Below are 112,328 nucleotides of genomic sequence, written 5' to 3' on the forward strand. Positions count from 1 at the left end.
CATGCCTTTTGTCTTTTATATGCTGTTATGCTTTGATTGTTTTCTTGTCTTTTGTACGCCGGATGGGGTTTTGTCCGAGTGAAATAGGATCTTTGCTTGACATTTGAGACATGCTTTTAACCCTAAGTAGGTATCCCCGTGCGAAACATGCATGAACTTAAGGACGCGCATGACCTCAATTCTTCACTTTATTAATTAAAGTCAATGGTTGGAAAAAAAAACAAAACCATGTGCGGACGAAGAATGTGTTTAAAACGGTAATTTTAAAAAATTAAATTTTTTTTTGTTTAAAATAAATTTTTTTATATATTTCATATAATTTTAATGTTATGATATAAAAAATAATATTTAAAAAATAAAAAAATATATCATTTTAATACATTTCCGAGCGAAAAACATTTTGAATCGCAACTGCTATCACACTCCCAAATACTTTCAAAGTGACGGATCGAGAATGCAGAATTTTTTATTTTTAAATATGTTTTAAGAGTATTTTTAATTGAAAAATCAATAAATTGGTTTTTTTTATTTTTTATTGTTTTAATATCAAATATTAAAAAAAATATTTTAATATATTTTTAAATAACACTACAGATACTATATGAGAAATAAATAAAACTACTCTTCATTCTTTTTATCATCTAGTTTTCAAGCTAGCTATGTTAATATTGCATAAAATTATTTAAGTGGTAAATCGTAATATAATTAATTTCAGTGTGAATCAATTATGAAATAAGGCCAAGAGTAGTTATCTAGGTTTTTATTTTCCATTACATTTATTTCCGTCATTTTTATTTCAATTTAAAGTATAACTATGGCTTAATTAATTTAGATTAATTTATGTCATGTAAATCCACCTTGAGGAAGAATACCGCTATTGTATAGTTTCGATATTTATTTGAAAATATTACTTCAAATTTCAATGTTATACAGTGTAACAAAATTTAGTTGAAACATAAATTCAATTTATTTGAAAAAGTCTTGGATTAGTTTAACTATAAAAAGAAGAAAAGGAAAGGAAGGTAACGAGTACTATGAGAAATCCTTTTCGTTCTTTCATTTCTGCCGAAAAAGTTAAGAAAACAAAAACCCAATTCAAGAAACAGTCAACGATCAAAGTGAATATTATTGGTTTTTTTTTTAGACCCGGATATCTTATATTTTTAAAAGGATAAAACTAGTCTCGTTTGGGGTTCGTGGTTGCCCCTCCCTACAAGTTTACAAGTGTGTTTTTTGGAGATCGAACTTATGTTCTCACCCTTGCAGGGATATAGTAGTGTTTTAATCGCTAGACAAACACTTCAGTACTAGTGAATATTATTGCTGTTTAAAACCAAAAAAAACAAAAACAAAGTATTATTGCATTCCTTTTTTTTTTTTTTCACTATACATGCTATAGTAGAGATTCAAATATGTTTTTCTTTTCATGAAGAGAAATTATATATAGACAATTTTTGTTCCATGGCCTAATTATTTATGCTCTATATACGTTTTCATTGATATTATCACTGAATAATTTTTGTTTTTAATGGTTCTAATTAAAAAAAAAACACCAAAATTCCTTGTAACCAAAACAAAAGAAAACAGATTAAAAGTAGAAAATGCATTATATCTACGTACAATCCCTTCAAATTAAGGCCTTGTGATAACTCTCCTTTCAACATTTTTCTTTCCCAAATTAAGATAGGTAAATCCTCTTCTCAACATGCTTCATTGAAAAGCACGACTCATCGAGGACAATTTGTTGCTTGCTGCCTGGATTCCACTGTAGATATCAAATATATAAGAGAGAAAGAAGGGAAGAAGGAAAAGGGAGACATGCCTTCTTGTCTTTTATATGCCGTTATGCTTGATTGTTTTATTGTCTTTCGTACGCCGGATGGGGTTTTGTCCGAGTGAAATAGGATCTTGCTTGACATTTGAGACATGCTTTAACCCTAAGTAGGTATCCCCGTGCGAAACATGCATGAACTTAAGGACGCGCATGACCTCAATTATTATTATTCTTTTTTGAGATTAACACGAAGTCCGGATCAGCTTGCGTATACCTCGACTAATTTTATAGGCCCTGAAGTTAACAACCATGTAAGCTTCCAGTGGCATTGAGATTTGTAAGATTTAAACTGGTGATCTCTAGGGAACAAACCTAAAGCATGATCAATTGAGCTATACCTCTAAGGATTACATGAGGTCAATTCTTCACTTTATTAGTTAAAGACAATGGTTGGAAAAAAAACAAAACCATGTGCTGATGAGGGATATGTTTGAAATCGTGTTTTTTTAAAATTTAATGTTTTTTTATTTCAAATTAACATTTTTATGTTTTCAGATTGTTTTAATGTGTTGATATTAAAAATAATTTTTAAAAATAAAAAATATTATTTTAATGTATTTTCGAGCGAAAAACACTTTGAATTACAACCGTTATTACACTCCCAAACACCCTTGAAGTGACAAATCAAGTATGCGGTATCTTTTATTTTGAAATATGTTTTAAGAGTATTTTTTAATTGAAAAATCAATAAATTGGTTTTTTTATTGTTTTCTAATATCAAATATTAAAAAAATATTTTTAAATAGAAAATACTTTTAACTTCGTACAAGCAGTAGAGACCAAACTAGTATTGTCTTCTAAATGGGCAGGCATTCTCGTTTCTCATTTTGTAACTTTCTGTTTTTTTTTTTTTTTTTTTTTTGCATAGATAAAACTAGTTCAAGGGCTACCATGGTGAGACTCGGGTTTTAAGAATTAATTCAGTTTAATTTATTTAAAAAAAATATTAAAAAAATATTATTTTAATAAAAAATAAAATAAATAATTAATAAATTTTGCCTCCATTAACTTAATTTTTTATTAAATTAAGCGGAATCAATTTCTTATCTCATTTATTTCCAACCTAGCCCCAACCCGTCAGACCAGGACAGTATAGATTTTATAAGTATGATTTTTTCGTGGCTATATTATTTGCAACCATTAGAAACAATCTTCTTACCATTTATTTTAATTACGTTCACAATTAGCTACACTCTAACTTTTTGTGTGAGTATAATTAATCTTAATATACAAAAGTTCCTGTACGAGTATTTGTGTCAGTATAATTAAATCAAATAATATTTTTTATTTATACAAATATTCAGATTAATTTACACGTATCACAATTAATCTCACATCCATAAAATTAAAGAGCAAATTTACGTACTTCGTAGTAAACAAGAGCTGAGGTCACCGTGTGTAAGGGTAACATGCACCTAAATCTTAGGGTAGAGTAAACACTTCTTTAATATCTGTCACATGCGCGTGAGTGACTATCCCCTGAAAAAAGGAAAGTCTTTTCTCAATTCTCTCTCGTAGAGCGTGCAATAAACTCTTGATTTAATGAGAAAAACAAGTTTTTTTTTTTTTTGTCTTTTTTATTTAATTCTCAGAGTAAATTATGTATCTCAATTGATTAATTCAAAGAAGGAGTAAACATTTATTATCACTTGAATTATTATTATAATTTATTTTTTTTATATTTTCAGATCATTTTGATATGCTAGTATAAAAAATAATTTTTTTAAAATAAAAATAAAATATTATTTTGATGCATTTCCGAGTGAAAAAAACTTTAAAAAACAATTGTTATTATACTTTCCAACACTCTCTTCGTATCATTTTTCTTATATATCAAATGACAACAACTTTTATTATAATTTTCAATAAATTCCATTCAGTTTTTTTTTTTAAAATGGAACCAATATTCATTTATTTCAAGGTTGTTTGGGAAAGTGTTTGAAACAGAGTTTTGTAAAATAATTAATTTTTTAAATTTTTTTTTTAAAATATTTTTAGATCGTTTTGATGTTGATATAAAAAATAATTTTTAAAAATAAAAAAATATTATTTTGATGCATTTCCGAGTAAAAAATATTTTAAAAACAACCGTTATTATACTCTCAAATATCTCTTTTTATTCTATAATGTATGAATTGAACCAAAAATAAATCAAAATATCTTGAATTCTTGATTGTTCGCCATCCATTATGTTACGCGGATTAAAATAATATTTTTTTGAAAAATTTATTTATAAAAATAGTTAAATTTATTCAGAATAATTAACCGTAACTATTATAGATATTGTACTTTAGGATAAAATATATTTTCGTGGATAGGAGAGTGTTGTGCACGCGCCTTCATTAGCTTGGAGACGTAACTTCTAATATACTGTTGTTCTGGACCAATATGGGTCCCAGGAAATAACAATAAATTAAGCGAACGTTCGAGAAATGTGCTGGTGAGCAAAGCTGCAAAGTATAATGCATCGGGCGGGTGGTTTAATCAATTATTATAATTTTATATTATTTTTCTTTTTTTTTTCTTTGTCAAATTTCTTTGTATGAATCCACTAAGTGATGGCTCTCTTTAACTAAAATTTTGTTTTTAATCAATTTAATAAGTACTGATTTATTTAAGTAGCTATTAATATTTTGACTTGACAATTTTATCCTTTGCATGAATATTGTGAGTGTGCTAGTGTTTTGAGAGAATAATTTAAGTAATTCCATTGGCTTGGCAATGCTTTAGTTTTTTTTTTTAGTTTTTAGTTTTTTTTTTATATATATTGATGCAAAAAATATGAATAAAAAATAATATGGTGAATTTAAAAAGTATAAAAAAATGGAAAAATCTATCTTTAATTCCACCTCTCAACATCCAAAGAGAGGTAAAGATAGGATGTAAAAGGAGCAAAATCATTGACCCTACAAACTCATAATTAGCATTATAAATATTAATTAATACTTCATAGCTCCCAAATGTGAAACCAATAAACAATATGGATCATACCTTATTAAATGATGCCACAACTTTATGTTCCCATAAAATGGACAGCTTTTATTAACCACCCCAAACAACATTTTTTCTCCAAAATAAAACAGAAAATTCTTCATTAGTTCATTAATCCAATGGTATATATATCAATAAATTCATATTTTCTATAATTAACTATTTTTTTTATCAATATTCTCACAATTATGATATAATTAATATAGCTATTCTAGTTTTATTAAGGATAAAATAAGGCTATTGAAATTGATTTAAGAAATAATTTTATTTGATTTAAATAATGGACGCAACTATATATCAAAGGTGGTTGCACTACATTATTAATATACATTATGTTAATGAAATCATATCATTAAATCTACACACACAATAATTCAATGAATTGATTTATAAATAAAACAATATATTGACATACTTTTCACTAATGATTTAAGATTTGTTTGTCTTTTTTAGTAAAAAATCTGAAAAGGAATTATTTCTTATTTTAGCTAAGGGCAATTCCGTCAACAAATAATAACACGATATTTCCAAGTTGTCGTTTAGTTAACCTCTTAATACTTTAATTTCAGGTGATGATATGATAGAGAGGCTTGAGGTTATTTCCTCACACACACCCCGCCATAAACCTCTTTACAATTCCCACCGTCCATTGACCAGAGAAGACTTCCGGCGACAGAGAAAAGTCATCCTTGAAGAGATACAAAGTGGGTTATTTTTACTAAATTGATATCTTTGATGGTTAGCAGAGGAAGAGAGAAATAAAGGGCGTGTTTGTTTTCAAGGAAAACGAGAGAAAATGAATGGAAATTGTAATGGAAGAGGAGGGATAGGATGTGTTGAGAGTGAATATATAAGAAGGCACCATACACATGATGATCTTGCTGACCATCAGTGTAGTTCTGCTCTTGTTAAGCACATCAAAGCTCCAGTTCAACTTGTAAAGTTTCTAACTTTTTCCCCCTTTAATTATTCTCTGTTTGTGTATATGTGCTGTATGTATTGATATGTATGTGTGTGTTTCCTTCTTGGATTTTGGTTTCTGGGCTTTCTTTATGTTGTTCAATGGTTTGATTTCAAGTGTGTTTTGTATGTGAAGATTCTGCAAGTTTGGATTTTTTGATTGGTCCTGATCTATGTTTTATGTTTCTTTTTCTATTTTAGATGGTTGTGTATGGACCATGGAGTTGTTTTCCTCATTTTGGTGTGTTTGATTAACCAACCTCTTCGTTTAACCTCTGTTTGGATGCTGAGAAAAGTCAGGAAAAGAGGAGAGACATACGTATTCAATTTTTTGGATGTGTGAATGTAGTTTTTACAGTTCAATGTAACATCTTTTCGTCTGGAATGTGCAAGCATTGGTCTTCTGTTTTTGGTTTCCTTTCAAGGCAAGCTGCAAAGAGTGAAAATGAGTTGTTCATCAACTGAAACACTCGTTTCTTGATGAAATTCAGTTGTTTTTTCTGCTTAAGTTTCCTTTTTTCGTTAGGATTTCTTAAGGTCTTTTTCAGGTACAGCTATGACTTTTGCCATTCTTTTCTAAACTGTACTGTTTAGACTCTTGAAAAATCTTGAAACTGCTGAACCAAAAGTTTGAGTTTTGTTCAATAGAAAAGTGTTCAAGTTTGAATTAAACGAAACAAGGTGGTCCAGTATAATTGAACTAATTGCAGCTATTCTTTTATTTTATTTTTAATTTTTTTAATTGGGACGAATAGCTTGGGAAGTGCCACGGATGTCTTTTTCATGCACTGTTCTTACCAGCCAACTGGATGGTTTGTATTAGAGAATCCTTTTTGAAAAGAATATGCAGCTTTAAAGGGGAATCAATAGTGAGTAAATCTGTGGAAACGATTTGTCCTTCAATAATGTCTCGGTTTCTATTCTCTTTGGAATTTGATTGTTAACGAATTTCCTTCACTTGTTTTTTCATGGTTTACATAGTCATTTCTGAAATATTTCTTTGATTCCAATAGGTTTGGTCATTGGTGAGAAGATTTGATCAACCACAGAAGTACAAGCCTTTCATCAGCAGGTGTGTTGTGCTGGGAAATCTTGAGATTGGGAGTCTTAGAGAAGTAGATGTTAGGTCAGGGCTTCCTGCTACCACAAGTACTGAAAGATTGGAACTTCTCGATGATGATGAGCATATCCTCAGCATCAGGATAGTTGGCGGGGATCACAGACTTAAGGTAAGGAATCCGTTCTTTCTTTTCTTTTTTCTTGATATGCGTGTATGATCTCTATTTCCCGTGAATTTGTTTTAGCTTCCTGAAAACTGCAAATTTTGTGCACCTTCTGCCTTGTGATCTGCAATTCTTGAGTACATATATTGAGTTTGTAGGGAAGTTGATTTGTTTACCTTTCAACATTTTCAAAACGATCATGTAATTGAAATTTAGTCTCTGTGGTTGACATGTTTTGAAGTTATACTCATGAATGTTTCCACTTGAATGGAATCCAATAACGTATCTAGTTTTGGATTTCCCTGCCATTGTTTGCTTCCAAGTCATAAAGACTTCAGTTTAATTGTTTAGAAAAATTATCATTTTTCGTTGGTGGGTAGTTGCAATTGAGTGAATATTCAAAGCCTTAAGGTCCGTGTTCTCTGTTCTCTTTCTTGACTCTTGATTTCTAAGTTCTCTCATTTCTTTTCTTATCAACCCAAACGAACCCAACCTGGTTTTACTTTCTACTTTGCCCCAGAACTATTCTTCAATCATTTCCCTCCATCCAGAGATCATTGATGGACGACCAGGGACTCTGGTGATTGAATCTTTTGTGGTGGATGTGCCTGATGGGAACACGAAGGATGAAACATGCTACTTTGTCGAAGCTTTAATCAAGTGCAATCTCAAATCACTAGCCGATGTCTCAGAGCACCTTGCAGTGCAGGACCGAACCGAGCCCATTGATTGTATGTAAAAGAAAATTCCAGACCAGAGATGTGGTGGAGGCTACAGTTGTGAAAGGATGAAGCTACCGGGGCTTTTGTATATAGGAGGCTCAAGAGACCGACTGGCAGCAGTAGTACTTTCTTCCATCTTTCAGACGCTCTTGCGCTCGTTTTCCTTGTAATTGTTATGCTGTCTATTCCCTTTTAATTAAATTATGTGCTGGACATCTTCAGTAGCTAAAGAACCACACTCTTATAAGTTTCTCATGCTTGTGAATGAAAAGGGAAAAAGAAGGATTATGTTTCCATTCTATGATATCGAAGGGTTTTGATGGCGGTGGCATAATTTATGGTTGTATAAATTTATGCTGTAAAGAGTTGTCTTTTTGTGTTTTGCTTTTTACCTTGTGTTTGGGTGCAAAATACAATAGAAGTGTGGTAAAGTGAACATCAAGAACAGCTGAAACTTAAGATGGAGAGGGTGTCATGTCCTTCAGTCTTTGTCCTGGTATTTTCTATTACAGTTTATAGGCATTGTTACAGCAAATCATATTCATTTTTGTATCCATGTATTGTCTGGTGACACCAGTGTTGATGAAGCCTTCGAGGGAAAATCTGGGGAATGGTCGGAAAGTAGAGATTATTAGTCGCTTGCCTGCATTTCGCCGGAGGTCTGGACTCAAATCTTTTTATCAACACTAAAAGAAAATATAGGCATTAACAAAAACCTAAAACACATCGGTAAAACACTATAAACAATGTTTCTACTATTGTACTTCGCATTTCAAAAATAAAAATCAATGGCTTGAGTATCATTTGTGGATTGAAACAATGTGTTTTTTTTTTTTTTGCTTCTTATTTCAAGAATCGATGGCCTCAGCAATGAGAGTATTATTGGTATTTCCATGGGAGCCACTAGTCATTGTCAAGCTGGTTGGGATAAATCGGTTGTTTTAACTTTTATGTATGGTGAAATTACTCATTTAATCTTGGCAGCCCAAAAAAAAAACTAATATAAAGGGCTTTTAGCACAATTAATTCACTTCATTGCACTTTGAATTAAAAATAATAATAAGCTTTGGCTTAGCTATGTTTTTATCTTTTTATAATGGTGTTCTTGTAATTCTCATGTTATATCAGAGGTGAGATGATCATTTTATGAGCATAGAAATTAATTTTTTTTTTTTTAAAGTTAGCATGTAAACAATATTCGTCAGCTTCAGATTTGGTTTTAATTTTTTTGATTGTTTTTTTTTTAATTTGAGATGGTTTTTAAAATTTATTTATTTATCACAATTTTATTTTTATTTTTTTCTTTGAAAAATTAAAATTGATATTTGTTTTTCAAATTCATCTCTTAACATTAAATTGACTGGGTGTTGAGCTTTTTGATTGAACCCGAGTTTAGAATTTAACAGATTACATGTTTAATATATTAATCCAGGATTAAAAGATTCACCGGGTTGGCTTGGTTTTTTTAAAAATCTTTTTTTTTTTACAATTTCATCATGTTTTTAAGCTCATTTTTATATAAAGATCACATAACTATGAGAATTTTCAGTGATTTTTGAAAGGATAAGAGTTGTTATTGGTTTTTTCTGTTTTTTATTAAATTTATTTTATCATGTAAGGTGAGTGCTAGGTATAATGGTGTAAATCCCAATAAAAAAAATAACAAATAAATATGAGGAAATTTCTATAATTATTGGTATAAAGATCCTGTTTTATTTTGTAAACCCTGAAAATCCAAACAAGAATAATAATTGGAGGAAAAGGGTACAATAGTAATTGACGGAATAAATAAATCTATGGGCTGAATGTTTTAGGTGTTTGTAGATGAGTCTAAATTTAACTAAATAAACACAAATCAGAGAGAAAATTTGGAGATCTGGTTTGATAGAGTGAGAGTTCATCGAAAAGGATGAGGCTAAGCAGCAAGCCCCTGTTAAAACGAGCAGGAGAAGGAATCAGCAAAACACTATCTGAAATTCTTGTCTGCCCAATCTCCAAACAGCCCTTAAGGTATTGCAAAGAAACAAATTCTCTCTTCAGTGATTCTATTGCTGTCTCTTTTCCTATAAAAGATGGAATTCCTTGTTTGGTTCCAAGAGACGGCAAGGTAATCGAAACTGTTGATGACCCAAAATCTTGATCCTGTTGTTTTTTCATCTGCTGCTAAGAATGACATTTTATTACTAGGTTAAGTTAGAGAAAATCAGTGTCTTTTTCTCATATTTTGCGAGCTTTCTTGTCATTTAGGATTGTTGTGTTTCGTCTTTCGCTTTTGGTAGTTCAGTCTCAGAATTATTCTGTATTGATGAACCAGTTTTAGCCATGAAACTGAGATTGAGATCTGTGCAATCTAAAGAAACTGTGAAAATAGAAGTGCCCGCTTCGTGTATTTTACAGCAACTAAAGGAAACCCCCTCTCGAGCAATATTTTTCCGCAGGCTCATATTTGTCTCTTAATAGAAAGGATGAGCTCAATGCATCTTCGCCAGAGGATTCTTTGCAATCTCTTGGTATTACGTCTGGTGACCTCGCTTATTTCTCTGTCAACACCATTGCTGTGTTTAGGTTCTTGTTCCTCTGTAAGAGAACAGGCTCGAGGTCATCGAGGTAATGTACAAGAGCCTACGCCTGATCAATTGATGAGTTTTCCAGAGTCAGTTTTTGGTTTTAATAAGCTCGGAAACCAAGATTTGTTTGTACGTGGGCATGCTGGTGTTCAAGCCAACGATGCCAATTCTCAAGAAACTAAATCTGAAATTTCTCTGGATATGCTTGTGCAAGGACAGAAGGGTGAGCAGCATGAGATTGGAGGATCCGATACGAGTGATGCAGTTATTGAAAGACATGGATCTCTAGATTCAAAAGCTCGGAGTGGAGAAACCTTAGAGACACAAGAATTGACCAGTGTAGATTTTGTGTGGGCAGATGGTAAGAATGATGGGATGAATGAAAATGATAGGTCATCCATGTTGTATCTTGAAAATGAAAATTTTGAGTTGTGGAAAATCGTGAAGGATGGCCTTGTTTTGCCTTTATTGATAGATATTTGTAAGAAGGTTGGTCTGTTTCTTCCACCATGCTTGATGCGCCTCCCAACAGAGCTGAAGCTCAAGATTTTAGAGTCACTAGCTGCCATTGATATTGCAAAAATGGAAAGTGTTTCTTCAGAGATGCAATGCTTGTCTTCAAACAATGATCCATGGCAGCAGAAATTTGTGGAGGAGTTTGGAGATGGACAGGAGCGCTGGGAACTGTCAATTGGAAAGAGCAGTTTGCTTCATATTGGGAGAATAAGAAGAAGCGGAAGAGGGATGTCAATGCCATGGCAAGATTATCATCAAGTTCCGCCCTTTTTCTTCCCAACCAGGAGAAATTTTGCTTGGTATTCCTCCACCCAATGGTCGTCCTGGTCAAGGATTTCCTCGATTTCGTTGAAATTTTGCTCGAAGTTGTAATGCGGCTAAAGCGGGACTTGCAGCAGGAGAAGCACAATCCCCGGGAGCTTCAGGAGAGACATCGGAAGTGGATACCTCATCTTTTAAAGAAATATTTTGTCTATTTGTTTCTACATAAATTTAATGTGAAGTATGGAATATAAACTCGATGCGAATTTCAGAATATAAACTAATTTTGCTTCATGAGCAGGGGGATACTTTGAAAAATCTAGTTGGCTATAATGGCAGTGAATATTAATTAAAATTAAGCTAGTAATAACGGCGAGGGTTATTAATTGAAATTAAGCCGGCCACCATGACGGTGGCTATTATGTAAAAATTAAACTGGCCGCAATGGAGGGGGCTGTTACTTGACAATAATGCCTTGTTGCATGAGATTACGAGTAATGAAACAAATCAACGAATATGACTGATGTAAAACACAAACTATAATTATTGAAATTGTTCAAGTGTATGGTTGACATGAGCACAGGCCTCGAGAAATGCAATAGATCAATAAATAATTAAATTCATGATTATGGAACTGGTTGATGAAGTGGGGTAAATGAATATGGTTATCTTTAAGGCATAAGCCATGAATATGGAAATTGATTAATGAATTTAGAAGTTGAATTAAAACATGAATTAAGGGTATTGAATGGTACTAGTGAATTCATAATTTTATTAAAGCTATGGATACGGCGTGGAATTAATAAATTAATAAATTTCTAATTAGGAGTATTGAAATAGATTAATAAATGCATAAATGATATTAACCCCGAGTTAGGAGTATTGAAATGAATTGATCAACTTAAAGCATGAGTTATAATTATTTAAAATGAATTATTGAACGCATAATTCATGAGGTTTTAAGGTATTCACAACGGTGATTACTTAATGTATATAATAAAGGAAATTGAAGTTTATCAGTTGATGAAGAGAATACAACAAATTAAAAATTTAGCATAGTATTAATACTTGAAAAAGACTAATGATGTTGTGTTTATTTCTAGAGTTATATTAAAGATATTAGTAGTAATGAATGCAGACATGTTTACCCTATTTTTCTACGTTTTCATATATTACAAGTATATTTCATCCATCATAACAACCATGATATCGTAATTCAGATATTTATGGTCATTTCATTATTGAAAATATATTTGTAAATTATCAAGTCATGTTAATAACCTTTATTATATATACTTGAGTAAAAATACTCTAAGATATGTACGGAAAAAGAATAGATGACTTTCACTTAATTTGGAGGTGTTTGTGCGTGTGCTCGAGAAAATATTTGTGATCTTGCTATTTTGTAAGCATGTTGTATATAACTATGCATTGTTGATGGAGGATAGTGAGCTTTAGACCATCCTTGTGTCGATAATTACGATAAAAAATATTTTGGGGTAGTGTCTCCGAAGAGAAAAACTCAGTTTGGATAATTCAAATGGTCACATTAGCATAGTTCATGAAGGGGGCAGTCCGGCGACAATTTCCTCGTCAAAGCACGTAAAATGGATAGTGAACAGCAAGGAGTACAGCGATCTTGGCAAAATCATGCGCACGAAATGGTAAAAGGGGTGGAGCACTAAAGATTAAGTTCAAAAAATACCATAAAGCTTGCCGCGCCATGCCTATAATATCGAATATTGTATGTTCAAAATTCTACCCACAGTTGGGGTAAACGTTCAAATAATACATGTACGAAAATAGTACATGATCTATCGCTGTCTGTCAGGTTGAGGGTGTACGGAAAGAATTTATATCGCACATCGTAGTACTGCTACTGAAGGCGGAGAATTGGAGAGGGATTGTATAAATAATCACCTGTACTGCTTTAAATATACTGTACAGAATCTCCCCCATGGTCGATTAGATTACATGATTATTAAGCCAACACAAGCTCCCCTTCTTCTTGCGCTGCTTCTTGTTGCTCGGGTTGCCGTCCTTCCCGGTAGGGAAGAAGAATGCGCTTTATTTCTTCTGCACTAAGTGTTTCATACTCTAAAAGAGAGTTTGCTAGTGCATGTAATGCCATCTCGTGCTGCAAATAATCAAACAAAAATGTCAGTGACTGCTAGAATTTGCTATACAGAACTTCAAAAGGTTACTTTAGTCTATTCAAGCACTGAAGGCACACAAAAGCTATTTCTTCAAAATCATCAAAACTAGTTAAGCTTGCAAGAGTCTTCAAGATACGACAGGACAACTTGAATAGAAGGTTCAGCATAAGAATGGCCTGTCACTCAAGGGATCTAATTCTAGTAAAACTAGAAAGTTAACTATCAGCAACGAATCTCATGTAGTGAGGGCACATAGGAACAACAACTGCTGACAGATTCATAACTCTCCACCATATGATAATGTTCAAACGGAACTCTTTCCAAAACAATTCTAGGTGAAGGAGCTGGACAGAGAATATTAGGGGCGTTTCAAGTCTCTTGTCTAAGCTCCACTAACATAGTGCACATTTTACCAAGGGAAAAAACAACAAAAAGTAATGCCTGATAGTGGTGGATGTGTCCTCATAAACAATACTGAATCATATGAACAAACCTTCTTTAGCAAGGCTTTCACACGATCATATGCTTCTTTTAGGAGTTTCATGACCTACAGAAACGACCAAACAAATCACAATCATTCCGAAACCATGACCAGGGAGGGATTCACAAAAAAAATTCCATAAACAAGACCAGGCATTCAAAAACATACTTCAGCATCAACACGTGACTGCAATTCTGAACTTGGTCTTTCTTTAATATGTATTGGTCCAATTGCATCGCTCATCCCACAATTTGATACCTTAGAAAGATGAAGATAGCATTAGAATGCATTTTGTGTCAATGGATTGAATCCAACTTAGATGTAACCATTTTACTCATTGTGGTTTGGGAGCTCTATAAACCAAAGGAAATGCGACTTTAGCATACAAACACATACCATATACTGCGCAAGCTCTGTAGCTGTGTGAAGATCACTACTTGCTCCAGTAGTGACATGGTCCTGACCAAATATGAGCTCTTCCGCAACTCTTCCTCCCATACAAACATCAAGCCGAGCTAATAACTGCTTTTTGCTAATTGATGTCTCATCGCTTGAAGGAAGCTGGGTGACCATTCCTAAAGCAGATCCTCGTGGCATTATAGTTGCCTTGTGTATCGGGTGTGCACCCTCGGTATTGAAAGCTACAATAGCATGGCCACTCTCATGATATGCTGTTAACTGGAAACAAGTGTAATAGCATAGCAATTAACAATGATGAAACTCACTGGATGTTTCCAAATAAGCTGAACTGCTGAAGACTTTATGCATGGCATGCAAAGGTCTCGTTTGCTTGCCATATATGATAATAAATTAATAATAAACCCCCTCCCCAAGTCTGTACAAACTTAAAATGGAAGTAGAACGAGACAAGATAGTTCAAGCTTAGGCCAATAGATTAAGCACTAAAAAGATGGGTTCCAAGAATATGTAGCAAAATGTCAACCATGCAAGGAAATCATCCAAACCTACTACTCTAGAGATTGCCTATTGACTGATTTATACATACCTTCTTTGACTCTTCAGAAATGAACATTGTTTTCCGCTCAGTACCCATAAGTATCCTGTCTTTTGCAAACTCCAATTGTGCAGCAGTTAACTTCTCAGCGCCTTCTACAGCAGCTTTAATTGCAGCAATGTTCACTAAGTTTGCGAGATCTGATTGCAAAACAAGAAGCAATGGAAAAATTTGTTGGTAAAATTGAATAAACTTCTGCCAGAAAACAAAATATGCAGCTTCAATCAAATGAACCACCAGCTCCATTGAAGCCTGGTGTGCCACGAGCAATTGTTTTAACATCTACATCATCAGCCATAGGCTTATCTTCTAGGTAGAGCTCCAAAATCTCTTGTCGGCCTTTAACGTCAGGATTTGGAACAACAATCTAAAAAGAGTTCTTGTCAGTCATATCACCAAGGATATTAATTCAAATAAAAAATAGATGACATATAAGCACATAGACAGACACTCTGGGTTTGTCCAATCATTCATGTATTTATTTGAGTGAAACCATTTATGGAAACTCATCCTTAAACTCTATAACCTAGAAAGTAGAATTTACAAGTAGAACCACGAGTATGACTATTCAGTAAAACATATTCACCTTAAAACACAATGTCATTTTAACTTTCAAAGCTCAAAGAAATAATAGAGAATAATATAACATACATGCCGGTCAAATCTACCAGGCCTAGTCAAAGCTGGATCAAGAATATCAGGCAAGTTTGTTGCAGCCATCAATATTATTCCCTGCAGAGGAAAAATTAAACAAGGTTAGAAAGGTGGCAGTGAACTGACACATTATATTACAAGCTTATCTATAGATACCTCATTTTGTTCGAAACCATCCATTTCAACAAGTAGTTGATGCAATGTCTTCTTTGTATGGCCTTCCCATTGTTTCCTTGTTGACCCAACAGCATCAATTTCATCAATAAAAATGATACAAGGAGCCTACAAGATGAAAAATGGTGTTAATCATAAAATGAAAAGGAAAAGCACAGTATTAAGGCATCACTATACAGCTCAGATTTCACAAAGTTTCAATCATGGATGTAATTAAAGTCAAGGTATACATGATTCTCTTAGAAACTAACATATTCCTATTGAATTATAGACTCTTCTTTTTTTCTTCTCTTTTTTTTAGCATTATACAGCTAGCTATAAATTTCATTAAACCAAAGCAGACAATTTGTATATTTGTATATTCCTATTGATTATTCACAGTTAGCTGACAAGCAGACAGGGAAAAGGATAACACCAATTTTTATACACATTCTTTGTGCACAGATCTCCAATATCATAAAAAAAACTCCTTTATTTCAAGAAAATGCCCTCAAAGTTGTCTATGCCTGTTGAAGACCCATTTTGTACGTCTAGGAAATCATGAATACATAAAAGAAACATAATGCAATGTCATGTACAGAAGTGCATATTTGTTCAGCCAGAAGAGAAGAAGTCCTACAAATGGTTGCCAAGATGATTTTAAAATTTTCTCTCTGTTTTTGTTTGTTTCTCCCCTACTGAACTACCAAAAAACATCACAGAACAACAAACCTTTTTCTTAGCTGCTTGAAATAAGGATCTGACACGCCGAGCACCAACTCCAACAAACCTGCAGTACAAAAAGTAAGATGAGACCTTTTTTTTTAATATGAGAATGCTGAAGGATGGGATTACTCCTAAAAGCAAGCTTAATCTTACTAGAAGATGGAGTTTCAATAGCAAAAATAGGAGAATTAGACATCCTTCCAAAAGGTGAAAAGAAACAACAATCTAGTTCAAAGTAACATAGCACTCCAATCCCATTGTATATCTATCCACTTGAGAGGTGCCAAAAAGACTATCCAATCCCCCAACAACTGCTTCAATATGAAGATCATCAGAAAACCTTGCACCCATCTCCATCCAAATGCACCAAGATATTGCAGTAACAGCACATTTCCAAAAATCTTATAATCTATCTACCTTCTCAAACCCACAAAAGATACCAACAAAAATTGTTAAACCCTCCTCCAGATCATGCAAAACACCCTAACAAATGCAAACAATCTTTGCCACAATCCAGCAGCCTTCCTGTCCAAGAAACCATCCATACTTGATACAATTGTTCAATTTAAAATGTTGCCAGAATGCTGTGGCCACTTTATTGTTGGATTGGCCATTAGGTGCTCCAGGAGAGTCAAAGGACCATGATGGCATGGCAGTTTATCCCAATATCATCACTCAATTTTATGCATTAAAAAGCAGATTCTGCAGCTTCCCTGCAGCCTTTCCTCGTAAATACATGGCCAAATCATTGTCACCTCATCCTCTACCACCACCAACTTCTTCTGCAACTTAACATGTTGAAGCTGCGGCTTTTCTCATAAATACAAGCCAAATCACTTCTTTCTCATTCTTTCCACCAGCACTTTCTTCAACACTTCACTGATTGCTACCAAACACAACCAAGTGAAAGAACCAACTCATCTCTAGCTGTTTCTAGACATGCATCAACTACTCAAACATCATAGAGTGCTCCTCAACAGACAACAGTCGGTGAACATGGCAGGGCCATCTCACCAGCACCCTACTGCATCTTTTCTTAATTCTTGCTGCCAAGTAAGATAGCTATCATATTCTCCACTTCTACCAGATATTAATCAGCAGTAAAAATGTAAATTTTTTATTCCACTTAAAAAATTTACCATTAATAATTGGAGCATAAAAGAACTTAGCCGCATTGTTTTCCCAAAGAAAAAACAGCATTGGTATAAGATACTATGTAAATTCTCTTTTTATTATTACAAGTAAATGAGGTAATCTATATAAGGTAAAGATGACTCACATTTCCTCAAATTCAGATCCTGCTCTATAGAAAAAAGGCACACCAGCTTCTCCAGCAATGGCCTTGAGGTTCAAGATAATACAATTATCAGAAGAAGTACATGAATATAAGCATAGATGACTAGTACTCGTGACCATAAATTCAAAAAAGGATGAGCATCCAATAGGACATTTTGTAAAATACAATCTTGAACATAGGAAATGACAAGGTTGATTTGTTCCAGTGAGCATCCAAAAGAATCTATACTTTCTCTCAACACGTCATTTTGATATTTATGATCAAATGACACAAGGGTTGCTATTTATTCATCACAAGCTTCAAAGTGGTCAACAGCTAAAGACAAAGTATCAAAGGACAAGAAATGCACAAGTCAAAAACCCATCTTAAAAAATATACAAGTAAAAGTTACCTTGGCAAGCAACGTTTTTCCTGTACCAGGGGCTCCTGTCAAAAGAATTCCCTGCATTGGAATGTTGTTAAACTCATGTTTTCAGAAACAAGTTAGCAGAAATAAAAGCAGCAATTCAAATTCTGAAGTAAAACGTCTCTTGTAATGAGTTGTTTACAGATAGAGAAAAGTACAACAAGAAGACGAGATAATAGTAATTGATTTCTCCCATGTACAGAAATGAGTGTGACTGCTGAATAGAAACAGAAAGGAAATGATTGAAGTTATTCATGACAATTGGAACACAAAACCTATCATTCTAGGCCAATATATGAACTATGACTAGTATATTCCACGCTATAAGGTTCATACAAAGTACACGAAACCACATGTTACGTATGATAACAAAAAATATTTTGCACAAACCTTTGGCAACTTCCCACCAAGGCGAGTAAATTTTGTTGGGTTTTTTAGATACTCCACTACTTCCTCAAGCTCTTGTTTTGCATCGTCACAACCTTTAACATCCTTAAAGGTTTTAACATTCTGCAAATAAAAGTTAAGACCAACCATTATATGCTAAATACAAGAGTAATATACAATAAAAGGATATGGCTTTCCAAGATATAATTTCTCCAATCAAGTAAATGTTGGTCTGCGATAAAAGTTTCACCGCTAAACCAAAGTTCCCATTTTTCTTCCCTACTATTCCAACTTGATGTATCTAATCTTGCTTTATCTCCCTTACTAAGAGACACAGGAATAGGAACACATCCAACAAGTTAAACAAATTCTATTGACCTACTATCCACCCCTTGAAGAAATACAAAAAAAAGAAGCAATCGTGTAACTGAAGGTAGCAGGATTCTAAAAAACACCCCCAAATACTTCAGGCACAAAATGTTCAAAACTCACTTTCTCTGGCATAACTTCTTTATTCAGCTCTTTTGGAGTATAAGAAGAACTTGAGCCAACTCCTGAAGCTCCTATTCCACCCAGACTCCCTATATACTTTTGAAGTGCAGCAGCACCCATTATCCTGAAAAATGAATTCCGTATCTGATAAGGTAGAGAAATAGAGATGGGAATGGTGAAACAAAGTGCACAGAGGAAATGCAAGACCTCGTACCAAACTAATCCAACTGCAACAGTGAACAAGATAGTGGATATAAGCTCTTGAGCAAACCGTGACTTGTTGGATACTTTTTGATCAACCTACCAAAAACCAACAGGAAAAAAAAAGAACTTTTAGAAACAACAAGTTATTCACATTTATCTTCTAAAATCAAAAGCAGAAAGTATTAAACCACCTTGCTCCATATACAAGGTCGCCAGCACAATCATTTTTACAGTTAACTCTTACCATCACCACATGCAATGGCTGCTTTTCAGATATGCCAGGGTTCATAAATTGCTTATCTGTGTCCCCTGATGCACGCTGCTTCAATTCTTGCAACTACAGATTAAACATTAATCGATCAAATATTGTGCAGAAAACTGTGGCATCAAACATCACATATCCAACTATCTGAACGACAAACAAACATGTGCTTTAATCTACCAAAGCAGGAAGACTGGAAGGCTTTCCAGATTGTTCATCAGGAAGATAATCTGCAATAGAATTAGTAACCACAAGAGCTCTAAGATACTCAGCGACTCCTTTGCTATCCACTGCATGGTCTCTTTGTTCAAACCTCTTAATCACAGACTCAGGACTGCAAAAAAAAAATTAATTAAAAAAAATCAGCAAATGAAAGACAGACAATCAAATTCACTTTTCATACCTATTTTTCAACAATCACACAAACACTAAAGTAAAAACAGAAGGCTTAAAATTTAACAAGAAAGGGCCAAAACATGTTCCTCAATCAATTTCTAAGCATCCAAAAAGAAGACAGTATATTTAACCAAAAAAGTACTCTTAAAACTTTAAACAAACAGCCCATAAAATTCAATTCTTCTATAAATTTCTCATAAACCATACAGATAAAATTCGAAACCCCAGAGAAAAAAAAAACCAGTAATTTTAATTAATGAATTAACCAATTTCTCATTCACCGAGCAAATAACATAGCAAAGTCGAAAATATAACAAACACCACAAAGTTCAATTCCTTTACCAATTTCTCAGAAACCAAACATATTAAAGCTCATACCTTCAACAAAAACCCATCAAATTCATTTCCTTTATCAATCTCCCATAAAACAAACAGAAACCAAAGCTCAAAACAAACCCACACAAAATTATCATTATCAAAATCTAAAGCCAAACCTGTGCTTATTAAGCTCAACTAAAAGAGCAGTCTGTTTTTCAGCATCTTTAGGATGAGCTTCAGCTTCAGCAATCAATTTCTCTAATTTCTTCTCTTGTTTCCAAAATGGCCACCAACTAAAACTAAACCAATTAGAAGAATAAGAACCCATTAACATCAACAATTTCTGAAACCCATTTTTCATTTTAGTCCATAACCCCATTAAAAACACCGCCACTCTTATTCTCCCATTACTATCATAAACCCCACCACCACCTTCTTTCTCCTCCACTAAGTTGCCTCCCTGCCCTTCCTCCTCCTGCCTTCCACTCTCATTGCTCTCCACTACATCCACCACCTCTTGTGTTTTATTGGAATTTGAAATCGGAGGGACTGTTTCCGAAACAGGGTCAGCATTGTCAGGATGCAATGTACAAGGTAATAAGAAAGGGCGGAGTCGGAGGTTTAAAGAAGGAGAGAAGGGGGTTTTAGAGAGAGAAAGAGAGGAGTTGATGGGGTGGTGAAAGCTGCGTCGTTTTGAAGGAGAATAGAGAGAGAATGAAGGTCTGCAAAGAAGGGTAGCTTGTAAAGTGATAGCCATTGTTGTTGATAACGATGAAACTTTTAGGGTTTATGAATAAATCTATCAAAGAAAAAAAATTATGGGTTCCCTCTCTATGGTTTTGAAGAGAGAGGGGGAAGTTTTGAGAACCACAAAGGAAAGGAAAGGAAAGGAAAGGAAGGAAAGTTATCTTATCTTTGAGCTTGGAATTGGATTTTGATTGAAATTGGCGCCGTCTTTTTTTGTGATTGCAATCTTTTCTACTTTTACTTATGTTTAGTTTGGTCTCTTTTTTCACTTTGGGTTGACCTTGGAAGTTGGAACTCAAACTATCTCCAGGGATCAGGGATGAGTTTTTTTTTTTTCCCTCTAATTATATCACATCAATTTTGCATTGCCATTTTTTCCAATGATTTGCTTTTTTGGAGGTCAAATTTGTTTTTAACGATAATGTGAAAATCATGTAAGAACATTTATTTAATATTTTTTAAATAAAAAAATATTTTGAAAAATTGATCACAACACAAAAACAAACGCACTCAAATTTCTTCTGCGCATAATATTCAAGTCATTAGAGTAATTTGTTGTCATTGTTTGATATTATAGCTAGACTATGGCCCGCTCCAAGCCACTGGTAAAATTAATTTTTTTTTAATGTAAAAAAGTTATTTAAATAATTATAAATTAAATCTAGATTATTAGATTATAATAACTTTGTATTCTAAGTTCATATTGTCATGTTTTGCACGTACTTATATAGTTATAATATATGTTGTTTATATGACTTCTACCAACTAAAAGTATAGTTTTTGTCTATATTTATTTAATAAAGAAAAAAATTATCTTTGCATCCTCTAGTTTGGTCAATTTTATAGTTATGAAAGATTACAATTCATATCTTGTTTCAATATAAAATTTTAATTTAAATAAAAATATCAAAATACTCTCATATATAATATATTAGAAAATTAGAAACTCAAACAAATATCATATCGAAAATTCCCTCTCTTCAAGCATATTTTTTTCTTTTTGTATATCATTTTTTTTTTATGATCTAAACCCAGATTAAAATCAAAATTTAATGTTTTTTTTATTGAAAAGCAATTAGTCATGTTTTAAAAAAAAACCTTAAAAAATAAAAACCTTAAATTGAAACTTAGGAAACACCCTAATTTGTTTAATCATGTTCAATTATTTTAATCCACCCATTAATCTATCCTTTAAACCCTAATTTCTTATCGGTCTGGTGTTCTGTCCTCAAAACTCATTTCTGCAGATGGTTGGTTTTTCACTCTTTTCAGATTTTCATTATATTTATGTGCTTAAAATGTTTCTTGCATTTTATCAGGTACTCAGGTCCATCTTGGACCCAAAACTTTTACACGCAGTTCTCTTGCCCAAACATATGTTCTCGTTGCTTGAAAAATGTGGCGATGCCAGGATCAAGGAAGTTATTAATTTCCGATGGAGGGCCTGTCTCGACTCTCCATGTATCCAGACTATGATTTTAGGAAAGAAATGCTCTCCTACCTCATCGGTGATGATTATTTGACGATCATGTTTATTTCTAGACCATTTCCCTAGTGTTTTGTCAGTTTTGAATTGGTCTGTGAACTCACTACATTAATTGACAAGCTTCTCGTCATCTTCTGAGCAAAATGTGAGCAAGGAAAGAGATGGTGAGTTTTCTACAGCCTATGAGCAACTGTGTTTTGGCTTGTCCAAAGTGGCGTGGCATAATCAAATCCCAGAAGGGGTTGCGAGAAATTAAAACCTGAATCGTTGAGAGAGGGAATGGAGAGATAAAATTGGCTTGTTATGTAGTTATTGATGACTGAAATAAGTTCTGGTTCTAGAAATCAATGGCGAAGGATCTATAAGCTGCTGGCATGTCTCCTTAAAACTCATGTCTTTGGATTTGTCAGGACGAGAGTTGTTTTTGCAAGCTTTGAATGATATGTCTTCGGATTTGTTAGTTTTAAGGGTTACTCAATGTGACGAAGACATCTAGAAAAAGACAGAGAATTAATGGTTTGCCAGTTACAAGAGTGCTCTTTTTTTGAGCTTTCGGGATAGCAAGATTCCCATGGCTTGCAGGTGACGACGACGTCGAGCTAGCGGCGGAGAAAGACTCGGCATTCAGGCGAGCCGCCCGGTGGTACTGTGTAGCTTTCATGTTTTATGAAAATTAGAGCAAGATTCTCAAGTATGTGGGTTTTATGTGGAATCCACTGTCATGGATCATGGAAGCTGATGCATTGATGGCCGTAGTCTTGGCAAGTGATGATGGAAGACCTCTAGATTGGCTGGACTCTGTGACTTTACCTGGTCCTTGCATGTTTGTTTGAAGATCCATCAATCTACAATCTGAAAAGTTAATTCTTCGGCACAATGAAAATCACATGTTGATAAAAGTTCAAAATTAAATAGCAATATATATTGCAGTAATGGCAATTTTATAATTTTAACATAAAAAATAAGAAAAGAGTATGTGTAGCATTTTCGTTCTTTTAACACAAAATAATTATTTGATCATTAAATAAAAAATAATGGTAATCATGTATATAATTTTAAAAAGTTATTATTTTTTTATTAGCAAGGATGTTAAGTGTTAATGCTTGTAAAAAGTTTATATATAAACTATAATTGTTTAAAATATAGTTGGCAAGTGTAAAATTAATTAAACTACAATATGTTCAGGATAATTTTTTTTTTAATAGAAGTAATAGAAAAATCATTTACTATGAAAGTTTGTTAGGAATTGCTAATGAATCCATGAGAATGATAGTTGTGATTATTATTTAATATCAGAGAAGTTTGCGATTCTTCACTGTGACTGCAATCGCGATTAAATCTACTATTTAAAAATAAAATTGATTTGACATCATAGACTCTTTCTTGTTTTACTCTGGATTCACATAGTAAAATTATCATTTTTCTCATGATAAAACAAAATTTATAACTCAGAGAGGTAAAATGATCTTTTTTATAGGATTAAATTGTCAATTCCAAGTTCATAGAGGTATCTAGTACTTTTACATTCTAGTTGCACAAGAAAATTACTAAACTGCCCTTAAAAGATAATTAATTAAACTTAAGGGTGAGGTGTTTTTCAGGCATTTTAATTTTTTTTTTTGCATGGTAAGAAACCCAGATTACTCTTAAAATTAGATTTTCTTAAAGTTAAGTTTAAGGGTGTTTTCATCATTTTCATATAATTTTTTTTGTAATTGGAAAGTTGACTTGGAGGCATTTAAGTCTCTTAATTAAAATATAATATTATTTAAATAAGAAGTTGATGGCGCGTGCATTCAAATGAGAGTCGTGTGCGACGTTTCCCAGCAGCAGAACACCATAGTAGTGAGGTGTATGTCGCTTCATGATTTATTTATTTATTTCCTTTTATGGTTTAATCTAACCTTATGATCCATGTCATGAGTTTAAGATATTAAACCGGGTTGAATTTAGTCTTTTTTAAAATTTATTTTTTAAAATTTTATACTTCAACATTGTGTTGGTTGAAGATTTGCATTCGTTATTTTTTCACTTTCCTTTCTATAGATTATCTCAAACTCATATCTCGGTTCATGTATTCGGCCTATATACTAGGGTTTGCTCGGGTCTTTTTTTTATGTTGCTTTTTTTAAGTTTTAATTTTAGTCCTTATTCTTTTGATTGTATCAAATTTGATTATATTTTGTTTTTTATTTGATCCTTTATCATTTGATTTTTATATGAAATTTGGTCCTTAATTTTTATTTTTTTTCCTTTACTTTTCTTGATTGATTTTTTTCCAATTCTATCCCTAAACATTTGACTTTATTTTCTTGTTATGTCAATTTAGTCCACATTCTTTTCAATTCTATTTTTTTTTTATCATTTTTTGTTGATTGTTTTTCAATTTTGTCTTTTATTATTTGATTAATTGAAAATTTAGCTTCATAATTTTTTTGGGTTTGATTTTGATGGTTCAATGAAACCCCATGACCCATGTTATGGATTTAAGAGATTAGACTAGGTTGGATTCGATCTTTTTTTTAAAAAAAAAATTTAATTTCATCTTTCAACATTATGTTGGTTGGGGATTTGTATTCATTATTTTTTTTTATTATTTCTTGTATGGATTTATCCCAATCTTATGTCCCGAATCAAGGATTTAGAAGGTTTTTTTAGGGTTGCTTAATGTCTTATTTTACGTTGCTTTTTTAAAAAAATTATTTTTTTTTCTATTTCATGCCTTCAACGCTTGATTAATTTGAGAATTAATCTTCATGATTTTTTTATTTGCTTTCTATGAAGTTATTTCAATCTCACGACTAGATTGCAGATTTGGCTTGCTAGCTTGGGTAGACTAGATTCGTTTTTTTTTTAATTTTATCGTTCGACATTTTATTTACTAAGAATTGAGATTTATATTTTTTTCTCATTTTGCTTTTCATATAGTCATTCCGTTCTCATTTAATTTTTGTTTTGTTAACAAATAAGATTATAGAAACCTGTTAAGAATATTGAAAAGATAGATTTTCATGGCATTAGCAAACATTTTTTTTTCATTAAATTATTGTTAATTTTTTTTTTTTGCTTTATTTATTGTCGATGTCTTTTTTTATATATATATAATTATATTATTAGATTAACTAAGTTTATCAAATTCAATTGACTCAATTACATGAATCTCACATTTTTCTTGATTTTTTTAAAGCTCAAGCATCATCTTAATATTTTTTTTATGTTAAAAAAAGTTGATTTGGCCCGACGAATAGCGCAGGCCACCTAGTTTAAAACTATGATCTAAAATATTGAATTAATTGTACCTGACATAAAAAGTCTGTAAAACTTTACGAAAAACCAAACAACATATGAATGACATGGTTTTTATAATTTTTTTTAATTGAAGACTCTTTTCTTTGGTTTTGTAACAATTTTATTTTGGAAAGAAGTAAATAGAGAAGGAAGAAGAGTTAGATGTTAACCTTGTGCTGGAAGGCCTTTTTGTTTTTTCATAGGAGTGGAAGTCTCATTCCCAAATTGAGGTTAAATGGAGAATAATGGAGCTGGTTTATATATGACATCAACTTTCATTTAACCAGTTACTTGACACTTCATTCTCTCTTCCAGCTAAAATGGTAATAATTATATTCATTTCCTTCCCATTTCCTGTCCAGATTCCAAACAAAGAATCCTTCCCTTTCCACCCATAAAAATAGAATGTGATGCCTATGATGTGTAAAATTAAATTGGCTCGCATGTTCCAAAGTATTGTCCTTCCCTTTTTCAGAAAAATGAACCACCCAGGTTCGGAATGAGAATTATTAGTCAGGTAGCCAAGGCAAGATGCCCTGTTACACAAGCCAGAAATAAGGTTCATAACTTATTGGGCCACCAAACCAGATCGAAATGGATCAATAATGGGCAGGTTTTATACCAAATTGTATTTAGCAAACTGCTAATCAAGGAATGCGAAAGAGAAAAAAACGTGTAAATAAAAGCAAGATCACAATCCACAGCCACTCCTCTTCAAGATCCTATTGAATGGCTGGTAATGTCCTGGCAAAAATCTTCAGCTCCTAATGTCACCATAGAAGTTTTGCTTGAACAAATAATTCAAAATGAATAGCACTCATGCATGCTGGCTAGAAAGCTTCCGGTGAAGAAAATCAAACGATACAGCCTCATTCGCGGGCACAGATAGTAAAATATTTCTATCAACTTACGCCCATTAACTTTCCAGTAATAAACAAATTGTGGCAGTCATAATATTTCACAATGGAATCAAACAACAACCGCAGTTAACAACAATCCTAGAACCAAACAAAGGTGCCAGAGCTTGCTGTTTACATCGATCTCACCTGCAAAATAGCTGAAGGAGAAGAAATGTTATAGGCACTTCAGCTTTAAAACCTTGAGATCTCCGGTAAGTAACTGGTTTTCAACAGTGGTATTCTCCTCAGAATAGCTTGCTCCACCTCTGCAAACTCTGGTATGTGAAATAGATTAATAGAACTGAATAGAGTACTTGCTATTGCATATGATAAGGTCTGTAAGGGGGCATTGCATGAGTATGTGGTGGGCCACCATGGCTAGGCATCTGCATCATTCCATGGCCCATTTGAGGTGGCATAGTTCCAGGTGGCAAGTAAGGATTATTATTCATCTGGCCAGGCATGGAATTGGGTACTGGTGGAAAGCCAGTGGCCCATCCAGAAGAAGGCTGAGGAATCATTGAATGCTCTGTAGTTGGAGCAAACTGAGCTCCAGTGTATAGATGAGAAGGAGGACCATGTGTTGCAACTGGCTGCTGCCCTAGAATTGAAGGCTGGGGGTTCACCATTACATTGTTGGGAATCGTGTAGTCTCTGCTCCTATCATTATTGACCTGTAATCAATGTACCAAGTTTTGAATAATACAGCCTGTGCTGTTTAAACTAAAGACTTAAAGAAACATCTCCGTGTATGTCTAGAATCAGATTTTCTCCCAGTTTTTTCAAAAGGATTAAAACAATTAGACAGAAGGGCACTGTGAGTTTATAAGAATGTGCTCCCTTTATTGCGAGCACAAAAATTATATTATATTCCCAAGGCATGGCTGGTTACCTTAATACTAAGATCATTATGGCGTGAGTATGAAAGGTGAAGCTTGCAAAATCCTCCATCATAGATGCAGTGTCCTTCCAATGCTTCCTTGGCAACAACAGCTGTCTGGACATCTGCAACCCATGGCAACATGGGAACAGCAATTTCATATCTTCAGAATTACATGTAGAGTAACAATAAATCTGCAAGTCAACTTCGTTAAGGCAGCATTTAAGATTATTAACTTATTACTCATACTGGATTCCAAAATCTGGAAAAAAATCAAGAAGAAAAGGAAGAAAAATACTAAGACAGTTTCCCCCAACTCCAGCAAAAAAGCAAAGGGATAGTCCAATGCCAATTCTTCCCTATAATCTTCATCCATATTTAGTAAAAACATCTAATGGGAAAAAATTATGGCAAACACCTGAGTTTCGTCCATGGAAACTCATCAAGTCTTACCTCTACTATTTACTATGTCCTTGCAAAAAAAAAAATGTTTTGAAATTGGGTTTTCAAAAATAGTGGTACAAACTTATGCCATGTTACGGATAGGTGATCAAACCACCTTAAAAATTGCAGTTTGTGACTTCAAACCTACTTTATGACTACACAGCCACAACCTCAAATACTCTCAAAGTTAGCTGTTGGAAACATTCCCTGAACAAATTCTGAAATGCAACTGTTAAATCCCAGGCATGTATAAACAAGTGTTTCAAGAGCAATAAGATTTGGGACATCCTGATAATTACACTTTTGACGTCTTGATAATTACTCTATCTGTTAACAAAAGTATTTAGATATTTGAACAATACCAGGGTATTGAATTAAAGCCTGAAGTCCACTGTTTTTATCAAACATGGCAATCTTCTGGACAGGACCAAAAGAAGAAAAGACCTAGCACAGCATTGAAGGAAAAACATATCAGCACTGAGGAAGGCTTGGTGAACTAGGAATTTCCACAACTGTTATAAGGAGTGTTTATACCATGTGTAAAACATCCAATGTGACAGCATACTGCATGTTCTCGATTGATGCAAGAAGAACATTGCTCTCAGGTTCTAGTTTTTTCCCATCAAGGCCCATGCTGAACTGCAGTGAAAAAAAAAATCAAACTGAAGTTTTCAACTTTGATAACAATGCCTGCATGTGCTAACAGAAGTACATGGAATTGAAAAAACATATTTATATCTGAAAACCATGGCATGGTTAAATTGTCACTATATGCTTCTGTGCATAGAGAAAAACTTGCACACAAGCATCTTACGATGAAAATAGGGCCATATGATGTTTATAATTGTATATTTCATCCTTGGACTCATTGACATTTTCTTGAAGTGATCCGTACATTTTTTTTATCAGCTTCATCCTTGTACTCAAGGTAGCGTTTGGTTACTGTATCGAAACATAAGAGACGGAGACAGTGGGGGTAGATAAGACATGTCTCCTTATACTTCTTGTTTTGAAAATACAGGAATTCACTCTAAAATTATCACAAAGACAGATTTATTTTGTCTCTGCCTCTTCAACCAAAAAAGTTTTTGTCTCCATCTTTTCTGTCTCGAGACAATAACCAAACGCCACCCGAGGGATGTTAGAAATGTAGTCCCTCAGTCGACCCTGGTTATTAACAGTGTTACCTTTCCGTTAGTTTTAAGGCATCAAAAGATAAGCAATAACAAAAAAATATATACATATTTAGTAGAGGAAAATAAAGAAACAAGAAGTTATACATTTAGAAAAGAAAACATACCCAAATAAAAGAAATTAAATCAGATAAATTTAGAAAGTTGATAAGACAGAAACTAAAACATGTATTCAGTAAATAGAAATACATGAAGATCCTCAACTACCGGTGTACCACCTCAGCCCAACCTAAATAACCACCATCGCAGCCCAAAATAAACCGCCTGCTGTCGTACACACCACAGCCATCCCTACCAGTAGTTCCCACAGAATCTAGGTTAGCATTTTGGCTACTATAAAACACCACAAAAACACAGTTCAACTACCATATCTCCACCAAGAAACTATTCACCAAAAATTTCTACTATAAAAGATACACGTACCCATTCTGTCTCCTCTAATTCAAAGATCCAAAAAAGATCTCAGGTTAGCATTTTGGCACATTATTCATGGCAAAAAAGAAGCCATGTAGGAAGTCCTACGTAGTGTGGAGAATATTGTTGTTGCAAGCTCAAACCCAAATGTTGTCCTCATCAGTATTTACCAAAAAACAAAACAAGAGAAAAATCAAACTAGAAATAAAGAAAATTGAGAGAGGGTTATGTAATGGCGATTGGAGGCAGGTTTGTCAGAAGGAAAAGATACCCAGGTCAAAGAGACTTGGCCAAGAAAACTTTGAACACAAAAATCATTTTCACCACAAGTACCCAATCCAGGCACTGATATGACGCCATAGAATTTTGATTTTACAGGCTGCAAACAAAACAGGGCATCCAATACCTCCTACTGGCCTTTATGAGCCACAAATCTTGCTCTCCCCAGTTTGCCTTGATCCTCACTTCTCTCTTTTGACAAGCTAGTGAAGAAGAAAAGTTGCCCAATCAAAGAGAAGTCGACCTAACCATAGATGCCAATTACACAGCAAGACTGCATCAGCGATGTGAGCGAATTAAGGTGGTAACAACAATTCGAGGAAGAGTGACAACAACGATGAGGGAATTGGAGTCTCTTTTTTTTTCATGCAGTCATTTCTTTTATCAGATCTTTTTATAGCATTCTTAATTTGTTCTCCATCCTTATTAAATACATAAAAAAAATTAATCATGGTTGTATATTTTATTTTAGGTGCTTCCCTTTCTCAAACTAACAGAAAAGTAACACTATTACTGATAGGGGTAGATATAGACTAAATTCTTAGTTTTCTAGAGTACGAGGATGAATTTAATTAAAAAAATATGGTAGAGGGTTATGTTAAGAAATGTCAAGAGAGCAGCACAATATATGATTAACCCATAAATGAAAAAAACAACTGTATGCAAATGGGAGGCTGGGGCAAAATAAGGAAATGGAGCCACTATAACCCTTGTGAATACGCCAAATGCATAATCACAGGTACTTTTAAAGAGAAAAATTCATAAGGCTTGTCATTATATGGAATTAGCAACCTGCCACTTCTTGAAGTGTGAAGTGTGTTTACAGCATCTTACCATTCCATTTGCATCTATAGCTGATTGTGCAACAGGAAGGTTTGGATTAGTGTAGTCCCTGAATCAACAAAAGTTCAAATACAGAAAATCAAGAAAACAGGATGACAACAAGGAGTTCAAGCTACAAACAACATAAATAGATTTTTGTATCTAGCTTGGTCCTTCTACTTTTGATTGCTTTTTTTTTTTTTGTATTTATACTTTTTTTGATTATTATTTTTTTCAATCTCATCCCTTACCATTTTATTGTATTTATTTTTTAATCTAATTTTGATTCTCATTCTTTTTATTGCTATTTTCTTATCATTTTCTTGATTTATATATATTTTTATCCCTCAATATTTTATTTCATTTAGTTTTTTTAATCTAATTTTGATCATCATTCTTTTAATACTTTTTTATCCTTTTTTAATTTATTTTGTTTTTCAATTTAGCCCTTAATTATTTTCTTTCATTTTGTTTTTATATCATATTTGGTCCACATTATTTGGGTTTTAAATTGTTTTACGGTTGGAAATTCTACTTTGGCTTCACCACAAACAGCATGGTAACAACCAACAAGACATGATTTCCAAAGCAAAAATACATTGCACATAGAATACCTGCAATTGTCAAGATACCAAAAAGAAAGGGCTAGGGAGTACCTACTCCGATGGCTCTGAAATTTTACACTCAAATCTGTATGACCAGAATATGCGATCCTAAGAGTACAGGGCCCAAGATGTTCAGGAAGCAGATAACTGAAACATAGGACAAGAGAAGTCACTAGATCATCAAACACAGACAGTTAAAACTAATACAAATACTGTGCAATTATAAAGCACATCAAAAGGACAGGTGTATTTATGAAGCATTTCATGTTCGTTCACTTATGGCCCGAGTTGACATCTTTTTGAGTGGAAACATTGTTTTCAGGCAAATAATTCTGTGGTTTTTTAAAGCTGTGTTGAACAAGGTTAAATAGGTTGTCACAAAGGTGACAGTCTGTCAAAAGTATAGCGAATTAGTGTTTATTTTTAATTCATCTACACCCATAACAGTTAGACTAAATAACATGTCAAACAATTAAACAACTGTCACCTAGGGATGTTTCTTCCATCCAGGGCATTTTTCGCAGAAGAGGCAGTTTCCACATCGGAGAATTGCACCAAAGCCTACAAAGACCACACACAAAATGAACTTGTGTGGAAGCCAAAACAAAGCCAAGATAATTTGTGGATAAGTTTTAACATATAGACCTGGAATCTATCCATCTTCTCAAAGGTAGTAATCTTATGAACAAACCCAAAGGCAGAAAATACCTGCATCAATGAAAATTTTCTTTTAAGAACTAGACTGGCACAAAAACAATCTTTGAGCTAAGAAGGCTACTAAGATCCAAAATCTGTAAAGCAATAATAACAACAACAACAGCAATAATAATAATAAAAAAAATTACTACTGTACAAACAGGTAAAACCAGCAGTTTTGTCATCTACATATACTTTACATAACATTTAAATCATAATTAAAAATACAATTAAGTGGAAAACTGGGATTATTCAAAATATAGATGCCATAGACTAAAGATCTCTGAAGAATTTTTAAACTCCCAAGACGAAGCTAGGAAATCCTATAGGTGGTGCTACTGTGAGCTCAGAAATATCCCTCCCAAAAAAGCCCAACCATAACCAATAGTATATAACACGAACAGTAAAAGATCAAACATATGTAGAAAACCATAAATGCTACACATCAGAAAGGCTGGCTTGCATGGTTGTTGGCCACTTCACTTTATGCCAAGGTTTCACAGAATGAATTACTTTCTCGACTTCAGATTATAGAACTAATATGCAATTCAAGGGATCAAATTAATACCATTTCCATAAATACCAGCATGACATTACTCTGAACACCAACAAAAAACTGCTTGCATCTAATCTATGAATCTTTATCCAAGGACATTAAAAGTTGTTTCTATCCTCCACCATAAACAAAAACTTAACATCCTATGTATCTTTGTCCAAGAAAATGAAGTCATGGTTTTATCCAACCATTCAACATAAATAAAAAATTAGGATCTAAAATAACTAATCAACATCATGAAGCTGGTGTAAAATTGGACGCAAAATCCTAATTTTTCAAGGAAGATTTTTAAAAAACATGAATACATCATATAGACTTACCCTGTGTATACACAAAACAACAGAATAATATGCATCATGAACAAGAAAAAACCTCTAAACTAGCACAGATCATGCAGAAATTAAGGGTAGAGGGTAGCAGAGGAGAAAAGAAATGAAGCATCCTAAACTATTTCTATGGTAGCAATAGGAAGTTGAGGAGGAAGAGTAGGGAGGAAAGAGGCAGTGTTAAGGAAAGGAGAAAGGAGACAAACACACATGCGCTCTTTCTCCCAAAGCACTAAGCTGCCATCGAAGATATTCCCTTGACATGGGCCTGCTGATCCATTCAATTCATGTCAAACAAAAGCTATCCAAAGCATGACAAACTACAACCTAAGAACAGAATCGACAACATCCTCAGGAGAATACGTTTTTACCTCTTCTAACTACAATTTTCTTACCAGGTGCAAGACATCAATGCTGACCAGGCGTGCATCTGCCCCTTCAATGGTAATCAACAACACATTTCCACCAGCATCAGCTGTCGTTTTGTTGTTCACTATTTCTTGCCTATTAGAATACTGCAAGTAAACTGTCTTCCCTCGAACTTGAGCAGGCTCCGAGGATGATGCATAATACGATATCATCGCAATAGCTTGATTCAGATCCGCCTAAAAGAACACCACCAAACAATATTAAGAATAACAAAAAAATTCTCAAGAACCAACAAGAAACGAAAACCAATTACACTCACAAATTCAATGAAAGCTTGATTTCTATTCGGTCCAACATTACACTTGGTATTAACAACATTACCAAACGGCTTCCCAAGCTCAACCAATTCCTCTTCAGTGCACTCCCATGGCAAGTTTCTCAAATGCAACACCTTAGATGGCGGTTGGGTAAGACGGAATTGCGACTGACTCGATACAGATGACATTATTCCCCCAACTGACACTACACTTCAATAATCTGTATTCCCTCCAACAATGCAATACAAAACCCCATATCAGAACATAAATTTCTCCATAAAAAACATCAATTTTCATTTTTTTTTTAAAAGTACATAACAAAACAGGGATTTATGCCCAAGATGAAATTAACATAGTTTTTATCTTCCACTAGGGAAGGATGTCAAGAAATAAAACTTCGACGAAATTGTAACAACAGGCAGTGCCTTTCTAAGTGAAAACTTGAAGAATAAACAGAATTGAAAAAAACCCATAAAAAAAGAAATCAACTTTAACTCATAAAACAAATAGTTAACACACAAAATCACATTAACATAATTGGAATTTAACCAATAATAAAGAAAGAGATTCCGCGATTATATATTTTTTTCATTAAAAGATTGTGCGTAGTTTGTTGCAATTACGAAACAGCAACTACAACAACAACAACAACAAATTGAAGAATATTAGTAGTGAAATACCTCAGAAAACTCACAGAGCGTAATTATTGATTTTGCGATTATTTTTATTTAGGGTTTCGCAGAGAGAAAAATCGATGCACAAACTTTTGCGGATGGTTTTTCTATTTCTGCCGACGGGTCGGTATTAAGCTCTTTAGATGAGAGTACTAGGCACTGGAAGAGTAATATGATTGGAATAGAAGGGTAAGAGAGTCACGATAAATTTTGATGTAGGGTAAAAATGTCCGTGCGAAGAATTTGTTTAAATTACAATTTCATCATTTACAGATGAATTAACAATATTAATTTTACCACTGAACTACGAATTTCGTTAAAATTGGAATTGAAATAGTTAAAGTTTATTTTAAGGATCATATAAAAATCCCTCTCATTTTCTAATTTAATATTTTATGAAATATTTCCAAGATAATTAAAAAAATTATTTAATATTAATTATTAAGAGGATGTTTGAAAATGTAGTAGTTGTTATTTTTTTAAATATTTTTATAAAAAAATATATTAAAATAAATATTTTTTAATTTTTTAAAAATAATTTCTTATACCAGAATATTAAAAAAATTTAAAAATAAAAAAACAAATTTCACATTCATTTCCAAAAGTTATATCATTGACTCTCTACCTTTTTAAAGAATTGATATATCTACGAATTATTAATTTTTTAAAAAAATATCATGTCTTGGCCTACAAGTAAAGTGTACGTGGGCTTTGAAGCATAATTTAAACCCAGCTGGAACATGATATGGTCTAAAATTTGTGTCATGAGGCAAGACAAATTAGCTCGATAAGTTAAAATAATATATTTTTAATTTCTTAAATGTTAAAATAATATTATATATATAATTTATTGCTTTAAATCTCTCAAATTTTCCTGTTCATTCACCACGACAGCACTTCAATTTTTATAGTTAATGGTTAAGTGAGTGGATATATAAACTAGCCGCTTATCCATGCTATGCCACAAGTTCTATTTTATGTTAAAAATAATATTGAAGTAGCGCCCAAGCATTTTAAAAAGGAAAAAAAAAAAATTCCGATTCATGTTAGAGATAAAAGATAAATAAATTGATTTTATTTTATTCAGTAATAAAAAAATGAAAAATAATATCAAATAGATTATATTAAAAAAAAGCATGACAACAATAACTTGTGAGAAATTTTTTTATATAAAAAGAACAAACAAGGTAGCTCAATTGTTAACCCATTAAATATGAAAAAATGAAATAGGGTAAAACAAGGGGGAAAAAATTAGGTCAATACAAGTTAGCATGATAAACTTGTAACTTGAAGAATAAAGGGCATATCAACTCGGGTTAACCCATGATCTAGGTTATAAGATTGGAATAACCTAATAGAAAAGAAAATGTAAAAAACCACTAAGTTGAAAACAACATAAGTAAAAAAAAAATTCAACCTGTGTTAACTTTCTAAACTTGTGACCTGAGGTATTAAACTATAAGCATCCTATTTGAAAAAAACCACAAATTGATTCAAAACAAAAATAAATATCAATTAAAAAAATAATGATTACATTTGAAATAAAAATAAATTTTATTTTTTATTGAAGAGTAAGATTGAAAATAAAAATTAATTAAACAAAAGGACGGGGAATGTGATGGAAAAGAAGGGGGGAAAGGGGCTAGGAACAAAAAATAAAATTAAAATTAATAAGAACTAAAATTAAAATATCAACAACAAAAAGAGCTAAATTATAATTTTTGAAAAATATGAAAGAAAAAAGTGGGGGAAAAAGATCTATTGACGACAAAGTGGACTACCATCACTAACACGCGTCACACTACTAAGAAAAGAACATGGCGGTCATTTTAAAAACACCATGAAATGATATTTTTAGATGTCAGAAAACATTACACGCATAGCCTGAAGACTAGGGGCGCCTTCCACGTGCTGGAGAGTGTGTCACATGTGTCATAACCTTTTGTTTTATGTTTTATAAAATATGAAATTGTCCTCTTGCTGACATTATAGTAATGAAAAAGCCTTTGTAAAAATATGAAAAAACGCATTGAAGATAATTTTAGCTTCTAAGGACAATTTGATCGTTTTCTTATATGTTTTTTTTTAATTTTTTATGTTTGAGTAAATACTAAATTGTTCATCATCTGAAATAATAATTATTATAAAATCATTGTCAAAATACAAAAAATACTTCTTAACTCTAGTTTTAAATTTTAAAAATATTTTAATCATTTTATTATACAATTAAGATAATAAAAAATATATTTGTTATTGATTAATTTAGTAATAATTAACGAGCTAATGTTAAATTTTTTAGGATGCAAACCGTTAAAATACTATTTCGGTAAATAGTACTTTCACTTACAAGCTGCTATAGTAAAAATCTTTCTTTTTAGCTTAGGTTAATGTGATTTTTTTCTTTATTCAAATCAAGCACTGATATTTTCGTGTCATAGTTTATCATTAGCTTTGCTGGACTGTGGACTGTGTTAGCTTGAGACAGATATGGACGGATTAATGTGGGTTAGTTTCTTGCGAAAAACAAATCTGATCATATAACCAAGCTGTTTTGTTTGTTTTTATATTTTAAAAGTGTTTTTAAAAAATTAATTTTTATTTTTATTTTTTTATTTTAAATTAAATTTCTTTATGTTTTCAGATTATTTTAATGTACTAATATAAAAAATAATTTAAAAAAAATAAAAAAAATTATTTTGATACATTTATGATTAAAAAGCACAAAATAATCGTAACCACACTCCCAAACATGTAATAACTATCATTTCACTCATTATATTACTCCAAAAAAAAAATTATTCTCTATTCAAGTATATTTTTCTATATCATGAATATACTCGCGTGATAGATAATTGTTTCTAAGAGCTAAATCATAGAAAAAAATTGATCAACTTGAAATCCCTAGTTAATTATGTAAGTCAATAAATACAAGTCGGTATTCTTTACCATTTAATTATTATCAGTTAAGTAGCATATTTGCTATTCATGTATAAATTAATTCAAAAATATTATATATAATAAAATAAAAATATATATTTAGAGAGAGAGAGTGTGTGTGTTAAAGTTAAGTACAATTAGTCTCATGTCATTTGATATATGTAACAAAATGCTTTGTAAAGATGAAGAAGTAAAATGAAGTTGATGAATGTGTGGACCGAGTCTACGATCCCCATGCTTGTAATGCATGTAAAGGCATTAAGAGCGTGTTTGGCAGTGTGATTGCGGGTGCTTTTCAAATAATTTTTCATGTCAAAATGCATGCCAATGATGTTTTTTCATTTTTTAAAAATCATTTTTGACATCAGCACATCAAAACGATCCAAAACATACAAACCATATTAAATTTTAGTAAAAAAAATATATATATTTTTTATTTAAAAATATATTAAAATAATATTTATTTATTTTAAAAAAATTATTTTTGACATCATCATATTCAAATAATATGAAAAAATATATAAAAAATTAATTTAAAATAAAATAAAAATTTCTAATTTTTTCAAAAACGCTTTTAAAACGCAAAACAAACTGCATTAAAATAGATGTTTCTTTGAATTTTAATTTTTTTTTATTTAAAATTATTTAAAAAAAAATTTTATATGTTAAAAATTCTTTTTTTTTAAATAAAAAATTATTATTTTAATATATTTATAAATAAAAAACAATTCAAAAAATCATCATCACCATACTCTTAAATATCCCATAATAAACACGTGTACAGTAGTTTGACAGATAAATCAAACATGATGGACCAAGAACGTGAGGGTGAGGGTATGTTTTTTACTTGCTAGGCGACAGGTAGCCTTATATGCACCAACACTTGGTGACAAAAAGTGTGTTTGGTATTACGGTAGCGGTTGTGATTGTAATTTGAAAAAAAATTGTTTTATAAAAAGTACTTTTAGTTGAGGTTGGTTTGAAAAAATAGGTGTTTGGTTAAAACTGTGGTTGAAATTGAGGTTGAAGAAAAAATAGTTTTAATGTGTTTGGTTAAAAAAATACTTTTCAAATTGAGGTTATAAAATAATTTAAAATATATATACACACACACACACACACACATTAATGGTTTTTAATTTAAATATTATAGATTTAACTATTGATATTACATCGTGAAATAAATTATACTTTATATAAAAAAAATTTATTGTTTCATTAAACTATCTACAATTTTATTACATACAAAATTCATCCAACAAGAACTACAGTTTCGATGATTTTTAGAGCGTGCAATAAAATTAGATAAAATATTATCATGAATAAAATTGAGATGACAGTACGAATAAATTTAATTCAACTTAAACTAATTTTTTTATTTAAAAATAAAAATTATTAACACATTCACGTGAATAATACGAGTGAAATCAATTATATGCACTGGTTTTTCAAAAAAAAAAAACTGTTTAAGTGAACAGTGCGAGTGAATTAAAATTCACTTGCACTGTTGGAGGGATGCTGCATGGTGCAGCCGCGAGAAGCAGGTAGGACCTGCTTTCGATTTCCATGCGTTTCAAACGCATAACTTGGTGGGATCCATGAATAGGAACTTACAGTTTTTTTTTAACCAAACGTTATTGCATCTGCGTTTTAAGCAAAACACAGATGCAACAACGTAGACAAACACGCTCAAAGTTATAACACCTGGTCCGCACATCACCAGACTAAGTCTTGAATGAATCACTTAGTTAATAAAGGTTGATTTGAGTAAATATAAAACATATAGTTTCGATATTTAAAAAAAAGTTAGAATGATATAATTTTTCTTTTAAAAAATTGAATTTTGACTAAGTTGACCGGATGAAAGGTAAATAATTTGTCTTTATAGGGACAAGAATGAATAATTGTTTTTCAGGAATATCCGTGTAGAAATGTTTTGAGAAAATAAACTGGATGAAAATCTCAATTCATAAGTAAGTGAAATTCATTGAAAGGATATCTTTCCGAAGGAGAAAAAAAAACATGGTAAAAATATTTAGTCTGCAAGGACTAAATCGAAATCTTCTAGAAAAAAGGGGCCAAAGAATAAATTATTAGTAAGCACTAGGAAGACCAGACAATAAACAGCGAGACAAATAGCCAGCCAGCAACACCAACCAAAATCAAAGAGCCGACAAATCCTCACAAATCCAATTAAAAAATAATTAAAATTCTCTAACCAGATAATCATCGACATCACTCCCCAGAAAAATAAAAAAAAAAACACATACAGAGAAGAAAAACAATGGCGAAGAGCACTGATAAACACCGATTCTTAACGTTGAAAGTCACTGAACCAGCAAAGAAGAGAACGAAAACGAGGGGAAAAATCAGCCAAACTGAGTCAAAAGGCAGAAGAACTCTTATCGCGCCCAACAACCTCAAGCAAAAATCTCCAAATTTTCCACTCGTCGGAAACAAAATCGCTCAAACCAGTCAAGTGGGAAATCTAAAGGTTACCATTCACACGCAAGGGAGCCGTACAGAAAGAGAAAGAAAGAGAGCAAAACTGCCACTACAGCTAATCATGCCGAAGACTATTCCAAAATATAGATGTTTCTGTCCATATGTGAGGGAGCCGAAGCAATTATTTGTTTAGTCTCTCTCTCTGCTTTCGTGTGGACTGGCTTAATTTTTAAGTGTTTCTGTTTGTGTCGTACAGAATCTGGGAAGTATTTCTCGAGGAGCCCCACAAACACACTGTTGTTCTTTACTTAAAAATATATAAAAATGAAAACGTTATTCCGATCGAAAAGTTAGGCACTTGTGCTTTTTAAGATTTAATAGTGCGTGATATACAGTCAAGCAATGGGTATTTATAACCCCTCAATTTGCCAACTTTCCCTACCATACAATATCCACAATCCCTCCAACTCTTTGCTTCTGCTAAACTCCTGCATTTTTGCCTGAATTAGGTAATGATATAATGTTATGAATCCTATCTATTTGTAATCTCTCTTTGAGCATTATTAATTGTCTTTTAATCGTTCTTTTTTTTAATTAGTTGAGTTATGGACGACTACAACCTATACCCGCCTGCCCAAGACTTCGCCACCGGAGGCCAATCCTTGGCTGTTAAAGGAGGAGTTGCTGGGGGCCTCCTCTTTCTGCTTCTTGCTTTCATAATTTATGTGTTCCTCAAGGGCCGTGATTGCTCCATGAATTGCGATATGAAAGTTGGTGATGCTTCCAGCAGGCCGGTGGAAGAAGCCTGAAATGCACAGACAGTTGTGTGCGTGTGTTCCTTTCAAGGATGCAACTTATGAAGTTGTGCTTCTTTAATTGTCTGTCATGATCTTTTGTTTTTTATAGCAGCATGGCTGCATAGACAGTTGGGACTTGACAGTTTGCTGTAGATTCTTCAAACTTGTATTTTATGGTTGCAATAAAATATTTATATTTCTCTTAATAGATTGATTTTATTTTATTTATTTATATTTGAAACTCTCTCTTGAATTCATGGTTAGCTAATCAACTCCTATCTATTCTAAATTAATATTGTTTAAATTGAAAAAAATACTCAAATAATATTATTTTAAAAAAGTAATTAAAATTCTTTTAGTTAATTTAGCAAATTAAGTTTCACCTCCTTAACCGAATTATAAATTGATTTATTAAATCACTCAAGTATGATTTGTTTAGCTTTTAAAATACATATTTGAAAAGAAACCCGACTTAAATTATCATCTGAATAAATAGATAATTAAAATGTCCCATGTCTTCACATTCTCTCTCTTTCTTTTCTCTCCTACGGTTAAAATTTTAAACTGCTAAATGAAAAAACCCACAACAATTCTAAATTGCTTGAGCGTAAAAATCTCCACAATATTGTCATCAATAAAAAAAGTAGCCACTAATTTTGAAGACTAAGATAAACAGAACTTAAGAATTAGTTTCTTTCTTTTATGATTACGATGACGTTTGGCTACGTGATTGCGGCTGTATTTTAATTAAAACGTAGTTTGTAATTGTTTGGTAATGAAAAAAAATGAGTTATTGTTCATGGATCCCACATGTTTTTTACGTTTAAAACGCAGGTAATAAAAAGCAATGAATTCATGCTTTTCGTCATTGTGCATGCTAATTGCATTGTTCACTGAACAGTGCAATTAACATGAACAGTGCAAGAGAATCACACTGTTCACCAATGAACAGTGCAATTCACTTGCACTGTTTACAAGTGAATTGCACTGTTCACGTGAACAATGCAATTCTCTTGCATTGTTCACCTTTTTTTTGTAGTGTTTAACATTTTTTTTAAAAAAACATGCTAGTTTAAAGTGAATTAAATTCACTCGTACTGTGATGTGAACAATATTTTTTTTCCTGAAAAACTAGTATAGAGTGAATTAAATTCACTCGCACTGTAATATCAATTTTATACCAGATAATATTTTATCCGCGCTTAAAAAATTATGAAAATTGTAGTTCTTATCGGATGAATTTTGTACGTAATAGAATTATAAATAGTTTAATGAAATAATAAAAAATATTTTATATAAAGTATTTTTTATTTCATGATGTAATAGGAGTAATTAATTCTACAATATTTAAATTTAAAATCATCAATATTAATATATATTTTTAAAAATTATTTTATAACCTCAATTTCAAAAGCATTCTTAACCAAACACATTAAACTATTTTTTTCTTAACCTCAATTTTAACCACAGTTTTAACCAAACACCAATTTTTTCAAACCAAACTCAACTAAAAATACTTTTTATAAAACAACTTTTTTCGAACTACAACCACAACAGCTACCACAATACCAAACACACTCCACGACCCAAAAGCTTGTTTGACAATATACTTGGATATTGAGAATCTGGGATGGTGGCAAGTGATAGCTCTTTTTAAAATTTATTTTTAATATTAAAAAATGATCTAAAAATACAAAAAAAAATAATTTGAAGCAAAAATAATTAAATTAATTTTTTTAAAAAATACTTTTGAAATGTAAAATTAAACATGCTCTTGAAAATAAGAAAGTAATCATTGAGTGATTGTCCTTAAATTATGTAAATACAAGAAAAAAGCTAAACTTTGTAGAGGATGTTGATGGAGCCATAAAATTGGTAAAAGTCTTGAGATTTGTTGACGTTGAATGAAAATAAATAGAATGAAATCTAGGTTTTTGAAATCACACGTATGTTTTTTTTTAAAACTAATTAAAGGATTTTTCCAGCTGTTTGGGCCTGACCCAAACAGCTGAATGTGGTTGGACTCATGTATGGTCAATTTTGTCCTGTTTTATCTTTAGATGGTTACAGTAATCCTAGACAAAATGTGCAAAATATTAGAACCGATCTGGAGTTGATAACAATACAACTTGATAAGTTGCCTGCGCGATGCAGCAGCCACGGGAGTTGGTAATTATTTTTTAAAATATTTTTTATTAGAAATATATTAAAATAATATTTTTTAATTTTTAAAAATTATTATTAATATCAGCAAATTAAAATGATTTGAAAATACTAAAAACATATTAATTTGAAAGAAAAAATAATAATAATAAAATTTCAATTTTTTTCAAAAACGCTTTTGAAACGCAAAAACAAACAGGGCTGAAACGTACGTTGCTTTTAATTGTAAGATCATTGAAAGAAAAAAAATGCTTTTCAAGCATAGTTATCAAACCCGGCCTGAGAGTTGACCTGACCAAGAGGCCGGGTCACACGGGTTGACCCAGGTCAACCCGAAAAAATTAAAAAAATATTTGAGGTTTTAATATTTCATATGAAAAAACTAAAAAACAATCCATGTGGATATATGCTAAAAGATTATTTCAAAAGATTTTTTATTTCACATTGAAAAAATACAATTTTTTTTTCTTGTAAACATAAAGTATATATAATAATGAGTTTCAAATCTCATATTAAAAAAATAAAACATTCTTCTAGTATTTATATAGTGAACTTTGATATGAGTTAGTAACCAATTGAAAAGGATGAAAAAAGAGGGGTCTCTAACTAGGAAAAAAACACATTTGAAAAAAAAAACTAGGTCTCTATCGGGTTTTGCCAGGTCATTCGAGTTTCGAGTTGACCCAGCGAGTAGAACGGTTTTCTCCAAGCCAATGGTAGGCCTGGTTTTTGAATGAAACAGACCCGATCGAGACCCCGAGTCACCTGGGTCCGGGTTGACCTATTGAACCGGGTCAGGTCTGATAACTATGCAATTAAAAGCTGGTAGCATTAAAATGTATATGATTTAGCTTTGAAGCAACAAATAAATAACATGTAAAAAACTTGCTTAAACTGTCTTAAATTTCATGTAAGAATAAAATTGTAAAATGTAAAGAGACATCAATTTAATATAGACATTATTTGAGAAACTCAAAATAAAAAGTGACATAATGAACAAAAAAAAGTATGAAAGCCCAACTTTTGAGTGAGAAGTGAAATTCCAAAAACTGATAGCAAGTAAATAGTAACAAATACTTATCAACTTCTTGTTACTGTAAGGATCTGAATAACTTAATTAAGTATTTGCAAAAACATTTTATGTATTCATCTATATGTCTGAACCCAGTGTATAAAATGAGTATGATACATACTTCAAACACTTGTCTTAGAAGGTAAATTTTTGCTCCAAGAGAAAACAACCTAAGAGCAACTAAAGCCTTTAAATTTTCTTGAGTAAGCATTGGTCAAATAGTTTTCTCCACCAGATTCTGCATATATATATAAACTCTTATAAATTGAAAAACTTATGAACGCATCTAATTAAACAACCCATAACTATTGTGTAAAGTAATGAAAAAAATAAAAATTCATCAACAACAAATAAAAATAAAATTAAGAAAACCAAGCAAAAATTAAAGATTAAAATATCTTACATCGCAACACGAGTAATTTACCTAGTCATGTTTAATAAATTCCTCTATCAAAATAAATTTATAATAAAAAACACATAAAATTTGTAATAGAAACTTACACCAACATAAAATTTATTGAACAATAATTATATATAAAAAAACAATACAAGGTTGCACATAACATATAAAATTTATTGAACAATAATTAGAAAAAATGCAAGATTGCACGTATGAAAAATCTTATAAAAAATCAATATTAAAAAAAACATTTAATCTATATAAAATCAAGAAAAAACCACAGATGAATCATATCCTCATCTCTAAAAACTAAACACGCTTAATATCATTTAAAAATAATAACAATTTAATTAAAGCATAAACCAAAAATTTATTTGAGAAAATATACACAAATAATGCATTATATTTTAAAAAACTGAAAGACAAAATAAAGAATCAGGTCAGGGCGTGAGCCTAGTAAGCCAGGTCCAATGCCTAGCCCAATGATGTAACGGCTCGTGCTCGGGCCTATAGCAATAGGGTAGACGACATGATCTTGCAAAAAAAAATAATGATGCTTTGCCTGACCCAATCCAAAATCCGACCACTATGGTGGCTGAAAAAATAGGGTCCATCGTTTTTTACCCTGAAATTTTATTTTCAACCCATTGTGATCCAAAACATCTAGAAAACACTTTAAAGACTTTGTTAAACCAATTCATGGCCACCAAAAAGCTAAAAAACCGCCAAAAAACCCGAAATTCACCCGGAATAAAAATTCTTCCCGAGCTCGGATATGTTGTTTTAGGTGTTTTTAAGGTAAAAAAACCTAAACATAAGCCCCCTCATCATATGAAACCTTTTGACATAAAAATTAACCGTTTTGGCGGCCAGAATCTTCCCCAACGATCACTTTCTCTCTCTAAGCTAGAATCTGGTTACCAAAATGTATTGTCTTGAAATTCAAGGGATTGATCACCTTATACCTAAAAAATATAAGAGATTAAAATGAATGTTTCAACAAAACTTTTAAGCCGCCCCTCATGTTACTAGATATTTTCATTTCAGTCCCTTAGCTTTCAATTCAATCCCCCCCTAAAACAATATGTAATTAAGGGCTAATTTGGGTTTCAAATGGCCAAATCACATAAAATAAAAGTTCAAGGATTAAAGTGAATTTTTTTAAAAATACACTGCTCTAATCCATAGTAAATTATAAAAGAATGCACAACAATGTTAAAGGATGATGATTTTTTACTATATATATAATGTGCAAGATTCTTCCGGTCATATTTTGTGAGTCTTCAACAGCTTGATATCACAATTTGAAATCTCATTCCATGCTCAATTTGTTTTTTATTCAACAAACCGATTGCTCATTTCAATACGAGTACCTTTTAAAATGAAAATTTTTAACTAAACTATTCAAGTGTGTTTAAGAATGTGATTCAAACCGTGTTCCCTTAAATTTTAATTTTAATTTTATTTTTTTTGCTTAAAATAATTTTTTTATGTTTTCAGATTGTTTTGATGTGCTAATGTCAAAAATAATTTTTTTAAAATAAAAAAATAATTTATTTTGATATATTTCTAAAAAAAAACACTTTAAATTATCATCGTTATCACAATTCCAAACAAACTCTTCGTCATTGCTCATGAAGGAGAGGGATAGTACTAAAACTTATTTGAAAAAGTTTAACGAATGGATGCTGATATAATATTGAGTATAGGAGGCTTGTTTATCTTTGGGAATGACTTTATGCACTTACAAACAAAACTCTTTTTTTAATGTAAAAAAAGCCATAGAGAATCATATTAGGCAAAGAAAATAAATTAATGTGGCAAGATAAAAGAACTCACGCTTTTACCCACTTCCTTTGAACACTCCTAGAATAGAAATATTCACACCCGTCAAATAAAAAGATTTTATGCAATATCCTTTCGTCTTTATTTACTAATTATATTTGCAACCCTAAGGTATGTATGTTCCCGTCGTCCCTTCTCTTTCTCTCCTTTTAAATATCCTGTCCTGTATCAATTCTTGATTTGGGTTTTTCCTGTGGTAAAGGGCTTATGGCTGATCGCGAGTTCTATACATACCTTCTCAACTGCTGCTTTAATTTAATTTTTTGGGTACAGAAACTTTGTTACTTGCAAAGTTCTTAGATCTGATTATTGTATTTTCTTATTCATAAACTTGACTTCATACATTAAGAAACTTCAAAAATAAAAAAAGGGGAAAAAATCAGCTGAACAAGATGATCATCACTCTCACTCTACAGAAAAATAATATAAGAACACACGCAGAGAACAAAACAATATTTTATGAGTACTGGTGCCGATTCTTAACGTTGAATGCCAGCTGAACAAGCAAAGAAATCGCAACCCCCAGTTGTTCCCTTCATCCGAAACAACTAGTGATCAAGTGGGAAATCAAGACCATTTCCCCAAGAAAGAAAGAAAGAGAGCAAATTAAGCCGTCACCGCAGCAAAACAAGCCCAACAAATATTCCAAATTCTAGATGTTTCCATCCATATATATATAAGGCAGCCGCAGCAATCCTTTCTTTTGACAATTAAAAAAATAAAATTTTTTGGGCATATCCAAATAAATTGTATAATCCTTAGTGGATGAGTAACTAAAGTCATTCTATTATTTATATCTTGGACTCCACTTTAAAAAAATAAAAATAAAAGGATTTAGGTGAGATATATTACAATCTCTCTCTTTTGAAATGATTTTTTTATTACAATCTTTACCAACTTAATCTTATTATCCCTGGTAAGAAATATTTATGAACCTTTGCAGGAAGTATAATGTCGGGATAGCACAAAATCTTGACAATTAGCTCTATTATTTATTCTACATGGGATCAAGTGTATAGGAGGTTATCATGTTGGTTCGTCATTCTTGGGGTTATTAATGTGGAATAAAAAACAAATCAGTCCTGGATAAAAATGTGCTCACGTTTTCGATATTACAAAGATGTGACATGGGAAAATTAAAGTTTGAAGGGAGGGGCCCAAAAGTACAATAGAAAATTAGTGGATGTTACTAAAAAAAATAACATCCACTAATATTATGATAATAACATAATTTACCATTCAAGTTTGAAGGGAGGGGCCCAAAAGTACAGTAGTTTGAAGAAAACGCACCTTGTTTGAAAGCCTATTTTACCATTCAAGTTTGAAGGGAGGGGCCCAAAAGTACAGTAGTTTGAAGAAAACGCACCTTGTTTGAAAGCCTATTATTATCTTTGAAAGCCAACTAAACCCGTTGAAAGAAGAAGAAGAAAAGAACGAGGAGCCAAAAATTAAATAACCTAAATCCCCAATAAAAAGGCACTGCCTAAATAAAACGGCAGTACCTTCATTATATTTTAATAAAAAAAAATACTGATATTTTTATCTGCTAGTATTAAAAATAAATTTTTAAAAATAAAAAATTATTTTAATATATTTTAAATAAAAAAAACTTTTTAAAACAACCACACTAACAATTTTAAATAGTTATTAAGTATATTTATAAAACGGTACAATATATTTTTTAAAAGTATTTTTAATTAAAAATATATTTTATTAGTTTTTTTTAATCTTTACTTTAACTCATTAAAATAATTAAAAAACATCAAAAAATATTAATTTAATATTTTTAAATAAAAAACATTTAAAAAAATAAAAATAAAAGGTACGACATAAACAAATACTTCTGTCCGAAATACTCCCGTGTACAAATACCGAAATGCTCCTGTATAACGAACCCGTTCACTTTCATTAATTTCCTGTGGAGCCCTAAAACTTCGTGGCAACAGCACCACGCCACCACCGTCCTCTTTTTGACAAATCAAACACTTGAATGCTTTTTTATAAGTAGGCCTCCTCAATAACACCTCCTCTCACAAGCCAATATCAATTCAACACCCTCTCTCTAGTCTACACTCTCTATACTCTTTGCTCCTGCTTTTGCCTCAATTAGGTAAGGCATCCTGTCGATTTCTGATCTCACTTTGAACATTACTAATTGTCTTTTAATCGTTTCCTTTTTTTTTTAATTAGTTGAGTTATGGACGGCTACAGCAATCACCCGCCTGCCCAAGACTCCACCAATATCGGAGGCCAATCTTTGGCTCTTAAAGGAGGAGCTGCTGGGAGCCTCCTCTTTCTACTGACTTTCATAATCTACGTGTTCCTCAAGAAGTGCGACTCATGCACCATCATCTTCAAGGTGAGAGCTGATGATGCTTCCAGCAGGCCAGTGGAAGAAGCCTGAAACGAGGAGGTAGGATGTAATTATAACAAGCTCGCTTATACATATATATCAAAGGACTTCAAGGATGAAGTAAAGTGAAGTAATGCTTATGTTCCTTCATTTTCTGATATGAATAAATTTTATAGCATCAGCATGGGAACTTGTACAGCCAGGACTAGGCAGTTTGCTTAAATGAACAGTGTAATTTTCTTGTGTTCACATGAAAGTGAATCATTATACACTGTTTATGTTAATTGCATTAACTTCAACAGTGCAAAAAAAACAAGAAAATCTTGCTTTTCGTAGAAAAAAAAATGGGATTCAGTGAACAATATATCTTTTTTTTCTTTAACCAAACGACTACGCCGAAGCTGCACAGCCGGGCTCATATCTTCAAACTTGCTTTTTGTATGGTTGAACTGGTTTCTTTTAATAGAATGATGTGATCCTTTTGTCTCTTCTGTTTCATTAATTTGGAACTCTCTCTCTCTCTCGTTTCATTAATTTTTATTTAAGGTATGTTCCTGTTGTCTCTTCTGTTTCGTACAAATGATTGAATTGGTTATGTTCTAAACCTTTTATTTACTTTGATGTTTATATATTGCAGGAGGAGTACTGGTCTTCATCAAGGATCAACTTGTGAAGTAATGCTTATGTTCCTTTATTTTCTGATATGAATAAATTTTATAGCATCAGCATGGAAACTTGTACAGCCAGGACTAGGCAGTTTGCTAGCTGCAATATCTTCAAACTTGTTTTTTGTATGGTTGCACTGGTTTCTTTTAATAGAATGATGTGATCCTTTTGTCTTTTTAATATATATATATATATATATATATATATATATATATATATATATATATATATATATATATATATTTGGAACTCTCTCTCTCTCTCGTTTCATTAATTTTTATTTAAGGTATGTTCCTGTTGTCTCTTCTGTTTCTTACAAATGATTGAATTGGTCATGTTTCTTTTTATTAATAATTGGCAAAAATGAATATTTTTTAGGGACAAGTTAAGACTTTTTTGGGAAAAAAAAAGGAATGCAAATGTATGGTAATTATTCCTGTTTTATTTTTTATTTTTATCGTGGATGTATCGTATTTTTACCAGGGAGGATAGTTTCCATTCATTTTGAAGAAATACATATTAAATAAATAGAAGCTGGAATAAGGAGATACAAATCTGCAGAGACATGTAAATAAATAAATAAATAAATAAAAAGTAGGATTCCACACAGAAACAGAGATGCTCACATGCAACGCGCAACAATATGCAAAAAAGTCATGATACGCAATGCGGTGCTTTCCCTTGCAATGGGGCCTTCCTCTTTTCTCTATCTCTATCATTCTGGGGAATTTGCTGTCTTGGTCCATTGACTCGCAAAATCTACTAGGTAAACTCTAAGCTTAACCTGAAATAGCTAGGATCCTTAATTCGTTGAAATATATAAAAAATAAAATTTTATAATCAAAACATTAATTTTTAAGACTATAAAAATAAGCGTATCTCATAAATAATATTAATAAATAAGTGAATAATATTTCATGAGTATATAAACTTTTAATGCATTGTTTTAAATTCTAAATCATTTAGTTTACAATGGTAATGCTAATGTTGACTGAAGTTTTGACCATCGATTAATTAGTTTTCTCAAGATATATATATATAAAACAAAAAATAAGATACGCTTATTTTTTCTAGAAGAAAAAAATAAGAAATTATTAATTTCTCCAGCACTGCACATGGTTAATGAAGTTAGATTTCTAGAAGAAAAAAAAAATATAAAATAAAAGATATCAATTTTGTATTTTGGAAAAGATTAATATATATGTACAAGAAAAAAAAAATATACACAAATACGAGGGTACTATACCCAACAAAACAAGACAAAAAAAAACCCAAAATAGTCAAAAATCAAAAAAGGAAAAAACTGACAAAGACTTGATGCAAACATGATCCAAAGCCATATCCAAGCAGCAAGGGAAATTAACAAGAAACAACTAGCTAATCATGCCTACCCGTACTCATGCGTTAGTGTGTGTGTGTATATATAAACCTACATTATTTTATATTTAATTAATAAATTGAAATAACTCTAATAACTTAGGCTTGGATATGTCGCATCGCCTAGCTAACCGAAAAGTAATAGGTTGTGAAGAAACCGTGTCCCTTGTCTGGTGTTCCATCAATAGCATATCAAATCAACTATCTATTTTGACAATATTAATTTAAGTACTTTATCAGTCATCTATAACATCAATTGGATTGGACCGTAGCTAGCTATAAATTAAACACCACAAGAAACCAAAATATCATAGAATGTTGCTGATAAATGATTGAACTAGTCTAGACATAGTGAAGAAACCAACAAATTAACGTTGTGGTTGGATAAGTGGTTTGTCAAGTGTATGAAATATAAAAAAAATTATTTTTTAGTGGATCGATCTGGCTTCATCAAATTAATTGAGATTTAATAGGTTTTGAATACCAGTGTTTTTTTTAAAAAAATTAACATTGAAGAAAAACCAACATATATAAGCTCCCAAATCCCATTATTATTAGTATTATTATGAAAAAATCATAAGCAAAATGAGATTATTTAGCTGTATATGAAGGTTTCCGCAGGGATGTGGTTTATTTTCACAAGACAATGTCATCGAGAATATCATCTCAAAATGTCAATCTTGGCCAAACACAATTCACATTACAAAATTCCATATATGTCTACTGATGAAAATCCGTGTCATCTGTAACATGAATATAAACTGGACAAAATGGCATGTAATATGCTAAAGGGCAGTACTGATGGGAGACTATAAGAGCAGATAAAATTAAAAAAAAAAAACAAGAAGAAAGAAAAGATATCAGAATACAAAGTATTAAAGAAACCAAAACGATAATTGGTGTTGCTATTAGATGATTCTATAAAATCATGGCTGGCCAACAAGCACATCCCTGTAAGGAGTTGTTGCAGGAATATGTGCTGCTCTCGTTTCCGCTGCTGTCATTTTCCTTCTCCTCTCCTCTTCTAGGATGAGTGGTGAGTGACCCTCCCTATCTCGTATCAAACGCTCTTGAGCCCCTCCTCTCAATTTCTCTAACCGTAGTCCATCAATTTGCTGCATCTTGAACACCTTGACTACGTTTGCTAATCCCCCTATAAAAATCATTAGACTTCCATAGATGCCTGTCCAGACCCAAGTCTTGCCCTGCATTAATCAAGAAACTTTGCTGTGCGTTAAAAAGCTACCATGCAAAAGTACTCAAATATTCCAAGATTTTCTATTTAGATTGTGATGTTTAAACCATCGTTTTTTCTATCCAATTAGACTACTGCTATTTCCAAAACTCGAGCAGATTGCTTCAACTATAACTAAACAAATTTACAGCTTACCAATAGCCTTAGTCCATGATGGCCCCGTCCTGCTTGCTCATGAATATTGAGAATGGAACCAACCAAGAATAGCAAACTTCCCATTAAAAATGGGATGTGGACGCTCTGTTGCAATATTTGTACATGCCCATCAGCTCTCTCATATATCTGGCATGAGTTGTGTATGGATCCGAGCACCCACAAAGCCGGTCCAGCAATAAGCAAGTTTAGAGCATGCCTTTCCAATTTGAAGTGCCCATATCCCTTGTATTCCTGCAATTGTGGATTGCCTCAACATTCAAATTATTTGCAATATGTACTTAAAGCTTATAACTGTGTGCTCCTAAGAATACAGGATTTTAAGAGGAGACAGTGGAATGCTGTGGACTACATAGACCTTAATTTCATAACGAAGTTACAAAAAGCTTCTCTGTGAAAAGATGAATTCAAAGAGACTGAAAAGAGGCATCTTCACGTTGGGTAATTAATGTCTGGCCCAAAGGAATAAGTTTTGACATGCAAATAACCTAGCGAAATATAATGGGAAATATAATGGGACTTCTAATCGAGATTAGAGGCATAAGATAAATTAAATCATAGATTGATCCTACACCTTCAATTGGCGTAAATTGATCCTTTTTTTTTTATCTTATAATTATAAATATAACAATTCCTATACTAAATTGTACTAGAACTCAGATAATATCAATTTTTATGACACCACTAAACAAAGAAATTAATTAATATTTAGTACCTGAATAAAAAGAAAAAGAATACCCAAGAAAGAAAGCAAAGCCCCCGAGGCCTGAACCACAGGAACCGCAAACTCAACAAGTGCAAGCTGTGTATCAAACCCCATTAAAGGAAACCGATAATCAATCCCGGCTAGATGTGCAACAAGATCATGAAGATTAACCACCATGATAAGTAGGAGAGCTATAAGCAAAAGCACAAGACCTGACTTGGGTTCCTTTGACAATTCAGCCACAAACCCACCAACAAGCACAATAGCTGCAAACACACAGAGCCCTGCGTTCATATATTCTCCTCTATTTCTAGCTAGCCTTGGCCCGTACATTCTACTCTCTCTAGCTGATGCTAGTTTCACCATTGTCAACAAAATTTGTAGTGCTAGAAAGACACAAGAGATTCAAGAGTAGTAAAACATTAGAAATATTGAAGTATATTAATTTGAAAGTTTTGATCAAGATGGAATTAAATTGAGATGTGATCAAATAGCGTGAGAGAGAAGAGATGAGAAGATTGCTCAAGGTTGTGTGGAGTTGAGGGATACGTACGTGTCTTCCTGCATGAAATTTCACCAGAAGATTTCTCATTCTGGTGACAAGTAGCGATCTTGCCGAAAGGGAAAATGATTACTTTACACAAAACAAAACGTGGAGCTCTTTTTTTCCTCTGCTTTTAGTTAATGTGAAATCATAGAAGAAATATAAATACTATATCAGCTATAAATTAAAAGAGAAGGGTTTTATCGTAATTCTCCTCACAGAGCACTTGGAATTTTGATTTGTTTTTTTTTATTTTTTTTTCAATTTCATCATTTAATATGAATTTGATTAAAAATTAAATTTCATGATTTATTTTATTTATTTATTTATTAGATTATTCTAATCTCATGATACGAGAATTAATAATGCTTAACAGATTAATCTGAGTTAATTCAGGTTGTTTTTTTGTGTTTTTTTTAATTAATTTTTTTAAATTTTATCATTTAATATTCGGTCGATCGGGAATTGAACTTCATAATTTATTTTGATTTGCTTTTTATGAGAATATCTTGGTCTTAAAATCAAGATCACAAGTTTTGACATTTTAACCTGTTAAATCATATCATTTTTTTTCTTTCTAACATTATATATTGGTCTCATTATCTGGATCATGAGTTTTTTAACATTAGACTTGTCTTTTATTGGGTTGCCTCTGTCTCATGATCTGGGTCACGAGTTAACCTAATTGACTTATTTTTTCTCTTGTTTTTTCAATTGACCTTTCCCCCCAATTTCCCCTATTAATATTGTGTTTAATTGAGAATTATACTTCATGATTTGTTTTGGTTTGTTTTCAATTAAGTTATCATGATCTCACGACTCGGTAATAGTGCTTAACGGTTAACTCGGGTCAAGTGACTTATTTTTTATGTCATTTTTTCAATTAAGATTTTTACAATTTTCATCATTCAACATTACGTTTGACAAGAACGATTGAGAATCAAACTTTATAATTTGTTATGACTTTCTCTCTATTGTGTTATCTCAATCTCAAGACCAAAGTTGTGGATTTGACAAGTTAACCCAGGTAAAATGAAGTTTTTCTTATAAGGTTATCTTAGTCTGATGACCCAAGTTATGAGTTTGGTGGATTGACTCAAGTTGTTTTTTATGTTCTTTTTTTAATTGGTTTATTTTTTTAATCTCATCTGTTGCGGGGTGTGCCGCGACATCATCGGAGACGACAAAGCTTTATCGTGCCTCTTGATGAGGTGTTGTGTTGGAAAGGTTTTTGGATTTAATAATAAAATTATGATTAATATTCAGGAGTCGCCACATAGTATTATGATCACTGAAAATCTATGGTCTGCGAGAGTCTAGGTAAGGGACTAGTTGTGCAAGGGGAAGACGCATCACCCTCAGTGCACTCAACCTAAGTTAAGCTCCATTGTTGTTTGATTGTTTTTATAGGTCGAGTTTCTATTCATTAGTCTTTTCTAAGGTTAAAGACAGATCTCTCTTCATTAGAGAGTCTCTATCTTATCGGATCAAATCCTAACCATTCTACAGTTAAAATTTTAGCATCGCATGTATTTACACCTTGCATCTTTAATACCTCAGGTTGTACTTTATCGTGTAATTTTACACCTCACAGATATTAAAGTTTACGTATAGACCAAAAAACAATGATTGAAAAAGAGTTTTTGATATTTTAGCCAAACCCTAATGGATGATAATAAATTGGTTATGATATCCATTTTTTAAAAAAAAAAAACATGAAAAAGATGTAATTTTTTATGAAAATATCCTTGGAAAATATTTTAGGAATTGACCGTATGCACAAAAACAAAATATATATTTTTTGTTTTTTGTAAAGGGGAAATTAATTTAAAATTTTTATGGTTTTTTTTTTTGAAATTTTTTAGTTTTTTTAAAATTCTTTAGAAACAGTTCGTAGAAAATCAGGTATTTTAATATCAGATTTGAATGTTATAGTGTAAGCATATAACCAAATATTAAGCAAAATTGGTAGAAAAACATGCAAGAAAATCATAAAGTTTTAAATTTTTTTTGGATTTTTTAAAAATAGTGGGTGTGTGGGGGGGGGGGGGGGGGGTGGGGAGCCCAGCCAAGTTAGGTTGGGTCAATATCGCCCTAACAAATCTATTTTTTTTAGGTCTGGCCGGGCCAAAACGGGTCTAGCTTAGGCCTGTATGTTTGCTACCTGGCCTAGGAACCATGTTAATTAATATGCCTTTTGTATGCAGAATGTAAAGTTCTGCATGCAACGACCAATTTTACAGGCGAGGAGTGGGAGGAGAAGAGAAAGGAGAAGGAGACGACAATTTTACAGGCGAGGAGTGCGACCAATTTAATTAATATTAATTTTTTTTTTGGATTTTTTTGTTTTTTTAAGGTTAATTTTTCTTTCAATTATGCCCCTGTTTCAATCAATTAACTTGGTAAAATTAAATTTGGTCTCTTAAAATTCCAATATTCTTAATTGAGCTCTCAAACTTAATTTTTCACCAATTATGCCCTTAATAAAATTAATTTGACCCATTTAAAGTATAATTAAGTATTTGGACTTAATTAAATTATTCAATTGGACCTAAATTAATTCTTAAACATAATTAAAATTCAATTTGGCCTATGATTAAATCAAATTGGCCTATTAAAAATTTAATTATGTCTTTGAACTTAATTTTTATGCAAATTCATCCAATAATCTTTTAATTTGACCTTAAATTTGCATTGTTTTTCTCCATTTTTGGGTATAGTGGGGGTATAATTAGGCATTGAATTTCCTTCAAAATTACAGCTTGATATCCTAGCCTGTTTTCTTCATGTTGTTAGCCTTTATTTTATTTTTTTGATTTTTATTTTGAAAAAAAATGAATTTTGAGGAATAACCCAATATTAGGTTATGACATCATCCATCAATATCAAGCTGGTTAGGGATTGAAATTTATTTTTTTTTTATTTTTTTATGGGATTATCTCGATCTTATGAACTGGGTTGCAAGTTTGACATGTTAACCCATGTAATTTTTTAAGTCTTTTTTTTTTTCAATTTTATCTTTCAATATTAGGTTAATTGTTAAAGACTTAATAATTTATTTTGATTTGCTTTTCATAGGGTTATCATAATCTCATAACCTGGATCATGAATTTGACACGTTAACCTGAGTTGTCTAAGGTCAATCAAATATGTTGTTATTTCAATATTAAAAAAAATATCATCTTGAAATTTTGTTTAATCAAAATTTGTTTTTATAGGTTGTATGAGTTGTTTTTGGACTAGTAAAGCCAACCAAGTTATATCGGGTAAACCCTTACACGATTTAATTTTTTTTCTGCTAGGAAATATCCATTAGCAACATTTGAATATTTTTTTTATATTCAACAAAAAAATTAACTTGACTCGCAGTGTAGCATAAGTTAATCATCTAGTAATAAACTAAGAGAAAACACTATCTCACTAAAAAGATGGTGATTTTGTAATTATGTTTGGGATTTTGATTATTTTGGATATTATAGTAAGTGGTGTTAATATAGCGTTACAGTAGGGGTGATATAATTGTAAATTTTTGTTTTTATTTTATTTATTTAATTTTATTTCAAAAACAAGTTTTTCTTGAATTTTTTTTCTATTTATACTTAGTGTTTTGTTTTTTATTGTACACTTGATCTATTTATCATTATTTTTTATCTTTATTTTTTAAAAAAGTATTTTTAGTTTTTTTTCTTTATACTTTTTTTGAAAAAATATTATTGTTTATTTAAACAAAACGTGGAGCTCTTTCTCTCTGTTTTTTTTCCTCCTAGTGAAGTTGCGAAGTTTACATGTCTACATAAAACTCATCAATTAAATTATCAACAAATAATTTTAGATGTAAATAATAAATGTTAAATTTTTAACAATGAATTATTCATTACTAATTTGTTTAGCAACAAATCATTTATTGTTGAAATTCAATTATTAAATATATAAATTAACAACGAATATTTCATTACTAATAATCGTTGCTGATTAGCAATAGAAATTTTATTGCTAATTTATTGCTGATTTATTTAATGATTATTTTTTAAAACATGAATTTTTTAAATTATTTTTTCTATCTATTGAATTTTTTTTTAATTATTTGTGGTTATTTCAAAAATTATAGATAAATATATAAAAAACATAAATTAATACTAGAAATTATTTTATAAAAAATAATAAGTCAAATAAAAATAAATTTAAAAACGCATCAAAAAGTTATCTACATTTCACAGTATTCATAAACCTAAAACTGTCGAAACTGCTTTGTTTAGCAAAGCTTCTGGTTTCTAAAATGCATAATCCAAAAATCACAAGGAAGCCATTCTTGACCAGGGAATCCCAACACTGCCATATCCTTGCCCACCCAAAAAATCAACATATGATACGACTCAGCAATGCCATAACAAAACAGATGAAAAAAGATATATGATAGATTCAGGCAAGTTCCAATCTTTGGTTAGCTTTCCATACTTCTGCCTCATTCAACTGACAACCCTGCTCCAAATCTCTTTGAACTGATTGGGACCCTGTGTGGATCGTCTCTTAGCTGCTGATCATAGCTAAACCCCATTCCAGCAGCAAAAATAAATAAATTGAAATTCTATGCTATAATCATGGCCTTGAGAACTAGGGACACTCAGAATGCATCATTCAAAAAGTTAAGCAGAAGATTTGAGATGTTCCCTGACTTCTTGGTAAAGTTTCATATGATCTGTCAAATGTTAATTGGTGACTAGATGAGAAAATGCAAGAAATCAAACTGGTGTTGCAAGAAAAAACCCTGAATGAAAAGCTTTTGTCTCTGATAAAACAATGCAAATTCAAAAACCTATTAAAACAAATCCACACACAAATGCTTATTTGTTCAGTACCAAAACCCAGTTTCCTTCTTTCCAAAATCATTGACCTCAAAGACTTGGCCTAAGCATCCCTTGTTTTTAATCAACTCACCAAACCCAATATTTATGCCTTCAATGTCATGCTTCGTGGGTTAACTACCACATGGAAAAAGTATGATTTTTGTGTATAATTGGATTACAAGCTGAAGTCTTTAGGCCTAAAAGCAAATAATTTTACATACCCTTTTTTGGATTACATGTGGGTTAACTACCGCATGGCATCGTTCTTGTCTCCATTTGTATCAAATAATGAAAATCAACATACCTACGTACCAGTTAAAAAAAAACTTTTAAAAATTAATTAAACCGGAAAAAAAATCAAATTAACTGATTATAAAATCTAAAAAATTCTTATCCAGTTCAATTTTAATTTTAAAATTAATTCAACCAAAATTAAATCTAATATAAAAAAAGAGTTAAACTATTAATATTTTTATTAACCCAAAATCAAACTCATATTCCCACAATCTATCCCAGGAAAACTTTGTCCTTATCTCTCGTAGATTTCTATTATAATCCCAAATCAAAGCCAAAAGCATCCCCAATCTCTCTCTCTCTCTCTCTCTCTCGTCTATCTCTCAACTACTTGTATAGAAGAAGTTTAGCATCCAAAAGTAAACTTTCCAAACTTCATATGGAAGAAGTTGGGAAGCTTTGCTGGAAGCCGATTGTCATAGTTTTTACTATGGATTATGCACAAACTCTGCCATCCTTCTTATGACACATTACCTATATTTCTCCTTCAAAAAACAACACACATACACCCATCAAAACAAAAAATACCAAAACCCTGTAAAAAATCTCACTACTTAACCAAACAACAATGGAATCATCACAGAACCATGAAGATCAAGAACACTACATTAAAAATTAGCAACATTAGCATGTAATAACAACCATATTTAACAAATAATTTGCAATAGATCTACAAAATTATCCTATAAAATTAGTTAATAAAAGAATATATATTCTTTTTAAATTACAAACATAATCTCTAAAATATGAGTTTTTGATTATACCTGTTATTTTAATTTTTCACCTTGTTCTCTGCAAGATGGAATTTTTGGAAGCCTAAATTAACCGGAGAAGAAAGGAAAATGACGCATGAGATAGGTTTTTAGAGAAGGAATTGAAAGGGAGAGTGAGTTTGGTTTTTGGATAAGGAACAGAAAGGGGGATAAGACTTAATTAGGTTTCTGGAGCAGTAAAGAAAGGGACAGGGTTCTTCCGGAGAATCAAGAAATTTTGTTTGTGTGGGTTCTCTTTTGTTTTCAGGTATATGTATAGATGGACCAATAAATAATTAAAACGTAAATATTTTTTTTATATAAAAGTTAAAATTTAATTTTTTTTATCAGCAACCAACCATGTTAGTAATGAAAAATATATTAATATTCTTAATATATTAATTTATTTTTTAGTATTTGAATTTTCGTTACTAAATTCGTTGCTGATATTAAAAAATTAATATATATATATATAATTTGTTATTAATCTGTTACTAAAATTATATCTAAATTATTTTAATGCTAATGCTAATATCCAATGCTAATTATCCTCTTTTCTAGTAGGGTGTTGGTAAATTTTCAAGATGCTTTTAGTTATCGTGAAATGATAGAAAAAATATCAAAACTATATAATAAACCAAAAGTAAACGCTATTTCACTAAAAAGATGGTGATTTTGTAATTATATTTGGTATTTTAATTATTTTGGATATTGTAGTAAGTGGTGTTAATGTACGTAATGTTGATATAATTGTAAAATTTAGTTTTTATTTCATTTATTTTAGAAAATAAGTTTTTTTTATATATTTTTCTCTTTATACTTAGTATTTTATTTTTATCATTTTACACTTAATTTATTATCATTACTTTTTTCTACTTTGTTTTAATGTATTTTTAGTTTTTTCTTTCATTTTTTTTCAAAAAAATATTACTTTTTGTTCTTTCACTTGGTTTATTTATACTTTTTTTTTAATTTGTTCTTATCATTTATCATTTATAATTTTTTTATAATTGTTTTCTTTACTTTTTTTTTTCTAAAACATTATTTTACACATACTAAAAAAATAGTGTTTCATTGTAGAAATTGTAACATCGTTTGTTTCTGTTTTCCCGGTTACGTTAAAGATTAGCTTGAAATTTCATATATTTTTATTAATGCATATGGTCTTTATTATATTTTATATATGTAAGCATTGATTTTGTGATTCACAATTACATATTTTTTTTTACTTAATGTAAAATTAAAAAGCGTTAATAACACCTACACATTAATTCTTTTGCGTTAGAAAAAAAATTATTTGATCTACAGCTAACCGAGTTGAATAAACATGTTAATACTTTATTTTTTGTATTTATTGGCATAAATTGTTCAATATATTTAATTAAATACATGCATATGCTTTTTCATTTATAATCAATTTTTTTAAAAAAAGCTTGCATATTTATTTATTTTCAAAAAAGTTAATCAATCCACGACGAAGCACTGATAAAATAAATAGTATTTAGTTAAATGGATAAAAATAAAAAAAAAATTTATCTTTCAAATAGTTTTTGTCATTTATTTAGGATATCCCTTTAATCCTAAATATCTTGCTCTTTTATTTTGAATCAATAGCTAAATATGACGTTAATTAAAGCTACATGGGATAGTCTTTGTTAATTACACGTACGTATCACGTAGCATCATTGTACTCTAAAAAAAAAAAAAATTATATTTTAATCATGCAAAAATATTATTATCTAACATCAATAAAAAAAAATTATTTTTATCAGCAGAATCAATGATGTAGAAAGTAGAATTAATTTAATTTGGTAATGCAATTAGGAACCCGAAGGACTGATTTGAAACCCATCCCATTCGCAGCACCATTACATATATTTATTAACAAAATTTAAAATTAAAAGAAACTAAAAGGTGGGGTTTGAACAGTTCATTTTAACAGCACCATTAAATATGCTTTTGTATTTATTTGCTTATATTCGCAACCCTTATCTCTTTTCATTTTGATTCAAGGTATGTTCCCGTCGTCCCTTCTTTTCTCTCTTTTTAAATATCCTGGCTTGTATCAATTCTTGATTTGGGTTTTTCTTGATCAGCTTATGGCTGATCACGAGTTCTATACATGCCTTCTCAACTGCTGCTTTAATTTAATTTTTTGGGTACAAAAACTTTGTTACTTGCAAAGTTCTTAGATCGGATTATTGTATTTTCTTATTAATAAACTTGTCTTCATACATTAAGCAACTTCAAAGATAAAAAAAAAAGGAAAAAATCGGCTGAACCAGATGATCCCACTCCCAGAAAAATAATATAAGAACACATGCAGAGAACAAAACAATATTTTATGAGTACTGGTGCCGATTCTTAACGTTGAATGCCAGCTGAACCAGCATAGTAAATTCAAATCCACTGGTCTCATGACCCTAACTAAGCATGGAGGAAGGATTGAATTAATAGGAGTAAATTCAAATCGATATAATTTTATTTTTTAAAATTAAAATAATTTAATTTTAAAAAAGTTAAATTGTTTCTAGATTAAATTTTTAAATCAAATAAATTTTACCTAAGATAAGTTTAAATCCGTAGTAAGTGAAATTCATTGAACATATAAGTTTCCACAAAAAAAAAGGGTAAAAATATAAAGTTTACAAGCACTAATTAACACATGTTTATTGTTCCAGGTTGCTTGCTTGCTTGATTAGAAAGGACTTCTACATGCATGTAATGTAGGCTGTGGTTTTTGGCTAAAAAAAAAGAATCATGAAGCTCAAAGAGTGTTTCATGGTTTCAAAGACTAAGGACCACTATCAACAATTCGACTCTTGATGTCGTTCATCTTTTCTTTTGCCACTCTTATTTGATTTGCTGCTTTTTTTTTTCTTTTTGCTTTGCTAGGGTATACCCACTTTATCTTGGATGTCACTTTTTTTTTAGTGATTTGGGCATGCCCCCTAACATTTGAGTTTTCCTGAGCTCTTATGCCTTTTTTTGCCTTCTCACGGCTTTTTTGCTTTTCTCATTGAAATTTTCTCTTGCCCTCCATTGTGATGTGTGATCCTAGTAGGGATTTAAAAAAAAAAAATATTCAGGCTCAAAATAGGACCACAAGGGATGTACTTATTTCAGAACATGAAAGGAATAACAAAGATGGCTTTCCTCATTTCAAGAGCAAGCAGTTAAGATCAATAAACTTTGACCTCGTCCAGTGTGATGGTTTGGCCTTTGCAAAGATGCATTTCATAAGTCATGAGCAACGAGTTCACTACATACCATTATTCATACATTTAAAAACACATGATTCAAGAGTCATGGGGTAAGGGTGTTTATTCATTTCTTTTTTTTCTTTTTTTCAGTTTATAATTTAGTCACCTCAATGATGGAGTTGCTTGATTCACTTGTCATTCTACAAGTAGAATGTCAAAAATATCGTTTTTGAATAAACATCAAATTATTTTTGAAATCAAAATGCCAGATCAATTCTTCAAAACTCCAACGGAAACTAATTTTGGTAAAAGAGATTAATTGCATCTATGAGATCACGCGAGGCTTTCAAAGTGTATTTGTGAGTTCTTATAAGAAAACTCTCTCAAGAAAATGAATAATGCTTGGTCGTAAACACGATTGAATGAAAAACTCATTATTTCATTGAAACTTTGGAAGAGAAACTCAATAACAAAGAACTTATGCCAACATCTTGGGCTATGAATACTAGCATGGTAACATTTAAAAGGGCTAAACATTTAGCGATCATTGATTGAAATTTTTGAAATCTTTCAATCATTCATTTTTTTTGGCAAGGGCATTTTTTCAACAGTTAGTTGAAGTCACATGCAAACCATTCTCGGCCTAGTATCACCATAACTTCTTTTCTTCAAGATATTGATTTCTAGGAGTCAGTGTGAAGAAATTAGCTACATGAAGGGTAATTGCTTTGACAACCAACTTCAGTGTCCTTCCCTTTTCCATCCAAAACCATTCTTCTCAGTCGCGTCAGCAATTTTACCTAACCCAATAGCTTGTTCAATCCTCTCAGCCATAACGACAAAGTCAGTGAAATGTTGTGCAGAGCTTCTAACCAAGTATTCAAAGTATGGAGTATTAAAGGTGTTGCAAAATAAATTGATCATCTCTTTTTCCAACATGGAAGGGTTAATTTGTGCAGCTAACTCGCTCCATCTTCTAGCGTATTCCCTTATAGACTCCTTGTTGTCCTTCTCCATAGCTTGTAAGCTTAATTGATCAGGGCCCATGTCTATGTTGAACTTATATTGCCTCATGAAGGCATCAACTAAATCCTTCCATTTTTTAACCTTGGTATTGTCCAACTGCATATACCAAGTGAGGGCAGTGTCACTTAAGCTGTCTTGAAAGAAATGAATCAGCAGTTTCTCATCATTAACCACCTCATCCATTTTGTTGTAGTATGCCTTGAGATGAGTTTACAAGGCATTGGGTTCCAATGTATTTGATGAATTCTGGCACCTTAAATTTTTTAGGAATGACTACGTTAGGTACCAAACACATCTTGGCAGCTTTCACCAGGTCACACAAATGGTTTCCCTCAACTGCCCTTACCCTCTCTTTTAGGGCAATTTATTTTTCCAGATCCTCTTCTTTTATCATCTTGCCCTTTTGAGATTCCTTCTTTGTAGAATCAATGGTAAACGACATTCTCGTGGGGTATGCTGGTTGGAAATGCCTGGCTTGTTGAAAATCAGATGACAACCCATTTGCCCCCAGATTCTGTGGATTGAAGGGATTTACGAGCATAGGTTCAAGTTGAACTATATGTGTTGCTTTTCTAGATTTGTCTCTCAAGGCTTGTTCGAATAGACTAGTAAGCCTTACAACTTCTTCTTTAAGATTGTCCACCTCTTTTTGGTGTTGGGCTTCCAACTGGGTTCTTTCTTCGTTTTTCATTTATCTTTTTCTCGAACGAGTATTATAGGTGGGTTTCAATGAGAAACCTATATTTCAATCTGCTAAATGTAAATCATGCAATTATGCAAAAATATTGATTCAATTAAAAAAATACGTATGAAATGCGGACTCGCCCTTCACGGAATGACAACCTCATATGAAGATCCTAATTGTTGAGTGCATCAAGGGGTTGATCATTATCTAGTTTCAAAGGGTCTCTCACATGCTTAGTGATCGTCCTTGAAAGGTCGATATAAGGCTTACAAGTAGTGTGAAGATAAAGACCCTGAGTAATATCAGTTTGACATATCAACCAATTTCAAGTAAATAATCAAATGAGAGTTGTATGATTTAACGAGTCTTATCCAGGCTAAAGCCGTTGGGGTACCGTTACTTCCCCACCTATCCTAGATTTTAAGGTGTGTGCTTTTAACGTGATGCATGACAATATAAACAAGGATGCATGCTAAAGCAGTAAATGCAAGAAAAATAAACAAATAAACACAACATAACACAAATTATAGCAATTGACAAACAAAAGGCAAAGCTTAGTACATTAGTCCCCAGTGGAGTCGTCATTCTGTCACACCCGGAGATTGCGGCAGCCTTAAAATTTTTCTTAGAAAGAAAAAGAACATATATATGGTATCTTGTTCTTTTAGGAAAAAAAAAGTCTTGTTTAAGGAGTCGCCACCTAGTATTATGGTCACTAAAAACCCTAACTGGTCAATAGAGATTCTATGGTTCATCACTGGTTATGTAAAATTGAAGATATTATCACCCCTTAAACGTCCTGCCTGAGGCAGGCTGCATTGTTGGTTTCATCTTAAATTGCTAAATGTTTATTAGTTTATGCTATAATAATTTGCTTATAATATTCCTGACTCTAGCGTTAGTGAATATTCAACTACGGATACTTCCAACTGTGGCGTTGATAAATATTACGTAGCTATAAAATAAATTTAAATCAATATTTTTATTTCTGAATCTAGCGTCAGAAAATAAACAAATAAAAATAAATTTATTTTTACACATGCACATATTTTTTTTATTTTTCTAGCTAAATAAAATAAAATACAATGAATAAAAATAATAAAAATTTAAATTAGTATTTTTATTCCTGACTCTAGCGTCAGTGAATAAAATAATAAATAAATTTATTATTTTTATTCATGTCTAAACATATTTTTTTATTTTCTATTTTTTTTTATATTGGATTTAGCCTGTACAAATTGGGTTAAACCAGCCTCATCACTCGCTCAAACCAGTGACCAAACCAAGCAGCAGGCGTGCATGACAGCGCACGCCTGCTACAGAAACAAAGGAATTGTAAAAGTAAAATTCACTGCTACAGTAGCATGTGAATTATAATTCACAGCTACTGTAGCAAATGAATTAGAACGCAAAAGCTACTGTAGCAAAGCGAATGAAATTTAAGGCAACAGAGAAGAACGAAGGAGCTTACCTGATGCGCGGAGACGAAGTCGAAGACGATGGTAATGGTGTGCTCTGGTCAATGCTTCTGTTTTTCTTCTCTGTCTGTCTGCATGTTACTGGGTTCTTTGTTCTCTCTATTTTTTCATTGGTTTTCCGATCTGAGTTCTTTCTATGCTCTTTTAATCTTTCTGTCTTTTCTCTTTGTGAGTTTTTTAGTTTTTCTCCTTCTATCGATCCCCTTTGCTCTCCTTCCCTGGTCCTTCCTCTCTCTTCTGGTTTTTTTATTCTTCTTTACGTTTCTCCTTCCCCCCTCTGTTTCCCCTTTTTTTTCTGTCTCTCGTTCTCCTGGCTTTTTTCGTCTTCTACTCTCCCAGTTACCCCCTGTTAATCTATTTTTTTTGTTCTTCTCCTATGTCTTCCTCTCTGTTCTGTGATTCTGCGTCTCCCTCTCTTCTTTTTTTCTTTTCCCAGTCGACTCCTCCTGTTCTTCCCCCCAGTTTTTCCTTTTGTTTCCTCAGCCCAGTCTTCCTTTGTTTTTGCTCTATGCGTGCATGGCTTCCCCCTTTGTTCATCTGCTGTGCTCAATATTTATAGGCAAGAGAACACCCTTGCACTTCCTAACCTCCATTAATGGCACATCGTGGGCAAAAAAAAAACGTTACCACGTTCTGTTTCTGTTGGATGAAGGAGGTCAACAGCAAAGTGTTAATGGACATTTGCATTTTGGTCCTTGATGTTTTGGAAGTTTTGTAATTTAGCCTCTAGTTAAATTTTAATTGGACCCCTGCATTTCAGCGCCGTTTACAAGTTAGTCCTTAGACTTTAATCTATTGCAATTGTACCCCCAATTAAACCCAAACTTTGGTATTTCTTCCATTAAGTCCCTGATTTCATTAATTAACTTAATTTCAAGTTCAATTAAGTCCAAAAACTTATCAACTCTCCAATTAAACCCTTAATTTGATTAATTAAATTAATTCCAAGCTCAATTAAGTCTCAAAATTTATCAATTCTCCAATTAAACCCTTGATTTGATTAATTAAATTAATTCAAAGCTCAATTAAGTCTCGAAACTTATCAATTCTCCAATTAAGCCCTTAATTTGATTAATTAAACTAGTCAAGAGTTTAATTAAATCTCTAAACTTCCAATCATGTTGCCCTAAACCGAAATTTTAATTAATTTTTTTTTTTTGTTTTTCATCATCATTATTTCATCATTTTTGTTTTATCATTTTTTAGTAAATAAATAATAATAATAATAATAATAATTAAAATAAAAAAGGTAAAAAATTAGATTATGATAGAGCGAAAATGAAAACACATAACCATGGATTTTGTATTAGGATTGACTAAGGGAAAAAAAGGTAATGATACTTGTCATAATCCAATTTTTTACTCTTTTATTTTTTATTTTATTTTTACTATATTTTTTAAAAAAATAAAAAAAATGATGAAAAAAATGATGATGAAAAACAAATAAAAAATAAAATCAATGAAGAATAAATTAAAATTTAGACTAAGACAACATAATTGGAAGTTTGGGTACTTAATTAAATTTTGGATTAGTTTAATTAACCAGATCAAGGACTTAATTGAAGAATTGATAAGTTTTGAAACTTGACCCTGTTTGTTTGCAGAAAAATAGTTTCATTTTGGAAAGTAAATTCTGGAAAAGTGAATTATTTTTCGATGTTTGGTAGTGCAATGGAAAATAAGTTGGAAAACACTTTCCAATATTTGGTTATGTGATGGAAAATGAGTTGGAAAATAACTTATTAATGTTTTATTTTTCTCAAGTTTATTAAAATAATGAGGAACAAATCTTACAAATTAAAAAGTTGAATGAGAATGAAATTGAAAAAAAATATAATTTCATAAATTATCTCAAATAAAATAAATAATAACAAAAATAATAGGGATTAAATCTAAAAAATAAAAAAAATAAAAGATGAAAAAAATTAAAATAATAATAATTAACATTTCATAAATTATTTCAAATAAAATAAGTAACAATCAAAAGAATGAGGACCAAATTTGATACATAAAAAATTTCAATAAAAAAATGACAAGGAAAAAGTAAATAACAATTATAAAAATGAGGACAAAAGTTAATATAAAAATTAAATTTTAAGAGATGAAATTAAAAAATAAATATTCAAAACAAAATATATATAACAATCAAAAGTTTGAGGACCAAATTTGATATAATCAGCAAATAATATAACATTTCTAAATTTTTCACAACTTCTGAAAAATGTTTTCCGTCCAAATTTTTTAGGAAAACACTTTCCTGGAAACCAAGCCAAATTTTCCTTTGACTGGAAAGTGTTTTCCGTTGACCAACTTTCCGAATAACAAACAAACACAGTAAAGTTTGGAAAGTAATTTCCTGAAAAGTGAATTCCTGAAAATAAACATATAGTTAATTGAACTTGAAATTAGTTTAATTAATCAAATCAGGAGATTAATTGAACAAATATCAAAGTTTGGTACTAATTTGGGTTAAAATTACAGGGAATTAAAATCCAAGGACCAAAGTTAAAAGGTGGGGGTACTGCAGGGGTAATTTTAAAAGAATTAAAAGTTAAAGAGTCAATTAAAGACTGAATTGAAATATTTAGAAACCAAGGACTGGTTCGTAAAAGGAACCAAAATGTAGGGGTCTAATTAAATTTTATCCAGGGGTTTGATTACAAATATGTCAACACTTTCAAGGATCAAACTGAAAATGGCAATTAACATACAAAAACGGCGCCGTTTCCAGACACACTGTTCATCTTCCTCAACGCCTCAGCCGTCCATGACGCAGTACGTTACTGAAACGTACGGCATTCTCTGGCTATAAGGCCAGAAAAGAAAAAACAGAAGGGGATCCCGGAGAAAGGAGTGAACAGGGGGACGAAAAAAGAGATAGAGATCGAGAGAGAAAGGAGGCGGGAACTGAGAACAATGGAGGAACGAAGAGAAGCCAGGGGAACGGGCAAATACAGGAGGAACAGGGAGAAAAACAGAGGAAATTCCAAGACAACAGAGAACAACCCAGGAACAAAAACAGACGGACGAACGAACAACACACAAAAGAGGAAAGACACAGATTCAGTAGAGAGAGAAAACAGATAGAGACAAAGGAGAAAAGGGAGAGAACAAAGACAAAAAAAAGAAAGAGACCCTGGAGAAAGAAGAAACCCAGAAGAACAAAGGGGAGGTCGGGACAGTTGCCTAGCAGGCCGACCCTCCACAGTGGGGGGCAATTGCCCCTTATTTTTTTTAATATTTTTTATATTAAAATATTAATATTATTGTTGACTTATATCTTAATATATAATATATAATATATAATATATATTATACATGTCCAGTTAATTACCTCTAATTTATTTATTTTATCTTTTTCTAACCCTAATCAATTGAAAGTTTTTTTTTTTTTTTTTAAGCTGTTGTTCCTACCTCTTTTCTATATGCAAATTTCTTTTCAACTATATTTAAGTGAGTAACCTCTTTTGCCTTTTGCTTTATATTTAGGTAGATTTCCTTCATCTATTTTATTTGTTTTATGATCTAATTTTAATTTTAATTTTTTTTATAATTAGTTATTAAAAATATTAGGGTTTATCATAATTTAAGGGTTTTGATATGAATATGTTCAAAATAAATATTTGAATATGCTAATTTAATCAATTAATTTTTTTTTTCTTATTATAAAGGAATAAATTAATATTCAGGCAAAACCACTATTCTTTATATCTCTTGCATTAGCAGAGTAGTTTATTGAAATTTAATATTTTCACATGATTTGTTTGTAAGAAAAATATCAAGAAGAAAACATGTTTTTCAAGCATTGTTTCTCTTACATATACACTAGGCATTGTTCCTCAATTAAATATCTAGAAATGATTAAATATAATTTAATCAACATACTTATTATATGCATTGTTACTACCCAATTTTTAACCCAATATTTTGATAAAAGTTTTTAGAAAAACAAAAAAATAGAAAAAAACAACGAAGAACCAAAAAAAAAAACATTCTTGATATATTTGCATCATTTTTAACATTTTCAGCGTTGTCTCAAAAAAATTTAATTTTCAAAGGTGTTTTAAACACGTTCGACTTTAACTCGTCATTTTCCAAGTTATTGATTTTCTTCGTTTGAGTCGACGTTAATATTGCTTGTTTTAAAAAAAAATCAAAATACAAAAAAATCAAGATTTGCAAAAATAAAATAAAATTAAGACACCAAATTTGGGGACCCAACCACACTTTCCCTATAAATACTACTACACCAACACATACAAAGGGGGGCAGAGACAAAGAAAATTGGTGGGGGTCCATCTTAAAAAAAAAGAAAAAAAAACCCTAAAACCCCAAAAAAAGAACCCTATAAACCTCAACCCTTGGTCGCTCCCCTCCTCTAGTTACCGCTCTCCCTCTCAGCCATAAGACAGCCACCACATGCTCTCTTCTCTTCTCACAACCCTTGTCTCTTGGCCTCACTAGACCTTCCCTCTCACAGAACCTAGGCCGGTCTTCCCCCACAGAACAGCCTCACTTCCCGACTCTCCACTGACCCAACCATTCCTGTCAATTGAACACAACAACAGTTCCCTTACTCTCCCTTCCTCTTCATTGCTAACAGCAGCTCATTGTAGAGAAGATGAAGAAATAAGAAGGGAGGTCAAAGGACAGTAAAGAAGGGGCACAAAACCAAGACTTTAAGGGTGCTGGTCTCCCAACCATGGCAGCGGTGGACGACATCATCGACGTCGAAATAAAGGAGGAGGAGAGAAGTTGTCGATCTAGCCATCCACATGCGTGCTCTGTCAGCAGCACATGCAACAAAGCACGACAGAACCTAGAAAACCCGCCGACCACAACCCACAAACGCTCTGACCTCAGAGCCATCAGCCACTTGAAGAAGGAAAGAATGACAAATGGAGAAACAGACCCGATAGATCTGAGAAGGAAAAGATAAAATCAACTGCTTATGCATTTTATTTTTGTCAAAGAACCAACTTAACCCAATAGCTTAAACTATTAGGTGAGGTTTAAGATATTATTTATATTATTCTCTAACATCCCCCTCAAGTGAAAGCCATTTGGGTTTAAAACTTGCACAAGCCCACATTACCTTGTGCTTAATTTTTATCAAATAAATGGGGATTGTGAGATTCGAACTCATGACCGCTTGGTCATTAAGGCTCTGATACCATGTCAAAGAACCAACTCAACCCAATAGCTTAAACTATTAGGTGAGGTTCAAGATATGATTTATATTATTCTCTAACACTTTTGTTGCAGGTAACGGTGGTCCTCACTGCCAGCTGAGTAGGGAAGAGGAGAAGAAGCCAAGCCAGATCCACCCCTTCCCCTGTTTTTTCTTGTGGCGGCAGCGCGTGGAGAACACGTGCCACCACTGTTCTTGCAGATCGGAAGACCTTCTGACAGTTTCTGGATTTTTGGGGTTTATTTTGAAGTTTTTTGAATTATATTTGATTTATTTTGAATTTTTGTTATTTTGTTAACATGTAATTGAGGGTGTGTGCAAGTAAAAATAGTGAAAAGTGATGTGTGGATGTTTGTACTTTTTTATGTGTTTTTTTTAATGATAAAAAACCAAAAGGATAAAAAAATTTAAAAAGACAAGAAGAATTTAATGTTTTGATTTGCTCACGATTAAGGATTACACGCTTATATGTAAGACGTATTCCTGAAATCCGATGAAAAGACAAAACCTTTAAAACTTCTATAGCATATCAAAATCACGAAGCAGCTTACTTTAGGTAGGGTGCGCTAGGGGTGCTAAAACCTTCCTTAGCTACAACTAGTTCCTTACTCGTGAATCTCTAACAAAGATCAGTACATCCGGGTTTCCTAGTAACCCTTAATCAAATACTAGGTGGCGACTCCCAAATAAACAAACAAAAGAACAAAACTCGTCATCGACGCCGCGCGGGCATGTGCGACATGCATATAGATATGAATTGAAAGAGTTTTGATTTTGATGAATTGATGTGTATTTTGCTATGAATTTCATATGGAAGATTTAGAATTATTGTGTAACTCAACTGACTTTTGTTTAATAATGAATTATTGTGTAGTTTGTTAATTATTATGTAGACACTAATGATGATAAAAAAATCCAGCAGGTTCATATTAAATTAACATCTCACTAGACAAGTATTTCAGGCGTAAATCCCTTTGAGGATGAAGAGTAATTAAAAGCTTCAAGCCATGTAACTCAATCAAGTTCAAAGAAAAGTCATATTAAATGTTGCTACCCAATTTTTGACCCATGTTTTGATAAATTTTCAGAAAAATCCAAAAATAGCGAAAAAAACATTGAAAAATCCAAAAATAGCGAAAAAACATTGAAAATCCCAAAAATACATTTTTTATACATTTGTATCGTTTTTAGCATTTTTAGCATCGTCTCAAAAGAATTTAAATTTTCAAAGACATTTGGAACGCGTTCAACTTTTCACGCGTCATTTTTAAAATCATTGATTTTCCACATTGAGTCGATGTTGATATTTGCTCGCTTTAAAAAATACAAAAAAATAAGAAAAATCAAAATTTACAAAAAAAGAGGAAAAGAGAAGGAAAGGAAAAGTTGAGGGACTAATTTGAAAACCTAGCAAAACTCTTCCTATAAATACCATGCTATACTGAATTTTCAAAGGGGGGGGCAATTTTGACAACATCAGAAAAAATACAAAAAAAACCTAACCCTAAACCCATCTTTTTCAAGGGAGCGCCGCCCCCCTCCCTTTCCTCTGGTTTTTCGGCCAGAACCAGAGCCGCCACTTTTATCTTTAGGGGAAGAAGGTCGAAACCAGGGATCCCCCCCGGTGGTTTTGATTTTGTGCTCCCAGGCAGCCGCCCTTCCCTTCTCTTTAAAAAAAAAACAGAGCCAAACACAGCCCCGAACCCCTGTTTTTGATTTTTCTCCTCCCCTCACACACTAGCCGGCTACCACGTTCTCCTTCCATTTCAGACTCTCCCTTCTCCCCTTGAGTCGCTGGCACACAGAGCCTTCTCCTAAAAAAACCAAACCGATTCCCGTCAGCCAGCCCCTTCCCTCTCTCAGCTGCACACAGATCGGCCTCTCCATCAACGCCGGCCTCCACCAAGCCACACAGCAGAACAACCCCATCTCTCCTCAGTCAGCCGGTCTCTCCCTTTTCCTCCACCGGCAGCCATCACAGGCCGCTACCACCGACAGGGGTGAAGACCGTTCAGCATCGACGACCTCCACAGAAGCAAGCCACCGCCTCCGCCTGCTTCCTCCAGACCAGCTCGAACACAGCGGCGCTCACAGATTTGGATCCGTCCGCCATCTTCCTCAGCCGCCTGCACACAGACCTCCCTTTTCTCCAGCCAGAACCGCTGCTGGAACCTTCCCCTCTCTCGGCCGATCCAGCTCCAGCAAGCACCACAACAGCCGTAGCTCCTCCGCCTCAACACTGCCAGCAACCTCTCCCATCTCCACCGCAGCTCCAGCAGCCGCAGGTGACAGCAGCAAAGACAACTGAAGCCGACGATCAGACCAGCAGATTTCTTCTCCATCTCCGCCGGCCAGACCCGATAAAAGCCTAGCAGCCGGCGGCCCTCTTGGTCATACAGCCGACCACCTGAAACAGAAAAGGAGAAACAAAAGGAAAAGAACCGATCTGTAGAGAGGAGCAGATCCGAAACGGAGAAAAAGAGAAAGAGACGCAGATATGAAAACAAAGTAAAGAAAAACTAAAATCGACTGCCTGTTGCGTTTTTGGGTGTTTTGCAGGTCACACCGGCGAGGACAGGAAGAGGGGAGGAAGCTGTGGCTGACCCCTGCTTTTCCGGCGTTTTGTGCGGCGGCGCGTGGGTTCACGCGCCGCCAGTGGCGGTGGCGCGTGGAGGAGACGCGCCGCCACTGTTCCTGCTGTCCTCTGGCTTCACAGAACATGGTCCCAGCACTGCTATGAATTTTTGAATGGCTGTTTTGTAATTTTAAAATTGTTTAATGTAATATTTGTGTATTTTTTGTGTTTTTTTGTAATTTATATTTTGTAAACATGGAAGCAAAAAAAGAAAAGAAAAGAAATATAGTGAAAGTGTATGTGTGTGTTTGTATTTTTTTATGTATGTTATTGAATCAAAAAAATGAATTTAATATTTTAATTTATAGGCACAAATATCTAAAGGACAGATAAAAATCATGTTGTATTTCCCATAAAAATGTAGAACATGTATCTACATATATTTTGGGAACTAATAACTGATTTATCAAAGCCTTAGAATTGGGCTAAAATTTTATTTTAAAAACGCATAAGGTCCACGAAGCAGCTTACCTCAGGTAGGGTGCGTTAGGGGTGCTAATACCTTCCCTAACCACAACCAGTCCCTTACCCATGAATCTCTGACGAGACCAGTACACCCGGGTTTCCTAGTAGCCCTCAATTAAATACTAGTTGGCGACTCCCAACGAACCAAATCAAAGCAAAACGACAAACGAAAAATCGCCAGCCGATGCCGCGCGGATTTTTTTTTTACGTGCGACAGAATGGCGACTCCACTGGGGAAGGTATTGTTTTCAACATTATTGGACTAAGCTTCGTGTATTTGATGTGTTTATGTTTTTACATTTTTGTCTTATTTTATTTTTGTTTTATTCATGCATTGTATATAATTGTTTCATGCATCACATATTTTGATTTTTTAAAACACACACAAGCTTCAGGTTAGGAGGGGGACTAGCAGCTTACCTTATGACTTTTAGTCAAGGTTTAAGTTTGTGTAAACCCCAACTCTTCGTTGAGTGCTTAGACTGGTAATAGTTGGACATGTGCCATCTCATTGCCTACAAGCCCCCATATTGCCTCCACGAGGGCAATCACTAGGACAACAAGAGACCCTTTTTAGAGACCAAGTAGTAAACCTACCTTTTGTCTCACTTAAAAAGATTAGAACCTGCCTTTAGGGTGTGTGCTCCGTATACATTGTTTTGCATCAGGGCAAACCCTTCTTGAAGCATCTTGAACTCAAGACTTTTGGGTGACCCAATGGCCGTCACTCAGAAAATTTTCATTGTAGAGTTTGGGGCAAGAATCAAGATTCTTGTTTCATCATACAAGAGTTACGACCATATGTCACCCCTCGAAGGGCGAGTTCTTCATATAGATTACATGTTCATACATTTATCATGCATGTACCGGGAGGAAAAATAGGTTCCCCCATCCGAGCTGTGCTACACGTGATTGAAAAAAAAAAGACGATGGAAATGAAGAAAGATGTTAGAGAGAGGCACAGAGTCAAAAGAAAGTTGAGAGCATCAAAGGTGAATTAGCTAGGTTCAGATCTGCCTGAACAAGTGTAGAGCATCAAATGGAAAGAGAATGTCTGCATAGTCTTCTGTGGGAACACCGCTCGTCCACGTCCCATTGAAGCTGCGCCTCTCCTTTTCAGTGGTGAATAACCGCAACAATGCCTTCAGTCATCAACTAATGACAACTTTTGTTCTTGAGCTCTCTCTGTAGAGATTTGTTTGTGGATCTGCCAGTGGGGAATGCAAGAGGAGATGTAGTAGTTTCATATGCTTTGAAACTTTCTCCCACCAGTGGCACCAACGAAACATTGTAGTGGGCAGAAGAGTCAGACCTGGTCTGAAAATATTAGCAGTCGTCAAACTTCAATGTGGCAGAGCTCTCTCTACAAAAATCCGTTTATGGCTCTGCAAGTTGGGAATGCAAGAGGTGATTTATTAGTGGCATATGCTATAAAAATCTCTCATCAGTTTCAGCACAAAGACACTGTGGTAGGTTGAAGAGCCAGACCTGGTCTGGAAAAACATGAGCAAACCTCAAACTTCTATGTGGCAGAGCTCTCTCTGTAGAGATTTGTTTGTGGATCTGCTAGTGAGGCATGCAAGAGGGGATGCAGTACTTTCATATGCTACAAAACTTTGTCTCATCAGTTTCAGCACCGAAACATTGGAATAGGCCGAAAGTCAGACCTAGTCTGAAAACATGAGCAGTCATCAAACTTTGACATGGCAGAGCTCTCTCTACAAAAACCCGTTTGTGGCTCTGCAAGTGGGATGCAAGAGGGGATGCAGTACTTTCATATGCTACAAAACTTTGTCTCATCAGTTTCAGCAACGAAACACTGGAGTAGGCCGAAGAGTTAGACCTAGTCTGAAAACATGAGCAGTCATCGAACTTTGACGTGGCAGAGCTCTCTTTGCAGAAATCTGTTTGTAGCTCTGCAAGTGGAGAATCCAAGAAGGAATGAAGTAGTTTCATATCACCTACAAGTTTCTCCTACCAGTGTCAGCATTAAAACGTGGAAGTAGGGAAAAGAGACAGACCTTGGCTGAAAAATAGGAAGAAGATTGAAACTTCAACAGAGCAGAGCTCCCTCTACAGGTGTTTGTTTGCTGCACTGTCAGTGAGGGATCGAAGAGGAGACAAAGGAGTTTTAGATTCATCAGGTTCTCTTCCAATAAAGACAATGCGTGATTCCACACGTCGGCAGTGGCAATGCTGCAAGTTTCTAGACGCTGCCAAGATTACCTAGCTGGTGGAAGTTTTCCAACAACCCTCAACCAACCACAACAACATTGGAAGAATGACATGATGTTGTGAAGATCATCGAAAGAATTGCGCGAGCTATGAAGAAGTGAAGGATTGAAGGTTTTGCCACGGATTCCAGAACTGTGAAGAGAGTTGAATCAGAAGATGACTCTCAATTGAGAAACCTCAGTTATTTTGCCTAGTCAAGTCTCGCTCAAGCATCAACTACTCCAATGTCTTTGCCAAAGATAGACATTCCTTTGCCATGTGGGTTTATTTACCAGCATCTGCCAGATTCCAGACTTTTGCCTGACTCTGGCAGATCCCATGCAACCACCGTTTTCTAAGTGGTATAATCCAGACAAGAGATGTGATGTCATGGTGGGGTCCTCAGCCATTTCAATTGAACAATTACAAGAATCGAGTCCGGAAGTTGGTGAGCAAAAGACGAGAGGAATCTGTGAAGGAGCTTGTCATCGATCATTTTGTCGCCAGAACATCCTCAGAATGACGAGTGATCGGAATTGCTTGGCAAAACAGAGATATTGCCAAAGAGGCTGATCTAAGAAGGGGTTAAACTATCAATCATTTTTGTTATGGATTTTGCCATCTTGCATTTTGTTTTGGGGTCACATCTCATCCTTGAACGAAACATGTCTTTCCTTTGTCTTCCTGTTGTTTTGAAATCAAGAGATGCTTCTTTCAAAGGGTAGTTTTACAAAATATTTTGATCAAGCTCCAACATGTGATTAAGATTAATCAATCCTGAAGATTAAAAGTATTTTGATTGCAAAAATGACTCGATGCTTAAAAATGACATGAGGTGACCAAACAATTTTGAACTCATACCTCCTGAAACTGAACCCCACAATGTAGCTAAATTTTTAGCAGTATGCATAATGACATGTAGTGGATTCAGTAGTTATGGACTCGTGTATCATGACTCTTACAAGTCCAAATCATTACACTGGATGAGGTCAAAATTTATCGGTTCTAACCGACCTTGCTTGAAACGAGAAAAGGCCATCTTTGTTATCCTTTCACATTTCTTGAAATATTATCCCTTGCAGTCCCATTTTGAGCCTGGTAAAATATTTTCTTTCAAAGAGAAACCCTGACTAGGATCACACCCCACACTGGGGGCAATGAGAGATATGTTTATTAGGAAGGATGAAGACACTGATAGAATCAATGATAAAAGAAAGGCTTAGAATAAAAGCCCAATGATTGAGAAAGGGAGAACAAGAAAAGCCATAGATTGAGGGCCATCCAAGAAAACTTTGAGGAAGGTTATGTAAAAGAAAAAAGTGGAAATGAAGGAGAATGCCTATCAATTCTAAGAGGGGCAAAAGAGGTTTTAATGGAAGAAAGACACAACAAATGCCAAAAGTCAACACCAAAAAAAATCAAGTTTCATGTCTTTTGGTGTGTCTAGGATAAAGCCTTTAGTGTCTTCAAAAATTTTTAGATTCATTATTCATCAGAGAAAAAGTTGGATTAGCATTATGACCTATGTTAAGAGAATTCTGAATTTGATATTAACAAGGTTATATGTCACTTTCTCTACAATGACAATAAGAAAAAAAAAGTTGATGAATAGTTGATATTGATCCTAGGGCTTTGAAACCCTCAAACACCTTTTGAGCTTTTGAAATTCCTTTCTTTCATAGCCATGAACCATAGCCTGCATTACGTGCTTTAAAAAGCCCTTTTTAATCAAGTAAGCAATCTGAACCGATAAATGACGATCTCAAAACTTGAAGAGTTTTCCATAAGAGTCATAGCTTCATGGATTAAGCTACTGGTTATTATGCATGCTGATAAAATTGGTGTTAAAAGAAAACAATCTTTCTTGATGAATCCTCAAGTTTTGACTTGAGCCTTTTGTTTTCCTTGAAATTCACAGAAGGTCACCTCATTGCAGACCGTGAAAAGATATACCCAAGATCAAAGATTAAAACTGACATAAAGAACCATGAAAAAGGGTCATTTTAAACTTACAACGGGTCATTTCTGTTTTCAAAATACAAGATAATCAAAGGACTATATTGAATAGTGTGTGTTGGGTCTTTGACCAAAAAGCTTGATTTTCAAAAGATCTTTTCCAAAACTGATATCTCTTTGATTTCATTTCAACAATTAGACTCGAATTGACATGATCTTTGAAATATGAGAGTTGATTCCATAACAAGAAATATTGTTAAACATCAAGAACATCGACCAAATTTGCAAAATCCTTGACAAGAATGACATCAACATTTCTCGACACTCCTTGAAAAGTTGACCACCTGGAGGCAATACAGTGGATCATGGGTAGGAAAACAAACAGTATTCAGATCAGCTGGGGGCAAAGAAAGATGATTAAATGAAGAATCGATGAACGAAGGACAATGTGGTTCAAAGAAAGATAATCACTGAAAGAGCACATTCAGATCACACCGGGGGCAATATTGTTCAAAAACATTCCATGATCTAGTGAACTCCAGCAGCAATTGAAAACAACGCTGCACTTGAAGGGCATTTCATTATCATCAGCTTGGGTTGCCCTTTGAAACATGGCTATGACTCCTGACAGATGTTATCAGGTGAGTGCATTTGAATGAACATCAAAAGATGCACACCACCAAGACTGACTGTGGGACCATCTATTCTGAATCTCAAAAGCGCACTTCACCGTATGAATATGGGTGATAACATGAACATCATTAATGATGTCAAGACATTTCTTTCCACTATCTGATTTGACAAGCTGAGAGAAATCCATGAGAAAGAACATTGAGCATACAACGATGAGTCTTTCACTGCAAGCTATGAGATGCATGTCTGGATGATTGGATAGTTTCAATGAAGACTGATGATAATATATACTTGAAGAGTATTGTTTCAACTGGGGGCAAGTTCATGACTGATTGACAATCTAAAAGGAGGTTAAACACCAGAAAACCTCTTGAGGGGTGTTGGCAAAACACATGCACCAAATCAAAGGACAATTCTTGAGAGAATCTAGGAGATGGATGATTTGTTCAACTCCTTCATGATGAATCGAGCAACACCGCACTTGGGGGCAGAGTCAAGCTTGATAAACAGCGAGAGCAGTAATTGTTGTGGACAGCCCAGGATGTGCACTGCACTTACAACTGAGGGGATGGCTAGCACATGAATGAGCCAATGCATCGAAAGAACCAATAAAGCTTTGGAATGCAAACAAAGGCACCCTATGACGATGGATCATCAAAGGGGGGGGCCTATATTTCACATCAGGTAAGGATGCATGCATGTCATCTAACCTCAAAGCATTGCACATACTTGTGATTTGTTACAGAAAGATCCTCAATGAAGTCCAGCAAGATTGTGGACAAAGAAAGAATCATTGAGTTTATAATAACAGAGAATCATGGTTGTGACTTTGAAACGGGAAGAAGATGAGATAAACCTTACTGTTAGGAAAATCTCAAAGAAATGAAAAGATCAACCTTGCAATCAGGAAGCATCGAGTTTTCAAACCCTGCGATCAAGAATTATCAAGAAGCACCAAGTTTTCCGGCCCTTCTTCTATCATCCCTTCAGGACTTCGCCAGGTAAGTCCTATTTTTCACACTTGTCACATCACATCTTTCATTTGGGTAGGTCACCCATAACAATGAGACCATTTCACATTTTTTCTATCCTCCACATGGGTAGGTCACCCATAATAATGAGACCGCTTCATATTTTTCTCATCTTCCATCTGGGTAGGTCACCCATTACAATGAGACCGCTTCATATTTTTCTATCCTCCACCTGGGTAGGTCACCCATTATAACGCGACCACTTCACATTTTTTCTATCTTCCACCTAGGTAGGTCACCCATTATAATGAGACCGCACTTCACATTCTTTCCATTTGGGTAGGTCACCCATCATAATGAGACCGTTTTTCACATTATTTTTCTTGGGTTCGTCACCCATACAATGAGACCATCATTTTTCTTGGGTTAGTCACCCATACAATGAGACCATCATTTTTCTTGGGTTCGTCACCCATACAATGAGACCATCATTTTTCTTGGGTTCGTCACCCATTACAATGAGACCATTTGTTCCACATTCTTTGTTTTAGTTTAATGAGGTCGCCAGATGGGATCTCATGTAGCTTTGGTTAAAGGGAATCGCCAGATGGGATTTCAGGTTGACCGAGTTACGTAACATCTTTTAGTTTTGGTTTAATGAGGTCGCCAGATGGGATCTCATGTAGCTTTGGTTAAAGGGAATCGCCAGATGGGATTTCAGGTTGACCGAGCTACCACACATTTTTTAGTTCCAGTTGAATGAGGTTGCCAGATGGAATCTCATGTAGCTTTGGTTAAAGGGAACCGCCAGATGGGATTTCAGGTTGACCGAGCTACACACATTTTTTAAGTTCCAGTTGAATGAGGTCGCCAGATGGGATCTCATGTAGCTTTGGTTAAAGGGAATCACCAGATGGGATTTCAGGTTGACCGAGCTACCATATTTCTTAGTTTCAGTTGAATGAGGTCGCCAGATGGGATCTCATGTAGCTTTGGTTAAAGGGAATCGCCAGATGGGATTTCAGGTTGACCGAGCTACACACATTTTTTTAGTTTTGGTTTAATGAGGTCGCCAGATGGGATCTCATGCTGGTTCTGGTTAAAGGGGATCGCCGGACGGGATCTCAGGTTAGCCCAACCACGCAGGATATTGGTTCTGGTTAAAGGGGATCGCCGGACGGGATCTCAGGTTAGCCCAACCACGCAGGATATTGGTTCTGGTTAAAGGGGATCGCCGGACGGGATCTCAGGTTAGCCCAACCACGCAGATTTTGGTTTTGGTTCAAGGAGATCGCCCGATGGGATCTCACAGAAAAAAAAAGGAAAGAAAAATAAAAAAGAGAGAAAGAAAGAAGAAGAGAGAAAGAAGGAAAGGAGAAGAAAAAAAAAGAAAAAAAAAGAAAAAGAAAGAAACATTTAGAGTTTTTCTTTACAAAGCTTACTATGCGAAACATTGAGGAGTTTTGCTTCGTAAGCATTGTAAAGAGGGGGCATCTGTTGCTACCCAATTTTTGACCCATGTTTTGATAAATTTTCAGAAAAATCCAAAAATAGCGAAAAAAACATTGAAAAATCCAAAAATAGCGAAAAAACATTGAAAATCCCAAAAATACATTTTTTATACATTTGTATCGTTTTTAGCATTTTTAGCATCGTCTCAAAAGAATTTAAATTTTCAAAGACATTTGGAACGCGTTCAACTTTTCACGCGTCATTTTTAAAATCATTGATTTTCCACATTGAGTCGATGTTGATATTTGCTCGCTTTCAAAAATACAAAAAAATAAGAAAAATCAAAATTTACAAAAAAAGAGGAAAAGAGAAGGAAAGGAAAAGTTGAGGGACTAATTTGAAAACCTAGCAAAACTCTTCCTATAAATACCATGCTATACTGAATTTTCAAAGGGGGGGCAATTTTGACAACATCAGAAAAAATACAAAAAAAACCTAACCCTAAACCCATCTTTTTCAAGGGAGCGCCGCCCCCCTCCCTTTCCTCTGGTTTTTCGGCCAGAACCAGAGCCGCCACTTTTATCTTTAGGGGAAGAAGGTCGAAACCAGGGATCCCCCCCGGTGGTTTTGATTTTGTGCTCCCAGGCAGCCGCCCTTCCCTTCTCTTTAAAAAAAAACAGAGCCAAACACAGCCCCGAACCCCTGTTTTTGATTTTTCTCCTCCCCTCACACACTAGCCGGCTACCACGTTCTCCTTCCATTTCAGACTCTCCCTTCTCCCCTTGAGTCGCTGGCACACAGAGCCTTCTCCTAAAAAAACCAAACCGATTCCCGTCAGCCAGCCCCTTCCCTCTCTCAGCTGCACACAGATCGGCCTCTCCATCAACGCCGGCCTCCACCAAGCCACACAGCAGAACAACCCCATCTCTCCTCAGTCAGCCGGTCTCTCCCTTTTCCTCCACCGGCAGCCATCACAGGCCGCTACCACCGACAGGGGTGAAGACCGTTCAGCATCGACGACCTCCACAGAAGCAAGCCACCGCCTCCGCCTGCTTCCTCCAGACCAGCCCGAACACAGCGGCGCTCACAGATTTGGATCCGTCCGCCATCTTCCTCAGCCGCCTGCACACAGACCTCCCTTTTCTCCAGCCAGAACCGCCGCTGGAACCTTCCCCTCTCTCGGCCGATCCAGCTCCAGCAAGCACCACAACAGCCGTAGCTCCTCTGCCTCAACACTGCCAGCAACCTCTCCCATCTCCACCGCAGCTCCAGCAGCCGCAGGTGACAGCAGCAAAGACAACTGAAGCCGACGATCAGACTAGCAGATTTCTTCTCCATCTCCGCCGGCCAGACCCGACAAAAGCCTAGCAGCCGGCGGCCCTCTTGGTCATACAGCCGACCACCTGAAACAGAAAAGGAGAAACAAAAGGAAAAGAACCAATCTGTAGAGAGGAGCAGATCCGAAACGGAGAAAAAGAGAAAGAGACGCAGATATGAAAACAAAGTAAAGAAAAACTAAAATCGACTGCCTGTTGCGTTTTTGGGTGTTTTGCAGGTCACACTGGCGAGGACAGGAAGAGGGGAAGAAGCTGTGGCTGACCCCTGCTTTTCCGGCGTTTTGTGCGGCGGCGCGTGGGTTCACGCGCAGCCAGTGGCGGTGGCGCGTGGAGGAGACGCGCCGCCACTGTTCCTGCTGTCCTTTGGCTTCACAGAACATGGTCCCAGCACTGCTATGGATTTTTGAATGGCTGTTTTGTAATTTTAAAATTGTTTAATGTAATATTTGTGTATTTTTTGTGTTTTTTTGTAATTTATATTTTGTAAACATGGAAGCAAAAAAAAGAAAAGAAAAGAAATATAGTGAAAGTGTATGTGTGTGTTTGTATTTTTTTATGTATGTTATTGAATCAAAAAAATGAATTTAATATTTTAATTTATAGGCACAAATATCTAAAGGACAAATAAAAATCATGTTGTATTTCTCATAAAAATGTAGAACATGTATCTACATATATTTTGGGAACTAATAACTGATTTATCAAAGCCTTAGAATTGGGCTAAAATTTTATTTTAAAAACGCATAAGGTCCACGAAGCAGCTTACCTCAGGTAGGGTGCGTTAGGGGTGCTAATACCTTCCCTAACCACAACCAGTCCCTTACCCATGAATCTCTGACGAGACCAGTACACCCGGGTTTCCTAGTAGCCCTCAATTAAATACTAGGTGGCGACTCCCAACGAACCAAATCAAAGCAAAACGACAAACGAAAAATCGCTAGCCGATGCCGCGCGGATTTTTTTTTGACGTGCGACATTGAAATCAACCTCGACACTCTTCTTACTGAGCCTGGCTTAAGAAGACCAATTTATGAATACCATGTAAATGATAGGGATGCAATCCAAAAAGCTTATCTACGAAAGGGTCATTGTCAACCTTCACACTGTGATTTTCCTCAAAAATAATTTGGGAATATATCTACACTACGATGCTTTAATCCGACTTGGTTTGGTGCATACTCAACATTGTTAGAGTAAAACATAACTAAAGATGTTTTATTTTTCTTGTATTGTTACCTCTTCAAGTCAAAAGGGGGTGTTGATTCATTTGGGGGTAATGAGTTTTCAAATTGGCAAAAAGGAAAGATTTGATCTTCATATTGAAAAGTCTAATAATAGTCACAATGCAAATCGGATAAAATATGAGAATTTAAAGAATGAAAAACAAAGTATCACGACTTTGTTATCCGAGCAGAGAGTAAACAGTCAAAGTGATTATCAAACTCGATTGAATGCTTCAATAGAGTGTGCTTGTTTTTTGTTGCACCAAGGACTTTCATTTCGTGGCCATGATGAATGTGAATCTTCAAGCAACCAAGGAAATTATCTAGAGCTCTTACATTTCTTTTCCAGAAATAATGAAGCTATTAAAATAGTTACTTTCAGTGAAGCTCCTAGACATAACAAATTAACTTCTCCAGATATTCAAAAAGACATTACTGAAGCTGATGCAGAGGAGATTACAAATATGATTATCAAACATCTAGGTGACTCATTATTTTTAATTTTAATTGATAAGTCATTTGACATATCAATCAAAGAATAAATGGTAGTTGTTTTATGATATGTAAACAACAATGGACATATAATTGAATGCTTTCTTGGCATTCAACATTTGTCCGATACAACTGTTAGTTCACTCAAGGTAGCTATTGAAGTTTTGTTTTCTAAACATGGGCTAAACATATCAAGATTGCGTGGTCAGGGATATGATGGAGCTAGAAACATACGAGGTGAATTCAATGGCTTGAAAGCACTTATTCTAAATAACAACCCAAGTGCATATTATGTACATTGTTTTGCTCACAAACTTCAATTGACTTTTATGGTTGTTACAAAGAAGCATAATGAAGTTGAAAATGTCTTTAATTTTATTTCTAGTATTATAAACATAGTTGGAGCATCATGTAAAAGGATGGAGGTGATTAGAGAAAAACAATATGCTAGAATTATTGAAGGACTTGAAAATGGAGAAATTTCTAGTGGACGAGGTTTGAATCAAGAAACTTCTCTTAGAAGGTATGGTGATACCCGTTGGGGCTCCCATTATGTTATAATTATTCGTGTACTTGTAATGTTTTCATTATTTCTTGATGTGCTTGAGATTATAAGGGAGGATGGGATGAGCTCAGAACAGAGAATGAAAATAGTCGTTTTAACATATATTATGGAATCATTTAATTATGTGTTCATGCTTCATTGTTTGAGAATGATACTAGCAGTTACTAATGAGTTCTTACAAGCATTACAAAAAAAAAGATCAAGACATAAAAAATGCTATGAATTTATTGAAAACATCAAAGGAACGATTCAAAATGATGAGAGAGAATGATTGAGAATCTTTATTGGAAGAAGTGTCATTGTTTTGCATCAAACATGATATTAATACTCTAAACATGGATGATGAGTATAAGCTTCGTGGGCGTTCAAGGCAAAAATCTCAAAGGATTATAAGCCTACACCATTTCCGTTATGTTTAACAATATCATTGACATGCAACTTACTGAGTTGGATGATCATTTTACTGAGATAAGTATGAAGTTATTTTTTTGTGTGACATGTTTAAACCCAGGTGACTCTTTCTCTACTTTTAACAAAGAAAATCTTATTCGCTTTGCTCATTTTTATCCCAATGAATTCTCTATAATGGACCTTATGGTACTTGGTAACCAACTTGATACATATATTATTGATCTATGTGGTGATGATGAGTTCTCTAGTATTGGATGTATTGCTAGTCTTGTAGAGAAAATGGTAAAAAGAAAGAAGAATGTGATATTTCCATTAGTATACATACTTATTAAATTGTCATTACTTCTACCAGTTGCAACTGCTATAATGGAGAGAGTTTTTTCTGCTATGCATATTGTCAAGAGTAGATTGCGGAATATGATGTGAGATAAATGGATGAATGATAGTTTGATTATATATATTGAGAAAGATATCTTCAATAATATTGATAATGAAATTATTTTGAAGCGGTTTCAAAATATAAAAACTCAAAGAGAACAATTATAATGTAAGTTTTTTCATTTTAAAGTATTTTTAAATTAATTTTACTTGATATGAATTAATATATATGTTTTGAATTGAGTTCTAACGCATATCTACATAATATAGTATTTATTAGTAATTTGTCCCCTCATTTAAAAAACTCTGGCTCCGCCAATGACCCTCCATCACCATCATCTTCATCTCCAAGCACCAGCTTCGCCTCCGCCTCCAGTAAGCATAAGTAAGTCTCCTCCCATTTTGTTTATACATTACACAGTGTGAAGGTAATTTTAATTACCTTCGCACTGTGCAACACACATGCGTGCTCTTTTGCCCAGTTAGGTCACCGGCTTGGGCTAGGTCGGCTGGGTCCAGCCCAGCCTGTATAGGTGGTCAAACCCAACCTAAAAAATGAAAAACAAGAAAAAAAACTGGACCTTTTTGAATTTATTTGTAGGTTCCTCGTATTTTTTTAGGGTATTTCACTATATATTTGATATGTGGATTTTTATTGTTAAATGCAAATCCGATATTCGATACATTATTTTTTTTCTTAAAAAAGATAAAAAAAATTTTGTATGCCTTGTTTTAAATTCATTTTATTGGTTTATTTATCAACGCCAGAGCTAGAGTTAGAAATACAATATGTTTTTTTTGCTACGTAATATTTATCAATGCTAGAGTTGGAAACATCTGTGTCTGAATATTCACTGGTGTTAGAATTAGGAATATTATAGGTAGACCATCAAAGATAAAGCACAACAAACCCCTAATAATTTAAGACAAAACTCGTGATGTAGGCTACCTTAGGTAGAACGATTAAGGGGTGATAATATCTTCCATTTTGCGTAAGCAGTCCCGTAGCATAGAATCTCTGCTGATCAGTTAGGGTTTTTATTGACCATAATACTAGGTGGTGTCTCCTTAAACGAGACCTTTCCTCATCAAATAATAAGATGCTATAAATCTTTTATTTATCCTTTAAAGATGATTTTTTTAGGGTCGCCGCGATGTCGGGTTTAACAGTACTATTTGGATGATTGTGGATCATCTGACGAAGTCTGCCTTATTTTTACCCATGAAAATGAAGTATTTGGTTGATAGATTAGCCAAGTTGTATGTAAATGAGGTGGTTAGGCTACATGGTGTGCTAGTGTCAATTGTTTTGGATAGGGATTCAAGGTTCACATCAAGGTTATGGCCAAGCCTATAACGAGCTTTAGGAACCAAATTAGATCCAAGTGTTGCGTTTCACCCTTAGACTGATGGTTAGTCTGAAAGGACTATTCAGGCTCTCTTCTAAGAAATTATGTGTTGGAATTTGGAAGAAATTGGGCAGATCTTTTGCCTTTAGTGGAATTCACGTATAATAATAGCTACCAAGTTACAATTGGTATGGCCTCGTACGAAGCATTGTATGAGAGGAGGTGTTGCACCCTGGCCTGTTGGGATGAAGTGAGAAAAATGAAATTACTAAGGCTGAAAATGGTAAAAATGACAAATGACAACTGATAAGGTAAGGGTAATTAGAAAAAGGATGAAAGAAGCTCAAGATAGATAGAAAAGTTACGCGGACAATCAAAGAAGGCCTTTAGAGTTTCAGGTGGGAGATAAGATATGTTTGAAAGTGACACTGTGGAAGGGAATTATTTGGTTTGAGATCAAAAGGAAACTAGCTTTGAGATACATTGGTCCTTTTGAGATTATAGAAAGAATCGAACCTATTGTTTACCGATTAAATTTTCCCACATAATTAGATAAGATCTACAATATGTTTCATATATCATTGTTGTAGAAAGCAAAGATGGACCCATTATAGGTGTTGCCATGGGTTCCTATCAAGTCAATGGAGATTTAACCTTGGAAACCAAGCTTATCAAGATTCTGGATTGGGATGAAAAAGTGTTAAGGAATCAAAAGGTTCTATTAGTAAGGGTGTTATGAAGGAGCTCTAAGATAGAGGAAGAGACATGGGAAAGGGAAGCAAAGATGAATGAGAAGTATCCGTATTTATTCAAGGATGAATGTATGATCTAATATTTTAAGGATGAATTTTTTTTTAGAGGAAAGAATGTAAACCCCGATATAAATTTGGCATAAAATTAGAGAAATGTTTTATATTAAGTAAAATAAAATAAAATGAATGATGTATGAATTTTAATAAATGAGGCACGAATATATGTATATATAAAAGGTAAGGATATGAAAATTGATCCAAAATAATTTCTTGTAAATGTTGATTAAAAAATATAAACCCGGTACAACTCAAGAGTTCTATAAAAATTTTAAAGGAAGTGTATAAGAAAGTTAAGCAAATAAAATACAAAAATTGAGGATTTGACACTTATATTAAGGGAATTGATATGGACATTTGAAATTTAGAAAAATTGTTAGCGAACAAATTTTTAAATATAGAAGTGCGAAAATGCTTAAAAAAAAAGTTCAAAATATGAATTAAATTTTAGTGGAAGTGATTTATGAGGAAAGAAAGGTACTGGGCTATTGATTAGTATTTAAAAGTTATATTATCATTTTGCACTTGAAGTATCAATAACTCCTTAACTAGAGCATGTTTTATAATAACATGTCTAATAATATAAGATACCTTTAATTTATGATAAATGTTCATATTAAATGCAAGCCTATCACATAATTCAAAGGATTGATTGATGAGTTTAACTACTAAAATTGAGCAGACAAAGAGAGGGCTAAGCTTAGAAAAGAGATGCTGGTTTAGACCAAACTGGAACACCATACGGTTATTGGATCATAACTGGAGCTGTAGAACTTGGATTTAGGTCTAGTTTATATGGATAGAAAGCTAAGACATAGGCATAAAACTTTCATGAAGAGTCCAAGTTTCAAAAGGACCGTTTTCAAGTTCAAATTGTAGCAACAACAGAGAAGTTGGAATCTATCCTATAGCCCAGACACTGTTCAGTGTTTAACCCATATCTCGAGTTCTAAAAGTTCAAATGACCTCATTCTTATTGTTTTGGAAAGCTGAGACAATTTCCTAGAAGTTTCATGAAGACTATCTGTTCAAATTCTGATGTTAGCAATGACGTTTTCTGCAGATAAGAAGATAAGGATTGTTACCAAGTCAAGAGGTGGTCACCCACTCAACAATTAATCATCAAATCAATAGTTCCAAATTTTGGCCTATAAAAGGAGGCATTTGCCATCATCTAGACATCTTGGTGTTTAGATCAAGATCTTGTTCTTACTCTTTTTCTTTGTAATTTGTAATGTCCAAGTTTTATTCTCCTTAATCTCTTGTTTATGCTTTTCATTTCCTTTACTATACTTATATAATTATGTTCTTATCTTGTTTATTTATGTTTCTCTTATTCATAATGTTTAACTAAGTTTATTATGTCAAGGTGAAAAGGTTACATTAATGGTGTAAGAATAAGTATAGTATAAACTCAACATGGACTTTGTCGCACGTGTGCGGCGTCACGGCGAAAACATCCACCCTCAAAATCTTGTGTTAAAAAAAATATATATAGCAAATGTGTGGAGACAAGGAATTCTTGTCTTTTATTAGTGGAAAAATGAAATGGGAGTCGCCACCTAGTATTTTGGTCACTAGAAACCCTAACTGGTCTCAGAGATCGGGTACGGGGACTGGTTGCGTAAAGGGAAGGTATTAGCACCCCAAATATGCCCTACCTAAGGTAAACTGCATTGTTTTATTGTTTGATAAAATCTAAGGTCATGTTGTGCTTTTTATTTGTTAGTCCGTCTATGGCTTAAGAAAAGTTCTCTTTGGTAAAGATATACTTATCTTATCGGGTAAAACCTAACCGGTCTAATACCAACAAAGAAAATTTAATATCCGGAACACGTCTTACATATAAGATCATAACCCAAGATATTAAAAGAAAACAAAATAAATTTTTTTTAGAATTTTTGAAGTATTGGCCTAGTTCTCGTGACTTTAATAAACTTGTTATTAAAGCCAAAATGCATGCTAATACATATTTTTTTGAAATTTTCTTTGTTGTATGAAAATACAATATGATTTTTTATTTTTTGAGAGACTTGGCCGTATGCATGAAAACAAAACATTTTTTATGTCTAGAAAAAAACGTGGTATTTTAATACCGGATTTGTATCTTTACAGTATAAAATACAAACCGGTATTGATTAAAATGCAGTAAAAATTAGTGGAAAATCACATATATTTAAATAATTTATTATTATTATTTTTTTTTTGCTGGGCCCAACTCAGCCCATATGCTGGGCTGGACCCCAGCCAACTTGCATAGCTGGGCTGGATTCAGACAGCCCAGCATGGTCACTGGCATGGGCCAGTGACCATCTTCAAAAAGAAATTACCCCAGCCAACCTGCGTAGTTGGGCTGGATTCAGACCATGCTAGTGGCCATCTTCAAAAAAGAATTACCCCAGCCAACCGGCGTAGCTAGGCTGGATTCAGACCTGGCCCATGCCAGTGACCATCTTCAAAAAGGAATTCCCTTGTTGAGACTTGAAACCGGGTCTCTTGGATGAGATCTGGGTAAGCTGACCATCTAGACTGCAAGGCATATTTTTATCTATTGGCACCATAATATTTTTAGGCTTGTATGAACAGGGCGAAGGTAATTAAATTACCTTCGCTCTGTTAACCATCTTTGTTGCAGTGCGAGAAAAAAAAAGAAAAATAAAACAGAGCATGTAACTGGCGATTTCTGGCGTCGGTTTCCTTATGTTTTATTTCTGTATTTTACATACTAACATGCATCATCTCATTCTGCAGGGAAACAGAGAAGGGCATCGAACATACCTGATTTTGAGAAGACGAAGACGAAGACGATGGTGGTGCTGGATTCTCTGCTTCACAGTGTCCTCTGTTTCTGTTTGGTTTGCTTCTTTCTCTCGTTCCTCTTCTCTCCCTTATGCTTGCTCACTATTTCTCCACTCTCTCACTTTTCTTACGTTCTCATAAGCTGTCTCACTCCCTTTTTTTTTTCTTCACGGTAGCCTCTCCTCTCTCTCCTTTTTTTGTGTGTTTAGCTCTTCCTCTGGCTTTTATAGCCAGAGGACGCCAGCAATTTTGGTAAGCCGGCGCCCATCACGGTGACGAGGGATATCAGCCGCGATACCCGCCCTATTGAATCGAGAATATTTTCCATAATCGCTGCTAACGTCTCCTTCCATTATCGTCACCGATTCACAGCTATTTGAAAACCATTAATGGTGGAAACGACGCCGCTTGGGTTCTTCTAATTTGGCCCTTGAAGTTTTCGCTGTTTTATAATCAAACCCCCCGAAAACATTGTAATTGGATTCCTTAATGTTAGCGCCTTTTCTGGTTTGATCCTTGGTCTCGAATTGTTTCAATTAAGTCCCTAATTGGCCATCAAACTTCAATAATTATGCAATTAAGCCCCTGATTTGACCAAATCAACTCTTTAAAATTATAATTGGACCCCAGAACTTTAATTTCTTCCTATAAAAGCCTAAATTGACTTACAAAATCAATTTTCTTGCAATCAAACCCTCTATAAATTCAATTAAACCTTGGATAAAATTTAATTGAGTCCATAAACGTCTGATTTTGGACTTTTCTTCCTCAAATTGAATTTTCCTCATCGACGGGGCTCTCACTGTCAAATTTCAACTTTTTGCATTTTTGAATCTCCTTAACCAATTTTGGCATTTTTTTGGCATTCCAACAAATCTTTTTCTCGCTCCTATTATTTTTTGGATTTCTTTTGATATATATATATATATATATATATATATATATATATATATTCTCATTTTTATGTGAACTCAAAAATGGGTAACAACAGACTTTAATGTTTGATACTAACATGCTTTGTATTTGTTATCTTACTCACTCATAATACCTTGTTTGTGAAATGGTTAATCTAGATTTGTGTTGAACAACCTTTGGTACAACAAATACTTGGCACTTTCATAGCCCAACTGTATGGTATAACCAACACCTGTGTTATGAAAGGAATTTGATTTGTTGTTAACATAAGTTATCATCATGAATACCTGATAATATTTACAAGTATTAGCATTATTCAAATAAGATAACTAATGTAATCATGTTAACAATTTATAATCTGATTGGAACCTTTTTTGTGTGTGGTTTCCAGTTGAGTAATAAAAAGAGTTTATATTATACTTATTTGAAATACCATTAGTGGATCCTCTAACCTTGATATTTGTTTTATCCTTGTTTAATCCTTACATCAATATCACATCTCAAAAGTTCTCTTCAACTCCTTTTCATTTATTGTTTATAATTTTATATAGTTCACCTCCCTATGGTTCGACCCTGGTCTTGCGGGGTTATTTATTACTTCAATATTCCTGTACTTGGGAGAAGACATCAGTCTTTTGATCATGTCAGGTATAAATTAATGAATTTTGATATAGCTTGTTGAAAATCGATATTAAAAATATACCGAGATAAGGGAAATAAAACTCGATAACTATAAAAGTTATTATTTAAAGGGACATAGTGGGAATTTGATAATTTTTTCCTATAAAAGATTTGGGTGCAGCCGGCCATGGGTGGGATTGAGAGGGAAGAGAGGAAAAACTCAATTTTTAAGCAACAAAAAATACTTGAGATTTGAAAAATTCTTAAGAACCTAGAGAAAAACAAGGAAAAGAAGAGAGTTACTGATACTAAAGGATTTAAGCAACAAAATCATTTAGATTTAAAGTGTTCTTGAAAGAAGAGTTTAGGGATATAGTGAGGGGGAAGGGGCGACAACAATAAACAAGGAAGAAAAGGTGGGAATCCTTGATTTGTTAGCACTTAGAACCTAGATTACTCATTGATAAGATGTCTAACATTCGTTTAACAAGTTCTTACAATATTTGTTGAGTTTCCATTGATTTTCAATCAAATTGAGGTTAAGGTATGTCATAACCCATTTTTGGGTTATTCCCAAATTTATTTTCTTTTCTTCCAAAAAAAAATAATTAAAAAAAAGAGAGAAACTCAAAACAGTGTCATTTTGAATGACACTGTTTTTCTTCTTCCCCTGCGAGTGTAGAGGCAGGGAAGAAGAAATATTTTCAAAATCTTTTCCCGTCTTTTCTCTCTCCTAACATAACCACACCCCGCCATTATTATAGAAGAAATAGGAGGCCCATGCCCTGGCCACCATGCCTGTATTTGGACAGGGTATGGTGACCATCTCCCCCGGCATCCTATAAATATAGGGCGAAGATTACAGAACAGGAGGGGAAGGAAAGTAAAAAAAAAAAGAATGAAGGAAGGCAAAAAGAAAGATAGAAAAAAAAAAGAGAATAGAAGGGAGAGAAGCAAAAAAAAGAAGGAAGAGGAACATAGAGAAACAAAGGGAAATAGAGGAGAATAGGGGCAGAAAAGGAAGGGGAAAGGGAAAGGGAAAGGGAAAGGAAAGAATAGCATGGAGCTAAAAAGGAGAAGAAAAGGAAACAAAAAAATAATAGAGGCAGAAAGAGGAAATAGAGCGACTGTTTCTCTGTTACTAACAGTAACAACCCCGTCGTTGTTCGTGAGCCATGACACCGCCATCGACACTCTTCCCGGTCGCCATCGTCAGCTCAACTACTAGAGCCCTCTCTGTTCCAAGTAACACTCTCATTCTCCTGTTCGTCTTCCCATTTATTTACTTGCATGCAGAATGTGCACTGTTCATGTTTTTGCAGCAAGAAATATAATTAACCGGTTACTGTGCATGAACACAATAACCAATCCATGGTTGCTTCGGGCTCGACTATCAGCCCAGCCCACGCGGCTGGGCTGAATCCAACCTTATAGAAAGGACTTTTTCTGCTAGGATTGAATTGAGTTGAAATAACAAGTAATTTTAAAAGGAAATTAGTAGTCATTTGCTAAGTGTGTGGCTAATCATTGATGTAAAAAGAGGAAGGGTGTTTTTTTTTAAAAAAAATCCTTATCTTGAGGGTATGTGTTTATATGAATTAAAATGATGAGAATGCATTGAGGAATAACAATGAAGGTGTTAGAAAGGATTGAGAAGAGTGTTGATTGAAAGTTAATGAAATTGGAGAATTAACTATGTTGTAACCCATTTTTAGGTCCCCACACAAAAAAGTAGAAAATACAAAAAAAATAAAAAAATTATATATATTTGGAAGAAATCAAAAAATGCTAGTAGTGAGAAGAGGATGCCAGAGCGCCGAAAAAATAGTCAGAAATTGGTTAAGGAGGTTTAAAAATACAAAGTTTGAAATTCAATGGTATACTTTTGATTGATAAGAGTCCTGTTAACAAAGAAAATTCAATTTGAGGAAGAAAATTCCAAAATCAGATGTTTATGGACTCAATTAAATTTTATTAAAGGTTTAATTGAATTTATAGAGGGCTTGATTACAAGAAACATTGATTTTTAAGTCTATTTAGGCTTTAATTGGAAGAAATTAAAGTTCTGGGTCAAGTTATAATTTTTGAGAGTTGATTTGGTCAAAACAGGAGCTTAATTGAATAAATATTGAAGTTTGATGGCCAATTACGGACTTGATTGAAGAAATCTAAAACCAAGGACCAATCTGGAAAAGACGAGTAAATAGAGGGTCTGAAATTGATTGAATCAGGGACCAAATTGAATAAATAACAAATTAAGGACTGATTCAGAAATTGACACATTTTGGCGCCATTTACTTTTAAATGAAACGACGTGTTTTGGGCAAAACGGTGCCGTTTCATCTACTGTTAAAAAAGAAAAAGAGAAGAAGCTCAAAACGATGCCGTTTGGAATGTCACTGTGGGTTCTTCTTATTCCCCTAGACGCACAGAGATAGGGGAAGAAGAATTGTGTTCCCCTGCATCTGCTCCTCTCCCTCTCCCTTTCCTAAAACCTAAAAAACCAACAAAGACCCCCACTTGCCTAAACTCTAACCTGTGGCCTACTAGACTAAAAAACAGAGGGGACGAGCCCCTCAAACGGCCATGAGGCGGCCGCCCAACCACCCTACTCCTGTGCCATGACTAGACAGGGGAAGTAGCGCTCTCTCCCCTATTTTCCACTTATAAATACCAGGGGAGAGAGGGTTAAAGAGGGGAAAAAAAGAAAAAAACGGGTAGGAAATAGAGAGAAAGAATAGGGGGAAAAGGGTCGAACAGAGGGAGAAAAAGGAGAATAAAAATGAGGGGGGGAAGGAGAGATTGAAGGAAGAATTGATTGAGATACAGAGGACAGAAAGAGAAGAAAAATAAAGAGCAAAAACAGAGAAAAGAAGAGAGAGAACGAAGGAGATTGAACGAAAAAAAAGGAACAACCAGAACAAAGAAACATAAAAGAAAAGAAAAAAGAAGAAAATGAAGGAGAACATAAAGGATAGAAGAGAGAAACCGAAGAAAAAAAGAAAGAGAGAGAGGTAAAGGAAAACATGGGAGAACAGATGAGAGAGAGAGAGAAGAGAAACAAAAGCAAAACAAACTAGAAAGAGAGAAGACACAGGGACAAGGGGAACGAAACAAAGATAGTGATAGGGGTAAGTGCAATCAAAATAGAAGGAGATAAGGAAAAACATAGGCTTGAGCCTTTGCACAAGGAAGAAGAAGAACAGTCACCGCCGCAATAGCCACCATCATTTTTTTTGCCATCTCAAAGCACCGCCAACGACAGCAACCACGCTCCGTCACATTAGGTAATCTTCTCTCCTTCTCTGATCTGTTTTGCTGGTTTGTTTTATTTGCATGCAGAACGTGAACAATTCACGTTTTGCAGCAAATGAAATATAATTAGTTGGTTACTGTGCGTAGCACAACAACTGTAACCAGCTATCTTCTCGGGCTGGACTTTAATATTCCAGTCTATATGGTTGGGCTGAGTCCAGCCTTGTAGAAAGAAGGTTTTCTTTTTGGGCAGGTTCTGGCTTGGTTTTATTTTGGGCCAATCTCGACCTAATTTCTTTTTGGATCGGGTTCAGCCCATTACAAAAAAATTCAAAAAAATATTGTCAAAAAAATTTAGGATTTTCTCACATATTTTTCTATTCATTTTGATTAATATCGGTTTGTATTTTTATACCGTAAAGATACGAATCTGGTTTTCGTCAAAACGTTGCAAAAATTATAAAACAAAAAAAAGTTTTGTTTTCATGCATATGACCAAGTCTCTTAAAAAAAATCATATCGTATTGTCATACAAAGAAAATTGAAAAAAATATGTTTTAGCATGCATTTTGGTTATAATAACCAGTTTATTAAAGTCATGAGAACTAGGCAAATATTTCAAAAATTCCAAAAAAATCATTTTGTTTTCTTTTAATATTAAGGATTATAAGCTTATACGTAAGACGTATTCTTGATATAAAAAATATAGTTTTTTATTGACGTTAAAATGGTTAGACTTTACCCGATAAGATAAGGACCTCCTTATCGAGGAGGACTTTTCTTAAACCATAGATGGATCAACAATTAGAAAACATGACAAGACCTTAGTTTTTTTTATCATCTAATTAAATAAAGTAGCTTATCTTAGGTAGGACGTATTTGGGGTGCTAATACCTTCCCTTTACGCAACCAGTCCTCGTACCCGATCTCTGAGACCAGTTAGGGTTCCTAGTGACCAAGATACTAGGTGACGACTCTCATTCCCTCTTTTCCACTTATAAAATACAAGAATCCCTTGTCTCCCCCTATATTTGCCAAGCAGATAAAAAAACCTATGAGAGTGGACGATTGTTGCGACGTCGTACACGTACGACAATCTACAATTATGATAAGTTGCAAAATGATGATAAATTAGGTAAACTAGTTCTTAGAAGGTGTATTTGAAAACATTATAGTGTATATTACACGACAAGGAATTGATTTTGAATGAGGATAAATTAAATTTGTAATGTGTGAATGTTACAGAATTGTCGATGAAATTGGACAGTTTCATCTCTTGGTCTTTCAAAGGGAATATGAGCATGAAAATAGGGGAATTTAAACTAGGCCTCTTCATAAAACTTGTAGCCTTGAATGATATCCATCCAAGAAAGTTGACCTTACTTAATTTGGAGTTTTATAACTCCAACTATGGGCTAATAATTAAGAGCGGGTTGGGATAGACCTTACTGGGCAGTTGGTCATCTTCTCAATAACATATAGTTTTAAGGGCTTTATGAGCAAAACTAAGTTCTTCTCTCTCAGTGAACTTATAACCATGTATCTTAGCTTTTCAAGGGATTAAGCCACCCTTAAACTGAACTATATAATGTTAGTTATGGATGAAATACAAAATAGTGTTCTAATGAGGAATTACGCTGATTGTGATGTTGATTTGCATTCTTATTTAAGAAACTAGGGAAAAGGATTTAATAGAAATATGAGATATAAATTTAAGAAAAAGGGGTAATAATGAATGAGATAATTAAATAGAAATTTGTATGGATTTTGGATTTAGAAGAAATAAATGCTCTCGAGTAATGACATGGTATACTTGTTGATGCAGGGGGAGCTACAGGATTCATACAACAACCTATGCTATCAAACTTTTATAATAGGTAAGTGCCTAACACCTATGCTTTCTATTTTCTGCTATTTTAAATTGTTTGGCATGTTAATGCTTGAACCCAATAGTCTATGTATATGATGTTAATAAGAAAAATAAAAGAGGATTAGTACGAATGGTAGGTTGAGATGTCATTGATTAGCTATCTAGGTTAGGATAGCTAATGGTATCAATGGGATTCCATTGATACCAACATTTCAGATGACATTGATTAACTATCCTGGTTTGGATAGCTAATGGTATCAATAGGGTTTCATTGGTACTGACATTCCTTAAATTGATTAGTCTAACCCGGTATTGGAAGACTAATGATATTAATGAGATTCATTAGTATTAGTAATTACCTTACTGAGAATGGAAAAGAAAGTATTGATTTGTTATTTTAAAAGAATAAGATAAGCTAATGATACCACAAGAGGAATATTTTGGTATCAAGTGAGAATTGATTCATAAGGAGATGATGTTTGAAACCATTGAGTTTAGTTGAGATTTCCAAGATGAAATTATTCTCGATAAACAGGTTAGGATATTAGATGGATATTGGTAATAATGAAAAATGTATGTTGTAAAAGAGTTCTATGCCTAATTTTATATATATATAAAAAATACCATGGAAATTATAACATGTCATTGTTATTATTTGTCACTACTTTTTTATTTACATATACATGTTAATTTCTATTTTCAAGTCCATCAGGGTCACGTCAGGAGTGATATTAGTTTAGTCACCTTTTGCTTTTGAACATGTAATTATTTTGTAAATTAGAAGACTTATCTCCCAAAACTTGAAATGTACTATTAACCCGTAAATTTGGATGTATGACTTTAATCTAATGTATGTAATTCTAAATACCTGTTTAACCATGCATGTTTATAGTTGAAATCAAATCCTTCACTTGAATTACATTATATGATGTTGTTATGCAAGATGTAGTTTATGTGATGATATTTTGTAACAATTGAATTATGCATTGTTATTTTGTGAACTTGAATTGTATGATGTTATTGAATAAGATGTGTTCTATTGATGAAGATGAGTTGGGTTGAGATCTAAGATGATTGGATTGGGTTGTGAAATGAAATTTAAAGCGTAATATAATTTTATCGATAACTCGAGATCTTCTAGTATAGGGGAGACTCTGTCGAAATTTCAGTCGAACTTGTATATAATTTTTTTTTAAAAATTTCCATATACCTGTTGTGTGTTTTCCTGGAAATTGGGATTGTTACATTTTCATTATCTTTTTTTTTTGTTAAATGCTACGTTTGGTATAAGAAAACAAAAAAAAATATTTTGCTATTTTAGCATTATAAATTTTTTTTTTTTTTACATTTGTTTGTTTTTTAAAATGTATTTTTATTGCATGTATTTTAAGGCTTGATAACAACTTTATCAAGTTCATTAAAAGACATACTAAAACAAAAAAAAAAACCATTTCTTTTAACTAAATAATTGTGAAAATTCATTAAATGACTAGTTTTGAATAAAACGATATAAAGCCTATTTTTGCTATTCTCATGAGTCCAATCATCATTGTAGAACTCAATCTAGGATTGTTCGGTTCAAAGTAAGTGGATTTACGAAGAATATCAACCCCAATATTTATTGATATCAAAATCAGAAATATCAATCCCAGTAGTTACTGATACCACAATCAGAAATATGAATCCCAGTAATTACTAACACTAGAGTCAGAAATATCAGCCCTAGTAGTTACTGATGCTAGAGTTAAAAATATTATAAACAAATAATTGATAACATAACACAACTCATAGTAATTTAAGACAAAACTAGCAATGAAATTAAGGTTTTTAGTGACCATAATACTAGGTGACGATTTCATAAACAAGACATTTCCCTTATAAGAACAAAATGCCATATATATGTTGTTTTTTCTTTTTTTTAAAGGTCATTGTAATGTTAGGTGCGACAGAATAATGACTTTACTGGAGAATTGAAGGTTTGAGGACCAATATGAATAAGATTGTAAAGTTTAGAAGTTAATTTGACAAATATCAGAAGAATTAATAAGTCTTTAGATGTGATTGAACTTTTGTATTACTTTAATTAATGCTATTAATGGTGAAATTGAAGGAATTAGAAGTTTGAAAAGTTATTTGAGGACTAAATTAAAAAAATTCAAAACTAAGGATCATTGTAAGGCGCGTGGAAATCCAAGAGTTTAATTGCAAGATTTTGGGGGTGACATTAAAAATATTATCAAAGATAAGGACACTTTTAAGCTTAATTGTAAGGTTTTGAGAGTTTAGGGGGTAAATTAAAAACTAACATTAACTTAACCTAATTCCCTTTTAGTAGACGACTTATCGTTGTTTTTAAACCAAAGCTCAGAACAAGTCATTCATGTACTGTTCATTTTCTTTTTCATTTTAAACCATAAAAGCTATTTAAGAAGCCACCTATGCAACCTTGGTTCAGCCCAGTTTTTCTATCAAAACACATCAAATCTTTCCAAAATCAGAGACCATAATACCTCTTCTACATCTCACTGTTTGGATCAGGAAAATCTATGATGCTCTAAAAAAAACTCCACAAGTCAAAAGAAAGAACCGTCACGGCCCGTAATTTTAAACATATTAAATAGATTTAAAAGATTTGCAATTATGAAGAAAATACACGTCAAAAGAGAGATCGGTAAAAGACCCGCTTAGTTAACGCGGAGGAAAAGTAAAGTCTATATATAAATTGAATGCTAAGATAAAAATAATAAAAAAACTGAAGTGGAGGCTTTCACGCTACCGAGGAATGGGGGTAATTTAAATTATATGGGACCCATCCTTCTCTTAGAGAGCTGCATTCCAGCAACCCCTTGTAAGAACCTCTGATTTTTTTCATTTATCCGAAACAAATTTGAAAATTGTGAGTACTACGCAGATTCTAAGCCAACTAAACAGTTGAAAAAAGAAGAAAGAAAGAAAAGTAATGAATAAATTGCCCATTCTACCCTTTGGAATATTTGCTGGGCAATTTTTTCAACTGTTTAGGTGGCTAAAAAGGTCTCAGGTTTATCCGAAGAAGACCCGAACCTCTTTTAACCCACTTTGCCATAACTATATATATATATACACCCCTCCTCTTGGTGCTCTTCAAACGCAAAAGCAACATCTGCATCTGCTCTTTCTTCTACTAAACGGTGCCGCTCTCGAGCCATATTATCTGAGTAAGTCTATAGTATTATGAATCCTGTGGAATTCCGTACTCGCTTCGAGTGCTACTAATTGTCTCTTAATCATTCCTTTTTTAATTAGCTGAGGAATGGACGAATACAGCCACGTATTCGCACCTGCGCCGGACTCCGCCGCTGGATTCCACTCCGCCGCTGTTAAAGGAGTTGCTGGCGGCGTCTCCCTTCTGCTTCTTGTTGTCATAATTTATGTGGTCCTGAGGAGTGGCGGATTCTCTATGAATTGCAAGGTGAGAATCGGCGATGCTATCCGCGGAGCTGAGGAAGAAGCCTGAAAGACTCATACACACGGCAGCGGCCATGTAAGTAGGGAGGGTGACCCTATATATATATATAATCCATTCATTTCATGCAAATGAAATCTATATCTATCTATCTATATCTACACACACACATATATGTGTGTGTATGTACATATATATATATATATATATATATATATATATATATATATATATATGAATCATACACACACACACATGCATGCATATATGTGTGTGTGAGGAGAGAGAGAGATCTACACACACATATATATGTATATATGTGTGTGTGTCTATATAACACACACAGACAGATACACACACACACACACATAGATTTCATGCAAATGATAGAAATGGAGCTCCAAAACTTCTGTTTATTTTGATGTGTATATATATTATATTGCAGGAGGCGTGGTCTTCTTTAAAGGATGCAACTTATGAAGTGATGTTTATGTATCTTTATTTCCGGTTTTGATCAATAACCAGCGTCATATATATATGGCAGCTTAAGAGATCGTTTGTGACTTGCCAGTTTGCTGTTGTAACTTGGAACTTTGTTTTTTTCATAGGGTTTGTACTGTAACGATAATGAGTTCTATATATGCATATCTTGTTTGCTGTTGCATCCATTTAATTTTTTTGGGTACAAGAACTTTGCTGCAAATCTTACATGGGAGTTGTGGTGGTCCATCATTCAGGAAACTCAGTTGAAGCTTGTCACTTGTCCAACACTGATTCAGTGGATAAGGTCCAATTGCAGAATTAAATAAAACACAAAATATAATTGGAGAATTTGGGTTACTAGTCAAACAAAAGTAGGGACTACCAAACCAAGAAAATAGGGCTATCTTATTCCTTTTTCTCTAGCATGTTTCTTCCTTCTTTGTATGGCTGAATATCAATTTTGACTTGGTTTGGCATGGACGCGTATTTGTTTATCAAGTTAGCATGTTAATTATGAGCTCATAATTTATTTATATAGTGGTTAGCAAGTCAAGATAATAATTGATATGGTAGAAAACATAGTTATTAGTAAAAATTAATACATTAATTTATTAAATGTAATAATGATATCAATTGATTGTACAATCAACATATCAAACTATTGATGCATTGTGATATATAAAAAATGTTAGTTTATATAATTTTGAGAAATTTTAGAAGTTAACCAAGTTTTAGGAATTAACCAAACTAAAATATCCTGCTAGCACTCTGTAAGTTCATTATATTTCCAATTAAATTACTACTTCAACAATATTAGCACATCACTAATTTAATTACTATATCAACAACATTAACCCATTACTAATTTAATTATTTTATCAACAATATTATCACATGACCAATTTAATTATTAAATCAATAATACCAACTCATCACTAATTTAATTACTTCATCAACAACATTATCGCATGACCAATTTAATTATCAAATCAACAATATCAACTCATCACCAATTTAATTAGTTCATCAATAATATTAATCATTTCACACACAATATTATGGATTTCTAAATCACAATTCAAAAATCAAATAAACATATTTTTATTATATATAAATTTTATACCCTGTTGTAATTTATTTTTGAATCCCCGTAAAAAATAATAATAATAAAAAATAAATAAAAAATTAAATCATAAACTCATGATCCATGGAACATAGATACCCGGCCAGTACTTTAAAAGTCCTCATGAGCAATATCCAATGCAATATTCCATATTTTTTAGTACCCTTGTTAAAATATTTTAATTTAATAAAAAAATACGAGATCATCTCGGATGATTTTTTCGGATAACTCAGTGGTTGCTGTCATGTACTTCATTGCCACTAGCACCAGAAACGGCAAAGATTGACTTCCTTTAAATTTCCCGTCGTCTCTGCTTTCATATTGCGTGAGAAGCACATAAACAGTGACCACGTTGCAAAACAAAATAAGATAAAGGGCAAAGCAAAAAAATATCGGCAGACCTAAAGAAGATCCGCAAAGAGATCCGTGAATCATAATTAACGTGGAAGAGAAATAGAGAACAATCAACGTATACACGCTAATAAATTGCTACACAGCGGGCAAAAACCAAAGTGTACAAAGGAATCTAATATTATATAACAAATTTGAAAAACTATTTTCCCATTCTTCCACAACAAAATTATGAGACCCACTCTTATCTTTGAAAGCTGCATTCCAATTACCCCCTGGAAAAATCTCCGATTTTTCCATTGATTCGAAGTAAAATTATGAGCATTGAGAAGATTATTATCTTTGAAAGCCAACTAAACCAGTAAAAAGAAAAATAAATGAGAAGGAGTGAAAAAAGAAGAAGATAAATCCCAAATAAAAAAGCATTGGCTAAATAAAAGCAGAACCTCTTATCCCATTGCAATAACTCTCATTTCAGTTAATGATTGAAACTGTGATAAAAATTACATTTCAAAGTGTTTTTAACTTAAAAATATATTAAAATAACTTTTTATTTATTTTTTATATCAGTGTTAGAGAATAATATAAACCATATCTTGGGATATCACCTAAAAGTCTAAGCTATTAGGTTGAGATGGTTCTTTGACATGATATCAGAACCTTAATGACCAATCAATCAGTTACGAGTTTAAATTAATCTCATCATCTCCGTTTATTTGATAAAAATCAAGCACAAGATAGTGTGAATCTGTGTAATTTTCAAGCCTACAGACTTTTATTTGAGAAGGTGTGTTAGGGAATAATATAAATTATATTTTGGGACCTAATTTAAGAGTTTAAGGTATTAAGTTGAATTGGTTTTTTTGACAATCAACACATAAAAACGATAAAAAAAATACAAAAAATAATTAATTTGATTTTTTTTCAAAAACTAAGTTTTGACCCAAAATAAAAAAACAAACACTACCTAAAAATCCTTCAAATATTTTATTAGAAAAAATCAGAGCAAAGATAGAGAGACAGTCGGGCTTCACTCACATATTAATAAAAATAAATTTACATGATATTATTTGAATTCTAAGAAAGACGATGGTAAAAATATTATTTTCTTACATCATTGAATAAAGAAATAGTATTGGCCTTATTTGTTTTTGTGTTTTAAAAGTGCTTTTGAAAAAAAAATAAAAAAGTTTTGTTTTTTTCTTTGCTTCAAATTAATATTTTTTTTGTGTGTTTCTAGATCATTTTGATGCTTTGATGTCAAAAATAATTTTTTTTAAAAAAAAATATTATTTTGATATATTTTTAAGTAAAAAACACTTTAAAAAATAACCACAATTACACTCTCAAACAACTAGAAAAGCAAGTTCTCCTTTGTGGACATCCAACGTGAGAGGTTTATAAGCTATTTTCTTAATTTTCATGATAAATCTTATTTTTTGTTATATATATATATATATATATATATATATATATATATATATATTTCATTTTCTCTAAGCTTCTGTTTCTACTATATTTTGTTCTTCTATCACCTAAAACTTGGTAGTTTAACCTGAATCAGACTGTTCTAGAAAAACTCAAATTAAGATTTTTCTCTAAAATTATAGGAACTAAAGTCTCCAATCAAAAGCCAATCAATGACGGAAGCAGACACGGCAAACCACCTCTCGTATGCACGAGATAAAACTAAAGGATTGGATTTGATATATAGTCATTTTGGTTGTGACAGAGAGAATCTTTATTTGCAAAATTTCTCCAGTACTGCTGTTATGGTTGGTCTGTCGTGGCGAGTCTCTGGCGTCTGATCTGGACAGTAGATGGGTTTTTGGCAGGCGTGGCTGCCAAGGGTTTTGTTAGTAAATGTATCTGCAAAAATTATCCCCCCCTCCAGCCTTTACCTTGAATAATTAATAAATTTTAACTCTAAATTTCTGTTTATTTTTAATTTGGCCCCTCCAACCCCTGTATTTTGGTGTGCCATTTGCATAATTCTTCTAACTCTGACATATAATGATGGAATAATTATAATGGTATTTACAATAATTGTTTTTCGACCTTTTAGAATATATTAACACAATAAATTCGTTGCTAACCCATCAGTAATAATTTAAAAATATATTACCGAAACAATCTCCAAATTTTCCAATCGTCCGAAACAAAATTGCTCAAACCAGCCAGGTGGGAAATCTAAATGCTACATTAGTCTTCTCGAGTTTTTCGATGCGGCCCCACGTCTGTGTCCCACTTGATTCGGTGTTAAGGAATTAAACCTGCGCCTCGAGTCGGCATCTCATCAAATATTTTTCAAATTTTAGTTAAATATTTCCGATTTAAGAAATTATAAAAAAGAAATTAAAACCAATGTTAAGGTTGAAGAATTTTCCTACGATCAGGTGTGCGCATTAGGGCTTTCAAGACGCAATGCATTTGACTGGAATAATAATAATAATAATAATAAGTATTGTTCGGAGTATCGTTCCCTTCATTTTCTGTTCTCCTCCCAAATAATGAAAAAATATCACATACCTATACATTCCTTTCCTTCCCAAATTTTCAATGCCTTCCTTTTGCTTTAGAAGATAGTACTACCTTTAGCAAAAGTTCGAAACTTTCCTTCTTCTTCTTCTTGTTTTTTTTTTTTTTGTAAAGATACTTTTATGCTTATTAGAATCTGATGATTAAATCTTGGAATTCAATAATTAAAAAAAAGCATTCATACAATACTAAATCATTATTAATCATAGTCTTAAAAACTCGATTTTGATTAATAAATAAATTTACACGACATTATTTGAATTCTAAGAAATACGGTAAAAAAATTAATTTTGTATATAATAAAATAACAGATAGGAAAAGCACGTTCTCCTTAGCGGACATCCAATTACATGGGAGGTTTATAAACTATTTTCTGAATTTTTACAATGAATCTTATTTTTTTGCTTATATATATATATATATATATATATATATATATATATATATATATATATAATTTTCTCTACCCTTCTGTTTCTACTATATTTGTTCTTCTATCACCTAAAACTTAGCACGTAGTACTTTAACCTGAATCAAATTGTTCTATAGAAACTCAAATTAAGATTTCTCTCTAAAATTATAGGAACAAAAGTCTTCAATAAAAAAAAGCCATTAAAGACGGAAGCAGCATGGCGCCTCGATCCCGTATGCACGATATAAAACTAAAGGATTGGATTTGATTATCATTTTGGTTGTGACAGAGAGGATCTTTATTTGCAAAACTTTAAGGTTTGGCTGTTAATATGTAGTGATGGGGATGTTGAAGAAATTCCTCCACTGCACATGGTTAATGAAGTTAGATTTCCAGGAGAGAAAAAAAAATTAAATTAAGATATCATTTTTTTTTTGGGAAAGATTAATATGTATAAGAAAAGAAAATAATATACACAAATACGAGGGTACTATACCCAAGAAAACAAGACAAGCAAAATAGTCAAAAAGGAAAAAACTGGCAAAGACTTGATGCAAACAAGATCACGTACAGACTTGGATGCAGACATGATCACGCTGCCTGGAATAAGCGACAATCCATATCCAAGCAGCAAGGGAAATTAACAAAAAAACAACTAGCTAATCTGGACAGTAGATGGGTTTTGTGTGTGTGTGTGTGTGTGTCTTCGCATTTCCTTTCGTGTATATGCAATTTAATGTAGAAAACTAGTCCTTTCGACGTTGGCATTTAATACTTTGAAATGTAGGCACTATATTGTTTTTATGGTTGGTCTGTCGTGGCGAGTCTCCGGCTTCTGATCTGGACAGTAGATGGGTTAATTTTGGCAGGGGTGGCTGCCAAGGGTTTTATTAGTAAATGTACCTGCAAAAATTATTTCACATCGAGAAATATTTAATTATTAGAAATCTATTTACACATCGAGAATTTCATTGAAATGAAAACATATATCCATCAATCTAGTATAAACGTGGGAAATTTCCCTACTCTCAAGTCGGACTCGTAAAAGAGTAGTAGCTGTCTCCAGCAACAGGAACGGATAAGAAACAAGATGATGTTGTCGACATCAAATTGGTCATAAACTAGTTGTAAACACAGCATCTTCCCGTCTTTATGAATTTTCAAGTCACTCGAAATAATGCCTCGCCATGCATGCTCCTTGGACCACATTGGAAAACCATGGCACAACCTTTCTTTATCTAAGACCTCTTTATTTATGCTTATCAACGATGAGGTTGTTCAATCGACCCCTGTATCAGCAGCAATGTGTAAATATATATTATTTTTTCCCCTGTCTTTACCTTGAATAATTAGTAAATTTTAACTCTAAATTTTTGTTTATTTCTAATTTGGCCCCTCCAAATCTAATGTCTGGCTCACCCCTGTATTTTGGTGTGGCGTGGCATTGCTGCTGAGGGTTGTGGCTTTATGATGCGCACACTCGGGCTTACTATGTACGTGGCTGGTTGTTTTTGTTTTTATTTTTAGGTCACATGACTTTTATTTATTGTTGCTACCCAATTTTTAACCCATGTTGTCATAACCCAATTCTGGGTTATTCTCCAAAAATTTGAACCCTCTATCCAATCATGCTTCAAGTACTGGATCGGTGAATGCACTGGAGGTGGAATGCTCATAAAACCTTAAAGCACTAATGGCAAGAGCAAGGTGTGAAGAAGGTAGTGTGCACTCTCAATGATAGAAGAGTACAAAATTCTTCTATAGAATGGGAAGATGGAGCCTACCCAATTATTTCCTTTTGTTTGATCATGTCTGTTTCAACCTGTTTTAGTCTTGTTAGCAATTTAGCTCATAATGCCACAAGACTTTCTCTGTCAAATGAGCATTTCCTATTAATAAAATCATGTGTTTTCCTGTGTTCATGATGTACCTTCATGCAAATAACATACTGAACACATCTTTTACTCACAAAACCATTGTATCAAGAATTCTTTGGTGTTTTCCCTTTTTTTTCTCTCCAAAAAAAAAAAAAAACAAGCATGACCTCATGTTTTCACAAGGATTTTTGGGAAATCAAAGTTTTAATACAAAATAAAAATCAAATTGGTGTTTGTTCTAACAAACAAGTTGTGAAAATTCAAGTGATATCCTAACACCTATAAAAAACCTGAAAAATAACCCGAACACCATGAGATAACTTCAAAGCTGAGTTTTGATTGCATGAATAATGAGAAACCATTTTGCATATTCGCATGTGAGAAAGCAAAGCTTGCCGATTCTGAATGCATGCATTTGAAATGAAGAAAGGCCATCTTTGATCATCCTTTCATAAATTCTAAAAAATCCCTTGTAGTCCCCATTTGAGCTTAATAACTTTTTCTTGAAAACATAACTTTGGCTAGGATCACACCCTACACTGGGAGCAAGTGCAAAAAAAAATCCTTAATGATTAAAAGTGCCCAAACAACCCTGAAGGGCATGAAAAAGTCCTTAACATTATATAAAAGTACCCAAACAACACTGGGGGGCATGAAAGAAAATCCTTAATGATCAAAAAGTGCCCAAACAAAGCTGGGGGGCATGAAAGAGTTCCAAAAATATTTGAGCGTGCCATAAAAATCACTAATATAATGATGCTCAAAACCAAAAGAAGAAAAAACCCAACATTGGAGGGGCACCGTGGACCATTTTGCAAATCAATTCCAAGGTACATAAATGTATGAACAAAAAAGGAGTTTGGGATATAAGTACTAGTGATCCTTAGTATTAAAGTCCCTTAAACACCTTTTGAGCCTAAATATCCTTTTTCTTCATAACCAAGAGCCAAAGCCTACGTTACGTGCTCAATCAAGCCCTTTCTGATTAAAGGCAGACAATCTGGATCGGTAGGCTTTGCTTTCCCATGTGAAACAAGTCATTATTCATGCAAGCAAAATGAATGCTTTGAAAACTGGTTCTTTGAAATCCTAAAATTGAAGCTTGAACCCTTTTGACCAATCAAACATCACCTCACTTCACCAAAAACAAAATAAATTTTTTCAACACTCATGCAAACCTATCCATGAGAATCGCTTGAATTTTTCAGAACAAGTTTGTTTTGAACAAACATCAAAATGATTTTTTGGTATAGCTTTGAAATTCCAAAAATTCTTCATGAAAACAATTCCTTGTAAATAACCAGATCTTCTTTCATATAGCCTCATCCCCAAGAAAAACCCAAATTGAACACTTGGAGACATGATCAAACTAGGGGGCAATCCAGCAAAACACATAAGGCTGACTCCATGATTCCCCTTCTTAGAAAACATGAGATATAGTGCAGAGCTGACAACCTTTCAGATAAAGGTTTGTGGGCAAACAAGTATGCTGATCCCTCTTAAAGGTCAAGATCACAAGATATGACTCAAGTAAGCAAGAGCGGAAGAGCCATCAAAGCTTACTATCAGAGACTCAAATTTTTGAGAAAAGGAAAACTCTATGAAGGCAAGGGGACCTATATTTCTCAGGTAAGTATACATGCGTATTGATCATGATGCATTGCTTCAAATCGGTGTCTCACCATCATCTCTTTTTAAGCGGGCTGTTGAGCCCTCAACCATCTCAGGTAATGCGCTTCACAGTCCTACCTCGTTGCTTTTTAAGTGCACCTTTAGGCCATATCATACCTCTTTTTGAGTGCGCCTTCGAGCCCTCACCTCATGGGTAGTGTGTTTTCTAACCCTGCCTCCTTTTGAGTGCGCCTTAGAGCCCTCGACCACATTAGGTAGTGTGTTTTCTAACCATACCTCCTTTTGAGTGCGCCTTTGAGCCCTCACCTCTTGGGTAGTGTGTTTTCTAACCCTACCTTTTTTTGAGTGCGCCTTCGAGCCCTCACCTCTTGGATAGTGTGTTTTCTAACCCTGCCTCTTTTGAGTGCGTCTTCGAGCCCTCATCCCCTAGGTAGTGTGTTTTCTAACCCTACCTCCTTTCGAGTGCACCTCAGAGCCCTCGACCACCTTAGGTAGTGTGTTTTCCAACATTACCTCTTTTAGAGTGCACCTTAGAGCCCTCAACCACCTTAGGTAGTGTGTTTTCTAACCTTACCTCTTTTTAAGTGTGCCTTAAAGCCCCCGACCACTTTGGGTAGTGTGTTTTCTAACCCTACCTCCTTTCGAGTGCGCCTTTGAGCACTCACCTCTTAGGTAGTGCGTTTTCTAACCCTACCTTCTTTTGAGTGAGCCTTCGAGCCCTCACCTCATGGACAGTGTGTTTTCTAACCATGTCTCTTTTTTAGTGTGCCTTTAAGCCCTCACCTCTTAGGTAGTGCGTTTTCTAACCCTATCTCTTATCAAGTGCGCTATTCATCCCTCGTTCCCCTTCGAGTCCTATCTCTTTTCAAACGCTCCTTGGAGCTTCCATCTCTTGAATAGTGCGCCTTCGAGCCCTATCATGTCGTCTCTTCAAGACATTTTTTTTACCTGGGTAGGTCACCCATCATAATCAGACCTCTTTGAAAACTCTTTTCATCTTCCATTTGGGCTAGTTGCCTATTACAATGAAACTATCTTGAGAAATCTTCGTATTTCTCACCATTTTGAAAAATCCCCGCATTTTTCACCACTTTGAAAACTCTTTTCACTTTTCACCTGGGCAGGTCGCCCAATACAACAAGACCACTTTGAAAAATCTTTGTATTTTTCACCACTTTAAAAAATCTTTGTATTTTTCACTCTTCACGTGAGCAGGCCACCCATTACAACAAGACTACTATGAAAAATCTTCGTATTTTTCACCACTTTGAAAAATCTCTGTATTTTTCACCATTTTGAAAAAAAATCTTTGAAAAATCTTTGCATTTTTCACCTGGGTAGGTCACCCATTACAATAAGACCACCTCAAAAAAAACCTTTTTTCAACTTTCTCTGGGTAGGTCACCCTTGACAATTCGACCACTTCAAAATCTCTGAATTTTCAAAAGAAAAATCTTTCAGTTTTTACTCTGAGTGCGCTTTCTAGCACTCAAAAGGATTTATCATTTCTTAATATGATGAGTCAATTATCTCTCATCCTTATTTTTCTTTACAACGCTTACTATCTAAAGTCTCTTACGAGACTTTTTATCGCAAGCATTGTAAAGAGAGGGGCAACTATCATAACCAATTCTGGGTTATTCCCCAAAAATTCATTTTTTTTCAAAATAAAAATCAAAAAAATAAAATAAAGGCTGGCAACGTGGAGAAAGCAGGCCGGGAAATCAAGTTGTAATTTTTGGAGGAAATTCAAGGCCTAATTGTACCCCATTATGCCAAAAAATAGAGAAAAAAGTGCAAATTCAAGGTCAAATTAAATGATTATTGGACAAATTTGCATAAAAATTAAGTCCAATGACATAATTAAATTTTTAATAGGCCAATTTGATTTAATCATGGGCCAAATTAAATTTTAATTATGTTTAAGAATTAATTTGGGTCCAATTGAAGGATTTAATTAAGTGCAAGGATTTAATTATACTTTAAATGGGTCAAATTAATTTTATTTGGGGCTTAATTGGTGAAAAATTAAGTTTGGGAGCCTAATTTGGCCTTAATTGAGGACATTGGAATTTTAAGAGACCAAATTTAATTTTTACCATGTTAATATATTGAAATCAGGGGCAAAATTACAAGAAAATTGAAGTTTTGGGGTCAATTAGGGGCTAAATTGAAGAAATCTGAGACCAAGGACCATATCGCAATAGGCGCGTAACTTTGGGGCTCCAATTGAAGTTCATCAGGGGCTTAATTGTAAAATTTTAGGGTCAATTAGAGATTCAATTGAAATCAAATTTAAAGAGGGAGGACTAAAATGAACTTTGGCCAAAATCAGAACTTTGGTACTGTTCATCTTGTTCTTTAATTCTCTGAAACAGCTGGTCGGTTACCAACTTTGCAGCTGCATTTAATGTACCTAACATCCATCAAATTTGACAAAACTTGCACGAAACTGATCACCAGACATCCCTCTATATTGGGGTATGGTCTTCACCAGCTCACTGGCAAATAAACGGATGTGGCACCACCCCAAAGAGGCCAACTCAGGCAGCCTGCAGCTGCAGATTTGACAATTTGACAGTGTACCATGTCTATTTTGAGCCAACGGTTGGGATCCTTCCCATCTAAATCAATGGCTGAAATGTTTCTTTATTGTAGACAAGATTGCCCTCTTCCACCGCCTATAAATAAAGGTGGATTTAATGGCCTGAGGGAGGAGAAAATCGGGTCCAAAGTCAGCCAAAAAACCAGTTTTTCTTCCAGTTTCTGCACATTTCTTCTTTTTTTTTCTCTCTCCACCGTGGTCTTCAGCCACCACCACCCTCATCACCGGTCTTCCCACCATTACCTTCATCATAGGAAGCCAACACAACCACCAGCCGACCACCAAGAGCCACCGTCGGTCTCTCTCTCCTCTTTGAAGCCCCTCCCGCGCGTTTTTCTTCTTTAATTTGCTTCCTCTGCCGCCGGCCACCATCTCTGTCACAGCCTCAGCCACCGTCCTCACGTCAGCCCCTCACCGTTTCTACCACCAACCGGCCACCAAGCAGCCACCGCGACTCTCTCCCTCTTCTCCTTCGAGCTTTTCTCTCTCCTCTGCAACTTTTTCTTCTTCCTCCCGTAGCCGACGCCGGCCTCCACCGCTGCAACCACTGGCAGCACACCGTCATCCTCGGCCAGACCACCACCACGCCAGGTTGTCCGCCCTCTCTCCCCTTCCCCTTCTTCTTCTTCTTCTTCTTCTTCGCTGTCCCTGTTGCATGAACAGAGGACGTGAATTATAATTCACGTCCACTGTTCATGCAGTGGACTTTACCTATTTTTTTAAAAAAAAAACAAATCCAAAAACTTTCAAAAAAATTGTGATTTTTTCAAATATTGTTCTACTAATTTTTCATAATATCAGATTGTATATTTACACTGTAAAATATAAATTTGATATTAAAATATCCGATTTTCTTCAAAATATTTCAAAAAAAAAATTCAAAACATTTTTTTTTTAAAAAAATATTTTATTGCATACAGACAAATTCTAAAATTTTTCCAAGCATATTTTTTATAAAAAAAAAAACAAAAATTGCATCTTTTTCATGTTTAAAAAAAATCAAAAAATGGATATCATAACCAGTTTATGATTATCTATTAGGATTTGGCCAACATGTCAAAAATATTTTCCATTTTTTTTTAGGATCCAGATGTAGACTTTAATATTTGTGAGATGTAAAATTAGACGATAAAGTACACCCTCAGGTATTAAAGATACAAAGTGTAGAAATACGATGCTAAAATTTAGACTTTAGAACGGTTAGGATTTAACCCAATAAGGTAGAGACTCTCTCAGGAAGAGAGATCTGCCTTGAGTCTAAGAAAAGACCAACGAATAGAAACCCGACTTAGAAAAAAACAATCAAACAA

The 112,328-nt window shown here is 33.4% G+C and overlaps 5 protein-coding genes and 2 long non-coding RNA genes across 13 annotated transcripts; 3 read left to right on the top strand and 4 right to left on the bottom strand.

Moving 5' to 3' along the window:
- The first annotated feature begins 5,399 nt into the window (after positions 1-5,399).
- LOC7453841 (abscisic acid receptor PYL8) lies at positions 5,400-8,034 on the top strand. 2 transcript variants are annotated; one of them, XM_002321414.4, is made up of 3 exons: positions 5,400-5,762; positions 6,799-7,014; positions 7,529-8,034. In XM_002321414.4, exons 1-3 carry the CDS (start codon positions 5,622-5,624, stop codon positions 7,745-7,747), a joined length of 576 nt encoding a protein of 191 aa, XP_002321450.1. In that variant the 5' UTR covers positions 5,400-5,621; the 3' UTR covers positions 7,748-8,034. The 2 variants fall into 2 exon arrangements, with proteins under 2 accessions (XP_002321450.1, XP_024442405.1); XM_024586637.2 differs by lacking the exon at positions 5,400-5,762 and adding an exon at positions 5,875-6,654.
- Positions 8,035-9,639: 1,605 nt separating this feature from the next.
- Positions 9,640-11,368, top strand: LOC7475611 (uncharacterized). The gene has a single exon (XM_024586638.2). The coding sequence runs from the start codon at positions 9,640-9,642 to the stop codon at positions 9,868-9,870; it is 231 nt and encodes a 76-aa protein (XP_024442406.1). The 3' UTR covers positions 9,871-11,368.
- Positions 11,369-12,756: 1,388 nt separating this feature from the next.
- LOC7475612 (ATP-dependent zinc metalloprotease FTSH 11, chloroplastic/mitochondrial) lies at positions 12,757-20,981 on the bottom strand. The gene is made up of 17 exons (XM_002321989.4): positions 20,198-20,981; positions 19,488-19,641; positions 19,290-19,382; positions 19,056-19,141; positions 18,842-18,965; positions 18,353-18,472; positions 17,948-17,998; positions 17,539-17,600; positions 16,266-16,323; positions 15,537-15,662; positions 15,378-15,458; positions 14,964-15,093; positions 14,718-14,866; positions 14,108-14,389; positions 13,880-13,969; positions 13,724-13,777; positions 12,757-13,211 (listed from the first exon to the last, which is right to left on the bottom strand). Exons 1-17 carry the CDS (start codon positions 20,776-20,778, stop codon positions 13,056-13,058), a joined length of 2,397 nt encoding a protein of 798 aa, XP_002322025.2. The 5' UTR covers positions 20,779-20,981; the 3' UTR covers positions 12,757-13,055.
- Positions 20,982-26,387: 5,406 nt separating this feature from the next.
- Positions 26,388-34,186, bottom strand: LOC7453843 (polypyrimidine tract-binding protein homolog 2). Of its 4 annotated transcripts, none has more exons than XM_002321991.4 (11): positions 34,023-34,186; positions 33,345-33,562; positions 33,052-33,261; positions 31,724-31,786; positions 31,566-31,639; positions 31,130-31,225; positions 30,486-30,543; positions 28,300-28,404; positions 28,128-28,209; positions 27,334-27,446; positions 26,388-27,115 (listed from the first exon to the last, which is right to left on the bottom strand). In XM_002321991.4, the coding sequence occupies exons 2-11, from the start codon at positions 33,528-33,530 to the stop codon at positions 26,759-26,761; spliced, it is 1,344 nt and encodes a 447-aa protein (XP_002322027.1). In that variant the 5' UTR covers positions 33,531-33,562; positions 34,023-34,186; the 3' UTR covers positions 26,388-26,758. The 4 variants fall into 4 exon arrangements, with proteins under 4 accessions (XP_002322027.1, XP_024442481.1, XP_024442484.1 ...); XM_024586713.2 differs by having other exon boundaries at positions 33,345-33,571; positions 34,023-34,165; XM_024586716.2 differs by lacking the exons at positions 33,345-33,562; positions 34,023-34,186 and adding an exon at positions 32,867-32,924 and having other exon boundaries at positions 33,052-33,259.
- A 4,905-nt stretch (positions 34,187-39,091) lies between these two features.
- On the top strand, positions 39,092-40,436 carry LOC7453844 (uncharacterized). The gene is made up of 2 exons (XR_002978197.2): positions 39,092-39,907; positions 39,997-40,436. It is a non-coding gene; the product is annotated as an uncharacterized LOC7453844 (long non-coding RNA).
- A 10,329-nt stretch (positions 40,437-50,765) lies between these two features.
- On the bottom strand, positions 50,766-52,741 carry LOC112324357 (uncharacterized). The gene is made up of 3 exons (XM_024586717.2): positions 52,195-52,741; positions 51,462-51,713; positions 50,766-51,276 (listed from the first exon to the last, which is right to left on the bottom strand). The coding sequence occupies exons 1-3, from the start codon at positions 52,549-52,551 to the stop codon at positions 50,998-51,000; spliced, it is 888 nt and encodes a 295-aa protein (XP_024442485.1). The 5' UTR covers positions 52,552-52,741; the 3' UTR covers positions 50,766-50,997.
- Positions 52,742-56,890: 4,149 nt separating this feature from the next.
- Positions 56,891-58,864, bottom strand: LOC112324320 (uncharacterized). Of its 3 annotated transcripts, XR_002978116.2 has the most exons (3): positions 58,632-58,864; positions 57,795-57,877; positions 56,891-57,425 (listed from the first exon to the last, which is right to left on the bottom strand). It is a non-coding gene; the product is annotated as an uncharacterized LOC112324320 (long non-coding RNA). The 3 variants fall into 3 exon arrangements; XR_002978117.2 differs by lacking the exon at positions 57,795-57,877; XR_002978115.2 differs by having other exon boundaries at positions 56,891-57,877.
- Positions 58,865-112,328: the final 53,464 nt, after the last annotated feature.

The sequence above is a fragment of the Populus trichocarpa genome, chromosome 15 (assembly GCF_000002775.5).
Source record: "Populus trichocarpa isolate Nisqually-1 chromosome 15, P.trichocarpa_v4.1, whole genome shotgun sequence".
NCBI classification, from domain to species: domain Eukaryota; kingdom Viridiplantae; phylum Streptophyta; class Magnoliopsida; order Malpighiales; family Salicaceae; genus Populus; species Populus trichocarpa.

Coding starts and splice junctions, on each gene's coding strand:
- LOC7475611 (XM_024586638.2), top strand. CDS start 9,640: ATGAGGCTAAGCAGCAAGCCCCTGTTAAAACGAGCAGGAGAAGGAATC.
- LOC7453841 (XM_002321414.4), top strand. CDS start 5,622: ATGAATGGAAATTGTAATGGAAGAGGAGGGATAGGATGTGTTGAGAGT. Junction 5,763..6,798: donor TCAAAGCTCCAGTTCAACTT/GTAAAGTTTCTA, acceptor TGATTCCAATAG/GTTTGGTCATTGGTGAGAAG. Junction 7,015..7,528: donor GCGGGGATCACAGACTTAAG/GTAAGGAATCCG, acceptor ACTTTGCCCCAG/AACTATTCTTCAATCATTTC.
- LOC112324357 (XM_024586717.2), bottom strand. CDS start 52,551: ATGGTGAAACTAGCATCAGCTAGAGAGAGTAGAATGTACGGGCCAAGG. Junction 51,714..52,194: donor TTCTTTTTCTTTTTATTCAG/GTACTAAATATT, acceptor CCACAATTGCAG/GAATACAAGGGATATGGGCA. Junction 51,277..51,461: donor ATCATGGACTAAGGCTATTG/GTAAGCTGTAAA, acceptor TGATTAATGCAG/GGCAAGACTTGGGTCTGGAC.
- LOC7475612 (XM_002321989.4), bottom strand. CDS start 20,778: ATGGCTATCACTTTACAAGCTACCCTTCTTTGCAGACCTTCATTCTCT. Junction 15,094..15,377: donor CTGGTAGATTTGACCGGCAT/GTATGTTATATT, acceptor AACTCTTTTTAG/ATTGTTGTTCCAAATCCTGA. Junction 13,212..13,723: donor TGAAAGCCTTGCTAAAGAAG/GTTTGTTCATAT, acceptor GATTATTTGCAG/CACGAGATGGCATTACATGC.
- LOC7453843 (XM_002321991.4), bottom strand. CDS start 33,530: ATGTCATCTGTATCGAGTCAGTCGCAATTCCGTCTTACCCAACCGCCA. Junction 33,262..33,344: donor ATCAAGCTTTCATTGAATTT/GTGAGTGTAATT, acceptor GTGTTCTTTTAG/GCGGATCTGAATCAAGCTAT. Junction 28,210..28,299: donor CATTGGATGTTTTACACATG/GTATAAACACTC, acceptor ATGCTGTGCTAG/GTCTTTTCTTCTTTTGGTCC.